This window comes from Aotus nancymaae, unplaced genomic scaffold (assembly GCF_030222135.1).
Source record: "Aotus nancymaae isolate 86718 unplaced genomic scaffold, 86718_ANA_hifiasm-v0.15.2.pri h1tg000007l, whole genome shotgun sequence".
Lineage (NCBI taxonomy): Eukaryota > Metazoa > Chordata > Mammalia > Primates > Aotidae > Aotus > Aotus nancymaae.
The window spans coordinates 2,251,242-2,394,625 of record NW_026988418.1 but is presented as its reverse complement, the minus strand read 5'-3'; the positions used below and the strand labels follow the sequence as shown (position 1 = coordinate 2,394,625).

At 43.5% G+C, this 143,384-nt stretch overlaps 4 protein-coding genes, 2 non-coding genes and 1 pseudogene across 7 annotated transcripts; 3 read left to right on the top strand and 4 right to left on the bottom strand.

Annotated features, from left to right (window-relative positions):
* Positions 1–23,013: 23,013 nt before the first annotated feature.
* LOC105707964 (eukaryotic translation initiation factor 1-like) lies at positions 23,014–23,974 on the top strand (annotated as a pseudogene).
* A 15,363-nt stretch (positions 23,975–39,337) lies between these two features.
* Positions 39,338–40,434, bottom strand: LOC105707955 (high mobility group protein B1-like). Its single transcript, XM_064370787.1, has one exon. The coding sequence runs from the start codon at positions 40,338–40,340 to the stop codon at positions 39,855–39,857; it is 486 nt and encodes a 161-aa protein (XP_064226857.1). The 5' UTR covers positions 40,341–40,434; the 3' UTR covers positions 39,338–39,854.
* A 2,297-nt stretch (positions 40,435–42,731) lies between these two features.
* Positions 42,732–101,906, top strand: RHBDL2 (rhomboid like 2). Of its 2 annotated transcripts, none has more exons than XM_064372181.1 (8): positions 42,732–42,866; positions 67,765–68,135; positions 72,144–72,292; positions 73,927–74,039; positions 91,986–92,086; positions 94,790–94,850; positions 99,799–99,860; positions 100,827–101,906. In XM_064372181.1, the coding sequence occupies exons 2-8, from the start codon at positions 67,890–67,892 to the stop codon at positions 101,004–101,006; spliced, it is 912 nt and encodes a 303-aa protein (XP_064228251.1). In that variant the 5' UTR covers positions 42,732–42,866; positions 67,765–67,889; the 3' UTR covers positions 101,007–101,906. The 2 variants fall into 2 exon arrangements, with proteins under 2 accessions (XP_064228251.1, XP_064228250.1); XM_064372180.1 differs by lacking the exon at positions 42,732–42,866 and adding an exon at positions 55,925–56,030.
* LOC135273504 (small nucleolar RNA SNORA70) lies at positions 47,888–48,022 on the bottom strand. The gene has a single exon (XR_010341294.1). It is a non-coding gene; the product is annotated as a small nucleolar RNA SNORA70 (small nucleolar RNA).
* LOC135273468 (U6 spliceosomal RNA) lies at positions 58,577–58,680 on the bottom strand. The gene has a single exon (XR_010341268.1). It is a non-coding gene; the product is annotated as a U6 spliceosomal RNA (small nuclear RNA).
* LOC105708035 (S-phase kinase-associated protein 1-like) lies at positions 85,404–119,003 on the bottom strand. The gene is made up of 3 exons (XM_064372182.1): positions 118,918–119,003; positions 115,449–115,552; positions 85,404–86,197 (listed from the first exon to the last, which is right to left on the bottom strand). Exons 2-3 carry the CDS (start codon positions 115,492–115,494, stop codon positions 85,677–85,679), a joined length of 567 nt encoding a protein of 188 aa, XP_064228252.1. The 5' UTR covers positions 115,495–115,552; positions 118,918–119,003; the 3' UTR covers positions 85,404–85,676.
* Positions 119,004–124,435: 5,432 nt separating this feature from the next.
* Positions 124,436–138,437, top strand: LOC135273107 (neuroblastoma breakpoint family member 4-like). The gene is made up of 10 exons (XM_064372036.1): positions 124,436–124,707; positions 126,126–126,225; positions 127,555–127,785; positions 128,806–128,874; positions 129,720–129,931; positions 130,867–130,939; positions 131,861–131,997; positions 132,952–133,188; positions 135,195–135,395; positions 138,358–138,437. Exons 1-10 carry the CDS (start codon positions 124,581–124,583, stop codon positions 138,435–138,437), a joined length of 1,467 nt encoding a protein of 488 aa, XP_064228106.1. The 5' UTR covers positions 124,436–124,580.
* Positions 138,438–143,384: the final 4,947 nt, after the last annotated feature.

Sequence of the window (143,384 nt, the reverse complement as noted above, 5' to 3'; positions counted from 1 at the left end):
GTGACACTTGCCTGTAGTCTCAGCTACTCAGAAGGCTGGGGTAGGAGGAAACCTTGAGCTCTGCAGTTTAAGGCTGCGGGGAGCCAAGATTACACCATAGCACTCCAGCCTGGGTGAGAGAGCGAGACCCTGTCTCTACAAAAAATTGTTTAAGATAAAAAATTTAAAAATCAGGCAGGACATGGTGGCTCATGCCTGTAATCTTAGCACTTTGGGAGGCCAAGGCAGGTGGATCATGAGGTCAGGAGATCAAGTCCATCCTGGCTAACATGCTGAAACCTAATCTATACTAAAAATACAAAAAATTAGTCTATTGTGGCGGCACATACCTGTAGTCCCAGCTACTCGGGAGGCTAAGGCAGGAGAATCACTTGAACCTGGGAGACAGAGGTTGCAGTGAGCTGAGATCACACCACTGCACTCCAGCCTGGGCGACAGAGCAAGACTCTCTCTCTAAAAAAAAAATAATAATAAAATAAAAATCCTTTTTTTGAGACAGAGTCTCACTGTGATACCCAGGCTGGCCTTGAACTTTTTTTTTTTTAGACAGAGTTCTGCTCTTGTTGCCCAGGCTGGAATGCAACAGCGTGATCTCGGCTCACTGAAACTTCTGTCTCCTGGGTTCAAGCGATTCTCCTGCCTCAGCCTCCTGAGTAGCTAGGATTACAGGCAGGTGCCATCACACTTGGCTAATTTTGTATTTTTGGTAGAGATGGGGTTTCTCCATGTTAGTCAGGCTGGTCTTGAACTCCGGACCTCAGGTGATCCACACACCTTGGCCTCCTAAAGTACTGGGATTACAGGCATGAGCCACCACGCCCTGCCATGTTTGTTTGTTTTTTTGAGATGGAGTCTCACTCTGTCACCCAAGCTGGAGTGCAGTGGTGTGATCTTGGCTCATTGCACTCTTCCCCTCCCAGGTTCAAGTGAGTCTAGTGCCTCAGCCTCCTGAGTAGCTGGGATGACAGGCTTGCACCAGGGTGCCTGGCTAATTTTTTTTCTTTTTTGAGATGGAGTCTCGCTCAGCTGCCCAGGCTGGAGTGCAATGGCAAATTCTCGGCTCGCTGCAACCTCCACCTTTCAGGTTCAAGAGATTCTCCAGCCTCAGCCTCCCGAGTGGCTGGGATTACAGGTGCACACCACCATGTCCGACTAATTTTTTTGTATTTTTGGTAGAGATGGGGTTTCACCATGTTGGCTAGGCTGATCTCAAACTCCTGACCTCAGGTGATCTACCCATCTCGGTCTCCCAAAGTGCTGGGATTACAGGCATGAGCCACGATACCCGGCCAGGCAGGCAGTTTTTAAGAAATCATGAAAATAATCTTAAATCCATATGGAAGAATTTATACCCTAGAATAAACTAGGAAAGTATGAACATGGAGTACAGTGAAGGGGAACTACTTGCTTAACCAGATACCAGGACATTCATAAACCTACTCTTTTTTTTTTTGAGACGGAGTTTCGCTCTTGTTACCCAGGCTGGAGTGCAATGGCGCGATCTCGGCTCACTGCAACCTCTGCCTCCTGGGTTCAGGCAATTCTCCTGCCTCAGCCTCCTGAGTAGCTGGGATTACAGGCATGCATCACGGTGCCCAGCTAATTTTTTGTATTTTTAGTAGAGACAGGGTTTCACCATGTTGACCAGGATGGTCTCAATCTCTTGACCTCGTGATCCACCCGCCTCGGCCTCCCAAAGTGTTGGGATTACAGGCGTGAGCCACCGCGCCCGGCCATAAACCTACTTTAATCAAATTAGTACAATAATGGCATAGGAATAGAATAGTGGAGAAGAATAGAAAAACTAGACCAGGCGTGGTGGCTCACACCTGTAATCCCAGAACTTTGAGAGGCTGAAGCGGCGGATCACTAGGTCAGGAGTTTGAGACCAGCCTGGCCAGCATAGTGAAACCCCATCTCTACTAAAAATAGAAAAATTAGCCAGGCATGGTAGCGACTGCCTGCAATCCTAGCTACTTGGGAGGCTGAAGCAGGAGAATTGCTTGACCCAGGGAGGTGGAGGTTGCAGTGAGCTGGGATCGTGCCACTGCACTCCAGCCTGGGAAACAGAACCCGACTCCATCTCAAAAAAAAAAATGTACAAGAATAGAAAATCTAGAGTCCAGGTGCAGTGGCTCACACCTATAATCCCCACACTTTGGGAGGCCAAGGCAGGCGGATCACTTGAGGTCAGGAGTTCGAGATGAGCCTGACTAACATGGTGAAACCCTGTCTTTACTAAAAATACAAAAATTAGCCAGGTGTGGTGGTACATCTTTAATCCCAGCTACTCAGGAGGCTGAGGCAAGGAGAATCACTTGAATCTGGGAGGCAGAGGTTTTAGTGAGTCAAGGTCATGCCACTGCATTCCAGGCTGGGCAACAGAAGGAGACTCCGTTTCAAAAAAAAAAAAAAGAAAATCTAGAACTGGTACGGAAGAGAGTTCAGCTATATAACAGTAATGTTGTTATAGCCAGGGAAAAAATTGGTTCATTTAGTAAATGAAGGTATTGAACTGGTTCTCCATATAGAAGAAAAATAATTGTGAAAGAAGATAATTTGACCCCTATCTGATACCATTACAAAAAATGGTTTAGGCCAGGCACGGTAGCTCATGCCTGTAATGCCAACACTTTGGGAATCCAAGATGGGCAGATCACCTGAGGTCAGGAGTTCGAGACCAGCCTGGCCAACAGGGTGAAACCCCCATCTCTAATAAAAATACAAGAATCAGCTGGGTGTGGTGGCGCGTGCCTATAGTGCCAGCTATTTGGGAGGTCAAGGCCTCAGAATGGCTTGAACCCAGGAGGTGGAGGTTGCAGTGAGCCAAGATCTTGAACCCAGGAGGTGGAGGTTGCAGTGAGCCAAGATTGCGCCACTGCACTCCAGCCTGGGCAAAAAAAAAAAAAAAAAGATGGTTTAAACATTTACATTTAAATGAAAACATAAAATTAAAGAACAAAGATCTTAGAACAAAATAGAAGAAAACTCATGTACAATGAAGATATAAAGTAGACCTTCTTAACCATAGCAGCAAAACCAGCTATTATAAAAGAAAGAACTTCAGTTAACTCTTGAGCAACACAGGTTTCAACTGCACGGATCAACTTATAGGAGATTTTTTTAAAATAAACGTATTGAAAAAGTTTTTAGAAATTTGTGACAATTTGAAAAAACTCACAGATGAACAAGCTTAGAAATATCAAAAAAAAAAAGAAAATGTTGAGTCTGTCATGAATGCATAAAATATGTGTAGAAACTAGCCTACTTCATCATTTACTCTCATAAAATACACAAAAATCTATTATAAAAAGTTAAAAGTGGCCAGGCGCGGTGGCTTACGCCTGTAATCCCAGCACTTTGGGAGGTCAAGGCAGGCGGATTGCCTGAGATCAGGAGTTTGAGACCAGCCTGACCAACATGGAGAAACCCCATCTCTACTAAAAAATACAAAGTTAGTTGGGCATGGTGGTGCATGCCTGTAATCCTGGCTACTCAGGAGGCTGAGGCAGGAGAATTGCTTGAACTTGGGAGGTGGAGGTTTCAGTGAATCGAGATCGAGCCATTGCACTCCAGCCTGGGCAATAAGAGCGAAACTCAGTCTCAAAAAAAAAAAAAAAAAATTAAAATTTATCAAAACTTACACATACAAATGAAAGGGGAAAAGTTCCGTTGTCCCCCTTGCAGGGCGTGCGATGGGGATGTGGCTGGGTTCTTCAGTGCCCCGCTGTTCAAATCTCTAGGAGAGCAAACAGACGGGCAGGCTTTGGGGCTCCTACCCCACATCAGTGTCTAGAGGTGAATGTTTACAGCTGAAGCCCCAGTGAGCGTGTGTTACAGGGTGCTCTTTTAGTTTTGCTGTTTATAGGCAGCTTGTGTTAGTCAGCTCAATTAGACCCTCTACCTTGTTGCAAGGACAGAGGGCTTTCTGTATCCCAGGGTTTCTTGCCTTGGTGTACCAGAAGAATCAGATCACACATGGGCTTGGAGAATGAGTGCAAGGTTTTACTAAGTGGAATTAGCTCTCAGCAGATGGGGGAGCCAGAAGAGAGATTGGTTTTCCCCTGGAGTTGGGCCACTTGACAGCCTGGGCTGTCCTCAGACTGCCCCAGCCAAACTCCACAGCGTTCCACCGATCAGTGGCCTGTTGGAATGTGAGTGCCAGTGCGTTCCTCTCCAAGTCCAGATGCCTGTATGTTCCTCCACCAATGTGCTCCTCTCGATGTCCAGCCCCTTCTGTGCCTCCTTCTGTGCCTTGCTAGGGTCTCAGGTTGAACTGGTGTGTCACCCAGTCTGGAGTGCAGTGGAGTGATTTCAGCTCACTGCAACCTCTGCCTCCCAGGTTCAAGTGATTCTCCTGCCTCAGCCTCCCCAGTAGCTGGGATTACTGGCATGTGCCACCATACCCAGCTAATTTTGTATTTTTAGTAGACAGGGTTTCTCCATGTTGGCCAGGATGGTCTGGATCTCTTGACCTCATGATCCCCCTGACTCGGCCTCCCAAAGTGTTGGGATTACAGGTGTGAGCCACCGTGCCCGGCCTGGGTCTCGGATTTTTTTTTTCCCCCAAGACAGAGTCTCACCCTGTTGCCCAGGCTAAAGTGCAGTGGCATGATCTCGGCTCACTGCAGCCTCTGCCTCGCAGGTTCAAGCGACTCTCCTGCCTCGGCCTCCCAAGTAGCTGGGATTATAGGCACCTGCCACAATGCTTGGCTAATTTTTGTATTTTTAGTAGACACGGAGTTTCACCATGTTGGCCAGGATGGTCTGGATCTCTTGACCTCATGATCCCTCCACCTCAGCCTCCCAAAGTGCTGGGATTATAGGCGTCAGCCATGGTACCCTGCTCGGTCTCAGGTTTTTATAGGCACAGGATGGGAGTGTGATGGGCCAGAGTGGTCTTGGGAAGTGCAATCTTTGGGCACAAGGTAGGAGTGCCTGCCCTCATCTAGGTCTGAGGGGGTGGAGCCCTAGCCAGGGACCATGCCCTTCCTCTACGCAGCACTTCCCTTCCCCCTTTCCATATCATTTAAAGGGATCACGCTCTTCCCTTCCCAGCACTAACATCACAAACACAGATCATACATGCTGCCATTCACAGTGGAGAGAAATGTAGATAAATGTAAAGATGCAGTTCTATGGTAATAATTTTATAGCCATTTTCTGCTGGTATTATGGTGAGCTTAAGTGTTACAAGTATCCATTTAAAATGCTGTGTGATACTAACTGTCTTTGCATGAGCAGTTCATCTCTTCAGTAAATTGCATATCACAGTAAAAAGTGATCTCTCTTGTGGTGGCTCACGCCTGTAATCCTAGCACTTTGGGAGGCCGAGGTGGGAGGATTACTTGAAGCCAGGAGTTGGAGACCAGCCTGGGCAGCATAGTGAGACCCCATATCTCTGTATATTAAAAAAAATAGTTTAAAAAATGTGATCTCTTTTATTTTATTTTATTTTTTTGAGATGGAGTTTTGCTCTTGTTGCCTAGGCTAAAGTGCAATGGCAGAATCTTGGCTCACTGCAATCTCCGCCTCCTAGGTTCAAGCAAGTCTCCTGCCTCAGCCTCCCAAGTAGCTGGGATTATAGGCATGTGTCACTATGCCTGGCTAATTTTGTATTTTTATTAGAGATGGGGTTTCTTCATGTTGGTCAGGCTGGTCTCAAACTCCTGACCTGAGGTGATCCATCCGCCTTAGCCTCCCAAAGTGCTGAGATTACAGGCGTGAACCACCATGCCTAGTCTCTGGTATGATTTTTTCTTTTCTTTCCTTTTCCCTTCTTTCCTTCCTTTCTTCCTTCTTTCCTTCTTCCTTCCTTCCTCTCTCTCTTTCTCTCATTCCTTCCTTCTTTTCTTTTCTTTCTTTCTTTTTCTTCCTTCCTTCCTGTCTCTCTCTCTCTCCTTCCTTCTTTCTTTTCTTTTCTTCCTTTCTCTTCCTTCCTTTTCTTTTCTTTCTTTCTTTCTTTCTTTTTCTTTTGAGATGGCGTCTAGCACTGTGGCCCAGACTGGAATGCAATGGTGCAATCTCAGCTCACTGCAACCTCCGCCTCCTGGGTTCAAATGCTTCTCCTGCCTCAGCCTTCTGAGTAGCTGGGATTACAGGCACCCGCCACCATGCCCAGCTAATTTTTTTGTATTTTTAGTAGAGATGGGGTTTCACTGTGTTGGCCAGGCTGGTCTAGAACTTCTGACCTCGTGATCTGCCCACCTTGGCCTCCCAAAGTGCTGGGATTACAGGCATGAACCACCACACCCAGCCTCTTTTTTTTGTTTTTTTTTTAACTGAACCAGAATACATAGTTCTCATGTATTTTTCATCGTGTTTACTGTGAAAGTGTAAACTTGAATAAAACCATGGGACCCATATTAATTATGACTTGTAATGCTGGAAGTGCTCCCAGGAAGCAGAGAAAAGTCATGACATTACAAGAAAAAGTTGACTTGCTTGATATGTACTGCAGATTGAGGTACCAACCTCAATGTACCAACCACATCTCAAGATAAATGAATCCAGTGTGAGGATGATTGTTAAAAAAAAAAAAGGAAAAGAAAATTTGGGAAACTATTGCTGCCGCTCTGCCTGCAAGTGCAAAACCTTATACTTTTCTTCTTTTTTTTCTTTCTTTTTTTTTTTTTTTAGAGATGAGGTTTCACCATGTTGGCCAGGCTGGTCTTGAACTCCTGACCTCAGGTGATCCACTTGCCTTGGCATCCCGAAGTGTTGGGATTACAGGCGTGAGCCACCATACCCAGTCTTCTTTTTTTTTTCTTGACCCTCACTCTGTCACCCAGGGTGGAGTGCAGTGGCGTGATCTCAGTTCACTGCAACCTTTGCCACCCAGGTTCAAGCGATTTTCCAGCCTCAGCCTTCCGAGTAACTGGTACTACAGGTGTGTGCCACCATGCCCGGCTAATTTTTGTGTTTTTAGTAGAGACTGGGTTTCACTATGCTGGCCAGGCCTGTCTTGAACTCCTGACCTCAGGTGATCCGCCTGCCTTGGCCTCCCCAAGTGCTGAGATTATAGGTGTGAGCCACCACACTCAGCCCCTTATACTTTTTGTGAAATATCTTTTTATTTTTTGAGACAAGAGTTTTACTCTTTTTGCCCAGGCTATAGTGCAATGCTGCGATCTTAGCTCACTGCAACCTCCACATCCTGGTTCAAGCGATTCTCTTGCTTCAGCCTCCTGAATAGCTGGGATCATACAGACGCCTGCCACCATGCTCAGCTAATTTTTTATATTTTTAGTAGAGACAGGGTTTCATCATCATCATGTTGGCCAGGCTGGTCTCAAACCCCTGACCTGAGGTGGTCTGCATTGGCCTCCCAAAGTGTTGGGATTACAGGCATGAGCCACCGCTCCCAGACGAAATATCTTTTTAAAAAAGGTGGGCAGATTTATTTTATTTAAAAATTTTTTATAGAGACAAGGTCTCCCTGTGTTGTCCAGGCTGGTCTTGAACTCCTGGGCTCAAGCAATCCTTCCACCTCAGCCTCCCACAGGGATTACAGGCATGAGCCACTATGCCTGACTGATTAAAAAAAATTTTTTTTTGAAACAGAATTTCACTCTTGTTGCCAGGCTGGAGTGCATGATCTCCACTCACTGCAACCTCTGCCTCCTGTGTTCAAGTGATTCTCCTGCCTCAGCCTCCCGAGTAGCTGGGATTACAGGTGTGTTCCACCATGCCCAGCTAATTTTGTATTTTTAGTAGAGACGGGGTCTCTCAATGTTGGTCAGGCTGGTCTCGAACTCCCAACCTCAGATGATCCACCTGCCTTGGCCTCCCAAAGTGCTGGGATTACAGGCATGAGCCATCAAATTTTTTTAATCTTTGAAATACCTTTTCATCTCTTATTGGAGTTGCAGCTTTCAGGCCGGCCATGGTGGCTCATGCCTGTAATCCCAGTACTTTGGGAGACTGAGACAAGCAGATTACCTGAGGTCAGGAGTTCGAGATAGCCTGAGCAACACGGTGAAACTCTATCTATACTAAAGAAAAAAGAAAAAAAATTAGCTGAATCTGGTGGGGCATGCCTGTAATATCAGTTACTTGGGAGGCTGAGGCAGGAGAATCACTTGAACCTGGGAGGTGGAGGTTGCGGTGAGCCAAGATTGCATCATTGAACTCCAGTCTGGGCAACAAGAGCAAAACTCAAAAAAACTCCAAAAAAAAAAAAAAAGAAAGAAAGAAAGAAAGAAAGAAAATACAGCTTTCATGTGGGTGCAGGATTTCTATATTAAAGGCCTACTGGCTAGGCACAGTGGCTCATGCCTGTAATCCTAGCACTTTAGGAGGCCTAGGCAGGAGGACTTCTTGAGGTCAAGAGTTCAAGACCAGCCTGAGCAACATAGCAAGACCCTGTCTCTAGAGTTAAAACAATATACAAAATTGAAAGAGAAAAAGAAAGGCATACTTATAGACAAATATGATTTGAGAAAAAGCAAAGTTATTATATGACAATTTAAAGCAAAAAGAAGGTGAAGGATTTACCACTGGAGAATTTAATGCCAACCAAAGATGGTTTGACAATTTTAGAAAGAGGTTTGGCTTAAAAAACTGCTAGGTGTGGTGGCTCATGCCTGTAATCCCAGCACTTTGGAAGGCCGAGGTGGGCAGATCACCTGAGGTCAGGAGTTGAGACCAGCCAGGCCAACCCCCTCTCTACTGGAAATACAAAAAATAAGCCAGGTGTGCTGGTGGGTGCCTGTAATTCCAGCTGCTCAGGAGGCTGAGGCAGAAGAATTGCTTGAACCTGGGAGTTGGAGGTTGCAGTGAGCCAAGATCGCACCATTTCACTCTAGCCTGGCCTACAGAGGAAGAGTCCATCTAAAAAAAAAAAAAGTCAAGATAATGAGAAGTAACCTCTGCCAACGAAGAGGCAGCAGATGACTTTCCAGATGCTCCTCTGGAGCTTCCAGATACTTGGCCAATGATTTTATTGGCCAAGTACAGTGGCTCATGTCTGTAATCCCAGCACTTTGGGAGGTCAAGGTGGGTGGATCACTTGAGCCCAGGAGTTTGAGAGCAACACAGTGAGACCCTGTATCTAAGGAAAAAAATTTAAAAATTAACCAAGTGTGGAGGCACACATGTGTAGTCCCAGCTACTCAAGAGGCTGAAGCAGGAGGGTATCATGAGCCCAGGAGTTTGAGGCGGCAGTGAGCTATGATTGAACCACTACACTCCAGCCTGGGTGACAGCAAGACCCTGTCTCTCTCACAAAGAAAAAAAAAATCATTGAGCAGAAAAGGCAACTGTCTAAATACAGTTTGAATACAGACAAAAGTGCCATATTCTGGGGGAAAAAATGCTACAAAGTACATTTATTAGTAAGTAAGAGAAGTGAGCAGCAGGATTTAAGGCAGGAAGAGATAGGCTAAGTCTACGGATTTGTGCAAACACTGCTGGGTTTATGATCAGGACTGCCCTTATCTATAAAGGTGCCAATCCCCAAACCTTGAAGGGAAAAAGTAAACACCAGCTGCTGGTCTTTTGGTTATATAACAAAAACCCTTTTCCTAGATTGATTCCATTGAAACTTTGTCCCTGAAGTCAGGAAGTAATTTGCCAGTAAGGGACTGCCTTTTAAAATTCTTTTAATATTGGACAGTGCGCCTGGCCACCCAGAACACCATGAGTTCAACATTGTAGCGGACCAGACGGTCTATTTGCCCTCAAGCATACTGTCTGTAATTCAGCGTTTAGATCAGGGGCTCATAAGGACTCTGAAGGCTCATTACATGCAGTACGCTATGGAAAGTATCGTCAATGCTGTGGAAGAGAACACGGATAGAGAGAACATCATGAAAGTCTGGAAGGATTCCACCACTGAAGATACCATCGTTATTACAGAGAAAAACCATGAAAGCCATCAAGCCACGAACAATAAATTCCTGCTGGAACAAAACTGTGTCAAGATGTTATACATGACTTTACAGGATTTATAACAGAAGCGGTCAAAGAAATAATGAAAGAACTTGTGCATATGGCAAAAAAAGGTGAAAGGTAAAGGATTTCAAGATACAGATCTTGGAGAAATTCAAAAGCTAATAGACACTGTACCAGAGGAATGAACAGAAGCCTTGATGGAGATGAGTGCTTCTGAACCAGTGCTAGACAATGAGGAAGAAGACATGGAAGAAGTAATCCCAGAAAACAAGCTGACATTAGACAGTCTGGAAGAAGGGAGACTGCCTTTGGCTTCTGGGTTTTTTATTTTTTCATTTTTTAATTTTAGAAACAGGGTCTTACTCTGTCACCATCCAGGCTGGGGTACATGGCACAATCAGAGCTCACTGGAGCCTCAAACTGCTCGCCACAAGGGATTCTCTGGCCTCAACCTTCTGAATAGCTAGGACGGCAGGCTACAGGTGCATGCCATCATGCCCAGCTAATCTTTTTTTTTTTTTTTTTTTTTTGGTAGAGACAGAGTCTCACTATGTTGCCCAGGCTGGTCTTGAACTTTTAGCCTCAAGTGATCTTCTTGCCTCAGCCTCCCAAAGTGCTGGGATTACAGGCATGAACCACCATAGTTGGCCCTGCCTTTGACTCCTTTTATGACATGGACTCTTCCATGATATGGTCACTGAAATGAAAGCAAATGGTGGAAAAAGGATTGGTACTATATAGAAACAATGTCAGAGAAATGAAAAGCCAAAAGTCAGACAGACAGATATTAAAATTTATTTCTAGAAAGTTTCAATGAGTGTGTCTGCATCTCCTGCCTCCCCTTCCACCTCCTCCATCTCTTTTCCCTCTGCTGCTCTTGAACAGCAATACCAACTCCTCTTCCTTCTCCTCTTCAGCCTACTCAACATGAAAATGTTTATGATGATCCACTTCCACTTAATGTATAGTAAGTATAGTTTTTCCTCCTTATTATTTACTTTTTTTTTTTTTTAGACAGAGTTTTGCTTTTGCCCAGACTGGAGTGCAATGGTGTGATCTTGGCTCACCGCAACCTCTGCTTCCCAGGTTCAAGCGATTCTCCTGTCTTTTTAAAAAACGGAAATAGGCCGGGCGTGGTGGCTCACGCCTTTAACTCCAGCACTTTGGGAGGCTGAGGTGGGCAGATCATCTGAGGTCAGAAGTTCGAGATCAGCCTGACCAGGATGGTGAAACCCCATCTTTACTAAGAAGACAAAAAATTAGCTGGGCGTGGTGGCACACGCCTGTAATCCTAGCTACTTGGGAGGCCGAGGTAGGAGAATTGCTTGAACCTGGGAGGTGGAGGTTGCAGTGAACCAAGATTGTGCCACTGCACTCCAGCCTTGGTGACAGAGCAAGACTGCATCTCAAAAAAAAAAAAAATTAAATAGAGGCGGGGATCTCACTATGTTGCCCAGGCTGGTCTCAAACTCCTGGGCTCAAGTGATCCTCCCACCTCAGCCTCCCAAAGTGCTGGGCAGGCTTACAGGTGCAAGCCACTGTGCCTGGCTGTAATTTTCTTTTTCTTTTTCTTTTTTTTTGAGACGGAGTCTTGCTCTGTCACCCAGGCTGGAGTGCAGTGGTGAGATCTTGGCTCACTGCAACCTCTGCCTCCTGGGTTCAAGTGATTCTCCTGCCTCAGTCTTCCGAGTAGCTGGGACTACAGGTGTGTGCTATCATGACCAGCTACTTTTTTATATTTTTTTAGTAGAGATGGGGTTTCACCATGTTAGCCAGGATGGTCTCAATCTTTTGACCTTGTGATCTGCCCGCCTCGGCCTCCCAAAGTACTGGGATTACATGCGTGAGCCACCATGCCCGGCCCATGATTTTCTTAATAACAGTTTCTTTTCTTTAGCTTACTTTATTGTAAGAATACACCATTTAATACATATAACATACAAAATATGTATTAATCAGCATTTAAATTATTGGTAGGGCTTCCATCATCTGTAGTCTATTAGTAGTGAAGGCTTTGGACAGTCAGAAGTTATATGTGAATTTTCAACTGCACGGGGATTGACACTCTTAATGTGTGCATTGTTTCAGAAGTTATATGTGAATTTTCAACTGCACGGGGATTGACACTCCTAATGTGTGCATTGTTTAAGCACCAACTGTATTTGATGAAATAAAACCTTTTAAATAAGTTTGTAAACAAACAACATATCTGAAGTAAAAATGCAATAGAGGCCAAGCACGGTGGCTCATGCCTGTAATCCCAACACTTTGGGAGGCCGGGTGGATCACAGATCCACACAGATCAGGAGATTGAGACCATCTTGGCCAACATGGTGAAACCCCATCTCTAATAAAAATACAAAAATTAGCTGGGTCTCGTGGCAAGTGCCTGTAATCCCAGCGACTAGGGAGGCTGAGGCACGAGAATTGCTTGAACCCAGGAGGCAGAGGTTGCAATGAGCCAAGATCACACCACTGCACTCAAGCCTGGCGATGGAGACTACGTCTGTCTCAAACAAACAAACAAAAGCTATAGAGAGAACAGAGTGTTAACATTTATCATAGAAAGAATTCCTACAAACTGACAAGAAGGGGACTAAATGCAAGTTAAAGTAACAATGAAACATTGCTTTTTCCTATCAGCCTGTGAAAGTTTAAAAGTTTGGATAACATTATTGCTGGTGGAATTGCTGAAAAAGAGATCTTATTATATATTGCTGTAAACTGTTACAGCCTTTTGGGAGTACATTCATTCCAGCGTCAGCTATCAAAAATGAAAATGCATCCTTTCATCTACAAATCCCACTTCAGGGCAGGTATCCTATAAAAGAGGAGCACTGGAATATATCTATAAGCATGTTTATTAGCTATTGTTCGCAGAAGCTAAATACTGAGATTAAAGAGAATGTTCATTATTCAAGTAGTGATTACATGAATTATGGTACATTTAATGCAGCTATTTAAAAGAATGGGTCTGGCTGGGCGCAGCGGCTCACGACTGTAATCTCAGCACTTTGGGAAGCCGAGGCAGGTGGATCACAGTGTCAGGAGTTGGAGACCAGCCTGGCCAAGATGGCGAAGCCCCGTCTCTACTAAAAATACAAAAACTAGCTAGGTGTGGTGGCGGGTGCCTGTAATCCCAGCGGGAAAATCACTTGAACCCAGGAAGTGGACGTTGCAGTGAGCTGAGATCATGCCACTGCACTCTAGCCTGGGTGACAGAGCAAGACTTGGTCTCAAAAAAAAACAAAAAACAAGGGATCAGATCAGAGTTATGCAGATTTGCATGGTAGGACTTAAAAGAGGAAACTAAGGAATGGGGAGCTTATGTAATTCATCCAAGACTATACAGTAGTAAGGAATGTGGCCAGGTTCAAAAAGTCCAAGTTTGGAATCCATGACCTTAGCCAGTATACCGTGTTACTTTTGAGGGGGAGTGAATAGAAAGTTGGCAGAGGATGACAAATTAAAGGGAGAAGAAGAGAGGTATAGCTGAATGCCATGAGTGTCAAAAGATCACAGAGCAAAGGCAGAATAATGAGGCAGTAGCAACTGTTCCCCCTGCCTGCCACCTTTTCCTGACAAATCACAATTGTACCCACTAAGAAAGGACAAGACAGCAGAGACCTCCCTTCCTAGCTCTTGACATGCTATGGGCATAGTGGCTTTTCTTAGGCCACCAGAGGTCACTCCATCTTTCTCCGATACAGGTAACAGAATCTGAGTGTTGACAACAGGTACCACAGTGCCTTGGACCTTCTTGCCATCACCCTGGAGCTGTTGCTCAGCCTCCTGTCTGCTGGTGTGGATCTGACTGTCTCTGCTGCTGGCTGCTGCTGGTGCTGCCACTGTCAGTCCTAGAGATGAGAGGCAGGGAGGACTCTATTCTCTCTGCCAAATAGGAGAATGATACAGTTGAAACACAGACACGGGATCAGGCAGACGCAGGTTCAAATCTCAGCTCTGTTATGGCTGACATTGTGTAGCTCTCATCTAGTCACAACCTCTCTGAGCCTCAGTTTGCTCATCTGTAAAATGAACCTGCATCACGGGTTAATTGGCAGAATTAACCAAGATACTCTCTTTCAAATGCCTTGCATAACTCTTCTTATGAATAAAGTCAGAATGTTTCCCCCAGTGCTGGTGCTTGTATTAAGTTAGCTTTTCTTTCCTTTTTTTTAGGGGGGAATGGAGTCTTACTCACTCTGTCACCTAGGCTGGAGTGCAATGGCATGATCTTGACTCACTGCAACCTCTGCCTCATGGGTTCAAGCGAGTCTCGTGCCTCAGCTTCCCAAATAGCTGGGATTACAGGCACATGCCACCATGCCTGGCTAATTTTTATATTTTTAGTAGAGATGGGGTTTCTCCATGTTGGCCAGGCTGGTCTTGAACTCCTCACCTCAGGTGATCAGCCTGCCTTGGCCTCCCAAAATACTGAGATTACAGGGGTGAGCCACTGCGCCTGGCCTGCTCCCCATTTTTACTCTAACAAAGAAAGAGGCTGGGCAAGGAGCCAACTGTTTTAGTTGCATATCCTCTAAAACCATTTTGAAAAATTATGTACCCCCTTGCACATTTTTAGGTTGACATTTAAATATTTCAACCTCTGCTGGGCGTGGTGGCTCATGCCTGTAATCCAAGCACTTTGGAGGCCAAGGCAGGTGTATCAGCTGAGGTTGGGAGTTCAAGATCAGCCTGACCAACATGGTGAAACCCCATCTTTAAAAAAAAAAAAAATTTCAACCTTAAGATTAAATATTACAAAGAATAGAAGTTCCAGCATATTGTAAACATCAACATTTTCAAGTAAGTAACTATTAGATAACTCCTTTGAATTCATTAAATGGAACCTAAACACCGTAAGGTGGTCTAGAATGAGCGCTCTGACCAACAAGGACACCATATCCGAAAGTGCTTGAGAGGTTGAGTATGGTGGCTCACACCTGGAATCCCAGCACTTTGGGAGGCCGAGGTGGGTGGGTCGCTTGGGTCCAGGAGTTCAAGACCAGCCCGGGCAACATGGCTCCACTATGAACCCAGGAGCTAGAGCCCAGGTTGCAGTGAGTCGTGATCGTGCAAATGCACTCCAGCCTGGGTGACAGAGTGAGACCTCATCTCAAAAAACAAAACAAAAGAAAGTGCTTGACCAAACTAAACATATCTTTTTTAAGGTACATGGCTGTGAATGAAATAGCAGTAGAGACACAGAAAGAAAAGGTAGTAAGCAGAAGCCATGAGGTAGTTGCATCAGACGAAAGAAGAGATCAAGAGGAATTTAGGAGAATAGAGAGAGAAGCCACCAGTAGATGCAAAAGGAAGAAGTAGAGGCAAGGACAGAGATGAACTGTGTCAGGACACTGAAGGAGTGGTTTTTGCAGGGAGCAATGGATGAGCACCTGTGGGTGGGGGTGGGGAATGATGATGGATGGCAATTGCTATTCAGACACTAGAGCTGTTACTCTATCCTGATTGGCAAGGAAACAGCATTGAGTTCCACACAACTTAGTTGTTCAGCCAGAGATGGTAGTCACATTGCTTCTTCCTCAATGCCTCTGTGGTCACATTGCCTCTTCCTCCTCTGTATCAAATCTCCCTTTACCTCCCTCTTACAAGGATACTGTGATTGTATTTAGGACCCACTTGGGTAATTCAGGATAAACTCTCCATCTCAAGATCCTCAACTTAATTACATCTTTTGCCATAGAAGGTGATATTCTTATGCCACTGGTGTACTACAGTAAAATTCTGGTACTAGCCACTTGAAGTTAGCACAAAACCCACAAATTATAGGTCATAGTCCCCAGTAAGACTGCCCTCATTTCAGATGCCAGCCACACATTAGGCATCCCTAGGCCACCCACATTTCTGACCAACTGGTTACAAATTTGAGGGTTCCCATACCCACTCAGATTTGATAATTCACTAGAATGACTCACAGAACTCAGGAAAGTGATATACTTATAAACACAGTTTTATTATAAAGGATACAAGTCAGGACCAGCCAAATGAGGAGACAGGGTAAGGTCTGGGAGAGTTTCAAGTGCAGAGGTTTGAGAAGTGCCTTCTCCCTGTGGAATCAGGGCATATCAGCCTCGTGACACATCAATGTGTTTACCAAGCAGGAAACTCCACCAAGCCTTATTGTCCAGAGGTGGTGGTTGTTTTTTTTTTGAGACCGAATCTCACTCTTTCACCAGGCTGGAGTGCAGTTGTATGATTTTGGCTCACTGCAACCTCTGTCTCGTGGGTTCAAGCGATTCTCCTGCCTCAGCTTCCCGAGGGACTACAGGCGCGTGCCACCATGCCTGGCTAATTTTTGTGTGTGTGTGTGTGTGTGTGTTTTAGTAGAGATGGGGTTTTTCCATGTTGGCCAGGATGATCTTGAACTCCTGATCTCATTATCCGCCCACCTCAGCCTCCCAAAATGCTGGAATTACAGGCGTGAGCAACCGTGCCTGTCCTGTCCAGAGTTTTTATTGGGGCTTCATTATGTAAGCATGAATGATTGAATCATTGGCCATTGACTGGCTATCAATCATTGGTTGAACTCAATGTCCTATACCCGCTTCCTTCCTTGGAAGTCAGTGGTGTGAAGTGGCATCTCCTTGTGATTTTAATTTGCATTTCTCTAATAACTAATGATGAATGATGTTGAACACCTTTTCATGTGCTTATTGGCCATTGGCATACTTTCTTTGTACAAATGTCCATTCAAATTCTTTTTTTTTTTTAAATTGAGATGGGGTTTCACCATGTTGGTCAGACTGGTCTCAAACTCCTGACCTCAGGTAATCCACCTGCCTCGGCCTCCCAATGTGCTGGGATTACAGGCATGAGCCACTGCTCCTGGCCTGTTTGTTTGTTTTTTAAGAGATAGGGTCTCACTGTGTTACCCAGGCTGCAGTATGGCAGCATGATCATAGACCATTGTAGCTTTCAACTCCTGGGCTCAAGGGATCCTCCTCTCTCAGCTTCCCAACAAGCTAAGACTACAAGCACATGTCACCATGTGTGGCTAATTTTTAAATTGTTTGTAGAGATGAAGTCTTGCTATGTTGCCCAGGTTGGTCTCAAACTCCTGGACTCAAGCAACCCTCCCACCTCGGCCTCCCAAAGCTTTTGCCCAATTTTAAATTGAGCTATATGTCTTTTTATTATTGAGTTGTAAAAGTACTTTACATATTCTGAACAAGTCTCTTCTCAGATACATGATTTTACTTTTGAGATATCCCCAACTTATTTACTTTTTCTTTTCTTTTTTTTTTTTCCTTTTTGAGACAGAGTCTCTCTCTGTTGCCCAGGCTGGAGTGCAATGGTATGATCTCAGCTCACTGCAACCTCTGCCTCCCAGGTTCTTCTTCTGCATCTGCCTCCTAAGTAGCTGGGATTACAGGTGTGCCACCACAGACGGCTAATTTTTTGTATTTTTAGTAGAGATGGGGTTTCACTATGTTGGCCAGCCTGGTCTCAAACTCCTGACCTTAGGTGATCCATCTGCCTCGGCCTCCCAAATTGCAGGGATTATAGGTGTGAGCCATCACACCTGGCATCATTTTTCTGCTTTTTTATTTTCCACCCTGCTGTCCCACCACTGCCCTCTTTTTTTTTTTTTTTTTTTTTTTTAGGCAGAGTCTTGCTCTGTTACACAGGCTGGAGTGCAGTGACGTGATCTTGGCTCACTGCAAGCTCCACTTCCTGGCTTCAAGCGATTCTCCTGCCTCAGCCTCCCGAGGAGCTGGGACTCCAGGCGCGTGTCACCACACCCAGCTAATTTTTGTATTTTTAGTAGAGATGGGGTTTCATCGTGTTATCCAGAATGGTCTTGATCTTCTGACCTTGTGATCTGCCTGCCTTGGCCTCCCAAAGTGCTGGGATTACAGGCATGAGCCACCATGCCCAGCCTCTTCTAGGAGTTTTATAGTTTTAGTTCTTACATTTAGGTCTATTATCCATTTTGAGCTAATTTTCATGTATAGTGTAAGGTAGGATAGACAGAGTCTCATTCTGTCGCCTAGGCTTGAGTGCAGTGGCATGATCTCGGCTCACTGCAACCTCTGTCTCCCAGGTTGAAGAGATTCTTGTGCCTCAGCCTCCCAAGTAACTGGGACTACAGGCATGTGTCACCATGCCCAACTGATTTTTTCTTTTTTTTTTGCATTTTAGTAGAGACAGGGTTTCACCATGTTGGCCAGGCTGGTCTCGAACTCCTGACCTTAAGTGATCCGCCCACCTTGGCCTCCCAGAATGCTGGGATTACAGGCATAAGCCACCACGCCCGGCCTGGAGGTCAGATTTCATTCTTTTGTGTGTGGATATCCAGTTGTCCCTGTACCATTTGTTGAAATTAATACATGTCTGAATCTGGTGTTTTGCAGTGCCAGGTTGCTGGATACAGGCAGAAGGGCTTTCTGCCACATTTCACAATTGTTCTGAATTTTAAAATTTGCTTTGAACTGGAAAATCTAAACTGGAATTTTTGGTTTCTTATTGTAAGTGATATAATCAGTTAACTCTTTCCTGAATTTTTCAATGCTGTGAAATTGTTCTAATCATGTCTATGGAGTCTTACTATCAGGGCACATCATCCAAAAGTCAAACAATAATAATTAATTAACTGCTGCAAGCAGCAGACCACTAGAATCCCAATAGAATGCCAACCAGGGGTGTTGGTTGCAACATTAGAAGCCAAAAGTGGGATAACTAAGGCAGAAAAGGAATTTATCAGGAGGAGATTATGTAACTCATAGAAAGACAGGGAAAACAGGAAGGGCAGCCTTGGGAAATGAATAGAAAGCAATTTGTCTGGCCAAAAGAAGCTAGATAGTCTAGATAGTCTTTTTTTTTGAGACAAAGTCTCACCCTGTCACCCAGGCTGGAGTGCAGTGGCACGATCTTGGCTCACTGCAACCTCCGCCTCCCAGGTTCAGGCAATTCTCCTGCCTCAGCCTCCTGAGTAGCTGGGATTACAGGCATGTGTCACCACGCTCAGCTAATTTTTGTATTTTTGTATTTTTAGTAGGTTTCACCATGTTGGTCAGGCTGGTCTCGAACTCCTGACCTCGTGATCCACCCACTTCGGCCTCCCAAAGTACTAGGATTACAGGCGTGAGCCACCATGCCTGGCCATAAGAAGCTAGGTAGTCTTGATCATACCTCGACACAAGAAAAGTCTGATCATGACAACTCCAGTAGACACTTGTTGCTGTCAAACTCTTGACATCATTGTTACAGTCCTTAATAATCTCACACTGAGTCCAATAAGACTCCAGTGTCCCAGGATTGAGCAACTTATTGGCCAAGCCCTGTTCATTGGCTCCTGGACTAGATGAGAGGGGGTGGAAGGAAAATACATTCTCTCTTCAACTTTAGTAATTCAAACAAGGCTTCCACATCCTATTGAGATCCATAAAATAGGATCTTCCGCAAAGAAAGAAGAGGGCTCAGACATGACATGGCCAAAAAACAAGGTGCATTATGGAAATGAATAATAAAAACAATAGCCAGGATTTATTGAGGGCTATCTATATATAAGTTTTATATGTGTTAATTCACTTCATGCTTACAATAGCCCTATGGGGTATAATCCATTATTATCCTAAGTGACAGGCTAAATAATGGGCCCCAAAGAGATCTACCTCCTAATCCTTGAAATCTGTGAATATTACCTTATATGGCAAAAGGATGAATCCTATGTATTATATAATAAAGAATTTGACTGACCTTTCTTCCTACCATGTGAATTATATGTCAACAAGCTGTTAGAAAAGCTTATTTATACGAAATGGAATTGCTTTGGAGGATAAATCTGATTTCATCATGAAGGTGGACCTGTGACCACTAGCAGTTTCACATTCACATAATCACTTTTTTTTTTTTGAGACAGAGTTTCTCTCTGTCACCCAGGCTGGAGTGCAGTTGTGTGATCTCAGCTCACTGCAACCTCCACCTCCCAGATTCAAGTGATTCTCCTGTCTCAGCCTCCCAAGTAGCTGGGAGTACAGGTGAGTGTCACCCTGCCTGGCTAAATTTTTGTATTTTTAGTAGAGACGGGGTTTCACCACGTTGGCCAGGCTGGTCCTGAACTCCTGACCTCAAATAATCCACCCGCCTTGGCCTCCCAAAGTGTTGGATTACAGGCATGAGCCACCCTGCCTGGCTCTCTCTTTTTTTTTTTTTTGAGACAGATTCTCGCTCTGTTGCCCAGGCTAGAATGCAATGGCGTGATCTCAGCTCACTGAAACCTCCGTCTCCCAGGTTCAAGTGATTCTCCTGCCTCAGCCTCCAGAGTATTTGGGATTACAGGTGCCCACCGCCACGCCTGGCTAGTTTTTTGTATCTTTAGTAGAGGGGTTTCACCATGCTGGCCAGGCTGGTCTCAAACTCCTGACCTTGTGATCCGCCCACCTTGGCCTCCCAAAGTGCTGGGATTACAGGCATGAGACACCGCCCCCAGATTTTTTTTTTTTAACCAGAAGACAAAGAACAGCTTCCTTCAAACTCTGCTTTGAAAAGTCTCAGGAAAAATGCTGATTAACCTGCCTTGGGTTTTGCTCCTGTCCCTGTGGCCCAGGGAGAGCATAGGCTTGTGATCAGAAGAGAGGGAGGAGTTTGGGAGGACAAAAACAAAGGATGTCACTGCGTTAGGGAATTCCTTTGGAGTAAGTTACAGAAATTGCCTAGAAAATTTTGGCAGAATCCAAGAGGGAATAGAGGAGCCTGAATTTCAAGCATCTACCACCAAGGAGCAGGAGTACACAGTTGGCTCAGGCAGGTTTGTTTGCTTCGAGGAGTTTCATTAGAGATACAACATTTAAGGGATGAATTAAGGTCGTGGCTTAAGGCCTTAATAGTTTACCGGGCTGCGAGACAAATTCAGACCCAGCGCTCTGGTCGACAAAACATTTATAAGGAAGGAATTCAAAGCCATGAACACTATACACATATATAGACTCAGAAGGACATATAGATAGAAAATGTTGGATAGATAGATAATGTTTGATAGATAAATATGCAAACTATTTACAGTAGTTACTTTTGAAATGAACTTAAGGGACACTTTCATTTTTTACTTTATGCTTGTATTGTTTAAATATTTTGCAATATTTTATAAATTAAAAAATAAAGGTTTTCTAAAAACAAAGACTGTGTGAAAAAGAAATAGTTTCTCATTGTTGTCCTGCTGTCCTGGCATTATGTTCCCTAGGACTCAACTTTCTCACTCACTATCAAAAGTAGATTGGTGTAGGCCGGGCACGGTGGCTCAGGCCTGTAATCCCAACACTTTGGGAGGCTGAGGCAGGCAGATCACTTGAGGCCAGGAGTTCAAGACCAGCCTGGTCAACATGGCGAAACCCTGTCTCCTGTCTCTACTAAAAATATAAAAATTAACCAGGCAGCACACGCCTATAATCCTGGCTACTACAGCCTCCGCCTCCCGGATTCGAGTGATTCTCCTGCTTCAGCCTCCTGAGTAGCTGGAATTATAGGTGCCGGCCACCAAGCCTGGCTAATTTTTGCATTTTTAGTAGAGACGAGGTCTCACCATGTTGGCCAGGTTGGTCTCGAACTCCTGACCCGGATTTGCCCACCCTGGCCTCCCAAAGTGCTGGAATTACAGGTGTAAGTCATCGTGCCCGGCCTTAGTCTTAAAGCTTAGTCTCTGAATGCCTTTCTTGAAGCTTAGTCTCTGTGTTTGAGTCTCCTAATCAGATACATGCCTAACTGAGTTGAAGCGGGGGATAAAATGAAGTCGCATGTGAGGATTCAGTATGTCATGGCTCTGGTACCAACAGCTCTGGCAGTGGCTTCCTGTTCCTCAGATCCTGACTAAGGTAATGTGTTCCTGGAGCCAACAGTTGGAACAATGGTTTCCTAATTTCCTAGTTTTCTGATGTGGCAGAGGCAACAGTTTCCTTGGTGAGAACTTACACCTGTCTTAAACCAACCTTCATTCAATAACTCAGCCTCAGTATAGATTGTTAAAATGTGTAAGCCTTGTTTGCAGTAGGCTTTGTGAGTTATACTGGTACCAATCCAAAGTTAATGTCCCTTACAGGAGTGGTCTTGAGAGTTACAGGTATAGGGACACGACATATATGCTGGGTCCACAGCACTCTAACCCTTTTTCTTTTATTTAGGGAATTCCATCAGGTGATGAGTCAGAGATACAGGGCCTACCATCCCCTACAGAAGCTGAAAGTGCTAAGTACTCTTTTTTTCACCTGCCTTGCAGCTAGAGCACTGGCATACGGACCGGGCTCTGCCAGTCAGGCACATCTGCCTCAAAGCTTGCTAGAAAAGTTGGTTTCAGGAGATTCACTTCCTGGAAAAGCAGTGACTGCAGGGTAGTAATCAGTCCAATATCTGCTGGTCATGGTATCATTGGCAAAAGCAGTGTATCTGGAGCTCTTTAATCATGGCAGTGGTGTCTTGTCATCAGACCAGTTCTGCAACTTGGTTTTGGCTCTTTCTCATTATGTAGCTCAGAATGTGGTTCTTCAGCCCTCCCATTTATTTTATAAGCTACTTAATATCCTTGTTATGTTTTTTTTTGAGACGGGGTCTTGCTCTGTTGTTAGGATTATACTACATCCAACTTCAAGCACCTTCACATCCAAAATTACATCTATTTACTGCATCCAGCTCTGAGTACAGAATCTTTAGGGGAAGTCCAATATTTCCAATCAGCTCCAGATTTTAAAACCCATGGTTAAAATTATATATTTACTAGCAACATACTTTTAGTCCATTTTGTGTTGCTATAACAGAACACCACTGACTGGGTAGTTTATAAAGAAAAGAAATGTATTTTTCACAGTTCTGGAGGCAGATAAGTCCAATATCAAGGTGCTGGTGTCTGTTGATGACCTTCTTGCTGAGTCATTCATGGTGGAATATGGAAGGGCAAGAGAGTGCGAGACACCAAGAGATTGAACTCAAAACCTCAAGTCCTTTCATGACCCTAATTACTGAGCTACCACTGAGGACTCAGCAGCTTTCCCTTTGAGCCCCCTTGCTTCCTGATGCTCTATACCCCACCTTTTGCTCACTTCCTCCCACTTCTTCCACTGCTACCTTCTGTAGGCAGTTTCCGCTGAGGAAAAGGAATTGTATGATATGTTTACTATTCAGAACATCTACTCTTTTGACCTCTTTGCTGGATACAACTAAGGGTGATAACCTGCTTTCTGCTGGCACTGAGGATTATATCCATATAAGAATTTAACAGGGCTGGGCACAGTGGCTCACGCCTATAATCCCAGCACTTTGGGAGGCCGAGGCGGGTGGATCACGAGGTCAAGAGATGGAGACAATCCTGGTCAACATGGTGAAACCCCGTCTCTACTAAAAATACAAAAATTAGCTGGGCATGGTGGCATATGCCTGTAGTCCCAGCTACTCGGGAGGCTGAGGCAGGAGAATTGCTTGAATCCAGGAGGCGGAGGTTGCGGTGAGCTGAGATTGCACCACTGTACTCCAGCCTGGGTAACAAGAGCGAAACTCTGTCTCAAAAGATAAATAAATAAATAAAAATAAAAGAATTTAACAGAGAAATGGAAGACTCTTACTACTGTCCAAGGAATTGCTGATGGCCACCATAAAAAGAAACTAGGTCAGGTGTGGTGGCTCATACCTGTAATCCCAGCACTTTGGGAGGCCGAGGTGGGTGGATTGCCTGAGCTCAGGAGTTGGTTATCAGCCTGGCCAACATGCTGAAACTCCATCTCTACTAAAAATACAAAAACTGGCTGGGCATGGTGGTACACGCACGTTGTCCCAACTACTCGGGAGGCTGAGGCAGGAGAATTGCTTGAACCTGGGAGATGGAGGTTGCAGTGAACAGAGATATTGTGCCACTGCACTCCAGCCTGGGTGACAAAGAGAGACTCTGTTTCAAAAAAGAAAAGAAAAGAAAAGAAACTAGTTAAGGCGCTTAAGAAGAAATTTGCCTGTAATCAAGCATCCAGAATATGGAGAACTAATTCAGCTACAGAGTGAGCAGAGCAAGAACCTATGCCAGTTCCTTGCAGAGATTGCACTGGCTAAGGACAAAAAGCTGAAGGTTCATGGGTTTTAAGTGTTTGTGGCTCACTGAAGCTTAAGTGAGGATTTCCTTGCAATGAGCAGAATTTCCCTTCTGTCTTTGTCACAAGTTTAAACACCTCACATTGTGTATGAAGTAACCATTTGGAGTCTGCTGTTAGCTTGGACTAGTATAACTCCTTCATGTAATAAACTGAAAAGAGCCACACAGACAAAAAAGAAAAGTCCCTTCATAACTGGCATCAATCCATTCATGAGGGTGGAGTCTTCATGACATAAACATCTTCTATTAGGCCCCATTTTCCAAAATTATTGCACTGGGGATTAAGTTTTCAACACATGTTCTTTGGGGAGCATATTTAAACCATAGCATGTATGATACGTACAACAGTAGAGGAAAAGAGGATGATCTTTTCATGGGCTTGTGTTCCTCCAAAATTTCTATGTTGAAATCCTAACCCTTACAGTCTCAGAATGTGACTACATTTGGATGTATGGCCTTTAAGGGGGCAATTAAGGCAAAATGAGCTCATTAGGGTGAGCCGTAGCTCGATATGACTGGTATCTTTTTTTTTTTTTGAGAAGTAGTCTAGCTTTGTCGCCCAGGCTGGAGTGCAGTGGCGCGATCTCAGCTCACTGCAACTTCTGCCTCCTGGATTCAAGCGATTCTCCTGCTTTTGCCCCCAAGTAGCAGGAATTACAGGGGCCTGCCACCACCCCCAGCTAATTTTTATATTTTTAGTAGAGATGGGGTTTCACTGTGTTGACCAGGCTGGTCTTGAACTCCTGACCTCGTGATCCGCCTGCTTCGGCCTCCCAAAGTGCTGGGATTACAAGCATGAGTCACCATGCCCAGCCTTGACTGGTGTCTTTATAAAAAGAGGACCAGGCCAGGCTCAGGGGCTCACACTTGTCATCCCAGCACTTTAGGAGGCTAACGTGGGCAGATCACCTGAGGTTAGGAGTTTAAGACCAGCCTGGTCAACATGGTGAAACCCCATCTCTACTAAAAATACAAAAATTAGCCGGGTATGGTGGCTGGTGCCTGTAATTCCAGCTACTTGGGAGGCTGAGGCAGGAGAATCACTTGAACCCATGAGGTGGAGGTTGTAGTGAGCCAAGATTGCACCTAGACAACAAGAGCAAAACTCTGTCTCAAAAAAAAAAAAAAAAAAAAAAAGAGAACCAACCTAGGCCACATGGTGAGATCTTCATCTCTACAAAAATTTAGCTGTGGATGGTAGCACATACCTGTAGTCCCAACTACTCTGGAGGCTGAGGTAGGAGGATTGCTTGAGCCAGGCAGGTTGAGGCTGCTATGAGCCGTGATCACATCACTGCACTCCAGCCTGGGTGACAGAATGAGATCCTGTCTCAATTTTTAAAAAAAAGAAGGGCCGGGCACGGTGGCTCAAGCCTGTAATCCCAGCACTTTGGGAGGCCGAGGCGGGTGGATCACGAGGTCTAGAGATCGAGACTATCCTGCTCAACATGGTGAAACCCCGTCTCTACCTAAAAATACAAAAATTAGCTGGGCATGGTGGCGCGTGCCTGTAATCCCAGCTACTCAGGAGGCTGAGGCAAGAGAATTGCCTGAACCCAGGAGGCGGAGGTTGCAGTGAGCCGAGATCGCGCCATTGCACTCCAGCCTGGGTAACAAGAGCGAAACTCTGTCTCAAAAAAAAAAAAAAAAAAAGAAAAAGAAAAAAGAAAAAAAAAAAGGGAATTTAGACACAGACACATTCAGAGGGGAAATACTGGGAGAAGATGACCATCTACAAGGGAAGGAAGATGCAGAAGAAAACATTCCTGACAATACCTTGGTCTCGGATTTCTAGCTTCCAGAACGGTGAGAAATTAATTTCTGCCATTTAAGCCACCCAGTCTGTAACACTTTGTTATGGTAGGCCTACCAAACTAATACAGACTTCAATTAAAACTCTCATTTAGGCCGGGTGTGGTGGCTCATGCCTGTAATCACAGCACTTCAGGAGGCCGAGGCGGGCGGATCACCTGAGGTGGGAAGTTCGAGACCAGCCTGACCAACATGAAGAAACCCCGTCTCTACTAAAAATACAAAATTAGCCAGGCATGGTGGCATATGCCTATAATCCCAGCTACTCGGAAGACTGAGGCAGGAGAATTGCTTGAACCCTGGAGGTGGAGGTGGCAGTGAGCCGAGATCGCACCATTGCACTCCAGGGTATAGACCCCATACCCTGCTGGTTAAAGAGAATACAGTAATTTGGCAAATTTCTTGGAGATCATTCATTAATGCATTTTTTTGAGCAAGGTCTCCACACTTAGAGCTCCACGGGGCAGCATTCACATGATAGTCTGTGTAAACAGGGCCTCCTGCAGTCGTGCACTGAATTACCTGTGTAGCCCCATATGCCAGTCAGTTCCATCCAGTGGGTAAATTCCTTGGTTACAGAATCTGGTCATCCTGGGTTATGACCAATAGGAGATTTTCCTTGCCCGGGGTCTCTTAGAGCAGGGGTCCCCAGTCCCCACGCCATGGCCTGGTTCCAGTCTGTGGCCTGTTAAGAACCAGGCCACATAGCAGGAGGTGAGTAGTGGGCAAGCCAGCAAACCGTCATCTATATATTACAGCCACTCGCCTTCATTCACGTTACTGTCTGAGCTCCATCTCCTGTCAGATTGCCAGCGGCATTAGATTCTCATAGGAGTACAAACTGTTGTAAACTACTAAAAGTACAAAATTCTCCTTATGAGAATCTAATGCCTGATGATCTGTCACTGTCTCCTATCACCCCCAGATGGGATTATCTAGTTGCAGGAAAACAAGCCCAGGGCTCCCACTGATTCTACATTAGAGTGAGTTGTATAATTATTTTATTACATGATACAATGTAGTAATAATAGAAATGAAATGCATAGTAAATATCATGCACTTGAATTATCCAGAAACTACCATCCCCAGCCACTGTCTGTGGAAACATTGTCTTCCACGAAGCCAGTCCCTGATGCCAAAAAGTTTGGGTACTGCTGCCTTAGAGGTACTTCTTGAGAGGAGGATTGGAGAGGATTCCTTCTTAGGGAACTGTTCTGTTTTAGCGTCACTTATTCTATTGATGAAGTATTGGAGACTGGTGATGGTTTGAGGGGTTGCACAATCAAGAGGCACTGAATTTTTCTTCCTGGTCAACAATTTTTTTTTTTTTTTGAGATGCAGTCTCACTTTGTTGCCCAGGCTGGAGTGCAATGGCACAATCTTGGCTCACTACAACCTCTGCCTCCCAGGTTCAAGTGATTCTCCTGCCTCAGCCTCCCAAATAGCTTGGATTACAGGCACCTGCCACCACGCCTGGCTAATTTTTGTATTTTTAGTAAAGACAGGGCTTCACCATATTGGCCAGGCTGGTCTCGAACTCCTGATCTTGTGATCCGCCCACCTCAGCCTCCCAAAGTGCTGTGATTACAGGCATGAGCTATCGTGCCTGGCCCTGGTCAACAATTTTTTTAAGGCCTAGTTGGCTGCTTTTTAACTTCATTTTGGGTTAACAACTACTGTTTTGGTTATCTATGGCTGCATAATGAATGTTCCTAAAACTTAGTGACTTAAAACAACCACCAGAGCTATTTACTATCTCTCATAATTCTTCAGGTTACCTGCTCAACTGGGCTGTGCTCCCCTTCATGGCATTGGCTGGGGTTTCAGTAATTCTAGGCTTGAATGGACTGGAATATCCAAAGATGGCTCATGCACCTGGCTAGCAGTTGGCTGGGAGCTCAGCTGGGGTTGTTGACCACAGTGCTTCCGTAATCCTTCACTTGGCCTCTTCACATGGTGTGGTCTTCAGAGCAGGGCAGTTGGGTTCCAAGAGGGAGTGTTCCAAGTGCATGAAGAGGATGTTGCAGATTGCTTAAGGCCCAGCATAAAAGTTAACACATCAATCTCCCCACATTCTTTTAGTCAAAGCAAGTAACTGGGCCAGCCCAGATTCAAGGGGAGGGGAAACACATTCATCTCTCAATGAGAACAGTGGCAAGAAAATTGTAGCCAGCTTGGGCAGCATGGTGAAACCCAGTCTCTAAAAAAAGTACAAAAATTAGCCATGTGGTGGCATGTGCCTGTAGCCCCAGCTACTCAGGAGGCTATGTGGGAAGATCCCTTGAGCCCGGAAGGTGGAGGTTGCAGGGAGTCGAGATCATGCTACGGCACTCCAGCCTGGGCGGCAGAGAGAAGAGGCAGAATTTGGTGCCAGATTACTTGAGTTCAAAGCCAAGCTCTGCACCCATTAGCTAGAATTACTTAATCCCTCTATATGATAGGATTCATAAATTAATATATGTAAAATACTTGGTACAGCCACTGACACAAAGTATATACTGTCTGAGTCCTTGCTTTTTTTTTTTTGAGATGAAGTCTTGCTCTGCCACCCAGGGTGGAGTGCAGTGGTGTGATTTCAGCTCACTGCAACCTCCACCTCCTGGATTCAAGTGATTCTCCTGCCTCAGTCTCCAGAGTAGCAGGGATTACAGGCACCGCCATTATGCCTGGCTAATTTTTGTATTTTTGTAAAGAGGGGTTTCACCATGTTGGCCGGGCTGGTCTTGAACTCCTGACCTTAGGTGATCACCTGCCTCAGCCTCCCAAAGTGCTGGAATTACAGGCGTGAGCCACCTCGCCTGGCCTAGTGCTTGCTGTTGTTAAGGAGGAACCTAAATGACCTTTAGGTGGAAAAAATATCAGATAAACAGGTCTATGGTCTGGAGAAAGAAGCTTCTCTTTTTGAAGGTGAGATAGATTAAATTTCAAGTTCATTCCGATGAGAGAATATCTACGGAATTAAAGTGAATAGGTGGGCAAGAAAGAGAGTGCATCAGGCACAACAGTATGAATGTTCTGCAGCTAAATGGTCCTTAGTTCTTTAATTAAAACGTTTAAACAAATGAAAAAATATTATCAAGCTCTTCCTGAGAGAATACAGAGTTAATAGTTAACAAAAATCATTGCAATTTAGGTGGGTGTGGTGACACATGCCTGTAGTCCCAGCTAATCAGGAGGATGAGGCAGAAGGATCCCTTAAGCCCAAGAGTTTGAGTCCAGCGTAGGCAACATAGTAAGACCCTGCCTTTACAATAAATGAAAAATAAAATAAGGCCAGGCATGGTGGCTCACGCCTGTAATCCTAGCACTTGGGGAGGCTGAGGCAGAAGGATTGCTTGAGCCCAGGAGTTCTAGACCAGGCTGGGCAACACAGGGAGGCCCTGTCTCTACAAAAAAAAGAAACAAAAAACAATTAGCTAGGTGTATGGTGGTGTGCACATGAGGGTCCAGCTACCCAGGAGGCTGAGGTGGGAGACAGAGCAAGACCTTATCTCAAAAAATAAATAAAATAAAATAATTGCAATTGAGCTTGACATACACTAATTTTTTAAAAAGCACACAAGCCCAGAATCTCATGCAAGGAAATATTATTAGGCTTAATTTATTTGAGGACACTAAGATGCTGACTGTTGAACATGCGCTCTGAATGAAAAGACCCCCCCCCCAAACAGGCTTTGTGTGAGCAACATGGCTGTTTACTCACCTGGGTGTGGGCTGAGTCTGAAAAGAGTCAGCAGAGGGTGGTGGGGTAGGAGTTGGTTTTATAGGTTTGGAGTAGGCAGTGGAAAGTTACAGAAGTTACAGTTCAGGGTGGTTTTTGCAAGCTAGGAGGGGGTCATAGGGTCTGGAGTCGCAAGGTTGACCAAGGTTGGTTACAAAGTCCAATTGCCTTATCAACTGAGATGGGAATAAGGAACAATAGAAGAATGTCTCAAGTTAAGTAGGGGCCTCAGGGGTTGATCATCCTTCCCTTTTTCGTGGTCTTCCAGTTACTTCAGATTTTCTAATTCCGGGAGGCCATCCAGAGGTGTACGTGAGGGTCAAGGGGGTCACCATGGCTCGACTTAGGGTATGGCCTATGGTGCAGCCAGTTCAAAGAACCTTGCACTGACAAGTTTTATTTATTTATTTATTTATTTAGACTGAGTCTTGCTCTATTGCTCAGACTGGAGTGCAACGGCCCAATATTGGCTCACTTCAACCTCCACCTCCCAGGTTCAAGTGATTCTACCTCAGCGTTCCAAGTAACTGAGATTACAGGCGCGCACCACCACACCCAGCTAATTTTTGCATTTTTAGTAGAAATGGGGTTTCACCATGGTGGCCAGGATGGTCTTGATCTCCTGATCTCATGATCCGCCTGCCTCGGCCTCTCAAAGTGCTGGGATTACAGGTGTGAGCCACTGTGCCTGGCTATTTTTAAAATTATTATTGTTTGTTCTTGAGAAGGAGTCTTGCTCTGTCACCCAGGCTGGAGTGCAATGGCACAATGTTGGCTCACTGCAACCTCTGCCTCCTGGGTTCAAGTGATTCTCCTGCCTCAGCCTCCTGAGTAGCTGGGACTACAGGTGTGCGTCACCATGCCCGGCTGATTTTTTGTACTTTTAGTAGAGACAAGGTTTCACTGTGTCAACCAGGATCGTCTTGATCTCCTGACCTCATGATCCACCTGCCTTGACCTCCCAAAGCGCTGGGATTGCAGGCATGAGCCACTGTGCCCTGTCTTTATTATTATTTTTTATACAGACTGGGTCTCGCCATGTTGCTCAGACTGATCTTGAACTCCTAGGCTCAGGCAATTCCCATATCTCAGCCTCCCAAAGTGCTGGGATTACTGGAGTTTCTTTTGTGTTCTGTTTTGCAAGTAACTTGCATGCAAAGACTTTATTAGAGTTCTTTTTTGTGGTTGTTTTGGTTTATTTATTTATTTATTTTGCTTCTTCAACCACAAGCTTGAAAAACAGTTTACACTTGCCCAAATATAGAATAGAACTCATTTAATTAACTAATTAATTAATTTAATTTTTTGAGACAGAGTCTCACTTTGTCACCAGACTGGAGTGCAGTGGCACCATCTTGGCTCACTGCAACCTCTGCCACCTGGGTTCAAGTGGTTCTCCTACCTCAACCTCTTGAGTAGCTGGGACTACAGGCACATGCCACCAAGCCCCGTTAATTTTTGTACTTTTAGTAGAGACAGGATTTTGCCATGTCAGCCAGGATGGTCTTGATCTCCTGACCTCGTAATTTGCCCGCCTCGGTCTCCCAAAGTGCTGAGATTACAGGCCTGAGCCACCTCGCCCAGCCGTGTCTCCTTTCAAGAGATAATCAAGATAGAGTTTCAAGCTGCGTGTAGTGGCTCACACCTCTAATCCCAGCACTTCGGGAGGATTGCTTGAGGCCAGGAGTTTGAGACCAGTCCGGCCAACATAGCAAGACTTTCTCTTATTAAATAAAAATGTTATTAACAACAACAATGAAAAGACAGAGCTTCAACAAATTTTTACAGGCCAAGCACCATGGCTTATGCCTGTAATTTTAACACTTTGGGAAATGTGAACCAAACCGCCCAAGGGGCTCGCCTTGCCTGCTGCCTAGATAGAGCCCACTCATCAAGACAGGGTATTGCCATAGAGAAAGAGTAATTCACGCAAAGCCAGTTGTGAGGGAGACCAGACTTTTATTATTATTCAAATCAGTCTCCCCTAGCATTTGGGGAGCAGAGTTTTTAAGGATAACTTGGCAGGTTGGAGGAAGCCAATGAGCCAGGAGTACTAATTGGTCAGGGACGAATTCATAGAGAGTCAAAGCTCTCATCTTGTGCTGAGTCATTTCCTGGGTGAGGGGGGGTGGGCACAAGATCAGATGAGCCAGTTTATTGATCTGGGTGGTGCCAGCTGATCCATCAATTGTAGGGTCTGCAAAATATCTCAAGCACTGATCTTAGGAGCAGTTTAGGGAGGGTCAGAATCTTGTAGCCTCCAGCTACATGACTCCTAAACCGTATTTCTAATGTGGCTAATATTAGTTCTACAAAGGCAATGTAGTGCCCAGGCAAGGAGGTCTGCTTTGGGAAAGGGCTGTTACCATCTTTGTTTAAACTAAACTAAGTTTCTCTCAAAGTTAGTTCAGCCTACACCCAGGAATGAACAAGGACAGCTTGGAGGTTAGAAGCAAGACGGAGTTGGTTAAATTAGATCTCTTTCACTGTCTCAGTCATGATTTTGCAAAGGTGGTTTCAGAGGCTGAGGGAGAAGGATCTCTTGAGGCCAAAAGTTCGAGACCAGCCTGGGTAACTAAGCAAAACCCCATCTGTACAAAACAATAAAAATTCTTAGACAATAGTAGATTGCCTAGAATATTTAAGAGACTTTATTATATATGTCTTTTTTTTTTTGAGATGGAATCTTGCTTGGTCTCCCAGACCAGAGTGCAGTGGTGCAATCTTGGCCATTGCAGCCTCCTGCTTCAGCCTCCTGAGTAGCTGGGATTACAGGCACACGCCACCACACCTGGCTAATTTTTGTATTTTATTAGAGATAGGGTTTTGCCATGTTGGCCAGGCTGGTCTCAAACTCCCAATCTCAAGTGATCCACCCACCTTGGCCTCCCAAAGTACTGGGATTACAGGTGTGAGCCACCACACCAGGTTCTTTTCAGTTGTAGATATATGTTAATTTCCAGGTTACTGTGTCTGAGACTGAAGTGAAAAGGAAATAAGTGTTTTCAAAGTAGTTCAAGATCTCTATGACAGCCAGTTTCCAAGGTAGCCCCCAATGATCCTCACCTTGTGATAATCATGCCTTTGGGTCGTCCTATCCCATGTTAAATAAAAGCTGACTGAGGGATCAATAGAATAATCCAGAAGTGACAGTATGTGACTACTAAGACTAAGTCATCAAAGACACGGCCTCCTTTGACTTGCTCTCTTGAGTTACTCACTTTTAAGGATAATAAATAGCCCTGGGAGAGATCCACGTGCAGAAGAACTGAGGCCTACTGACCACAGCCAGTACCAGCTTGCCACTGTAAGAGTGGCAGGAAGCCTACCCTACAGCCCCAGTCAAGCCTTCAGATGACCACAGCCCTAGCTGATATATTGACTGCAACTTCCTGAAAAACTCTAAGACAGGACTGCCCAGGCAAGTCACTCCTGAATTCCTGACCCACAGAAACTGTGAGATGAGTTTATTGTTTTTTAAGTCACTAAACTTTGGGGTAATTTGTTATATAGGACATAGGTTATTATTAATAATATAATCTCTATTTTTAAGAATAATGGTGGATGGGTGCAGTGGCTCACACCTGTAATCCCAGCACTTTGGGAGGCCGAGGCTGGCAGATCACCTGAGGTCAGGAGTTCAAGACCAGCCTGGCCAACATGGTGAAACTCCGTCTCTACTAAAAATACAAAAATTAGCTGGGCGTGTTGGTGAGTGCCTGTATTCCCAGCTACTTGGGAGGCTGAGGCAGGGAGAATTGCTTGAACCCAGGAGGCGGAGGTTGCAGTGAGCTGAGATTGCACCACTGCACTACAGCCTGGGTGACACAGCGAGACTCTGTCTCAAAAAAAAAAAAAAATGGTAACAGGAAAGGCTAACTGTAATATGGCCTATATTATTGTAACAAAATGGCCTTTTCCAAATTTAGCTGGTAAAATTTTTAAAAAATTTATTAATTTATTTATTTATTGAGACAAGAGTCTTGCTCTGTCACCCAGGCTGGAGAGTGCAGTGGCACCATCTCAGCTCACTGCAACCTCTGCCTCCCATGTTCAAGTGATTCTCCTGCCTCAGCCTCCTGAGTAGCTGGGATTACAGGCGCCTGCCACCATGCTAGCTAATTTTTTGTATTTTTAGCAGAGACAGGGTTTTGCCAAGTTGGCCAGACTGATCTCGAACTCCTGACCTCAGATGATCCGCCTGCCTCAGCCTCCCAAAGTGCTGGGATTACAGGCGTGAGCCACTGCACCCGGCCTATTTAAAAAATTTTTTTTAGATACAGGGTCTCTCTCTGTTGCCCAGGCTGGAGTGAAGTGGTGTGATCATAGCTTGCTACAGCCTCAAACTCCTGGGTTCAAGCAATTCTCCCACCTTAGCCTCTTGATTAGCTAAGACTACAGGCATGTGCCACCATGCCCAGCTAATTTTTAAGTTTTTTTTAATAGAGATGGGATCTCACTGTGTTGCCCAGGTGGTCTCAAACTCCTGGCTTCAGGTTGTCCTCCTGCCTCGTCATCCCAAAGTGCTGTTATTACATATGTACGCCACCATGGCTAGCCTATCTAGTATGATTTTCTTTCTTTCTTTCTTTTTTTTTTTTTGAGACGGAGTTTCGCTCGTTACCCAGGCTGGAGTGCAATGGCGCAATCTCGGCTCACCGCAACCTCCGCCTCCTGGGTTCAGGCAATTCTCCTGCCTCAGCTTCCTGAGTAGCTGGGATTACAGGCATGCGCCACCATGCCCAGCTAATTTTTTGTGTTAGTAGAGACGGGGTTTCACCATGTTGACCAGGATGGTCTCGATCTCTTGACCTCATGATCCACCCGCCTCGGCCTCCCAAAGTGCTGGGATTACAGGCTTGAGCCACCGCGCCCGGCCTAGTATGATTTTCTTAAACAACAGTACATTTATTTTTAAAGTAAATTTGGCAAGAAATATCCTATTTAGTTTACAAAGCTATTGCGAGAAGGCACTCCTAATTTTGTGGGATGAACCAGTCAACAGGCATTACAGCAAGTGTACATGAAAGAAGTCAGACAAGTTTGGGAAGTGCTAGGTGAAGCAAAGTTGAACAGACTTGTTTGTTGAAGGACTTCTTAGAAGCTTAGAGGCCTCATGATGCTGACACATGCTGGGATTTTATAAGGCAAGGTTATGATATACAGCATTTTCTATACTTACTCAAACGAGAACTTTGTTTTCAAAGATTAGCTAATGAGACTAGAACTTGTGAAATATACTTGGACTACTCGAACTAAGAGAAATGATCCATGGAGTAAAATTTTCCCAATGCAGAATAATTCCCTAGTAACCCATCAGTCTTATCACTCAGTGATAATAATCAATGCTCCCCACTTAGAGCAAACAGAATAAAAAATTTGATCAAATTGAGGCTGCTCTGAGTGCAGTGGTGTTTACAACAAATTGATCACAACCAGTTATAGATTTCTTTGTTCCTTCTCCGCTCCCACTGTTTACCTTGACTAGCCTTACATAAATTTTAAAAATCGAATTGTAAATTAAAGGCAGGTATAAACATAAAATCATAAAAAACTTGTAATGGCTTGCAACCATTTGAGGAAGTGTTCAAACTCTCACATTAGTCAGAGAAATGTAAATTAAAATTCAATGAGGCAAGGCGAAGTAGCTCACGCCTGTAATCCCAGCATTTTGAGAGGACAAGCGGGGAGGATTCCTTGAAGTCAGGAGTTTGAGACCAGCCTGGGCAAGAGAGAGAGATCCCACCTCTTTAAAAAAAAAAAAAAAAAAAAAGAGGCGGGCGCGGTGGCTCACGCCTGTAATCCCAGCACTTTGGGAGGCCGAGGCGGGTGGATCACGAGGTCAAGAGATCGAGACCATCCTGGTCAACATGGTGAAACCCCGTCTCTACTAAAAATACAAAAAATTAGCTGGGCATGGTGGCGCGTGCCTGTAATCCCAGCTACTCAGGAGGCTGAGGCAGGAGAATTGCCTGAACCCAGGAGGCGGAGGTTGTGGTGAGCCGAGATCGCGCCATTGCACTCCAGCCTGGGTAACAAGAGCGAAACTCCGTCTCAAAAAAAAAAAAGAAAAGAAAATTTATTTATTCATTTAACTTTTAATTTTTATTTTTTGAGACAGAGAAGACTCTGTTGCCTCTGTAGCCTCTGTTGTGCAGTGGCACAATCTTGGCTAACTGCAACCTCCACCTCCTGGGTTCAAGCAATTCTCCTGTCTCATCCTCCAAGGTAGCTGGAACTACAGGCGTCCGCCACCATGCCTGGCAAATTTTTTGTATTTTTTGCAGAGACTGGGTTTCACCATGTTGGTCAGGCTGGTCTCAAACTCCTGACCTCAAATGATCTGCCCACCTCGGCCTCCCAAAGTGCTGGGATTACAGGTGTGAGCTACTGTGCCTGGCTTCTTTTTATTTTTTCACTTTTGAGACAGGGTCTTGCTCTGTCACTCAGGCTGGAGTGCAGTGGCATGATCATTGTTCACTTGTAGCTTTGACCTCCCTGGCTCATGCTTGTGGCGCATAACTGGGTAATTTTTGATTTTTTTTAAAGTTTGACACAGAATCTTGCACTGTCCCCCAGGCTGGAGTAGCTGGGACTACAGGCACACACCACCACGCCTGGCTAATTTTTTGTATTTTTAGCAGAGACAGGGTTTCATCGTGTTAGCCTGTGTGATCTCGATCTCCTGACTTCGTGATCCTCCTGCCTCGGCCTCCCAAAGTGCTGGGATTACAGGCGTGAGCCACTGTGCCCGGCAGACACTTTTCATCTTCTGTGAAAGCTGTCTCAGTCCTGGGTGCCGAAGGATTGCTGGTGGCAGTCACCCGGCTCTCACTCATGCTGCATTGATCTTACTAACATATCACTCAGGACAGGACCTGGTTTCCCCAATTTCTCACTCCTTGAGGGTCCCTCATTCTTGCCTGCATGTTGATCTGGGTCATTCTGATTCGATCCTTGGCATTCCCTCCTTGAGCTTCTACCTTGCTTTGGTCACTTTTCTCTCCTTTCAGCTGTTGTTTCAAGCAGCTGTCAATTTCCTTCAATCTTCCACCCAGTCTCTCTCTTCCTAACTCCTAGCAGGTAACCTTGCCACCTACTTTAGCTAGAAAATGGGGGGGAGGTGTAACTTCCTTATACATATGTAGGTATAAGCTCCCTACAGAAAGCCTCAGTGTCCCACACGAGTGCCCCAGGTGTCTCCCAGGTTCCTCCTTCTACTACGCTGTCCGCTCCAGTGCTTGGCTGCATTTGTGCCATCTGAGTCCTTTCTCTCCGCTCTGTCCCTGTGGTGGGCAGTGGGCTTGGCTCTCAGTTCTGGCCTTTCCTCTTATTTTCCCTTACTCTATACTCTGCATGGCCCTTGTTGGTATGAAAAGAAACCAAAAATATTTCACCCCAAAATATACTTCTTTGACTTATTTTGAGATGGCTATTCAGAGGGCCTGCAGACAGGAATAGTCCTGAAAAGCTGCTTTTTGTGGAGGAGATTTACATCTGTAGAGAAAAAGCCACATTTGTGAAATACACAGCCAGGCTTTCTCTGAGCCCCACTTCCCTTCCCCAGATAACTCAACCACAGGCTGCCATCTATTCTTTCTGAGATGACCTAAGATGTTGAAGATATTTTCTTTTTTTTTTTTTTTTAGACAGAGTCTTGCTCTGTCACCCAGGCTGGAGTGCAGTGGTGCCATCTCGGCTCACTGCAACCTCTGCCTCTCAGATCCAAGCAATTCTTGTGTCTCAGCCTCCTGAGTAGCTGGGACTACAGGCGTGTGCCACCATGCCCGGCTAACTTTTTTTGTATTTTTGGTAGAAACGGAGTCTCACCATGTTGCCCAGGCTGGTTTTGAACTCCTGAGCTCAGGCAATCCGCCCACCTCGGCCTCCCAAATTGCTGGGATTACAGGTGTGAGCCACCGCACCCTGTTGACCTAAGATATTTTCATCTGCAGAGTAAGACAAACTTTTCTTGGCATGCTTTCTTCTTTCACTCTCCCATTAACCTGTGTGGCCACCTCCCTCAGGGCCTGGAGAAACTTGATCTTTGGGCTTATTCATTTATCCTGAAAATGATTGACTCCCACAACCAGCCCCCAATCCATCTTTTACCCAGTGAAGAGGATATTTAAGCATCAATCATCTGGCTCTCCTTTGAGTTAATATCTTGTATGACTCCCTTGCACAGACATGCATGTAATGAATCTGTTATACTTTCCTCTGTGACCCTTTGTAATGGGGAGGGAAGAGCTCACCCTTTCTGACCCTATAGCATTCCCTGAGTCTTGTCTTAGATCCTCTTCTTCCTCTCTAATTTCTCTCCCCGAGTGACCTCACCGGCTCCCATGGCTTGAGTTGCCATCTCTGTGTAACTCCTCCATCTCTTTTTTTCCAGCTGTTTGCTGACTCCTCCCAACCCCCATCCATTCTCTTCCTTGTTCTGTGCCTTGGGGCACCTTGCCCTCTGGCTTCTGGTTGAGTTTAGCTAATGAGAAGGCTCTGGAATAGGAAGGCGGAGACTAAGGTGATTGGGATATTCCTGCTTCTGTTTCCATTCTGCTCCAGTGAGGGCTGCCTTCCTGAACAACTGCAGCTCTGCCAGGGGCCCTTGTCCACGGCTCCAGCTCTCGCTGGACTCAGTGAACGCTGCATGGCTTCCCACTGTTGTTCATTCCTGGATATTCAACATCTCTTAATGGCTTCTCTTACCCTTCCCAGACCTTCAAGTCTAGCTGAAGATGCCTTCTCCTTCCTGCTGGTGCCCTGACTGATACATAACTCCTGTTTATCCCTGGAGCAACTGCTCCCTGAACATCTCTGCAGGTGCCCCTTACTCAACAAGTCCGGAACAGAGTTCATTTCCCCCAGATTGCTTTTCTTCCTGATCCTGATTTTTTTTTTTTTTTTGAGACAGAGTCTCACTCTGTTGCCCAGGCTGGAGTATAGTGGTGTGATCCCGGCTCACTGCAACCTTCGCCTCCAGGGTTCAAGCGATTCTCCTGCCTCAGCCTCCCGAGTAGCTGGGACTACAGACATGTGCCACCACATCCAGCTAATTTTTGTAGTTTTAGTAGAGATGGGGTTTTCACCACATTGGCCAGGCTGGTCTTGAACTCCTGACCTCGTGATCTGCCCACCTCGGCCTTCCAAAGTGCTGGGATTACAGGCATAAGCCACTGTGCCTAACTTTTGTTTTTTTTTTTGAGACATAGTCTCGCTCTATAGCCCAGGCTGGAGTGCAGTGGTGAGATCTCAGCTCATTGCAACCTCCACCTCATGGGTTCAAGTGATTCTCCTGCCTCAGCCTCCCAAGTAGCAGGATTACAGGCATGCACCACCATGCCCAGCTAATTTTTGTATTTTTAGTAGAGACAGGGTTTCACCATGTTGGCCAGACTGGTCTTGAACTCCTGACCTCAAGTGATCCACCCACCTCAGCTTCCCAAAGTGTTGAGATTACAGGCTTGAGCCACTGTGCCTGGCCATTCTTCCAGATTTCTCCATCTTTTTTTTTTTTTTTGAGATGGAGTTTTGCTCTTGTTACCCAGGCTGGAGTGCAATGGTGTGATCTCGGCTCACTGCAACCTCCGCCTCCTGGGTTCAGGCAATTCTCCCGCCTCAGCCTCCTGAGTAGCTGGGATTACAGGCACACGCCACCATGTCCAGCTAATTTTTTGTATTTTTAGTAGAGACGGGGTTTCACCATGTTGACCAGGATGGTCTCGATCTCTTTACCTCGTGATCCACCCGCCTTGGCCTCCCAAAGTGCTGGGATTACAGGTGTGAGCCACCGTGCCTGGCCCTGATTTCTCCATCTTATTTATGGGCACCACTATCAACCTCAGTAGTTATTCCATTTGGAAATCTTAGCTTCATCCTAGGCTCCTCCCTTACTTGTTGTTAAGTCCCATCAATGCTACCCCCCGAGCATCTCTTGAATCTGTTCCTTTCTCTCACTCCCACCCTCACTGCCTAGCCAGTGCCTTGCTAAGGCCTACTTATCGCTTGCCCTGACTCATGCAAGCCTGACTGGTCTTCTTGCCTCTAGTTCTGCCTGCTTCAAACGCTTCTTTACATTGCAGGTCCCAGTGATCTTTTTCTTTTCTTTTCCATTTTTTTCTTTAAAAGGAGTGAGTTGTGTACAGAGGGGTTAAATGCTTTATAGACAAGAAGAAAAAAACTGCGCTAGAACCAACATTCATCATCATCTTCATCTTCTTCATATTCCTTTTCCTCCTCATCCTCTTCACCTTCCTCATCTTCCTCCTCTTCCTTCTTTTTCTTTCTTTTTCAACCTTGACAACTCCCTTTTTTTGCTGCATCAGGCTTTCCTTTAGCTCAATATGCAGCAATATCCTTTTGGTATTTTTCCTTCAGCTTCGCAGCCTTCTTTTCATAAGGCTGCTTGTCATCTGCAGCAGTGTCATTCCGCGTCCCTCCCAGTTTCTTCACGACATCACCCATGGACAGGCCAGGATGCTCTCCTTTGATTTTTGGGCAATACTCAGAGCAGAACAGGAAAAAGGCCGAAGGAGGCCTCTTGGGTGTAATGGAATCCTTGAACTTCTTTTCTGTCTCCCCTTGAGGAGGGATATGTGTTTTCATTTCTCTCTCATAATGGGCCTTGTCCGCCTTTGCCATATCTTCAAATTTTCCTTTCTCTTCAGCAGACATGATCTTCCACCTCTCTGAGCACCTCTTAGAAAATGCTAAGAAGCTGACTGAAGCATCTGGGTGCTTCTTATCCTCCTCCTGACATGTTCGCACGAAAAATGCATATGATGACAGTTTGCCTTTCGAATTATTAGGATCTCCTTTGCCCATGTTTAGTTACTTTTCCTCAGCAAGGCACAGAGTCACCCTGTGCCCCTCTGGCTCTCACTTGCCCTGGCAATATCTCTATGGAGCTCAATGTACTGCAATGGCTTTTTTTTTTTTTTTTTTTTTTTTTGAGATAGGGTCTCCCTCTGTCACCCAGGCTAGAGTGCTGTGGTGCAATTATAGCAGCCTTAACCTCTCGAGCTCCAGCTACCCTCTAACCTCAGCCTCTGGAGTAGCTGGGATTACATGTGTACACCATCATGTCCAGATAATGACAAAAAATTTTTTTTGTAGCGACAGGTGTCATGATGTTGCTCAGGCTGGTCTTGAACTCTAGGGTTTAAGCCATCCTCCAGCCTTGACCTCCCAAAGTGCTGGGATTACAGGTGTGAGCCACCACACCTGGCCCCAGTGTTCTATTTTGAATGCAATCTGATGGTTTGTGTCCCTCGTTTAAAGCCTATCTGTGAGCTAGCAAAGTGTGGTGTAGCGCCTGTAATTCCAGCACTTTGGGAGGCCAAGGCGGGAGGATCTTTTGAGGCCAGCAGTTCCTGATCACCCTGGGCAACATAGTGAAATCCTATCTCTACGAAAAATTTAAAACTGGGCCAGGTGCGGTGGCTCACGTCTGTAATCCCAACACTTTGGGAGGCCAAGGTGGGTGGATCACGAAGTTAGGAATTTGAGACCAGCCTGACCAATATGGTGAAACCCCCTCTCTACTAAAAATACAAAAATTAGCCAGGCATGGTGGTGTATGCCTGTAATCCCAGCTACTCAGTAGGCTGAGGCAGGACAATTGCTTGAAGCCAGGAGGCAGAGGTTGCAGTGAGATGAGATGGCGACACTGCACTCCAGCCTGGCGACAGAGTGAGACTCCATCTCAAAAAAAAAACAAAAAAAAAAACTGAAAAACTGGTTGGCCATGGTGGTGTGTGCCTGTAGTCCCAGCTACACAGGAAGCTAAGGTGGGAGGATCACTTGAGACTTGAGACCAGGAGTTCAAGGCTGCTTCAAGCTATGACTGCACCACTGCATTCTAGCCTAAGTAACTGAGAGAAACCCCATTTTTTTTTGAGACGGACTGACAGAATCTCATTCTGTCACCTAGGCTGGAGTGCAGTGGCGCAATCTCAGCTCACTATAACCTCTGCCTCCCAGAGACACCCTGTATTCAAACAAACAAACAAAACAAACACACATACACCTTTCTATGACGCCCCAGAACCTACAGAACACAGTCCAAGCCGTTTATCAAGGCACACAAGGCCTTTCCTGATCTGACACGCCCCGCTCACAGTTCTGAACTTCAAGTGGTTCCTGCTGAATTCCGTCACTTCTCGTGGCCTCTTCTGTCAGCCTGTGCTCCCCAACCCTCATAATTCTGGAAAACCCCTGCTTAGCCTTCAAAACCCATCTTGTATGTCATGTTGTCTAAGGGTTTTTCCAGAACACTTCCACACACGGAGAGTCCTCCCTGGTCTCTTCGTCCTGAAATTTTTTTTTTTTGAGATGGAGTTTCGCTCTTGTTGTCCAGGCTGGAGTGCAAAGGCACAATCTCTGCTCGCTGCAACCTCTGCCTCCTGGGTTCAAGCAATTCTCCTGCCTCAGCCTCCTGAGTAGCTAGGATTACAGGCATGCGCCACCACGCCCAGCTAATTTTGTATTTTTAGTAGAGATGGGGTTTCTTTATGTTGGTCAGTCTGGTCTCGAACTCCCAACCTCAGATGATCTGCCCGCCTCGGCCTCCCCAAGTGCTGGGATTAAAGGCGTGAGCCACTGTGCCCAGTCCCCTTCTGGCTGAATCTTGAGCAGCGTCTACTTAGAGCTTCATTCTTTGTCTTCCTAGTGGAGTAGGAGGACAGGGACCACATTAATCTACCTCTCCATCCTCAGGGCCTCGCACAAGGCCAGTTACTCCCAAAACGCTTTGAATGAATAATCAGAGCTATTTCACTGGGGGCCATGGTGTCACCAGTTCTTCCACGGGCTAAACCTCTGCTGAAGGTCATCAAGTCACCCGCTCTGGTGCTCAGTACCAGGCCTGGCTTCATACTGGAGAACAACAAAATGCAGAGTGATAGAGACCACCCCGTTGATAGAGGCCACCCTGTCAAGGTGTCAGAGAGCTGAGAGGGGAGGGCAGGGGACCCAGGCATGAAGGAGGAGGGCAGGACTTGGAGGTGGAATGGAGCCCAGTGCCCTGCAGAAAGAGCAGAGGCTGCCACCGGCTCCCTGGCTCAGACCCAAGCAGGTGAGGGGGAGGACTCATTCATCCAGGGCCAGCCCAGGAGCAAGACTGCCAAGCAGGCCAGCCCTGCCCGGCTGGGAGGGGATTTCCTCAGGCTCCCTCCTCCTGGGCTGGGCGGCTTTGGAACCTGTCTGGAGGTTTTTTGTTTGGGGAGGGACTGAGGAGTGCCTGGCAGAGCGGGAGCTTCAGGGCAGCAGGCAACCCCCTGGCCCAAAAAGCCTGGAACTCGAGGACCAGCAGGCGGTGCGGCCTGGGACACCCCTACCTTGTCTCTCAGAGTAAGATGTGGGAGCTGGGAGGAAGTGGAGGGAGTCCCCATGTCAGGACGAGGGGGGGTGGCAGGAAGTGCAGGGTGGGGGCATGGGGGGCTGGTGCAGGAAGGAGGGGGGAGATGTGGGGTGTCCCCTTGGTAACCCCCCTTCTGCAGTGACCTCCTGGTGTGGCCGCTTTGGATCCTGCAACTTTCATTTTAAAAGTTGGCAGCATGTCGGGCCAGGCGTCAGGGTCTATCTCCCCAAGTGAAATGGCAGGAAAGGGCTGAGCGTGAGGACGGGGTAATTTCATTCCTCTTCCCTGCCCTTCAGTCCCTGGCTTTCTCTCCAGTCATCACGTTCTCCCCAGCACCCCCGACCCTCCTAAGTTTTTCTAACTCCAACTAAGTCAGTTCCTCGCCCTTTGCTGACCTGCACACTGGAGACCACGGCCCGAGAGACAGTCTCTACTTCCTCCTGCAAGGAGGCTCCTCTAGGATTATTTGTTTCCTTCTTCCTGGTACGGGTATCAGAGGGATTTCACTCAATCTTTCATTTATTCATTAGCGTTCATTTGTTTATTCATCACTGTTTGAGCATGTACCTGGATTCTCTGGAAAGAGGGCTGCACAATTTCTGTTCCTCTTGGGAATAAGAAAAATTTATTCCTCAAACATTTGATGATCATCTACAAGCTGGTGAGCAGCATGGCAGAGTAGAAAACTATTTTGGAGTCACAGAGAGACTTGGCTTTGTATCCCATGTCTCCTGTTTACCTCCTGAGCCCCAGTTTCCTCAGTTATAATTTTTTTTCTTTTGAGACGGACTCTTACTCTGTTGCCCAGGCTGGAGTGTAGTGGTGAGATCTCGGCTCACTGCAACTTCTTCCCCGCCCCCTCCCGGGGTTCAAGTGTTTCTCCTGCCTCAGCCTCCTAAGTAGCTGGGATTACAGGCACCTGTCACTACGCCTAATTTTTGTAGTTTTAGTAGAGACGGGGTTTTACCATCTTGGCCAGGCTGGTCTTGAACTCCTGATGTCGTGATCTACCTACCTCAGCCTCCCAAAGTGCTGGGATTACAGGTGTGAGCCACTGCAACTGGCCCCAATTTTTTTTTTTAAGAGACAGGGTCTTGCTACATTGCCCAGGCTGGAGTCCAGTGCCTGATCATAGCTTACTACAACTTCCAATTCTTGTGCTCAAGCAATCCTCTTGCTTCAGCTTCCCGATTAACTGGGAGACTATAGGGATGAGGCTTGGGGGCCAGCTTAAAGTGACATTTTTATGAAGAGGACAGGAGACAATGCGTGTTGAGCACCACGCTGGGTGCCAGGCTGATTGTGGGGCCTTCCTAAACACCTGTGCTTTGCCCCTCCTCTTTGACCGCCTTCTTGCCATGCCTCTCCCTCACCAGCACCTCCCTCACCTTAGACTTGTAAAGATATGCTAGACAACCCCTGGCCTTGAAAGCACTTAGGCAGCATGTAAACAGAACTAGCCAGTGATGGGGGAGTGGCGAGGGAAGAGAAGGCTGGGCTCCATGGCTCATGCCTGTAATCCCAGCACTTTGGGAGGCGAAGGCGGGAGGACTGCTTGAGTCCAGAAGTTCGATACCAGCCTGGGCAACAAAGTGAGGCCTTGTCTTTAAAAAACAAAATAAAGAAAGGAGAGCCACACAGGCATAGGAGTAGGGAAGGTGTCAGCTTCTGGTTTGTGGGAAAAACACCAGTCCAGGGCTGAGTCGAGACATGCTGTGTTTCTGAATTTGCATACCCAACACTGAGCAAGTGATGGGAACCACCAACTCCTAAACTATGGACACAGAGTAAGGGCTTTTAAATGCATTCTCTCATTTAATCATAATCCTCTTATGATATTATTATCAACCCCATTTTATAGATGGGGAAATGACGATACAAACAGGTTTAGGGATTTGCCTAAGGTCACACGGCTAATAAGTGATGGATCCAGAATTCAAGCCTAGGTCAGACTCTCAACTCCATGCTTCTGCTCTGCTGCTTGCTGTCTTTCAAGTTACTCTGTATTAGAAAGACCAGGCTGGGGCGGTGGCTCATGCCTACAGTCCCAACATTTTGGGAGGCTGAAGTAGGAGGATTCCTTGAAGCCAGGAGTTCAAAACCAGCCTAGGCAACAAGCGAGACCTTGTCTCAAAAAAAGAAGCCTGGGCACATGGCTCACGCCTGTAATCCCAGCACTTTAGGATGGCCTAGGCAGGAGAATTGCTTGAGTCCAGGAGTTTGAGACTGGCCTGGGCGCCATAGTGAGACCCCTTCTCTACAAAAAATAAACAAAATTAGCCTGGCATGGTGTTGTGTGCTTGTAGTCTCAGCTACTTTGTTTTTTTGAGACAGAGTCTCACTCTGTGGCCCAGGCTGGAGTGCAGTGGCGCCCTCCCCAACTCAGGTGATTCTCCCACCTCAGCCTCCTGAATAGCTAGGACTATAGGCACATACTGTCATGCCCAGTTAACTTTTGTTGTTGTCATTGTTGTATTTTTGGTAGAGACAAGATTTCATCACATTGCCCAGGATGGTCTTGAACTCCTGGACTCAAGTGATCCACCTGCCTTGGCCTCCCAAAGTGCGCCACCAAGCCTGGCCTGTCTCAACTACTTTGGAGGCTGAGATGGGAGGATCACTTGAGCCTGAGATGTCAAGGCTGCAGTGAGCTGAGATCAGGTCACTGCACTCTAGCCTGGGTGACAGACCAAGACCCTCTCTCAAGGAAAAGAAAAAAGAAAGACCAAAAGGGCATCAGAATTCCCCAACTACCTCCCTAGACACTGATCTTTCACTTTCTGTAGCTCTCCTGCTCTGGGCTGCTGCATCCAGACTCCTTCCCTGATTCGTTAACTCATTCACTCATTCCTACATCATTCATTAAATCAAGTGCTCTGTTTATCCCCTGAGACTACAAGGTTTCAAGAGGGCAGGGATCATAGCCATGATCCTATTGGTTCCGTTTTATAATCAGCACCTCATTCATCCCTGATAGAAAAATTTTCAATGAATCCTTTGTGAGTAAATGAATTTGACAAATATTTACTGATGCATTCCATAGACTAGGTAGTAGGGCTTCAAAGATGAATAACACAGAAGCCCTATCCTCAGAATGCTCACAGCCTTCTAGAGGAGGTAGTTATAATACAAAGAAGACAATGATACCCTAGACACAAGCAGAGGTTGCTGACGGAACTAAGAAGGGCATTTAATTCTCCCCTGTCTGCTGTGTTCTCCTTTGCATCCTCAGTGCCTAGCACAATGCTAAGCATATGGTAGACGCTCAATAAGGCTTTGCAGAGGAGTTGTAAAGGACAGAGTCTTTTTGTTTTTTTTTTTAATTAAAATGTTTTTCTCTTTTTTGTTTTTGTTTTTGTTTTTTTTTGAGATGGAGTCTCACTCTGTCGCCAGGCTGGAGTGCAGTGGTGCAATCTCGGCTCACTGCAACCTCCGCCTCCCAGGTTCAAGTGATTCTCCTGCCTCAGCCTCCCCAGTAGCTGGGACTACAGGCATGTGCCACCACACCCAGCTAATTTTTGCATTTTTTAGTAAAGACAGGATTTCACCATGTTGGCCAGGGTGGTCTCCATCTTTTGATCTCATGATCTGCCCACCTCGGCCTCCCAAATTGCTGGGATTATAGGCGTGAGCCACTGTGCCCGGCCTTTTTTTTCTTTTCTTTAACTGATTCCCAAATGTGATAGTAAGGGATAGACTATCACATTATCACCCACTGGGGTGGGGGAAGGTGTTCTAGCAGAGGGAGGAGCTCATGAAAAGACCTGGTAGAGAGTGGGAGCTGGAACTGCTAGGGGCTCAGTGTGGCTGGGACGTAGGGTGTATCTGGGGAAATGGAAAGAAATGAGGTGAATAAATAGGCAGGGTTCAGGTCACGAGGCCTTTCTGTGCCTCGTGAAGCAATCTAGGCTTTAAACCGAGGACATTGGATACCCACTGAAAGGATTTAGTAATGGGAGTGACACCACCTGATTTGCATTTCAGAAGTGAGGCTGATGTGTGGGGGCCCAGGAGATGATGACGCCAAGGTTTTCAGGCCTGATGGGTCCCCACCTATCTACGGAAATCAGTCTTCTTTTTAGGACTTCATCATGGTTTGTTCATGAACGGTCTCTTGAGTTGGCCTGTTCCTGAGGACTGGTACTTTGCCCTCAGCTGTATACTGGGTCACAGCGAATCTGTTCCTCCTTTAAAAGTTTTGAATTTATGAATACTTTACTTTTGTATAATCTAGAATAGGTTCAAGGACATTACTTGCAATACCTTGTGCTTTATTATGCTAGAGAGATAGAGATGGAGTTATAGAAGGATTTCCAGGAATTATACCTAGCTCTGAATGTGTCCAGGGAGGGTGTGTCAAACTGGCCAGTGGTCCGGAACTAGGGGTGCAGGGGCACAGATAACATTAACGGAATCCATTTCCAGGTTCTCAGCTTCTGCAGGGACTCTTGGCTAAAAGCCATCTGCTTGTCTGGATTCCTTTAAGTTCTCCTTTCCAACTCCGTTTTTCCTTCCTTCCTTCCTTCCTTCCTTCCTTTCTTCTTTCCTTCCTTCCTTCCTTCTTCTTTCTTCTTTCTTTCTTTCTCCTTTTTTGGTGGACAGGAAGTAAAATTTATTGGTGAGTATTAAGAGGGGGCAGCACAGAGGAAGCCCTCATGAGTGCAGGGCCTGTCACTTGTCCAGAGGGCCACGACTGGGGATGTACTTAACTCCACAGACATCTGGGATGAGCCGCTTCTCAGCCACTATGTCTTCAAATTCATCGGTATGGAACTTGGTGAAGCCCCACTTCTTTGAGATGTGGATCTTCTGGTGGCCAGGGAACTTGAACTTGCACAGGGCCTCCAGCACATGCTCCTTGTTCTGCAGCTTGGTGCGGATGGACATGATCACTTGGCCAGTGTGAACCCTGAACACTGTGCCCTGGGGCTTTCCAAAGGCACCTCCCATGCCTGTCTGGAGCCTACACTGGGGTAGTGCAAGGTCAGAGACATGAACACACATCTGAAAGGCTTGTCTCAAGGTCCCTTAGAGCAACCCGTACAAGAAACAGGCTGCATTACACTACTAAGGAAGCTGCTGTCTGCAGCGATTGCACATGGGGCCCCCATGAGGAAAGGAACCCTGTTGGCTTAACTGGCTGCAGATCAACTCTGTTTTCACTGTTTCTCTTCTTTGGATTTATAAGAAAGTTACACCTCTGTCCATCCCGAATCCATTGAACAAGGTCCATTGTTCAAAAAGGCAATTAGAGAATGCTCTGTTCCTGAGAGATAGCAAGTAAGGAGAGATTAGGCAGGAGAAACTAAAGGGCGCTGTGCCTCTACTATAGACTCGTAGTATTTTATTTAAGAATATGTGCTGGGGCTGGGGCGCAGTGGCTCACGCCTGTAATCCCAGCACTTTGGGAGGCCAAGTCGGGTAAATCACTTAAGGTCAGTAGTTCAAGACTAGCTTGGCCAAAATGGTGAAACCTTGTCTCTCCTAAAAATACAAAAATTAGCCAGGCACGGTGGCACATTCTTGTAATCCCAGCTACTCAGGAGGCTGAGGCAGGAGAATCGCTTGAACCCAGGAGGCAGAGGTTGCAGTGAGCTGAGATTGTGCCATTACACTCCAGTCTGGGCAACAAGAGCAAAACTCTGTCAAAAAAAAAAAAAAAAAAAAAAGAATACTTGTTGGCCGGTTGTGGTGGCTCACGCTTGTAATCTCAGCACTTTGGGAGGCCAAGTCGGGTGGATCACTTGAGGTCAGTAGTTCAAGACTAGCCTGGCCAAAATGGTGAAACCTTGTCTCTACTAAAAATACAAAAATTAGCCAGGAGTGGTGGCATGTGCCTGTAATCCCAGCTACTCCGGAGGCTTAGGCAGGAGAATCACTTGAACCCAGGAGGTGGAGGTTGGAGTGAGCCAAGATTGTGTCACTGCACTCCAGCCCGGGCAACACAGTGAGACTCCGTCTCAAAAAAACTCCCAAAAAAACAAACAAAAATGGCCAGGTGTGGTGGCTCACGCCTGTAATCCCAGCACTTTGGGAGGCTGAGGCGGGTGGATCACGAGGTCAAGAGATCGAGACCATCCTGGTCAACATGGTGAAACCCCGTCTCTACTAAAAACACAAAAATTAGCTGGGCATGGTGGCGCACACCTGTAGTCCCAGCTCCTCGGGAGGCTGAGGCAGGAGAATCGCTTGAGCCCAGGAGGTGGAGGTTGCGGTGAGCCGAGATCATGCCACTGCACTCCAGCCTGGGTAACAAGAGCGAAACTCCGTCTCAAAAAAAAAAAAAAAAAATGAATACAGTAAGCTGATTAAATAAAGCCAAAAAATAAAAAATAAAATAAAAATAAAGAAATAGAAATAGTTGTTTAGGTTGGGCACAGTGGCTCATGCCTGCAATCCCAGCACTTAGGGAGACTGAAGCGAGAGGATCACTTGAGCCCAGGAGTTTGAGACCAGCCTGCGTAACGTGATGAGACCTTATCTCTACAAGATTTGCTGGACATAGTGGCATGTGCCTGTGGTCCTAGCTATTTGGGAGGCTGAGGTGGGAGGATATTTTGAGACCAAGAGGTTAAGGTTGCAGTGAGCTGTCTTTGCATCACTGCACTCCAGCCTGGGTGACAAAGCAAGACCCTGTCTCAAAAAAACCCAAATAGGGCCGGGTGTGGTGGCTCATACCTGTAATCTCAATACTTCAGGAGGCTGAGGTGGGTGGATTACTTGAGCTCAGGAGTTCGAGACCAGCATGGGTGATGTGGCTAAACCCTGTCTCTACCAAAAAATACAAAAGTTACCCAGGTGTGGTGGTGCACACCTGTAGTGTGTGTGCTACTTGGGAGGCTGAGGTGGGAAGATCGCTTGAACCTGGGAGGCAGAGGTTGCAGTGAGCTGAGATCATGCCACTGTATTCCAGCCTGGGTAACAGAGTGAGACCTTGTTTCAAAACAAAACAAAACAAAACAAAAAATTTGCTCAGTGCTAATTATGTGCCAGACACTGTTCTAAAGTTTTTAAAGATAATAAACTAATTCAATACTCATACCAAATCTATAAAGTAGATACTTACCACCCTCCTTTTACAGAAGATGTTCCCAAGGCACGAAGAGGTTTAATAAGTTGCCCAAGGTCGCAGAGGTATTAAGTGATGAAATCAGAATTTGGATTCGGACACCTTTGAATTCCTCTAGAATCTGTGCTTTTAGTCATTATTCTATATTAAACTTAAGTGCTTTGGCTCTTTATTTATGTATTATAAAATTAGAAATGAGACACGAGCCAGTTGTCATGGGGATGCAAATTAATGCATTTATGGAACCTTTTAAAAATGAAGGTAGATTTTCTTCTGGACAGAAAATCTGTTTGATTTGGCTGATTGGTTTGACAGTGAGGACTGGGTTTGCCAACTGGATTATGTAGTAGACATTTTCCATAAAAACTGAACAAGTGAAATTTGTAGCTCTAAGGTTTGGATGAAAATATATTTAAAATATGTCTCTAACAAAGACTATGACAGAAAATTTGATCTTGGAGCTGATTTTAACTTGTAAAAAATAATTGTAGTTATTAACTTTTAAAATATATGAGAGAAAATAGAGTTTCCTAAAAAAAAATTTTTTTTTTTGAGACAGAGTCTTGCTCTGTCATCCAGGCTGGAGTGCAGTGGCACAATCTCGACTCACTGCAACCTCTGCCTCCCAAGTTCAAGCGATTTTCTTGCCTCACCCTCCTGAGTAGCTGGGACTACAGGCACCTGCCACAATGCCTGGCTAATTTTTTGTATTTTTCATAGAGACTGGATTTTGCCATGTTGGCAGTCTGGCCTCAAACTCCTGGCAAGTGATCCAACTGCCTTGGCCTCCCAAAGTGCTGAGATTATAGGCATAAGCCACCACACCTGAACTTTTTCAAAAATTTTATGGGGATTCATGAACAAAAAATTGTGAAGACCTGTGGACTGGGTGCGGTGGCTCACTCCTGTAATCCCAGCACTTTGGGAGGCCGAGGCGAGTAGATTGCTTGAGGTCAGGAGTTTGAGACCAGCCTGGGCAACATGGCAAAACCCTGTCTCTACTAAAAATACAAAAATTAGTCGGGCGTGGTGGTGCATACCTGTAATCCCAGCTACTCAGGAATCTAGTGAGGAGAATCACTTGAACCTGGGAGGCAGAGGTTGCAGTGAGCCGAGATCATGCCACTGCACTCCAGCCTGGACAGACCAAGACTTTGTCTTTTTTTTTGAGACGGAGTTTTGCTCTTGTTACCCAGGCTGGAGTGCAATGGCACGATCTTGGCTCACCACAACCTCCGCCTCTGGGGTTCAGGCAATTCTCCTGCCTCAGCCTCCTGAGTAGCTGGAATTACAGGCACGCACCACTATGCCCGGCTAATTTTTTGTATTTTTAGTAGAGATGGGGTTTCACCATGTTGACCAGGGTGGTCTTGATCTCTTGACCTCGTGATCCACCCGCCTCGGCCTCCCGAAGTGCTGGGATTACAGGCATGAGCCACCGCGCCTGGCAAGACTTTGTCTTAAAACACATTTTTTTTTTTGTGACGACCTGTGGTGTATGACAGCGATAAACATTGCCGGCCATGTGTTTGTTGGCGGGGGTGAGGTTTCTGGTTAGGTGAGGGACAGTGGCTTATCCATAGGTAAGCAGGGACAGAATTGGAGCAAGGACCAGGATTTCCTGACTCCTGCAAAGTCAGAGCTCTTTCCGTTATACTTCCCTTTTCCTTCCTTCTCCATTCATGTGATTGTTAATTTAGCAAATACTTGCTGAGCTGCGGTAGGCACCATTATAGACACTGGGACACAAATGGAATATAAAATAATTTTTTCTACTTTTCTGGAGCTCATATTCTAGCAGAAAGAGACAGACAATAAATAAACTAGATATTTTTAAATGATGATAAGTGCTGGGAGCATATAAGTGGGGAAATGCAATAGAGTATATAGGGGTGGGGGAAGGCATGGGCAGGGGAGACTTCCTGGGGACGAGCTATGGGTTATGAAGGACAAGACCAACTTGTGTGTATGTTTCAGGGAACGGGGAGGGCTAGGTAGAAGGAACAGCAAGTACAAAGACCTTGAGGCAGGAGAGGGTTTGGTGTCTTCCAGGAACAGAAAGACGTCCCTGTGGCTGTAGCACTGTGCTGTTGGGAGAAAGTAGTAGAAAGTGAATTTCACCAAGAAGGTACGAGCTTGGTCATACAGGATCTCATCATTTGCCATTAGGAACCATTTATCCTGAAGACAATGGGAAACCACTGAAGGATTTTAAGCCGAGAGTTGATACACTCTGATTTACAGTTTTGTTTTGTTTCATGTTGGAGGGAGGCAGGAGTGGAAACAGAGTGAAGACTAATTTGGGAGGGCCTTTTCTGGTCAGACATCAGTAATCTACTCAATGGAAGAATACGAAGACGAATAATGTGAATGGAAAGAAAGGCAGGATGGTATGAGATGACATTCTGTCTTCTGGTTCTGATGAGGCATGCTGGTAGCTATCACTGTGTAACAGATCACTCCAGAATTTAGTGACTTAAAACAAGAATAGGTGCGGTAGCTTATGCCTGTAATTCCAGCACTTTGGGAGCCCAAGGTGAGTGGATCACCTGAGCTCAGGAGTTCAAGATCAGCTTGGGCAACATGGTGAAACCCTGTTTCTACAAAAATACAAAAATTAGCCGGGTGTGGCAGTGCTTGCCTGTAGTCCCAGCTGCTTGGGAGGCTGAGGCAAAAGAATTACTTGAACCCAGGAGGCGGAACTTACACTGAGCCTAGTTCATGCTGCTGCACTCCAGCCTGGGTGACAGAGCCAGACCTTGTCTCAAAACAAACAAATACCAAAAAAACCAAAAGCTCTTTTATTTTGTCATAATTCTGCAAGCCAGGGATTTGGGCAGGGTTCAGCTGAGCAGTTCTGCTCCATGTAGTCATCAGCTAGGGTCATTCACAGCTGTGTTCAGCTGGTGGATGAGCTGGCGTCCATTCATAGGTCTGGCACCTTGGTGCTCTTCTTCTTCCTTTCTTTTTTTTTTTTTTGGAGATGGAGTTTCATTCTAATCGCCCAGGCTGGAGTGTAGTGGTGCGATCTCTGTTCACTGCAACCTCCACCTCCTGGGTTCAAGTGATTCTCCTGCCTCAGCCTCCCTAGTAGCTAAGATTGCAGGTGCCTACCACCATGCCCTGCTAATTTTTCTATTTTTCTGGTAGAGATAGGGTTTCATCAAGATGGTCTTGAACTTTGTGATCCACCCGCCTCAGCCTCCCAAACTGCTGGGATTACAGGCATGAACCATTGCGCCCGGCCCTATATTTTATTTTCACATTTCTTTTTCTTTTTTTCTTCTTCTTTTTTTTAATTAGGCCATCTTCTGAGCCAAAGCAGGCTCTTTGTGCTCTTCTGCATGGCCTCTCTCTTCATGTGGGTACCTTGGGCTTCCTCATAGCATGGTGGCCTCCAGGTAGTCAACCTTCTTATATGGTATTAGACTTCAAAGAGGAAGCATTCCCAAAGGAGCGAAGGGCAGTCCGCATAGCTGTTAAGGCCTGACCCTGCAAAGTACCCAGCATAGCTTCTGCCACGTAGTATTGGTCAAAACCAGTCACAGGGCTGGCCCAGACTTAAGGAGAGAAGAAATAAACCCAAACCGTATCTCTCAGTGAGAGGAATGGCAAACTATATGCTCTGACTTTAGTCTACCGTACTTGCCCTGTGGACACTGAACAGACCTAACCATGCTGATGGTGCTGACCCACTTTTAAATCTAAACCACAGTATACTATGTTGGAACAATTTACAGGTCTTTATCCCCCACTGAATAGAGAGGGTCTGGAGAACAGGAGGTGGTTTGTTTTTCTTTTTTTTTCCTGTGTTTCCAGAGCCTAACACACACAAGGCATTCAGTGCATGCTTACCATCGGATGCACTCATCACATAAGCGTTCACTGGTTGTCAAAACATGGTGAATATAAGAATCCCCTGGGAGCTGTTAAAAATGCAAGCAGGTTTCTGAACAAGACCTGAGCCCAGATCCTCTGAATCCAAATATCTAGGGGAGAAGTTTTCAGTCTTGGCTGCTCATGAAAAGATACGAGTGCCAGGCCTTCACCCCAGAGACCCAGTTTCCATTGATCTAGGGTGAGCTCAGACACATTGGTCTCCTCAAATGATTCTGATGTGAGGCCAGGGTGAAGAACTACTGCCCTAGGATTAGAACCAGCCATCTCTGCTAACCTCCCCAGATGATTCTGATGCAGGTGGTCCGTGACAAGGTGACCAACACCCTTGGCTTGCCCTGATTTTAGCACTAAAAGTCTCACATCCCAAGAAACTCCTAGTCCTGGGTAAGCCAGACAGCTGGTCATTATCAATGGACCACTATTGAAAAAAGATTCTAGATGAGTCAGTGAAAGCCTTTTTTGAAAAATGCCTACAAATATCTACTGAAAGCCATGATTTGTGTCCTTACTTAAGGGCCTGAGCCAACTGTCCTTGAATGAAGGAGGAAGTGGCTCAGGGTTAGTGTTTTCCTTCAGCCCTGTGCTCTGCTGTGCTAGGTCTGTTAACTCACGTAGTGTGTCTGTCTTTGGGAATTCTTTCAGACTATATCCCTTAGTGCACACACCACAGCGTTGAAAGCCGATTTACAATCAACAAAGATGATGTGTTTAGGATAAGACAAGATACAGGATGAAATTCCTATGCCTTCTACACCAGTGTGTATTATTTTTACTATTACAAATACCATAGGCTGGGGGCGGTGGCTCACGCCTGTAATCTCAGCACTTTGGGAGGCCGAGGCAGAGAGATCACGAGGTCAGGAGTTTGAGACCATCCTGGCCAACATGGTGAAACCCCGTCTCTACTAAAAATACAAAAATTAGCCGGGCATGGTGGTGCTACTTGGGAGGCTGAGGCAGGAGAATTGCTTGAACCTGGGAGGTGGAGGTTGCAGTGAGCCATGATTGCAACATTGCACTCCAGCCTGGTAACAGAGAGAGACTCCGTCTCAAAAAAAAAAAAAAAAAAAAATACAAATACTATAATAGGGTACACAAATATATGTAATATGTTAAATAGCTGTGGGGCAGCCCAGACTCTGGGCCGAGGTTCCTGGGTTTATGCCCCAGCTTTGCTGTCACTAGGTGTGTAATTACGGATGCCTCTTTTTTGCCTTAGTTGTTCACCTGTAAAATGGGAATAATAGAGATGTCTTCTTCACAGAGCAGATGGGAGAGTCCAAAAAATAATATAAGCGAAAGTGGTTCTGGAGACTGAGGGCTGAGGTGTTATGATTGTCTTTGAATGGACTTGACACTATTTCACTGAGAGGCCCTGCACGTGACCGGAGCTCTGGACCCCTTACCCTGAATCATAGCCCACCTGTGAAGTTTCAAGTAAGAAGCTTTTAACACAGAATGAACCGTGGAGAGAGCTCAGGAAGCGGAGTTCCCCACCTTAGTTGCCCTTACTACTGACGTCAAGTGTGCTTTGCTTCACGAAGAAGCAAAGCTTTTGGAAACGGGGGTTTGTGAAGCTATTTTTTGTTTTTAAATCTTTTGCCTGTTTATTCCAAGTGTAGCCTTAGAAATGTAGCCAAAAGAAAGCAACCACAACTACAGACCCATAATATTGAAAAACCAGTTCTTAATTTCTGTAGCTAAAAAAGCATCCTTTCAAGCTGTAACCACAGAGAGATTGCTGCAGGCCTCTGGCATAATGATGGTTTGCAGTGTGATGAAGGAGGCTGTCAAGCTCTGTGGCCCAGAAGTCCAATCCCGGCCTCTCCAATTACCCAGGTGCCTAGCAACACCACCAAAAGCCTCCCCGCCAGGCCCAGCTGGGCAGCAATTGGCTACACCCAGCACAGCCCACTGCCCAGCCTCTTGAGCTCCCCCCGCCCGCCCCCCCCCCCCCCCGCCACATGAAGGCTGGTCTCAGCCCCGGCAGGAACCCGCCTGGTACCAGTGAGTGGGTGGGGCCAGCTGTTTAGGAAAAACAATTCAGATATTAAAAACCTCCCTATTTGAATGCAGCTAGGAAAGCAGCACAAGCTCACCACTAAAAGTGTCTGCCATGGAAAAGGAGTTGTCGTAAGGGTGTTGGCCTTGCCAGTGCCCTCCTGGGTGAGGTGAAGAAGGGAAGGTGAGCCTGATTTAGTCCTCTTCTCAAATGGGCAAATCTTTTCCCTGTCCTGGACACTGTGTCCACCCAGAGTCCTCGTGGTAGCAATGGGGATGGTGGGAATTTCCAGATCCATCTTCCCCCAGGGGTCATGACCTGCTACATCCTCTACAGCTTCCGTTTGGGAATTCCCAGGGTCTAGTCTGGGACTGTCTAGGCAGCTGGAGGAAAAGGAGGGAGATAACAGTACAGAAAGGCAGGATGAAAATAACCAAAAAGAAGATTCACACTTCTTTTCTTTAAATTTTTTTTTTTTAGATTTAGTTTTTGGAGACAGGGTTTCACTCTGTCACCTAGGCTAGAGTACAAGTGGCACCACTGTAGCTCACTGCAATCTTGAACTTCCTGGTTCAAGCGATCCTCCCGCCTTAGCCTCCCTAGTAGCTGGGAGTGCAGGTGTGCACACCACTGCTCCTGGCAAACTTTAATTTTTAAAAATTTTTTGGCCAGGCGCAGTGGCTCACGCCTGTAATCCCAGCACTCTGGGAGGCCGAGGCAGGCAGATCACCTGAGGTCGGGAGTTCAAGACCAGCCTGACCAACGTGGTGAAACCCCATCTTAAAAAAAATTAAGAAAAACAATTTTTTTTTTGTAAAGAAGGATTTTCACTGTATTGCCCAGGCTGGTCTTAAACTCCTGGCCTCAAGCAATCCTCCTGCCTCGGTCTCTCAAAGTGCTAGGATTACAGACACGAGCCACTGTGCCTGGCGCATTATTTTTTATTTAAAAAATTTTTTATGTGGCCGGGTGCATGGTGGCTTATGCCTCCAGCACTCTGGGAGGCAAAGGCGGGCAGATCACCTGAGGTTGGGAGTTCGAGACCAGCCCAACCAACATAGAGAACACGACCAACACCCTGTCTCTACTAAAAATGCCAACACCTTGCCTCTACTAAAAATACAAAATTAGCCAGGTGTGGTGGCACATGCCTGTAATCCCAGCTACTTGGGAAGCTGAGACAGAAGAATCGCTTGAACTCGGGAGGTGGACATTTCAATGAGCCAAGATCATGTCATTGCACTCCATTGCACGATTATAAATTTATATAATTTTTTTATAATAAATAAAAAAAATTTTTAAATTTATTATAAAAAACAAATAAATTTAAATTTTATCTTAAATTTATTTATTTTTGAGACAGTGTCTTGCTCTGTTGCCAAGGCTGGAGTAAATTTTTATTTTTAACCCTAATCCCATGACAGATGACGAAGTATCTTTCTATAACACTTGGTACGTGTAAATCACAGGGGCAGTGGAACATGTGGGGGCTTTGGAGTGAGGCGCCCGAGACTCTTCTCCCAGCCCTCCCATCCTTAGCTGGGAGACCTTAAGTAAGTTACTTTGGGAGCCTGGGTTTCTTTATCCTTAAAATGGGAAAGTTATTACCCTGCCTTACAAAGTTGTAAAAATTAAAGGAATGCTCATAATTAGCCTGGGAGCTAGCACACAGTAAGTTGATTATTCCAGTAACTCTTTATTATTTTATTTGATTCTTACAACAATTCTGTAAGATACTCAGGGCAGAGGTGAACTCTGTTCTTCTTGCCCAGGCTGGAGTGAAACGGCGTGATCTTGGCTCACCGAAACCTTTGCCTCCAGTGTTCAAGTGATTCTCCTGCCTCAGCCTCCTGAGTAGCTGGGATTACAGGAATGCGCCATGATGCCAGCCTTATTTATTTATTTATTTATTTTTATTTATTTATTTGAGACAGAGTCTCCCTCTATTGCCCAAGCTGGAGTGTAGTGGTGTAATCTTGGCTCACTGCAACCTGTGGCTCCCGGGTTCAAGCAATTCTCCTGCCTCAGCCTCCCAAGTAGCTAGGATTACAGGCATTCACCACCACCCCCAGCGAATTTTTTCATATTTTTAGTAGAGACAGGGTTTCACCATATTGTCCAGGCTGGTCTTGAACTCCTCACCGTGTGATCTGCCCACCTCGACCTCCCTAAGTGCTGGGATTATAGGCGTGAGCCACCACGCTTGGCCTAATTTTGTATTTTTGGTAGAGATAGGGTTTTTCCATGTTTGCCAGGCTGGTCTCGAACTCCTGGCCTCAGGTGATCCACCCGCCTTTGCCTCCCAAAGTGCTGGGATTACAGGTGTGAGCCACCGTGACTGGCCGAGCTCTGTTTTACAGCTGAGGAAACTCCGGCCCAGTGAAAAACTAAATGTGGATGCTGGGAGTAGAATTCAGGTCTTTACAGTGTCAAACACAAGGTAGGGTATTCTTCAAAGGCAGATGGTAAGCCCTTTTTTTGGTAGCCATTATGACATGGCGGCTTCACAGTGATGGTACCCAATGATAGAATGACAATGGAAGGGGTGCGGCCGTGCAGAGGAAAGGGTTGGTAACAGGCTCTTTTCAACACAAAGTCACACAAAGACTTAGTCAATGTGTGGTTAGAATTCCTCCTTCCCCTTTTCCTGCCTCTCTTTCTCTTCCTCTGTCTTTCCCTGTTTTTTCCACAAGCATTCTTTTTTTTTTAATTTTTAAATAACTCTGATATTTTATATAAAACACTTCACGAATTTGCGTGTCATCTTTGTGCAGGGGCCGTGCTAATCTCTGTATCATTTCAGTTTTAGTATATGTGCTGCCAAAGGGAGCACCACAAGCATTCTTTTATTGATTGAGACAGGATCTTGGTCTGTTGCCCAGGATGGCGTGTAGTGGCACAATCTTGGCTCACTGCAACCTCCACCTCCCAGGTTCAAGTGATTTTCCTGCCTCAGCCTCCCAAGTAGTCGGGATGACAGGCACTCATTACCATGCCTGGCTAATTTTTTTGTATTTTAGTAGAGATGGGGTTTCACTATGTTGGCCAGGCTGGTCTCTAACTCCTGACCTCAGGTGATCCACCCACCTTGGCCTCCCAAAGTGCTGGAATTATAGGCGTGAGCCACTGTACCCGGCCCCAGTTAGTTTTTGATAATTTTTTTGGCAAAGCCAGTCTGGGGAACTTTACTGTGCAGCTGAGAGAACTACGGCTCAGAGCCAGGAAGGAACTTGCCCCTGGTCACACAGCCAGGAAGTGGCAGTGTAGACCAGAAAACACATCTCCTGATTCTATCTATGCTCCTCGCACTACGCCTCCCAAATGCAGAACAAGAACTGATTTTATTTTTATTGATTTTTTTTTTTTGAGGTGGAGTCTATCTCTGTTGCCCAGGCTGGAGTGTAGTGGAGCGATCTTGGCTGACTGCAACCTCTGCCTTCTGGGTTCAAATGATTCTCCTGCGTCGGCCTTCCCAGTAGCTGGGATTAAAGGCATCCGCCACCTCACCTGGCTAATTTTTTTTTGTACTTTTAGTAGAGATGGGGTTTTGCCATGTTAGCCAGGCTTGTCTCGAATGCCTGATCTCAGGTGATCCACACACCTCAGCCTCCCAAAATGCTGGGATTACAGGTGTGAGCCACCGCGCCCGGCCAAGAACTGAATTTAACTTGCAACAAGAACACTCCAGGTAGAGTTAAGAATTTCTTGGCTATTCAGGTGTATTAGTCAAATTCTTTTTTTTTTTTTTTAAGTCTCTTTCTATTGCCCAGGGTGCAGTGCAGTGGTATGATCGCGGCTCACTGTAGCCTCAACCTCCCAGGCTCAAGCAATCCTCCCACCTTAGCCTCCAAAGTAGTTGGGACCACATCCACACAGTACTATGCCCAGCTAATGTTTTAATTTTTTTTAGAGATGAGGGTCTCACTATGTTGCCCAGGCTGGTCTTGAAGTTCTGGGCTCAAGCAGTTCTCTCGCCTTGGCCTCCCAAAGTGCTAGGACTACAGGTATGAGCCACCATGCCTGGCCTAGTCAGGTTTTTGATTGCAAAAGATGGAAACTGATTCTGACTAATTAAATTGGGAAATGAATTTTGTTGAAAGCACATTGAGTAAGTTACAGAATCACTGGAAGACTATAGAAACAAGGCTTGGAAAATAAGCAGAAACACAGAGAGACCAGGCACCTAGAATTACACCAAGATCCCATCACAGAGCCAGATGCTGAGGACAGCCTCAGAGCTGCTGCTGCTGAGTGCTCAGTGCAGCTGCCTTTGTCACAGCCACGGCTGGCGTTGAATGCTGGATGCCACGCTGACCCAATGGCAAGCCTGTCTGGACACTGGATATTGCTGCCACTGCTGCAATCACTGTAAAGAATTTTTCCCATCCCCACCTCCAGCGTCAGAAATCCTAAGCAAATGCAGCTGATTGGTCAAGGGTAGGTCACTCTAGCTACCTAGGGACACGGAAAAGTGAATATTGGGCATAGTTAGTGTCTTTAACGGAAGCCGTTTCCTGCTGCCCACCAGGAAAAGATAAATTCCCCAAGAGAACTGACAAATGATGGCTACGTACATGTTGTCAAGAGAATCCACTGGAAGTCCCTGACATTTGCAGTTTCAACACTTGCAATTTTGGTAATTTATTAGTTACTCCCAAAGGCCCATTATGAATGAATATGAGTTGAATGATTGGCTTTGCCTATTAGTGAGCCAGGCCTACTGCTCTGCCTGGACATCTCTCAGGACTATTATCTTTTATGTAGTTTGCATGCAGTGATTAAAATATTTGTTTCTTGTTTGCAGAGTAGAAAAGATTCATAAAATAAATCACTTAATAGTGCCAGTGATACAAACAAAGAGAAAGCGAGGAGGTATAAGAAAGTGACTTTGTTTTTTGGCTACAGATAGAATTTTTGGATAAATTGGCATGGCATGTCAATTTCAGTGGTGTCTGAGATCCCTGATAGCATTAGATCAACCATGTGTGTCACTGAGATACAAGGAAAAGTTGTTTAGTGAGTGCACCAGCCAGTGCAAAACTGCTCATCAAGAGAGAGATTAATCTTTACTAAAAGATAAGAAGAGACTCAACTAACCATGTTTTCTTTTTCTTTCCTTCGTTGGGATCTCAGGTGCAAAGTATTGGGTATGATCAATACTCTTCAAATAACAATTTTATAAATAACTTTACTTCTACGTTTATAGAATCATTTAAGGACTGACATGGAATCACTCAAAATTTTCTGGCTATAGTTTTTTTTTTTTTTTTCCCTCTAGATGGAGTTTCACTCTGTCGCCCAAGCTGGAGTGCAGTGGCACAGTCTCGGTTCACTGCAAACTCTGCCTCCAAGGTTCAAGCAATTCTCCTGCCTCAGTCTCTTGAGTAGCTGGGATTACAGGTGCATGCCACCATGCCTGGCTAATTTTTGTATTTTTAGTAGAGGCAGGGATTCTTCACGTTGGCCAGGCTATTCTCAAACTCCTGACCTTAAGTGATCTGACCGCCTCGGCCTCCCAAAGTGCCGGGATTACAGGTGTGAGTTACTCTGCCTGGCCTGGCTATAGTTTACAAAGTAATTTTGGGAGACACTATGTAGTAGGTATTGGATTAGGGTGTCTGAAAGGTCTGGAAAAATCTCTTGCAAATGTTAGGAGTCTCCTATGTAAATATTTTTAAAGAAATCTCTTTTTGGCCAGGCACAGTGGCTCACCCCTGTAATCCCAGCACTTTGGGAGTCCTAGGCAGGTGGATCACTTGAGGTCAGAAGTTTGAGACCAGCCTGACCAACGTGGTGAAACCTTGTCTCTACTAAAAATACAAAATTAGCCAGGCGTGGTGGTGGATGCCTGTAATCCCAGCTACTCGGGAGGGTGCGGCAGGAGAATCGTTTGAACCTGGGAAGCGGAGGTTGCAGTGAGCTGAGATCGCACCATTGCACTCTAGCCTGGGCAACAAGAGCAAAAGTCGGTCTCAAAAAAAAAAAAAAGAGAGAGAAAAAAAGAGAGGAGAAAAGAAATCTCTTTTTTACATTTTTTTTTTTAAGGTAGTCCACTGTCCTGGATAAATGAGCACAGTGCCCTTTCAAGTCTTTGGCCAACACACTGGCTCTGTGATGGATAATAAGTAATGCTTATTCCAGGCAAAGTCAGGAATCAGGAAAATTCTTTCTGTGTTTCCTTTTAAGAGTACTTGTGGGCTGGGCATGGCGGCTCATGCCTGTAATCCCAGCACTTTGGGAGGCCGAGGCAGGCGGATCACGAGCTCAGGAGTTTGAGACCAGCCTGACCAACATGGTGAGACCCCGTCTCTACTAAAAATACAAAAATTAGCTGGGCGTGGTGGTGCATGCCTGTAATCCTAGCTACTCAGGAGGCCAAGGCAGCAAAATTACTTGAACCCAGGATGGGGAGGTTGCAGTGAGCTGAGGTTGCACTACTGCACTCCAGCCTGGGTGATAGAGCGAGACTCCATCTCAAAAAAAAAAAAAAAAAAAAAAGAGTACTTTTGGCCAGGTGGGATCTTTCTATGTTTTCTCTTGAGAATACTTGTGGATTACAAGCTGTCTCACGCCTGTAATCCCAGTGCTTTGAGAGGTCAAGTGGGGAGGATCCGTTGAATTCAAGGATTTGAGACCAGGATGGACAACATAGGGAGGCCACCATCTCAAAAAAAAAAAAAAAAAAAGTTAACAATAAAGTTAAAATATTTTTTAAAAAAGAATACTTGCCAACCATGAAGGAAAGGGTTTGGTTCTTTTTCTCCTTCCCCAATCCTAGGAACCTATGAAAGGGTTTTGGTTCTCAGTGTGCACAAGGAACATTTCCATTTTAAACCAGAAGGCTAGAGACATTATAACAATCTACCCAGTTGTTCCCTACCTGTAGGACGAGAACTTTTCACAGCAGTGCCACCCAGTATTGATCTGTGTATGTGAGGCCTTTCAAAAAAGAATGGGCAGCAACTTGCTGCAGATAAGAGGTAGGAGGTTTGCTTAGTGAGTAAGAAAGCAGAGTCAGTGCAGTAAATATCCACCCAGTGAATGACACCCAGTGAATGAATGCTCAGGTGCCAAGTAAATGAATGGACAGCTGTTGGTGCTTTTATATTTCGTTGAGACTATAATGTGTCGTAATCATTGTTTTGTTTTGAGACTGCTGCTCCATTCAATTGGGTTTCCAAAAATTCTGGTAATCTGAAGTGTGTTTCTGGACACTGTATCCCAAGTTTGACCTATAGAGCCCATGGAGTTTATATACAGGCCACGCCCAAGGAAGGACAAAATTAATGACATGACCTTTGATTTGATTTGCCTTGTGAGGCCCTAGGGAAGGAAACCTTGGACCCAGGAGCTGGTGAGTAGATTCCAGCAGGGTAAGGATGAACTACCTAAGAATTAGAACTGTTACAAAAGACAGCAACCCCACTGAAGTTCATCTAGATTGCTTATAAATATAGCTTTGTGTATGCGCTCAAATACCTTGAAAGGGTGGATTTCTAGAAGTTGGATGGTTCTGTTGAAAGGTGTATGCTGTTTACAGTTTATAGACATTGGCCAGTTGCCTTCCAAATGGCTGCATTAATTTATACCTCATATACTGCACCCAATTCCACACAGTCTCATAAATATGGGATAGTATCAGTTTTTTTTTCTTTTTCTCTTTTGTTTTTGAAGATAGAGTTTCGCTCTTGTGGTCCAGGATTGAGTGCAATGGCACAAGTTCAGCTCACTGAAACCTCTGCTTCCCAGTTTCAAGTGATTCTTTTGCCTCAGCCTCCTGAGTAGCTGGGATTACAGGTGCCTGCCACCACGCCCAGCTAATTTTTGTATTTTTAGTGGAGATGGGGTTTCACTATGTTAGCCAGGCTGGTCTTGAACTCCTGACCTCAGATGATCCACCTACCTCGGCCTCCCAAAGTGCTGGGATTACAGGCGTGAGCCACCGCACCCAGCCTGAGTCTTTTTCATTGTTACCAATCTGATAGGTAATATTTCCTCAGAAATTCAGGAGTGGGAAAGGAGATAAACATGAGTAGGAGAGATGGGGAAATGTCAGAGACTGGAAGGAGCACCTGTGAGCATTACAGCACCAGGTGTTGGAGATCAGCTAAATCAGAGAGCGGCCCCTCTTCTCAGGAAACAGGGTGGACAGGTAAGGGAGTTGGAGGAGATAGTAATTGACTGAGAGGTAAAACCAAAATTCTGGCTGGCTGCAGTGGCTCACACTTGTAATCCTAGAACTTTGGGAGGCTGAGGCGGGAGGATCGCTGGAGCCCAGGAGTTTGAGACCAGCCTGGATAACACAGGAAGACACCATCTCAACAGAGAAAAAAAATAGCTGGGCATGGTGGCGTGTATGCTTGCAGTCCCAGCTACTTGGGAGGCTGAGGTGGGAGGCTCGCTTGAGCCTGGGAAGTAGAGGCTGCAGTGAGCTGTGATCCTGCCACTGCATTCCAGACTGGGTGACAGAGAGAGAGCTTGTCTCAAAAAAATTAAAATAGGCTGGGTGCTGTGGCTCACGCCTGTAATCCCAGCACTTTGGGCGACCAAGAGTTCAAGACCAGCCTGGCCGACATGGTGAAAACTCATCTCTACTAAAAATACAAAAATTAGCTGGCATGGTGGAGGGCGCCTGTAATTCAAGCTACTTGGGAGGCTGAGGCAGGAGAGTCGCTTGAACCCAGGAGGTGGAGGTTTCAATGAGCTGAGATCATGCCACTGTACTCCAGCCTGGGCCACAGAGCCAGACTCTGTCCCCCGCCCAAAAATAAGAAAACTCCAAATGCTTCAAATTGCTACCAATGTGCTCATTTGGTGCTGGAGCCTAAAGTAGATAGAACTACATGTCTGCTTTATGGCACAAGGCAAGGCAGAAAGCAGACATGCAGCGAGTTTTGGCTAAACCGATGGGGTCGACTATTTTGCAGCGCAGGAAATATGTTTAGGCATTAACACACTTAAAATGGTGGTCGCGAAGTTGTAAAATTCTGGAACTGTTGAAATTCCAAGATAAGGGCAAATGTAATCCTTATTTTGTAGCTCCTTTTACAAAGTTGTTAACAATATGGAATTTTATTTCCTCATAAAATGATTATGTATGATATTTAGATTTACAATAAGGCTGATTTATACAATGAGAGCTGTCCCTAATTGAACTGAAATACTTTAATATTTGTAGTTAAAAGCTGCTGATCTTAAATCCACATTGTAGTTTTGTCAATTATGAGATGTGGCAAAAACTAGAAAAAAAATCAATATTCAAGGGAAATTAATAAAATATAGTTATATCTATGGACTGAATGTCTGACTCTGGGAGGTGGGTGAGTGAGTGGGTAAAAAATGCAGTGGAGAGAAAGACTTTATTTCAGAAAAGTTGTTGGGGAAAAGAAAAATGTCTCTTCCTAAATGTATTGACTATAACCTATTGTAATGTGAAAACTTGCCTAATGAGTTTTATTTGAAAATCAATTGAACTTGATCTGATTCTCAGTAACATGCAGTGTAAGAACAGCCCCAGGCTCAGCTCCATCCCTTCCATCTATCCATCCATCCATCTAAAACCCATCCATCCGTCCATAGCCAATAACAACTAATAATTATAGGGTGCTTACTATGTGCCAGTTACTGTTCTTTTTTTTTTTTTTTTGAGACAGAGTCTTGCTCTGTCACTCAGTCTGGAGTGCAGTGGCATGAATCTGGCTCACTACAACCACCACCTCCCAGGTTCAAGTGATTCTCGTGCCTCAGCCTCCCAAATAGCGGGAATTACAGGCGTGTGCCACTATGCCCAGCTGATTTTTGTATTTTTAGTAGAGACGAGGTTTCACCATGTTGGTCAGTCTGCTCTAAAACTCCTGACCTCAAGTGATCTGCCCACCTTGGCCTCCAAGAGCTTACTGTTCTAAGTGCTTCACATGCATTATCTCAAGTAATCTTCCCAGCAATGTTATGAGGCAAGTGCTATCATTATCCTGAGTTTAAAATGGAATCTGAGGGTTTCCCAATAAGTTAAACATAGAATTAATTATATGACCCAGCAATTCCACTCATAGGTATACACCCCCATTCAAACTAGAAACAGATGTTTAAACAAAACTTTACAGGGATGTTCATTCACAATAGCCAAAAGGTGGAAACAGCCCAAATGGCTATAAACAGATGAGTGGAGAAATAAAATGTGGCATGTCTATACAACGCAGTAGCATTCAGCCATAAAAAAGGAAATTCTGCTGGGTGCAGTGACTCATGCCTGTAATCCCAGCACTTTGTGAGGCCGAGGTGGGTGGATCACTTGGGGTCAGAAGTTTGAGACCAGCCTGGCCAACATGGGGAAACCCCATGTCTATTAAAAATACAAAATATTGGCCGGGCGCGGTGGCTCAAGCCTGTAATCCCAGCACTTTGGGAGGCCAAAGCGGGTGGATCACGAGGTCAAGAGATCGAGACCATCCTGGTCAATGTGGTGAAACCCTGTCTCTACTAAAAATACAAAAAATTAGCTGGGCATGGTGGCGTGTGCCTGTAATCCCAGCTACTCAGGAGGCTGAGGCAGGAGAATTGCCTGAACCCAGGAGGCAGAGGTTGCGGTGAGCCGAGATCGCACCATTGCACTCCAGCCTGGGTAACAAGAGCGAAACTCAGTCTCAAAAAAAAAAAAATATATATATATATATTAGTTAGGCATGGTGGCAGGCGCCTACAATTCCAGCTACTTGGGAGGTGAGCCCGGAGAGTCTCTTGAACCCGGGAGGTGGAGGTTGCAGTGAGCTGAGATCATGCCACTGCATTCCAGCCTGGGCAACAGAGCAAGACTCTGCCTGCCCCCAACCCCCCCAAAAAAACAAACAAACAGGAGATTCTGACCCTTGCTACAACATGCATGGCCTTTGAAAACATTATGTGAAGGAAGTCAAGCACAGAAGGCCATGCACTGTATGGTACATACATATTGTATGATTTCATATATATGAAATATCCAGAATAGGTAAATCCATAGACACAGAAAGCCGATTCGTCATTGCCAGGGACTATGGCAAGAGGACAATAGGAATTAACTGCTTAATGGGAATGGGTATCAGGTTTTTGTTTGTGATGAGAAAGTTTTTTTTTTTTTTTTTGAGACGGCGTTTCGCTCTCGTTACCCAGGCTGGAGTGGAGTGCAATGGCGCGATCTCGGCTCACCGCAACCTCCGCCTCCTGGGTTCAGGCAATTCTCCTGCCTCAGCCTCCTGAGTAGCTGGGATTACAGGCACGCGCCACCATGCCCAGCTAATTTTTTTGTATTAGTAGAGACGGGGTTTCACAATGTTGACCAGGATGGTCTCGATCTCTTGACCTCGTGATCCACCCGCCTCGGCCTCCCAAAGTGCTGGGATTACAGGCTTGAGCCACTGCGCCCGGCCGAGAAAGTTTTGGAACTAGTGGTGATAGTTGCACAACATTGCAAATGTACTCAATTAACTGAATTATACACTTTGAATGGCTAAAAACAGGGCCAGGTTCAGTGGCGATGCCTGTAATCCCAGCACTTTGGGAGGCCAAGGTGGGTAAATCACTTGAGGTCAGGAGTTTGAGACCAGCCTTGCCAACATGGTGAAACCCCTTCTCTACTAAAAATACAAAAATTAGCCAGGCGTGATTGTGCACACGTGTAATCTCAGCTACTCAGGAGGCTGAGGCAGAAGAATTGCTTGAACCCAGGAGGCAGAGGTTGCAGTGAGCTGACTCAGAGAATTTAATTAAGTGATTTATCTGATGTTAACTTACAGATGATACGTGGTACAGCTGTGTTTTAATCTCAGCCACCTGGTTCTTTGGCTCATGCTTTTTAAAACAATGCAGAGAAAACTTTATTTTGGACCATTTAGGAGGTTTCGATCATTTTGATCATCTTCGGCTGCCTTTTCTTCACACACAGGAAAGGCCCTGGAAAGCAGTGGTTGCGCCAGACAGCCCAGGAAAGAGCCGCACCCTGAAGACCTGGGGCCACCTGCTGTTCCCTGGCATTCATGTCCCTCTGGGGTGGAGGAAGGACCCAGGACAATGGCTGCTGCTCATGATCTGGAGATGGAGAGCATGAATCTGAATATGGAGAGAGAGATGAAAGAAGAGCTGGAGGAAGAGGAGAAAATGAGAGAGGATGGGGCAGGGAAAGATCGTGCCAAGAATAAAAAGGTCCATAGGATCGTCTCAAAATGGATGCTTCCCGAAAAGTCCCGAGGAACATACTTGGAGAGAGCTAACTGCTTCCCACCCCCCGTGTTCATCATCTCCATCAGCCTGGCCGAGGTGAATGGGGAGCGGGGTGGGCACCGGGGTAAGTGGCATGAAGGAGTTGCAAACAAACTAGGGGTCAGGTGTAGATCTAGAGAAGGGACTGGGAACATGTGACAGAGCTTGGCGGGGATGGGGACAGCACACACCTAACCTCTGCCTCCTTCCTCCCCGGAGCTGCCTTTGGGGGCTTTCCGTACGCTCCCAGTCACTGCCAACCCAGGGCAGAGTTTTATTTGTCAGACAAATCTGCCCAGCTGTGGCTACATTTTCAGTAGCTTCCTTTCATTTTAACCGTGATGTTTTTAGGAACCAAATCATCCTGGGGTTGCACATGGGTTTTCTCTCATGAACCAATTTAGACTGGTTGGTAAGGCCTTTCTGAGGCTCCAGGTTTAGAAGTATGATAGGCTGTTTCTGAATTTCAGTGGGAAAAAAACGGGATCCTTTAACAACGGCTACTTAAGGCAGCATGTGGTGTGTTGTCAAGCTCTGATCTAGACAGTCCTCTTGTTTTCCAGAAAAGACTGCAAGTCTCAGAGAGGTGGGATGACTTTCCCAAGGTCACATCATAATCACAGGGCCAGGATGAGGCTCCCCTCTATCTCATGGCACCTAGTGTTTTCACCCACACTTGATGTCCTGCAAAGGAGCTGGCCAATCATGGCTGCCTGTGGGGTGTGACTTCACGGGCATTAGGAAGTTCCTAATGTAATCCTTTTAATTCCCATTGATGCACTGATGCTTCAGCTTCCTTACCAGAAACTGTATTAGTCAGAGTTCTTCAGAAAAACAGAATCAATAGGTGTGTGTGTGCTGGGGGAAGAGAGATTAAGATTTATTTTAAAAGCCAGACGTAGTGGCTCATGCCTGTAATCTCAGCACTTTGGGAGACTGAGGCGGGCAGATCACCTGAGGTTGGGAATTTGAAACCAGCCTGGCCAATAGGGTAAAACCCTGTCTCTACTAAATATACAAAAATGAGCCTGGCATGGTGGTGCGTGCCTGTCATCCCAGCTGCTCGGGAGGCTGAGGCAGGAGAATTGCTTGAACCCGGGAGGTGGAGGCTGCAGTGAGATGAGATCGTGCCATTGCACTCCAGCCTGGGCAAGAGTAAAATTCCATCTCAAAAAAACCCATTTATTTCAAGGAATTAGCTCAAATGGTTATGGAGGCTTGGCAAGTCCAAAATCTTCAGGGAAGGCTGGCAGGCTGGAGGCCCAGAGAAGACTTGCAGTTCAAGTCCAAGGGTAGAGTTCTCCTGGCAGAATTCCCCTTTCCTAACAGAGGACAGTCTTTTCTCTTGCAAGGCCTTCAACTGATTAGACAAGGCTAAGACTACTGATTTAAATGTTAATATAAACCATACCCTCACAAAAACATCTAGGATAATGTTTGAGCAAATGTTTGGGTAGCATAGCCTAGCTAAGTTGACACATAAAATTAACTGTTGCAGGGACCAAGCCTCTGATGGCTCAGATCAAGGTAAGCCTGAGGTGTAAGCATCCCGGGAGATGCTGTGATCAAGTCTGTTTAGGTTGAAGGGGCACAGTTCTAACTTTTTTTCCACAGGATTTTACTGCGAGGCTGCTTGCAACTGGGAAGTTGTCTGGATCTGAAGCATCTGTATCTGTTTTTCCTGCTTCTCCCTCCTGTTATACTTTCAGCCTATAGGTTGTCTGGTGTTCTAATCAGCTGTGTGTGTGTCTTCTCCATTTTAAATTAAAAATTTTAAAATGGGGCCGGGCGCGGTGGCTCACGCCTATAATCCCAGCACTTTGGGAGGCCGAGGCAGGTGGATCACGAGGTCAAGAGATCGAGACCATCCTGGTCAACATGGTGAAACCCCGTCTCTACTTAAAAAATACAAAAATTAGCTGGGCATGGTGGCGCGTGCCTGTAATCCCAGCTACTCAGGAGGCTGAGGCAGGAGAATTGCCTGAACCCAGGAGGCGGAGGTTGCGGTGAGCCGAGATCGCGCCATTGCACTCCAGCCTGGGTAACAAGAGTGAAACTGTCTCAAAAAAAAAAAAAAAAAAAAAAAAAAAATTTAAAAATGTCCAGGCTGCATGGCTCAAACCTGTAATCCCAGCACTTTGGGAGGCTGAGGCGGGCAGATCACATGAAGTCAGGAGTTCGAGACCAGACTGGCTAACATGGTGAAACCATGTCTCTACTAAAAATAACAAAAATTAGCTGGGCGTAGTGGCAGGCACCTGTAATCCCAGCTACTCAGGAGGCTGAAACAGGAGAATCACTTGAACCCAGGAGGCGGAGGTTGGAGTGAGCTGAAATGGCGTCTTGTATTCCAACCTTGGCAACAAGAGCGAAACTGTCTTAAAAAATTTTTTTTAAATGAACTTTTTATTTTGGAATAATTTTACCACTATAGAAAAGTTGTAAAGATAAAATAGAAAGTTCCTGTATGCCTCTCACCCAGCTCCTCCTATTGTTTATATTCGACATTTCTTTCCCTTTTTTTTTCCAAACTCAGGGTAATCTCTGTATATAGTACATTACATTTCCATAGTAGTTTTTTTTTGAGACAGAGTCTTGCTCTCTCGCCCAGGCTGGAGTGCCAGTGGCGCAATCTCAGCTCACTGCAACCTCTGCCTCCCAGGGTCAAGTGATTTTCCTGACTCAGCCTCCCGAGTAGCTGGGATTACAGGCACGCACCACCACACCTGGCTAACTTTTTATATTTTTAGTAGAGACGTAGTTTCACCATGTTGGTCAGGCTGGTCTTGAACTCCTGACCTCAGGTGATCCACCTGCCTCGGCCTCCCAAAGGGCTGGGATTATAGGCAGGAGCCACTGCGCCTGGCCCCATAGTACACTTGTCAAAACCGAGAAACTGACATTGGCATATTACTAACTAAACTCCAGATTTTTCTGGATTTTTACTAGTTTCTCCCCTGTTGTCCTATTTCTGTTCTTCTGGTACCCACTGCATTTAGCTGCCATGTCTCCCCAGGCTCCTCTGACCTGTGGCAGCTTCTCAGTCTTTGTTTCTCATGATTCTGATAGTCTTGAGGGGGACTGGCCAGGGAGCCTGTAGAATGTCCCCCGGCTGGGGTTTATCTGATGCTTTTCTCATGATTTAACTGGAGTTATGAGTTTGGAGGAAGAATACCATGGAGGCGAAGGGCCCTTCCCATCACATAGGCTCAGAAAATTGAGGATGTCACATGGCATCACTGGGACCTTCACCTCCATCCCTTGGTTAAGGCAGTGTTTGCCAGGTCTCTCCCCCGGCAAGTAACTACTTTTCCCTTTCCCTGCTCTATTCTTTGGAAGCCAGCATTGATCTTCCCTCCCTCCCTCCCTCCTTCTCTCTCTCCGTCTCTCTCTCTCTTTCTCTCTCTCTTTCTTTTCTCCCTCTGTCCTGCCCAGGCTGGAGTGCAGTGGCATGATTTTGGTTCACTGCAACCTCTGCCTCCCGTGTTCAACCGATTATCCTGCCCCAGCTCCCTGAGTAGTTGGGATTACAGGGGCACGCCACCATGCTCGGCTAATTTTTGTATTTTTAGTAGAGATGGGGTTTCACCATGTTGGTCAGCCTGGTCTTGAACTCCTGAGCTTGTGATCTGCCAGCCTCGGCCTCTCAAAGTGCTGGGGTTACAGGCGTGAGCCACTGCGCCCAGCCATTGATCTATTTTCGTAGCAAGTTGTAAATGAAAGATCCGTTGGTGCGATGATGAGGGCAGTGGGTATTTAAGATGGAGAGGGTGGTAGAGAACATGGTGTCAGAAAGCAGAGTGTCCAAGAGCAGGGCCAAAGGGGTTCACAAATTCTTCCTTACAATGTGAGCTAGCACTGCTCCCAACCATCAGAGGAAGTGGGGTATGGTGGGAACCATCACAGTGGGGGATGGTGGAGAAGTGTATTTCATGTCATCTTCTGGCACTATGGTGTGGCCCACTTGAGAGCTGAATCATCCGAAACAGTTACTGTCCACGGGCTTGAATGGGGCCCCTCTCTGGAGAAGGTATGGTTAACACATATGTCTGTTCCCTCCATCAGCTGGCAGTGTTTATTTACTATGCTGTGTGGAAGCCTCAGAAACAGTGGATCACCTTGGACACAGGCATCTTGGAGAGTCCCTTTATCTACAGTCCTGAGAAGAGGGAAGAAGCCTGGAGGTTTATCTCATACATGCTGGTACATGCTGGGTAAGCAATGACAGTGAAGCCCGTGGTATCAGAGGTGATTATATCCTTGTAACCTCTAACATTTATTAGGTACTGTATTATTGATAAGGCACTTTCATGTCCATAATCTTGTTTGATCTTCACAGCAACCCTGAGGGGTAGTAGGTATTACTCCTGCTGTTTTATGTCTGAGGCTTAGAAGATGTAGTCACAGAGGCCGAGGCAGGCAGATCACTTGAGGTCGGGAGTTCGAGACCAGCCTGGCTGCTACGATGAAAACCCATCTTTACTAAAAATAAAAAAAAATTAGCCAGGCATGGTGGCACATACCTATAGTCCCAGGGGGCTGAGGCAGGAGAATTGCTTGAACCTGGGAGGTGGAGGTTGCAGTGAGCTGAGATTGTGCCACTGCACTCCGGCCTGGGCGACAAGAGTGAGACTCCATCTCAAAAAAAAAAAAAAAAAAAAATTTGCAAGGCTGTGTAGGATATATCATGTGTGGGGTTATATAAATTAGGAATGTTTTGGATGCAAGTGCCAAAAATATCTAACAGGGCCTTAAACAGAAGTTATTTTTTTTCCCATAAAAAATGCCCAGAGGGTCCAGGAATGGTGGCTTATACCTGTAATCCCAGCACTTTGCCAGGCCAAGGCGGGTGGATCACCTGAGGTTGGGAGTTCAAACCAACTTGGTCAACATGGCGAAACCCTGTCTCTACTAAAAATACAAAAATTGGCTTGGCGTGGTGGCTCACACCTGTAATCCCAGCACTTTGGAAAGCTGAGATGGGTGGATCACTGAGGTCAGGAGTTCGAGACCAGTCTAACATGGTGAAACCCTGTTTCTACTAAAAATACAAAAATTAGCTGGGCATGGTCGTGGGTACTTGTAATCTCAGCTACTAGGGAGGCTGAAGCAGGAGAATTGCTTGAACCTGGGAGGTGGAGGTTGCTGTGAGCCGAGATCGCACCATTGCCCTCCAGCCTGGGTGACAGAGGGAGACTCTGTTTCAAAAAAGAAAAAAAATTCTCACGCCTGTAATCCCAGCACTTTGGGAGGCCGAGGCGGGTGGATCACGAGGTCAAGAGATCGAGACCATCCTGGTCAACATGGTGAAACCCCGTCTCTACTAAAAATACAAAAAATTAGCTGGGCATGGTGGCGCGTGCCTGTAATCCCAGCTACTCAGGAGGCTGAAGCAGGAGAATTGCCTGAATCCAGGAGGTGGAGGTTGCGGTGAGCCGAGATCGCGCCATTGCACTCCAGCCTGGGTAACAAGAGCGAAACTCCGTCTCAAAGAAAAAAGAAAAAAAAATTATCCGGGAGTGGTGGCACATGCCTGTAGTCTCAGCTAATTGATAGACTGAGGCATGAGAGTCGCTTGAACCCGTGAGGTGGAGGTTGTGGTGCAATCTCTGCTCACACACACACACACACGTGCACACACACACATGAAAAAGACTGACACACATACACGCACACACATGCGTGAAAGAAAAAAAGAAAAAAGTTTTCTGCTAAAAAAAATTAGAAAATGGAATTCTAGTTAAGCAAATCCTTAACTAGAAAAAACACATGAAAGTTTGTTTGTCTCCCTGGGAAATAACTGCTTGGTTTAGTCATAATATTTGACAACTATTGTTTGTCGTTGCAGAGTTCAGCACATCTTGGGGAATCTTTGTATGCAGCTTGTTTTGGGTATTCCCTTGGAAATGGTCCACAAAGGCCTCCGTGTGGGGCTGGTGTACCTGGCAGGAGTGATTGCAGGTCAGTGTTCTCAGGTAACACAGAATCAATACCTCTGGGCTCTTAGGATTAAAAGCAAAGGAAATAAACACTTACAGTGGCCTTCTTTAAGTCGGTTTATTGTACTCCTAATACGTGCCAGGGAACACTAAGCCTTAGAGGTCATTTAATTAGAGATAATATCGCACATAAGGACTAGTCATTGTGCCTATCCTCAGGTAGCTCACAGTCAAGACAGGGTTTTGCATAACTGAAAATGCAAGTATGCCAGGTGCTTCCACCTGTAATCCCAGCACTTTGGGAGGCCGAGTTGGGTGGATCACTTGAGGCCAGGAGTTGAGACCAGCCTGGCCAATATGGTGAAACCCTGTCCCTATTAAAAATACAAAAATTAGCTTGGAATTGTGGCACACCTCTGTCATCCCAGCTACTCAGGGGGCTCAGGCACCAGAATCGCTTGAACCCAGGAGGCAGAGATTGCAGTGAGACAAGATCATGCCACTGTACCTCACACTCCAGCCTGGGCAATAGCGAGACTCTGTCTCAAAAAAAAAAAAAAAAAAAAAGGAATAAAGAAAACTGCAGACTAATGATTTTGAGAAATAACATGATCAGATTTGCATTTAAGAAAGATGACATTAAGGGAATGTAGAGAATAACTTATGGGGCCCAAAGACAGTAGTTATGAGCGGCATATGGCAGTGATCTCTAAAACTGGGTGCATCTAAGGTGATCTATTATGGTAAGGGAAGAAAATATTTGAATTCCAATCCATTCATTTGTTTATTTATTGGAAACATTTTAAAAAAAATTAAACTTTTAATTTTGAGATAATTGTAGATTTACATGCAGTTGTTAAAAATAATGCCTAGAGCTCTCATGTACCCTTTAAACCAGCTACCCCCAATGGTGGCATCTTGCAAAACATTAGTACTGTATCACAACTAGGATATCCACGTTGATACAGTCAGGGTACAAAACATTTCCAAGCCATATGGATCCCCCACGTTGCCTTTTTATAGCTCCACTGCCTTCCCTCCCACCCTCCTTTACCCCTGGCAACTAGTGATCTGTTCTCTATTTCTATAATTTTGTCATTTGAAGAATATTATATAAATGGAATAATCCGGTAGATAGCCTTGTGGGATTGATTTTCTTCACTCAGCATAACTCTCCGGGGATTCATCTAGTTTGTTGCATGTGTCAGTAGTTTATTCCTTTTTATTGCCCAGTATTTATTCCATAAAATGGATATAGCACCACTTGTTTAACCATTTACTCATTGAAGGACATCTGAGTTGTTTTCAGTTTTTGGCTATTAGGAATAACACCACTCTAAACACTTGTGTATACGTTTTTATGAATGTCAGTATGGGGCTTTGTGAACACAGTTTTCAGTTCTCTAGGATAAATGTCCAAAGGCACAGTTGTAGGATCATATGATAGGGGCATCTTTTTAAATTTAATTAATTAGTTAATTTCTTTTGAGACAGAGTCTCGCCCTGTCACCTCAGCTTGAGCGCAATGGTACGATCTTGACTCACTGCAACTTCTGCCTCCTGGGTTCAAGCGATCCTCCTGCCTCAGCCTCCCAAGTAGCTAGGATTACAGGTGCCTGTCACCATGCCCAGCTAATTTTTGTATTTTTAGTAGAGACGGGGTTTCACCATGTTGGCAGTGAGCCGAGATCGCACCATTGCACTCCATCCAGCCTGGGTGACAGAGGGAGCTGGCCTCGAACTCTTGACCTCATGATCTGCCCACCTTGGCCTTGCTGGGATTTCAGGTGAATTTTTAAAGAAAATTCTTTAAATATTAAACATTTAAAGAATGTTTTCTAGAATGTCTCTCCCATTTTATATTCACCCTGGCAATATATAAATGATTCAGATTCACCATTTGGTGTTGCATGATTTTTAATTTTACCTGTGCTTGTGATGTGGAAGCAGGGAAGGGAAGTGCTGGGTAGAGGAGGGCATGGTCCCTGGCTAGGGCTCTACCCCTGCACTCCCGCCCTGGCCTGTGCTCACGGACTTAGGTGAGGACAAGGCATTTTTGTTTTCCTGCCCAAATGGTGCATTTCCCAATACTACCCTGGCCTGCCACACCCCATTCTGTGCCTATAAAAACTCTGAGACCCTAGCCGGCAGACACGCAAGCAGCTGCATGTCAGGAGGAACACATTGGCAGATGACAGGACAGGAGCCAGTAGGCCAGCAGGCCACTGACCAGCAGCAGAAGGATGCGGAGTTTGGTTGAGGCAGTCGGAGGAGAGCCTGGGCTGCCGAGTGGCCCTACTTCAGGGGAAAACCATCACCCTTCTGGCTAACCCATCTGCCGAGAGCTACTTCCATTCAATAAAACCTTGCACTCGGCCGACCGTGGTGGCTCATGCCTGTAATCCCAGCACTTTGGGAGGTCGAGGCAGGCAGATCATGAGGTCAAGAGATGGAGACCATCCTGGTCTTGATCCAACATGGTGAAACCCCATCTCTACTAAAAATATGTAAAATTAGTTGGATGTGGTGGTGTACGCCTATAGTCCCAGTTACTGGGGAGGCTGAGGCAGGAGAATCACTTGAACCTGGGAGGCAGAGGTTACAGTGAGCTGAGATCGTGCCACTGTACTCTAGCCTGGTGACAGAGTGAGACTTTGTCTCAAAAATAAACAAACAAACAAAAAACCTTGCACTCTTTCTCCAAGCCCTCATGTGATCTAATTCTTCCAGTATACCAAGGCAAGAACCCTGGGATACAGAAAGCTCTCTGACCTTGAAATAAGGCAGAAGTCTAATTGAGCTGAGTAGCAGAAGTTACCTATGGAAGGGCTAAACTAAAAAAGTACTCTATAACACATGCCCACTGGGGCTTCAGCTGTAAATTCACCCCTAGATGCTGCCGTGGGGTCAGAGCCCTGCAACCTGCCCGTCTGTATGCTCCCCTAGAGGTTTGAGCAGTGGGGCACTGAAGAAGCCAGCCACACCCCCATCACACGCCCTGTGAGAGGGCAAGGGAGCTTTTCCCCATTTCACTCCTAAGTGGGTAGTGATATCTGATCATGGTTTTAATTTGCATTTTCCTAATGGGTAATGATGTTGAATATCTTTTATTTTCAAATTTGGAGGGACATTCTGAGATGCATTATTGAGTATCTTTTTATGTGCTTATCTGCCTTCTGTCTATCTTCTTTAGTGAAATGCCTCTTCTGTTTTTTGCCTATTTGCTAACTTTTTTAACTGCTGAATTTTGAAAATTCTTTATATATTCTAGATGCTAGCCCTTAACTGAATATGTAGTTTATAAATATTTTCGCCCAGTCTGTAGCTTGTCTTTTTATCTTTTTGCCAAGGTCTTTCACAGAACATCAATTCTAAATTTTGATGAAGTCTAACTTGCCAATTTTTCCATTTATGAATGGTGCTTTTGGGGTTATGTCTTAAAAACTTTTCACTGAACCTTAGGTCCTGAAGAGGTTTTCCAATGTTATCTTCTAAAAGTTATAGTTTTATGCTTTATATTTATTTGTTTGTTTGTTTATTTTTAGAGACAGTGCCACTTGGTTGCCTAGGCTGGAGTTTAGTGGTGCAATCATAGCTTACTGCAGCCTGTAGCCTCGAACTCCTGGGCTCAAGTGAACCTCTGGCTTTGGCCTCCTAAAGTGTTGGGATTATAGGCATGAGCCACTGCTCCAAGCCTTATATATTACTTTTTTTCTTTTTAATTTTATTTATTTATTTTTTTGAGATGGTGTTCTGCTCTTGTCACCCAGGCTGGAGTGCAGTGGTGTGATCTTGGCTCACTGCAACCTCTGCCTTCCAGGTTCAAGTGATTATCTGGCCTCAGCCTCCTGAGTAGCTGAGATTACAGGCACCCACCACTATGCCCAGCTAATTTTTGTATTTTTAGTTGAGATGGGGTTTTGCCATGTTGGCTAGGCTAGTCTTGAACTCCTGACCTCAGGTGATCTGCCCACCTCGGCCTCCCAAAGTGCTTGGGATTACAGGCGTGAGTCACCTCACCCAGCCTTTACTTTCAAATATACAACCCATTTTGAGTTTGAGGTTCTTTTCGTTTGTTTGGCCTAAAGATATCCAGTTATAGTAGGCCAGGCTCAGTGGCTCACGCCTATAATCCCAGCACTTTGGGAGGCTGAGGCAGGTGCATCATGAGGTCAGGAGTTTGAGACTGGCCTGGCCAACATAGTGAAACCCTCTCTCTACTAAAACTACGAAAATTAGCTGGGCATGCTGGCGCGTGCCTGTAATCCCAGCTATGGGGAGGCTGAGGCACGAGAATTGCTTGAACCTGGGAGGCAGAGGTTGCAGTGAGCTGAGATCATGCCACTGCACTCCAGTCTGGGCGATATGCTAGAACAATTCATTGAAGACTTTTTCCTCAATGAACTGCTTTTGCACTATTATAAAAAATCATTTGCCTGTAGTTATGTGGGGGCTATTCTGGGTTCTTTTTATTCCATCAATTTCTGTGTGTATCCCTCCACCAATACTACATAGGCTTGATTACTGTAGCTATATAATAAGTCTTGAAATCAGAGTGATTCCTCTCACTTTATTCTTCATTTTCAAAATTTAGCTGTTCTAATTCCTTTCCCTTTCCATATAAGTGTTAGAATAATTCTGTTTATAGTTATAGAAATTCTTGCTGAGATCTTAATAGGAGTTGTCTTAAATCTGTACATCAATTTGGGGAGAGCTGATATCTTTTCTATAGTAAGTCTTTTGATCTATGAACAGTGTCTCTTATTTATATCTCCTAAATGGTATTTTAAATTTCAGTGTTCATGTGTTCATTGCTAGAATACAGAAATACCATTGATTTTTGCATGTTGTTCTTATACCCTGTGACCTTGCTGAACTCACTTATTAGTTGTAGGGATTTTGTTTTATTTTGTTCTAGATTCCTTGGGATTTTCCATGTCATCTGCAAATCATCAAGTCATCTATAAATAGAGACAGTTAATTTCTTCCTTTTGAATCTGTATGTCTTTTGTTTCTTTTTCTTGCCTTATTGTGCTGGCTAGCACTTCAAGCACTATGTTAAATAGGAGTGAAGAGAACAGATGTTCTTGCCTTGTTTCCAATCTTAGGCAGAAAGCAATTAGTCTTTTGCCACAAAGTGTAATGTTAGCTGTAAGTTTTTTTTTTTTCCTTGAGACAGAGTCTGTTACCCAGGCTGGAGTGAAGTGGTACAATTTTTGCTCACTGCAACCTCCACCTCCCAGTTTTAAGCAATTCATGTGCCTCAGCCTCTGAGTAGTTTGAGTAGTTGGGATTACAGGCATGCGGCACCATACCCAGCTAATTTTTTTTTTTTTTAATAGAGACACAGTTTCACCATGTTGGTCAGGCTGGTCTTAAACTCCTGGCCTTAAGTGATCTGCCTACCTCGGCCTCCCAAAGTGCTGGGATTACAGGCATGAGCCACCACACCCAGCCAACTGTAAGTTTTTTGTAGGTGCTCTTTACCAATCTATTTATTTCTAAAAAATGAGCAAGAAATCTATCGAGCAAAGTCCTATGGATGGTAAAAAGAAAAATAAGACTAGGCACAGTGGCTCATGCCTATAATCCCAGCACTTTGGGAGGCTGAGGCGGGAGGATTGCTTGAGTTCAGTAGTTCGAGACTAGTCTGGGCAACATAATAAAACTCCGTCTCTACCAAAAAATAAATTAGTCTGGACATGGTGGCTCATGCTTGTAATCCTAGCACTTTGGGAGGCCGAGGTGGGCAGATCATTTGAGATCAGGAGTTTGAGACCAGCCTGACCAATATGGCAAAACCGGGTTTCTACTGAAAATATAAAAATTAGCCGGGCATGGTGGTGTGTACCTGTAATCCTAGCTACTCAGGAGGCTATGGCATGAGAATCCCTTGAACCCGGGAGGCAGAGGTTGCAGTGAGCTGAGATTGCACCACTGTACTCTAGCCTGGGCGACAGAGTGGGACTCTGTCTCAAAAAATATATATATTTTTAGCTGGGCACGGTGGCTCATGCCTATAATCCTAGCACTTTGGGAGGCTGAGGCACGTGGATCACGAGGTCAAGAAATCGAGACCATCCTGGTCAACATGGTGAAACCCCGTCTCTACTAAAAATACAAAAATTAGCTGGGCATGGTGGTGCGCGCCTGTAGTCCCAGCTACTCGGGAGGCTGAGGCAGGATAATTGCTTGAACCCAGGAGTGGGAGGTTGCGGTGAGCTGAGATCGCGCCATTGCACTCCAGCCCTGGGTAATGAGAATGAAACTCCGTCTCAATTATGTGTATATATATATAATTTCAAAATAAAAAAATATATTTTTAATATAAAAAATATATTTTTAAATATAAAAATAAAATATATATATATATTTAATTTAAAAAATTAGCAGAGCTCAGTGGTGCATGGCTGTAGTCTTAGCCACTTGGGAGACTGGGTGGGAGGATTGCTTGGGCCCAGGAGATGGAGGCTGCAGTGAGCTGTGATCATGCCATTGCACTTGAGCCTGGGCAACAGAGACATCCTTTCTAAAAAAAAAAAAAGAGAAAAGAAAAGGAAAAGAAAAGTGAACAAGAAACCAAGCCTAATTAGTTTTTTTTTAACATGAACAAGGCATTTATTATGAAAACATATTTTAAAACTTTTAGGCTTCACTTTCTAAAGTTGATAACCAAGCTTAGACAAGTCTTTTTTTTTTTTTAATATAGCAAGTTTTATATAGAGATTAGTATATTTCTGTTTAGTCTTCATTTTGATAGTGATTTCTAGATCTTGGTTACAGTTGTTATTGAACAATGCTACCACTGAATTTTTTCTTCACTGGAGCTCACCTAACTAGGTGAAGCTTTATCCACCATATCACCGTGTGATAACAACGGTGGTCTGTCTTGTTTCATTAGGGGGTCTTATCATGGCTCATGTCATTAGTGCCCGAATTTAGATTCCACAAGGCCTGAGGGACATCTATTTAAGTATTTTACCTTTGTAAATGACATACATAATTTCCAGGCACCGGCAATTTTGTTTTTCACACTTTGCTTTGGCTTAATTTTCTGAAGATGAGAAACATTTTAAGAACAGTAACTCTGAGCATTATAAGAAAATTTAAAGCAGCATCACAGTTTTCAAGAACTGGCTCAAATAGTTCTTCATGGCTGGGAGGCCTCAGGAAACTTATAATCATGCTGGAAGGCACCTCTTCACAGGGCGACAGAGGAATGAGTGCCTAACTAATATTTAATACACAGATTGACAAAAGACTCCCTTTGGTATTTATGTGTCACTTAAATATGTGCAGTTTCAGCTAGGCGTGGTGGCTCAAGCCTGTAATCCCAGCACTTTGGGAGGCCGAGACAGGTGGATCATCGGGGGTCATGAGGGGTGCGGAGGCTGCAGTGAGCCAAGATCATGCTGCTGCACTCCAGCCTGGAGCCTGGGTGAGACAGAGTGAAACTCCATCTCAAAAAAAAATATATATCTATCTATATATATAGATATAGATACACACACACACACACTTTATATATGCAGTTTCCTGGGGGTAGTTTGGGAGTTCTACCACACAAAGGAACTGAAAGCCCTCATTGGCTTGTTCCCTTTTGTGCTGTAAGATTTACTGCAGTCTGTGTAAATGGGGTAATCTTTCCAAGGAGTAAAGGACATCTGAGTTAAGGATTTATCACAAAAATCTTTTGTATCTTCCAGAGATTTGCTGATTAGTTTTTGGCAAATTACTTAGAAGAGTTGTTGACTTAAATTAGCTTATGCATTTTTCTTTTTAAAAAAGAATTTTCTGAAATTTTTTCTGTAATAACAAAAGTTTTTCCAGTAGTAATGCTCAACCTAACAGATGTGGTTGAAAAAACAAGCACAAAATATGTCCCTTTGAGGACACGATAGCATTTTTCTCTCAAGGAGTGAGAAAATAACTACTTTTCCAAAAATACTTATGCTGTGAAAAGAACATTTTGAAAATTAATAATTGGAAATTATTCCACCATTATATGATTTTGCTGCAACAAAATGATGCAACATCTCTTATAGAAGTTCACACTTAAAAAGCTGGGAAATAGGCTGGGCGTGGTGGCTCACATCTGTAATCCCAGCACTTTGGAAGGCAGAGGCAGATGGATCACCTGAAGTCAGGAGTTCAAGACCAGCCTGACCAACATGGAGAAACCCCGTCTCTACTAAAAATACAAAATTAGCTGGTTGTGGTGGCACATGCCTGTAATCCCAGCTACTTGGGAGGCTGAGGAAAGAGAATCGCTTGAACCTGGGAGGCAGAGGTTGTCGTGAGCCAAGATCGTGCCATTGAACTTCAGCCTGGGCAGCAAGAGTGAAACTCCATCTCAAAAAAAAAAAAAAAAAAAAAGACTGGGAAATAATTTCCTAATCTGTGTTAGAACTTCTCAGTGAAAAGTTATAGTGGGTTTTAAACTTTATTGTAGTACTTCCTGATTAGTTTGCAATAACTAATGATTGACATTGGGGAAGGCAAGAATTAATAGCCAAATTACAAGAAAATATTTGTATCATTGGCGTAAGCCCAGGCAATGAGGCAGTACTTCATTTGATGCATTTGAAGTTATACATACTTTTAAAAGTTAATATTTTGGCTATGGCAGACACTAGGAGCAAATTTTCTTTTCTTTTCTTTCTTTTTTATTTCTTTTTTTGAGACAGAGTCTCACTCTGTTGCCCAGGCTGGGGTGCAGTGGCGTGATCTTGGCTCACTGTAACCTCCACCTCCCAGGTTCAAGCAATTCTCCTCCCTGAGCCTCCTGAGTAGCTGAGACTATAGGCACATGTCACCATGACTGGCTAATTTCTGTATTTTTCGTAGAGACAGAGTTTCGCCATGTTGGCGAGGATGGTCTTGATCTCCTGACCTCATGATCCACCTGCCTTGGCCTCCCAAAGTCCTCAGATTACAGGTGTGAGCCACCGTGCCCAGTCTAGGAGCAAATTTTCTTTCTTTCTTTTTTTTTTTGAGACGGAGTCTTGCTCAGCTGCCTAGGCTGGAGTGGAATGGTGCATTCTCGGCTCACTGCAACCTCTGCCTCTCAAGTTCAAGAAATTCTCCAGCCTCAGCCTCCTGAGTAGCTGGGATTACAGGGGCATGCCACCATATCCGGCTAGTTTTTTTGTATTTTTAGTAGAGACGGGGTTTCACCATGTTGGCCAGGCTGGTCTCAAACTCCTGACCTCAGGTGATCCACCTGTCTCAGCCTCCCAAAGTGCTGGAATTACAGGGGTGAGCCACCATGCCCAGCCTAGGAGCAAACTTTCTATAGAAAATAACTGAATTTGGCTGGGTGCGGTGACTCATTCCTGTAATCTCAGCACTTTGGGAGGCCAACATTGGTGGATCACTTGAGGCCAGGAATTTGAGACTAGCCTGGCCAATGTAGTGAAACCCCATTTTTGTCTCTGCAAAAAATACAAATATTAGCTGGGTGTGGTGGTATGCACCTGTAATCCCAGCTATTTGGGAGGTCGAGGCATGAGAATTGCTTGAGCCTGGGAGGCGGATGTTGTAGTGAGCCGAGACAGTGCCACTGCAGTCCAGCCTGGGCAACAGAGTGAGACTTTGTCTCAAGAAAAAAAAAAAAGCCCCCAAAACTGATTTTAAAATTACATCTCTGCATTTTATATTAATTAATTAATTTATAGAGATGGGGTCTTGCTATGTTTCCCAGGCTGGTCTCTAACTCCTGGGCTCAAGCAGTCCTCCTGCCTCAGCCTCCCAGATAGCTGGGACTAGAGGCACATGCCACAGTGCTTGGCTTACATCTTTGTATTTCTGTGTCCTAATATTTAACAAAGATTTTTTAAAATAATGACGTTTATTTAATGATACTACTCATTAAAATATTTTTTATACCATGAATAAAGTAAAAATAGTTAAAAATTATTATTTAATCAGGCCAGACTCAGTGGCTCACGCCTGTAATCCCAGCACTTTGGAAGGCTGAGGCGGGTGGATCACCTGAGGTCAGGAGTTCAGGACCAGCCTGGCCATCATGGTGAATCCCCACCTCTACTAAACATACAAAAAATTAGCTGGGTGTGGGGGCATGGTGGTAGGCACCTATAATCCCAACTACTCAGAGGCTGAAACAGGAGAATCACTTGAACCTGGGAGTCGGAGTTTGCAGGATCGTGTCACTGCACTCCAGCCTGGGCAACAGAATGAGACTCTGTATCTAAAAACTAAAAAATAAAAAAAAATTATTTAATCAGTATGTCTCATCCTTTAAAGATTCTAACATATCTTTTGGGGTGACATAATTCAACCCATTATAGTGGGATATAAAACAATCCCCAAAATTATTTTACTGATCAAACACTTGTCATCCTTCTAGAACCGAGGGTCCCAGTGAGGGCCTGCGATCTTGCAGGGAACAGTGGCAGTGGGGATCGAGAGCAAGATGCAGTCATGAGACATGTTAAACAGATAGAACTGGCGAGTCTCAGTGAAGTAGCTTCCCATCTTACTTCCCTCCTGCTTATTTGGATCCTGGTTTTCCATCTTCGTCTATTTTTGCACACACCTAGTTTTTTCTGCCCTTGAAAGACTTTTTCAATGGCCAGGTCTTGCCTGGCTCCAGCATCTACTCCCCTGATTCCCCCACAGCTTGATTTCAACCTGTGGTATTTAGCCCTGCCCCAGTTTCAGAGCACAGAGCAAAGGGAGAAAGTGAACAACCTGTTCACATCCTCCACCTATTTTTGCAACAGCTTCTTGGCAGGTATCCCCTTGCCCTTTCATTCTATCCTTCACACTGCTGCCTGGGTCACCTTCCTGAGACACCTGAAAAGTTTACAGTGGCAAAAAAAAAAAAAAAAAAAAAAAAATCCAAAATATCCAAAGATGCTCTTCATTACCCTCTACTACCTGACCTCATTGCCCTTCTTGCTTTTCTTTTCTTTTTTTTCATAGGTTAAGTGTCTTTAATTGAAAAGCTAACAAACTGTCCAGTTACATTTCTCCCAAAAAACCACAAACTGGGTAGTAACTGAGTCTCTAGGCAATATATTTAAAGCTAAGAGGATTAAAAATAAAATTAAAGAAAAAGAAAACAAGTCCTCAGATGCAGTGAAGGGAGGAGCCCTGCTAAATACAGGCTAATCAATACAGTGGTACTCCTTGCCTGCAGGAGGCTGAAAGACATCCTAGTAACTCCACTCAGAACGTTTACTTCAAGAAGCCTTTTCCAGTTTCCAACTCATGAATAAAGATAATATTTTGTTAATTCTATTCCAGATAACTTTTTTGCAGGTTGTTTTATTTACGATGCCAACTTTTAAAAGGTCACTGAAGTTAACTGGACAATAAACTAGGCAGACATTGCTTTACAAAAAAGAGGGAAAGCCCAAAATGCCACTTATAGAGAACCCACAGTTCAGTTTTATTCAGAGCAAAGAAAAAAGAAACTTTCAATCATACTAGAAGAAACTCAGCCATAGATTTGGAATCTGTACTCAAACTACGCATGCAATGAGGACAATATTCTGCTAATACAATTGACTTGCTGCTGTATTTGTCACTGTTTGTCTAATATTAACAATTATAAACAGAGCAGTGCAACTAGTATTTGGAACAATCCTTACAGTGTTATAGTGTCAGGCACAACATTTCACTTCTCTTCACACTACTGGTTCTCTTTGTGTACCTGGGCTTCCTCCTCTTCAGTAAAGTCATTTTTGATATTGAAGGTCTTGTGAATCTCCTCAGGAGTTTCCCCCTTGATCATATTGGCAACAGTCTTGCATGTAACATCAAGCAAACCTTTGATGTCTAAGTAGTTTGCAGCCAGAATGAGTTCAAAAAGTGTTCCTTGGTCAACTTTCAGGAATTCTTGGTCCCAAACAGGAATATAATCTGTTCGCTTTTCTTCGTTCTCATCATCCTCAGGAGGAGGAGGGTCATCCTTGTGGTGGGTGCACCACTGAATGACCTTTTTTAATATTGCCGCATTAACATTTGGTAGAGGAACTGGGTCATCATCTCCTTCATCATCCATTCCCAAATCTTCCAACATGGTCTTGATTGTCACAGATTGTTTGGCAATTTCCACATCAACTTCAAATATCTCTCCATCAGAACTCTGCAATTTAATTGAACGCATGGTGTTCGGTGTTAAGGAGACAGCTGGCCGGAGGCTGACGAGAGCTGCAAGGCATCAGCGAAGGAAGAGAAAGGCTGAGGATGAAGCCACTCTTTTTTTTCTTTTTTGAGATAGAGTTTCACTCTGTCGCCCAGGGTGGAGTGCAATGGCACAATCTCAGCTCACTGCAACCTCCGCCTCCCGGGTTCAAGTGATCCTGCCTCAGCTTCTGAGTAGCTGCGATTACTGCATGTGCTACCACATCTGGCTAGTTTTGTTTTTTAAGTAGAGATGGGGTTTCACCATGTTGGTCAGGCTGGTCTTGAACTCCTGACCTCAGGTGATCTGCCCACCATGGCCTCCCAAACTGCTGGGATTACAGGCATGAGCCACTGTGCCCGGCCTTTGCTTTTTCTTCTAGATTCCTTCATATATAATTCTGATTTTCTCACTCTTGCTTCTGGCAAAGTGTGGTCTACTGATTAGCAGCATAGGTATCACCTGAGAGTATGTTAAAATGCAGAATATTGGATTCCACACCCAACCTACTAATCAGAATTTGCTGTTTTAGCAAATGCACAGGTGACTTGAATGCACATGAAAGATTGAGGCTTGCTGGTCTGCACTCCAGCCCACTGTTCCCCAATCTGACTGATGGTCAGAATCTCCTGGAGACCTTGTCACAGCTATTACTATCAGATCGCACCCTGGTCTACTGAATCGGAATCTCTGGTGATATGGCCTTGGGATCTGTATTTTTTTTCTGTTTAATGACGTATGTACACTCAACTGTAGATGTATAATAAAATGTACACATTTAAAGTACACAATTTGATAAGTTTTGATATGTGCATATGACCATGAAACTGTAACATCATAATCCTTGACCCCCAAAAAAGTTTCCTTGTGACCCTTTGGAATCCCTCCATCTCCTACCCTCCACAACCTTCCCCACTCAACTATCGATCTATTTTGTCATTATAGATTAGTTCGTATTTTCCAGAATTTTATATAAGTAGAGTATGTACTCTTTATTATCTGGTTTCTTTCACTCAGGATAATTATTTTGAGATGTTTCCATGTTGTGGTGTGTATCAAGAGTTGATTCATTTAATTGCTGAGTAGTATTTGATTGTGGGGATATACCACATTGTATTTATCCATTCTCCCAGTGATAGAAATTTGGGTTGTTTCCATTTGGAGGCTGTTACAAATGAAGCTGCTATGAACATTTGTGTACAAGTCCTTGTGTGAACAAATGTTTTCATTTCTCTTGGGGAAATACCTAAGAATGGAATGGCTTGATCCAATGGTAGAGTATGTTTAACTTTTAAGAAACTCGCTTTTTTGATGGCTTCACTGAGATATAATCAGATATACAATGCACCCATTTAAAGTGTAGAATTCAATTTTTTAGTTGATTTACAAGGTTGTGCACCCATCATCACAATCTAATTTTAGGATATTTTTATCCTTCAGAGAAACAATGTATCCATTAACAGTCATCTCCCATTCCACACCCTACAACCCTGCTCCAGTTCTAGGCAGCCCCTAACCTACCTCTGTCTCTATAGATTTGCCCAGTCTGGACAGTTCATGTAAATGGAATCATAATGTGGTCTTTTGTGACTGGCTTTTTTCACTTAGCATAATGTTTTCAATGTTCAGCCACGTTGTAGCATGTTTCATACTTTATTCCTTTTTATGGCTAGACAATATTCCATTTTGTGGATAGATGACATTTTCTTAATCCGTTTGTCAGTTGATGGACATTTGGATTGTTTCTGCTTTTTGGCTATTATTTATAACACGGGTATGAACATTTGTTTACAAGATCTTTTAAAAAAGATTTTTTTGTTTACAAGATTTCATGTGGATATATGGTTTCATTTCTCTTGGGTATATACCTAGGAATGGAATTGTTAGGTCATATGGTAGCAAAGTGATACCACTTTACGTCTCCACCAGAAGTTCCTGTTCCTTTAATTTTAGGCAAAATATTAAGTCTTTTTTTTTTTTTTTTTTTTTGATAGATTCTTGCTCTGTCACCCAGGCTAGAGTGCAACTGTGTGATGTCAGCTCACTGCAACCGCCGCCACCTGGGTTCAAGCAATTCTGCCTCAGCCTCCCTGGTAGCTGGGATTACAGGTGTGCGTCACCATACCTGGCTAATTTTTTGTATTTTAGTAGAGATGGGGTTTCACCGTGTTGGCCAGGCTGGTCTCGAACTCCTGACCTCAAGTGATTTGCCTGCCTTGGCTTTCCAAAGTGCTGGGATTACAGGCATGAGCCCCCGTGCCCAGCCATAAATACTTTTTAGATTTGTTCTGTAACTTAGTTATGTTACTTGAAAGCAGTTTAATTCTTTTTGGTAAGGTGCTAATTATTCCCATGACTGCACCCTTCTGTGTACTCGAAGCAATGCCCCATTAATTATGGAGTTTCCCAGTACACACTCCCACATTGCTTGAAGGAGAGGACCTAGAGAAAAGTCGCAGGGCAGATAAGCAGCGGAGGGTGGGCCTGGATTTGGCTTATCAGTCTTTAGGGCCCTCCTGCCCTAGGAAGGGCAGTGAGGACCGTGGTGTTGCCCCCATCATTATCACCCCGGCCATGAGCTTGCAGGACTGGGGTAGACCCAGAGAAGGGCCAGAGTCTGCTGTCTGAGTCCCTTCTCTGGGGGTGCTTGGGCCTTGGTGAACTTCCTTTGCATGCTAACTTCATCCCGATCACACTTGATTTTCCTACTGTGATTTCCCTTCTTTCCAGTTTCTTCACCAACTTAAAAATTCTGTATTGAGGCGGGGTGCAGTGGCTCATGCCTTTGATCAGCACTTTCAGAGGCTGAGGTGGGCGGATCACGAGGTCAGGAGATTGAGACCATCTTGGCTAATATGGTGAAACGCCATTGCTGCTAAAAAAAAAAAAAAAAAAAAAAATTAGCCAGGCATGGTGGCATGCGTCTATAGTCCCAGCTACTCAGGAGGCTAAGCCGAGATTGCAGCACTGTGCTCCAGCATGGGCAAGACTCTGTCTCAAAAAAAAAAAAAAAAATTGTGTATTGAGAGCAGTTTCCTACATTACTTCAAATCCTGTTCAGAACAAGGATCATTCCTGGAAGTCAGAAAGGAGGGGAAATAAGCTTAGTCACAGAAGACTACTTCATACTTGAGCTTCTGTTTCAAGGAAAGTGAGTAAGTGGTGCTGGAGCCCTGCCCCTCTGCAGTGTGTGGTTTTGTCCTGATACATTTTAAGATTGAGGTGTAACTTACATGTAATAAATGCCCAGACTTATGATGTGTGGAAACAAAAGAGTTTTCCAGAACAGAAAGTTACTTAGGCGCTCTGGTGCTGTGTAAGCAACAGGTAGTCTTCCCATTTCATTTTTGGTGGTTCTCTCCTTGGCTTGGGTAATTTCCTCCCATGCTCCTTTCTGGAGTGTTCTGTGTGCAGCAGTCTATTCTCTGGTACCCTGTCTTATAAACTCTAGCGTTCCAGATCTAGCTGGACTCTAAACTTCAACTTATCAACTTCAAGTTTGCTGAGACCTGCCTGGGTTCCCACTTCATGCATTGTATTCTGTAATCTCCCTCAAGGTAGTATGTCAGCAATCAGATAACTCCATTGATAACTCATTCAATCTATTTATAACTGATTCCCTGTCTCTAAATGGTTTACTGGTTTTGTTTTTGGTTGTCTAGTATCTTGAAGACCATTCTTTCATATATATTGTCCAGTGCTTTTGACTTTTTCGCGTGAGACAGCAAATCCTTTTCTTGTTACCTTATCATGGTCAGAAGTAGACATTTGTATCTATTTAAAAAATAAATTTATCATATGATTATGATACAATCACCCCAGCCCTAGGCTATAGGTTAGCATTTGAGAATTGATACTCTAAGTTGCTCTGGACTACTTCTTTTCTTTTGAGACAGAGTCTCGTTCTGTCACCTGGGTGGAGTGCAATGGTGCGTGAGATCTTGGCTCACTGCAATCTCTGCCTTCTGGGTTCAAGTGATTTTTGTGCCTCAGCCTCCCCAGTAGTTGGGATTACAGGCACACACCACCACACCTGGCTAATTTTTTGTATTTTTTATTTTTTTGTTGTTTTTCAGATGGAGTCTCACTTTTGTCACCCAGGCTGGAGTGTAGTGGCATGATCTGGGCTCACTGCAACCTTTGCCTCCTGGGTTCAAGTGATTCTCCTGCCTCAGCCTCCCAAGTAGCTGGGATTACAGGTGCCTGCCACCATTCCTGGCTAATTTTTGTATTTTTAGTAGAGACGGGGTTTCACCATGGTGCCCAGGCTGGTCTTGAACTCCTGAGCTCAGGCAATTAACCTGCCTTGGCCTCCCAAAGTGCTAGGATTACAGGCATGAGACACCTTGCTCAGCCTACTGGACTACTTCTCACTGATCTTCAGTTATCCATATACCTTTTTCCATGCCATTGCTTTTCCAGTTCTCTAAGTCCTGAATACCTTCTTCCCTTTTGTTTTTCTTATCCAATCCTTTTGTATGTGGGGGTGGAAAGGAGGTAGGGAGGTCTTGCTCTGTCACCCAGGCTGGAATGCAGTGGCATGATCATAGCTCACTGCAGCCTCAAACTCCTGGGCTCAAGTGATCCTACCAGCTCAGCCTCTTAAGTAGGTGGGACCATAGGCATGTACCACCATGATGGGCTAATATTTTTCTTCTATTTTTGGAGACAGGTCTCACTCTGTGGACCAGGTTGATCTCAGACTCTTGCCTTCCTGACCTCAAGCAATCCTCCTGCCTGAGCCTCAGAAAGGGCTGGGATTACAGGAGTGAGCCACCATGTCTGGCCAATCTTGAAGATTCTTCAAAGTTTAATCAAAATGCTGTCTCCTCCTCCTCAGAGTAGCAAGGACTCCACCCTTCTGTTGAGAAAATCACTCCTTCCTAAGTACTTCTACAATGAATTTATTTTTGTCATAGTAGTTGTTATATTCTGCATTTGTAATAGTTGTTTGCTCATCTTTTTGTAAAATTACTAAGGACAGAGACTTTTTCTTGCACTAAGTAGGTATTGTATTGTATTATACACTAAGGAAATGAAGGAGGGCCTTGAAAGGAATAGACCAAGTACTAGAACCAAGTGGTATAGAGAGAATATTTTAGTCTTAGCATAAGGTGGTTTGTAAAGCCTTGTTTTGGTCCAGTAAATTTAGGATTAGGTTAGCAAATAGGATTCATCTTGCTTGGGGAATCTGACTAGATGGCATGTTGAGAAGGATTCTGAGACCACCTTATAGCTCATTGAGAAAGATAGCCATTGAATAATAAAGTATTGGATTGTCTCAGGTATTTTGACTAAACGTAGGATATTTTATAATAATATTAGGTTGATGTAAAAATAATTGCAGTTTTTGCCCTTAAAAGTAATGGCAAAACCACAATTACTTTTGCACCAACCTAATAGCTAACAAATACATAATACACGTCAGGCAGCTTTCTAAGCACGAACATACATCAACACATTTACTTACCCTGAAAATCCATTGAATTAAGTTCTATTAATAGCCCCATTTTGCAGGTAGGGAAACTGAGACACAGAGGAGTTAAGTAACTTCCTCAAGTCATACTGCTGGTAATTCTGGCTCCAGATGATTCTGCCATTGTCACTGTTATGTAGCTGTTCTAATGAACATTCAGTGTTTTCAGAAACACTGTGGTAGTTAGCATATACAACTATATGAAACGGGCAAAATAGATCTGTTGCTTGCTAATATGATAATAGACCAAACTTCCCAAATGTCTACCTTAGATTAGAAAGATTTATCTTTCCTGATCCCTATAGTCATGTCTGATCCTTTGTGTTTTATTTCTTTAGGGTCCCTTGCCAGCTCCATCTTTGACCCACTCAGATACCTTGTGGGAGCTTCAGGAGGAGTCTATGCTCTGATGGGAGGCTATTTTATGAATGTTCTGGTGGTAAGAACCAGGGCGATGGAGTCCATGGGTCTCTTAAAAAAACAGAAAACACTAACAGTTCTTTGGTTCAATGAATCTTCATTTATCAATATTTACTGAACATTCATTTTTCTGAGAATTGTATGGCAATGCCATTTTATTTCCTTTCCTTTTCTTTCTTTTTTTTTTTTTGAGATGGAGTCTTACTCTGTCACCCAGGCTGGAGTGCAGTGGTACAATCTCAGCTCACTGCAACCTCTGCCTCCCACATTCAAGAGATTCTCCTGCCTCAGCCTCTTGAGTAGCTGGGACTACAGGCGTGTGCCACCATGCCCAGCTAATTTTTGTATTTTTAGTAGAGACAGAGTTTCACCATGTTGGTCGGGCTGGATTCCAACTCCTGACCTCATGATCTGCCTGCCTCAGCCTCCCAAAGTGTTGGGATTACGGGCATGAGCCACCGTGCCTGGCCCCTTTCGTTTTTTTTTTTCTTTCTTTTTTTTTGAGACAGGGTATTGCACCATTGCCCAGGCTGGAGTGCAGTGGTGTGATACCAAGTCACTACACTTCTGCCTCCTGGGCTCAAGTAATCCTCCCACCTCAGCCTCCTGAATAGCTGAGACTACAGGCATGGGCTGCCATGCCTGACTAATGTTTGTATTGTTTGTAGAGCCAGGGTTTCGCCATGTTGCCCAGGCTGGTCTCGAACTCCAGGGCTCAAGTGATCTGCCTACATTGGCCTCCCAAAGTGCTGGGATTACAGGCGTGAGCCGCTGCACCTAGCTTCCTTTCATATTTTTATCATTTTTTTCTGATTTCAAAAGTGATGAGTACTACACAACATTTTAAATAAAAAAATAGAAAGTTAAGGTCCTCAATATATATCTGTTAACGGGTGGGTGGTGAAAGAGGTTGTTGACAGTTTTATATATATATTTTTTCAGACCTTTTCTTTTCTTAAAGGAAAGCAAGTATATTAAGAAAGTAAAGGAATAAAAGAACGGCTACTTCATAGGCAGAGCAGCCCCAGCCTTTTCTACATGTATTCAGAATCCTACCAATGTTAATATTATAAAAATGACATCACCCTTATATTGTTCTGCATTTTATCATAGAGCACCCTGACCGTCTACCCATGTCATTGCCTAGAAATCCTCCCTGCTTAGCAGATGCTCCCTAGCATTGTCTACATAGATGCTCCATGATTTATTTAATGAATCTTTAATTGAAAAAATTTGGGGGTGATTCCTGCTTTTCATGTTTAGAAGTAATGCTATAAGAAATGCTCTTTTACATTTATCTTTTTGCATTTGTGTAATTTTCTTTTTGTAGGATAAATTTCTAGGCTGGGCATGGTGGCTCATGCCTGTAATCCCAGCACTTTGGGAGGCTGAGGTGGGCGGATCACGAGGTCAAGAGATTGAGACCATCCTGGCCAACATGGTGAAACCCCATCTCTACTAAAAATACAAAAATTAGCTGGGCATCGTGGCACACACCTGTAATCCCAGCTACTCAGTAGGCTGAGACAGGATAATTGCTTGAATCCGGACTGTAGAGGTTGCAGTGAGCCGAGATCACGCCACTGCACTCCAGCCTGGCGATAGAGTGAGACTCGGTCTCAAAAAAAAAAAAAAAAAAATTCTAGGAAGAAAAGTGTAAAGCAATTATAAAACCATTCCAAATATAGAAATCAGTTAGAAAAGTGGTTTTTTCAGCTTTGGATTGCAACCCATTAGTGGTTGTAGACTCACTTTAAGGAATTGTGGCCAAAAATTAAACCCAAGGAAATAAAAGCCAGTGTTATTGTTTGATTTATGTATGTACTGGGTTGTTACTTAAATTATTTGTTTCTGTAGGTTATGGTCATAAGAGTTTGAAAATAATTGATTTTGAATAAACATGCCTATTTCAGCATCTTTACTCCTTGGGAAGAGAGTTACTAATTTGAAAGGGAAGGGACAAGTAATTCAATAAATTATGGTAGAAATGTCTGACTCAGCAGTTTGTAGTGACACATAAGGGACCCAAAGCTATAATCCAGCAATGAGCCAGGTGTGCTGGTGTGCACCTGTAGTCCCAGCTACTCAGGCGTCTGAGATAGGAGGAGGGCTTGAGCCCAGGAGTTCGAGGTTGCAGCGAGCTATAGATTGCACCACTGCACTCCAACCTGGATGACACAGTGAGACCCTGTCTTCTACCTCCCCCTGCAGAACCCCCCCAATACCCTCCCCCCAAAAAACCCTGCGATAATTTTTGGCCAATATTTTCAATATTTTTTAAATTACTTCAAAAAATCAAGATAAGACTCAAATCTCAGTTAAGTCTTTGCTAAATACTACTGGGAAAGAGGATGAAGAAATATCAAATGAATATTGACCAAAAATCTTAGGAATATTTCATCAAACTTAGTTTAACAGCATTTTTCTATTTACTTATTGACATGTTAAGTGTTGATTTTATATTACTTTTATTTAGATTATTTCTGGCTGGCAAAATTGCATCATTTATATCATGAAATTAAATACCTTGGCATTTTATTCTCCAAAGTGCACTGTACTTCCCAAATACATTGGAAAACTCGGCTGTGACACTCATGCTTTGTTTTGCAAATATTTGACACTAGGAGATTATTTCAAATGAAGAGCAGATGAAGAGAGAGTAGAGCTGAGGTTTCATTTGCCCACTGATAGCTTATATGATTATTATTTATCTCTTTGCAAGAATTTTCAAGAAATGATTCCTGCCTTTGGAATTTTCAGACTGCTGATCATCATCCTTATCAGTAAGTGTGTTTTGTGAACACGTCACACTGTCAAAGTCAAAATGAAATGCAGAGACGAATGTCTAAACATTTTATTTGGGAATCACAGAATTGCAATTTGGGGCATATACACAGACCTGGGAGGTCTACGGTATGTCTGAAGAACAAAAGAAAAGGCTGGGGGTTTCCTTAGAAAGAGAAATGTTAATGTTATTTTGAAAGAGAGCTCATTGGTACTAGAGACACCTTTGGGAGCTGGTTGGTGAGTGATGGTGGTGGGGAGGACCAGTCTTAGACTTGTGTTGTTTAGACCTGATTCTTAGACTCAATTTGTTTTAGCAGCTATTAGGTGAAACTAGTCTTATGGTTAGAGCAGGTAGTTTCAGCAGCTGGGCTGATGGAGAATTCAATTGTTGGAGCAGTGCTATGTGCCTCAGTGCTTTTGTCCCCTGTCCCCTCGACGCTGATTTAGTTGGGTATGACAAGAATGACCTATTTTGCATAATCAACTTTCAAAATATTGTCACAACTTTATTGGTTTAGCCTTCAGAAGGCCTTTCCTCCTTTCCCAGACACTAACACGGAGAATGACTGCTGTCCTACAGTTAGAAAAAATTGTCCGCTTCACAGCACGAATCAGAAAGAAGTAAACAAAAGAGTTCTACAGACTCTCATGGGTGGTTCTTAGACATGCCTATGTGATGTATTTTTGCTTTTTGTATCATTATGGAGTCAGGGAAGCCAAGAGGATAGAGCCTCAGGCACCCCCGCTACTGGAACCACAATAGCTTCACTAGGTTTTATATACTGGACTTTTTCATATATTGGAAGCTGTATGTGATTCTGTCTGCAATGGAAAAACTTGGAAACCACTGATAGAATCTCTTTCTTCCTCAATTTCTAAATTTTCAGATTAAAAAAAAAAAACTGGCTGGGCGTGGTGGCTCGCACCTGTAATCTCAGCACTTTTGGGAGGCTCAGGTGGGTGGATCACGAGGTCAGGATATTGACACCATCCTGGCCAATATGGTGAAACCCAGTCTCTACTGAAATACAAAAATTAGTCGGGTGTGGTGGTGCGCACCGGTAGTCCCAGTTACTTGGGAGGCTGAGGCAGGGGAATCGCTTGAACCCAGGAGGTGGAGGTTGCAGTGAGCCTAGATCGTGCCACTGCACTTCAGCCTGGCGACAGAGCAAGACTGCGTTTCAAAAAACAAACAGAACACAACAAAACAGATCCAGAATATAAGTATTGAGTGACAGTTGAGGATTAAAGAGAGAGAGTTGGGGGGTGGGGGGGTAACCGTTCAAGAAGCCCAGACTAGGAGGGTGACTAATGTGGCTTTTGAAATCTCCAAGAATTCTAGAATTACATGCTAAGGGAGGTTAGGAAGAATGCTGTCTGGAGAGGGGCTGGACGTGCAGCTGAGTCTGAGAGTAAAGGTGGATTCCAGATGACAGCAGGCTGTAGAGCATAGAAGAAAACAGGAGCAAAGGTGGGGGTGGTAACTGGAGTTGACGGACCTGCTCCAGTTGAAGTTCCTCCACTTGCAGGGCTGCGGAAGAATGACAGACCATGGGGTCAGACCTGAAAGCCAAGGTAGAGGTTATACCTGATAAAGCCTAAGATGCTGGCTGTCCACACAGTAAGAAAACAGGATTTTGCAATTTGTATCAAGGGTTCAATTATCTCCATTACAGGAACAGAGGCAACTATGCCGATTGTAAGAACACTGATATTTCACTCTGAAATAAAATAATTCGCTTTTTTTTTTTTTTTTTTTTTGAGAATGAGTCTTGCTCTGTCACCCAGGCTGTAGTGTGGTGGTGCGATTTCAGCTCACTGCAACCTCCGCCTCTCGGGTTCAAGCAATTCTCTTGTCTCAGCCTCTCCTGTCTACAGGCACAGGCCATGAGGCCTGGCTAATTTTTGTATTTTCAGTAGAGATGGGGTTTCACCATATTGGTCAGACTGGTCTCGAACTCCTGACCTCAGGTGATCCACTCGCTTCAGCCTCCCAAAGTGATGGGATTGCAGGCGTCAGCCACCTCGCCCAGCCAAGTGGTAAATATTCTTCTTAATTGTGAATGACAATTAGCCTAAAAAACATTCCTTCATCAAGCATTATGTTCGAGACCAGCCTGGGCAACATAAGGAGACTCTGTCTCTACAAAATAATTGGCCAGGTGTTGTGGTGTGGGCCTGTGGTTCCAGCTACTTAGGCGGCTGAGGTGGGAGAATTTTCTTGAGCCTGGGAGCTTGAGGCTGCAGTGAGCCACTGTACTCTAGTCTGGGTGGCAGAGTGAGGTTGTCTTAAAAAAAAGAAAAAAATCCGTATGAAGGGAACTCTTTTAAAGTAAATGTCAGATTTTTAATGAGGACAGTGGTTTGGCTTCTTGGAATAAGGGCCGATTTGAGGTGGGAAGACATGTCTCAGTTTAGAGGCTGCAGTAACCTGGAAGAAAAGTCCCCTAGGAAGCAGAAAGAGGAAAAAGCCAAAGTCAGATCTAGGAAGGAGGTAAGATGGAGAGAAACTGGTTGGAGAAATTATCATACTAATGGTTACAAAGACTTTCTGAGAGGAGGTCTCCAATTGCGGAAGACTAAACCAAAGTAAACGTTTCCAGTTACGTGGCAGGTTTTTTTTTGTTTGTTTGAGATGGAGTTTCATTCTTGTGGCTGGAGTGCAAGGTGCGATCTGTTCACTGTAACCTCTGCCACCCGGGTTCAAGCGATTCTCCTGCCTCAGCCTCCTGAGTAGCTGGGATTGCAGGTACCTGCCACCACACCTGGCTAACTTTTGTATTTTTAGTAGAGATGGGGTTTCACCATGTTCACCAGGCTGGTCTTGAACCACTGACCTCGTGATCCATCTGCCTCAGACTCACAAAATGCTGGAATTACAGGTGTGAGCTGCCACGTCCAGCCAAGGCAGTGTTTTTTAAAAATACTTTCCTAGTCCCATGGGCATGTTATTTATGTGGACCAGGAAATGCAAATGATGATTGAAAATATGATATAGCCTCATTAATCTAGCACTTTGTGTAATAGTCATTTACAATTAAAGGAATATTGAATACTTTCTCGACCTCAATTTCTGTCCAGTGACTTCAACATCAGTCAATACAGTATTGAAAGGGAATCTAGTCAGAACACATGTCCTGATGCTATTTTCCCAAAGGCAAGGACTAGGTCTTTTCGTCTCCTAGGACACAGTGGCTCAGTAAGCAGAGCACAGGGAATTAGGGGATGGGTGAGGAATGTGATATCTGCAAGAGATGTTTCTAAGCACTAACATATAGGGCAGAGTTCTTCCAGGCCAAGAAACTGGAAGCTCCTTTTGCAGCACAGATCTGACTTACTTGAAGACTACCTAACTTCTGGCTCTCACAGTTTTATTGGAGAATATGGAATCATTTCCTTTCATGGACTGACACCTTCACAATTCCCGATGGTAATTACAGGCAATTAGCGTGGTGGCTGAGAGAAGAGCCTTGGTGTCTCGGCTTCTTTATGTATAAAATGTCACCATCCTTCTTCACTTTGATTGTTACAATAGTACTTTTTCAGCTGCTCTTCCAGTTCCCGTTCTTGCTTCCTTGTAGTCTGCTTCCTATACTGCAGCTAGAATGATCTTTTTAAAACCACCAGCGTGGTCACTCAAGCCTGTAATCCCGGCACTTCGGGAAGCCGAGGTGGGTGGATCACCTGAGGTCAGGAGTTCAGGAGTTCAAGACCAGCCTGAACAACATGGTGAAACCCCTGTCTCTACTAAAAGTACAAAAGTTAGCCAGGTGTGGTGGTGCATGCCTGTAATCCCAGCTAATCAGGTGGCTGAGGCTTGAGAATCGCTTGAACCTGGGAGGCAGAGATTGCAGTGAGCCAAGATCACACTACTGCACTCCAGCCTGGGTGACAGAGTTGAGACTGTCTCAAACAAGGAAACAAAGAAAATGTATCATGTCACTCCTGTGCTCAAGAGCTTTCAAAGACTTCCTATCACTCAGATTAAAAGTTAAAGTCCTTACAATGGTCCATATAGACCGTACATAAGCTGTCCCCTGCTACTTGTCTGATCTCATCACCCACAACTGTATTCCTAACTCTAGTCCAGAATCACCTGGAGGTCTTGTTAAAATGAAGTTGTTGGAAACAACAACCTGACCACAGTTGGTGGTTGGAAAATACAGCCACGGAAGTTGGAATCTGCTAAGGAGTGTACAACTCACCTTCTGAAAACAAAAACAAAGACCTAACTCCATAGAAAGCTGAGTTCCACCCTCAAAGTTTCTGGTTCAAGAGGTCTGGGGTGGGTCTAAGAGTTTTCATTTCTAGTAAGTTTCCAGGTGAAGCTGATGCTGCTGGTCTTGGTAAAAACCACTGTGAAAACCACTGATCCAGCCAGCTCAACTGCTTTGGTATTCCTCAAACACACCAGGCACATTCCTGCTTAGGGACTTTTCCCTCTCTCTGAAACACTCTTGTGTTGAATAGCAGCATGACTTGTACCCTTACCTCTGTCCAGTGTCATATTCTCAGAGAGATCATCCTTGACACCCCTATTGAAAATCACACGCAACATCTGGCATCCTCAGTTCTTCTTCCTCTCTTTGTATTTTCTCCATAGCACTTAGTACCATTTGACATACTGTTTTACTGTCAGCTCCATGAGGCAGGGCTGTCAGATCTGTCTGTTGCTGCCTCTCTACCATCTAGAATATGCTTGACACATAGAGGACAATGAATGCTTGTTGGATGAATAAATCCGTAAAATGGAATAATGATGGTTCCTACTTCATAAGGTTGTCATGAGGATTAATGACTTAAAACAGCTTTTAGAACAGCACCTGGGGCAGAGTAAGTCTCAATAAATGATTCTTAGTATTATTATGATTAGAGGGGAACCAAAAACATTTGGTGTACTATTGTGGAGATTCGGAGCCTTTATCAGGGTGTTTTTCCTTCTAGTTGTGTTGGACATGGGATTTGCTCTCTATAGAAGGTTCTTTGTTCCTGAAAATGGGTCTCCGGTGAGTTCAGTTTCTTTCTTTTTAAAGATAGAAATTTGTTTACTGTCAAAAAGGGTTACCAGATAGGGGTTACAACGCTGTGATTTAGGACAGCCAAATTTCCATTTGGAAGTGAAGACAATTTTTAAGGAAATCAAACTTTTGAATTGTCCTTCAGCTTAACTCTCTCATAGCCCTGATCACTGGTTCTTCACCACACCTGCCATATTGGTAGCTATTCCAAAACAGGAGAGAGTGGATTTTCCTGTCCACTTAGAATAAAAAGCAGATTGGTTTAGCCAGGCATGATGGCATGTGCCTGTAGTCCCAGCTACTTGGGGAGCTGAGATGGGAGGATTGCTTGAGTCCCAGAGGTCGAGTCTGCAGTGAGCTGTGATCATGCCACTGCACTCCAGTGTGGGTGCCAGAGCGGAGACCCCATTTCAAAAAACAAAACAAAAAGCAGATTGGAAAACAGCAATGAAAATTTGGGAAATTAAATGCATAATAAAGAAAATTGACAAAAATTTCCAGCTTTGCCGGGATTTGTCTTTGAATTGGGTAGTTTCTGTTTGGGTGTTTGTGTGTATGTTATTACTTTTGTTTTAATTATGACATCCCATGTATGTGGGATCAGATTATGCTGCTACAGAGATCCTTCATGGAAACTCAACTATAATTTTAGTTAGCATTATATAGAATTATTTTAAATGCAATGATGATCAAGAATGAGAAACGATTTATCTGCCTTTTGTACTCAGAGAATGGGTGAAAAATTACATTTTTTAGCTTTGTATGTTTCAGAGTATCTCCTTCTCTCTGTGCATATGAAGTTCTCTGTCTCTTTTGTCTTACCCCCTAGTTCTCTAGACCTTTAAGACCCTTGTTTGACTGTGATGGTATTTATATTTGAGTAAGAGAGATGCAACTGAAATACACAATTAGCATTGTCTTCACTTATTTCCATTTTCCTCCCTTTCTCCAAAGGTGTCTTTTGCAGCTCACATTGCAGGTGGATTTGCTGGAATGTCCATTGGCTACACGGTGTTTAGCTGCTTTGATAAAGCACTGCTGAAAGATCCAAGGTTTTGGATAGCAATCGCTGCTTATTTAGCTTGTGTCTTGTTTGCTGTGTTTTTCAACATTTTTCTATCTCCAGCAAACTGACCTGCCCCTATTATAAGCCAACTAATAAAAAGAGCCATCTGGAGGAAGAAAAAAAAAGGAAAATCCTATGAAGAAACAGAGAAGTCTCAGCAAAGGCTAACAATTTTATATAGAGGACAAAACAGCATTAAATTAATCAGTTTCAAGGATTGCCTACAAAAGGATCTTATGATTTAAAGAAGGGGCTTCTGAATGTAGAAAGGGAAGAAGAAAGAAAAGAAGGGTAGTAAAAACTAGAGATGGGGGCCAGCTGTGGTGGCTCACGCATTTAATCCCAGCACTTTGGGAGGCCGAGGTGGGCAGATCACCTGAGGTTGGGAGTTCGAGACCAGCCTGACTAACATGGAGAAACCCCCATCTCTACTAAAAATACGAAATTAGCCGGGTGTGGTGGCACGTGTCTATAATCCCAGCTACTTGGGAGGCTGAGGCAGGAGAATCGCTTGAACCTGGGAGGCAGAGGTTGTGGTGAGCTGAGATTGCCCCATTGCACTCCAGCCTGGGCAACAGGGTGAAACTTCGTCTCAAAAATAAATAATGAATGAATGAATGAATGAATGAATGAATATAAAAAAATACAAAAGTTAGCTGGGTGTGATGGCATATGCCTGTAGTTCCAGCTACTTGGGAGGCTGAGGCAGGAGAATTGCTTGAACCCGGGAGGCAAAGGTTGCAGTGAGCTGAGATCACATCACTGCACTCCAGCCTGGGCGACACAGCGACACTCTGTCTCAAAAAAACAAAAACAAAACAAAACAAAAACCCTAGATATTGGGTCTTTCTCAGGCATATGGTATCCTATAAAACAGACTTACTCCCTTGGAGGATATATTTTGGAGAACGCTTGATAAAATCTATGAAAACTGTACAATGCTGATAATAAAAACTTTTTTATACGTGCGTCAGACTCCTGATAATCACTTTAAGATAGATCACCGTTTGAGGAGATAGATCACTACTGTTTGAGGTGTTTTACATACTGTATTGATAATGTTGTCAACCACCCAGAAAGGTAGATATTACTCTGCATCTTAGAGTAATCTTAAAGAATCCCTTAAAGAAACCCTTAAAGAATTAAATAGTTGTCTGAGGGGTGCAGAATTTAAACATAGAAAATGACTTGGAAACCTGTAGTCTCCCTTATAGGTCCCACAATGCTGTGTTCCTCAAATACTGAAAAATAAGAGTATCATAGGAGTACAGGAACAAATATCTATGCGGGGCACATCGTGAACGGTGGAAATACCTCATAGAAGAAGACTGAGGATTTTCTGGACTGCTAGTTTAAGATTCTGATACCGTATCTAAGATCCCAAGGAAACTGGCACTGGCTTTCTGGTGCACACTACATACCTAGACTTCAGATTCTCGTCTGTGATCAGACTGTCATCCTTCGTGCTCATGGTTCCCCTAAGAGTGGGTAGGAATTTATTTGCAAAAGCTAAAATGTCATACCCGAAAGCTGAGAAGCTGTTCTGCTTCAGATCATCAGGCATGAGACTCTTATAAGGAGCATGCAACCTATATTCCTCACATATGCAGTTCACAATAAAGTTCGTGGTCCTATGAGACTCTAATGCTGCCGCTGATCTGACAGGAGGTGAAGCTCAGGCAGTAATGCTTGCTTACCTGCCACTCACTTCCTGCTGTGCAGCACAGTTCCTAACAGGCCACAAACCATTACAGGTCCACAGCCCAGGTGTTGGGGGACCCCGCAGTATCAGGCCAGAAAGCAAGAAAACTATCAAAGGTATCAAAACTAGAGTCATATTAAAAACACTTAGTAAGGGCGTGAAGAGGATCCCCTGGGTCAGATATAGGACAATATGACCTTCAGCAAGGATAAGAACTACGATGGATTGAAACACATCAAATGTTTAAATTCATAAGTTCATAATGATATAACAACAAAACCTGTCCATGCTCAAAGGATGAAAGGAGGCTAACTCGTTATCTTGAAACATGGTAAACAAAGGTGAAAAATCAAGCATTTATTCTGCCTTAGTGTACCACTAGTAACCAAACAATAGACGAGGGGATGTATTCTAGCCAATAAGTGAAAAAGAAATAAGAGGATTAAAAAATCTCCATTTTGCAATGCCACAAATAATCTAATTGATCTAGGTACTGAGAATCAACTATTATTAACATCACACACACAAAAAGAGATCACCAGACATTATGTGCTTCCTCATAAATGAACAGAATACCACTGATTATCTCGCCAAAAACAAACCTGAATGTGTTAAGGTCTCTTTATGTGACTACCAATATACAGGAAACACACAGGACCAAGAAACAGGCAGAACTACACCATGAGACTATAATCAGCAAAATCCAGACTGTCGGAAACTCTACAGAATGGCTGGGGAGCTTCAACAACTATATGTTAAGGGGGAAAACAGGGAATAGAGAGAGAACCTGTAGAGTGAAAGACATAGCAAATAAAACAAATAAGCCTAAACTATAGTTTTTTAAAGATGCACACTTGAGTGATAAACTATTTTTTAAAAAGGAGGAACTGCTTACTTTTGGGAGGAGAGCTGGGCTTGTGGTTTCATGGGACACATAAGGGCTTCTGGTGGTAACTGGCAGTTTTACTCTTGACCTGTGTGGTAGTTACAAGAGTCTGTCTTATAATTGTTTGTGATACACATTTGTTTTATATAGTTTTATGTGTCTATGTTTTACTTGACAATAAGATGGTAAGAAAAAAATTGCTGAGGTGACTTCTGGGTAAACATGTAATAATGAATTTATGTGTGAATCTTTGCTCCTTAAAACTTCATTAGAGATTAGTGGAGAAATATTAAAAAAACAAAGTGGTGAGGACAAGGATAACAGGAGAGAAAGACGTCAGCACAGCTGATCTCATAGTATAGTCATTCAAACTGAGTATTTTAAAATTAAAACTTTATTGAAAAGCTAACAAATATATCAGCACAAGTTATTAAAAGGAGGAAAAAGATCTCTATTTCCTTCTCACATAGAGCTTAGAACGCTGGTCAAAGAAAATTTCATTAATTTAAAAGTTCATACCTGGGTTGCTACCAAATAGAGATCTTGCCTTTTAAGTAATACATTTTAATATGTTAAAACCAGAGTTAACTGTATCAACTGAACTTTAATGATAACATCTATAAATGAAATCTTTTTTAAAAAATACATGAATTTAGTGCTCAAAATGTACATCAAATGACATGGACATCTTTCCCAAGTAGCAAAATTTCAGAAAGCTTACAGATTGAAAGATAAAAAGTACATGATCAGACTTCATGCTTCTCATTTTTAAAAACTATATTAGCATGAAACTATACAGGAAGAAAAACAAAAACAAAAATCTGATAAAGATGCTGTAATTCATTTTTATAAATTTAAAATACTTCAGAAAGCATTAACAAGTCCAAACATTTTCTCCCACAATGTGTTTTACTACCTAAGTCATCCCATCACAATTTAAAATTTAATACCTCAGAGAAGGAAAGGAACAGCAGCCTGGCTTCTGGTGCCTTCTTAACAGAACTAGTCTGACCACCAAGTTTTACCAAGAAGCAGAAAAAAGAAGTAGTTTTAAAAATAATAAGTGAAAATATGTCTTCTATTTTCAGATCCTTCACATCTGTTTGCTGTGCTGAGAAGAGTGACTCAGCATCCTCTCCAGTAAAAACAAAAAGTTTTATTACTCTATAATCACTAGAGGCTGGAGACTAACTCACATGCATTTTTTAAAGCAAAACCTGGGAACCGAAGCATTAGCAAATTCCATTAGTTTCCTGGGAAATCATAAAAGTAAAATATTGTCATTCTTATTGGGCAGTAGCCAGAAGCTTGCAAGCTACAGTGTCCTAACAGAATAAATTATATTATGTGCTATATACATTGAGCACTTTGGTAGTTTTCCAATAGAAGTGTTCAAGTCTCTGTTTAATACTGAAATATGCAGTCCCTCAAGTTAAAAAATGGTAGATAAACAATCAACAAATAAATAAATCCAATGGACAAACTAATTACAATATATCTATAAAATGAACAACCTGGATGTGGCAACCTAGACGAATCTCAAATGTCTTATGCTTATGTAGTCATTTTTGCTATTCATATATTTTCCCTTCTGTAATTCTATATGTTTGAGCAGACAAAAAACAGAGTAGATACTATATGAATCAGTTTATATAAAGACTTTAGAAAATTCCAATTAATCTAGAGTGACAAAAAGCAGATCAGAAATGGCATGGGGCCAGGTGCAATGGCTCACATCTGTAATCCCAGCACTTTGGGAATCCGAGGCGGGTGCATCACAACGTCAAGAGACAGAGACCATCCTGGCCAACATGGTGAAACCCTGTCTCTACTTAAAATACAAAAAATTAGCTGGACATGGTGGCACATGCCTGTAATCCCAGCTACTTGGGAGGCTGAGACAGGAGAATTGCTTGAACCCAGGAGGCGGAGGTTGCAATGAGCCGAGAATAGGCCATTACACTCCAGCCTGGACAACAAGAACAAAACTCCATCTAAAAACAAAAAAAAAACAAAAAAAAAAAAACAAAGAAATGTCATGGAAAGGGAGAAGACAGGAGGGACAAAAACAAAGTATTATATAAAAGGTGAACAAATTATTAGGTTTGACATATATATTTATTATCTTGATCTTAGTGATGGTTTCAGAGGTTGTACATATGTTAAAAATTATCAAACTGTAAAATTTAAATATAGGCAGCTTATTATATGTCAATTATACCTCAGTAAGGCTGTAAAAAGAAAGGTATTTAGTATTAGTTATTTTAGATAATCACATGCTTTGTGGTAGGCAACAATTTGCAAGGATTTAAAGATCTTTAGAGAGAATATACAATTTGTTAGTTGAACTAGTTTTCAGATAAAATCAGTGGTGCTCAGATTTTGGCTTGTTTTAGAGGTAACAGCATGTTAAATTGTAATAATAGCTTTAAAACAAATTACATATTTTGGAAAATTGAAACTTTTCTGATATTTCGCAAGGTAGCTTTAAAATACCCTGTTGTTATAGATAAGAGTGACACTTAGGCCATTTAACTCTCATGGAAAATTTCCAATTATTGATTTAATATCCACTGTGCTTTAAATATACAAAAACACAGTATAGTTTGGCTTAAATGTATTTTCTGAGTAGTTTATAAGTCTGAACAAAGTGGAGATGAATATAGCCCTTGGAAAAACAAACATGAAAAAAGCTAAAAGATAAAATTAATAAAGGCAACATGTAAACTATGATTTCTTGAGGGCAAAGTTATACAAAGCCTCGTCTGGTGTTGTGTATATATAGTACATTCAATAAACATTTGATGGCTTGAATTGATGACCAAATTAAAAATGAATTCTATTTAATAATAACTTTTTTGATTAGGCAGTTTCAAAGTTAACCAAAAAAAAACAAAAAAACAAAAAACTAGTCTAGCTTCTATAGACTGGACTGAAATTTTACATACTCAAACAAGTAAGAATGCATCCAGAGGGAGAGAGGTTTTGTAAGAGGATATTTAGGTCTAAGACAAGGATCCAGATTACGGTCACAAGATTTTGTTTTCTAACATTTATGGAAGCACATGTCATGTCAGTAAGTCCAGGTAGGAAAGTAATAATAAAAAATAAAAACATTAAAATAGCCTTTACTGAGTGAGAATAAACTATCCAAAAGTTAATGCCAAAAAAAAAAATTCAAAAGGCAAAAGTAATAAATTCACTTCCCCAGTAAACTATAGAAACTAAGCTTTAGCACAGGGAAGCATGAAAACTGCAAATGAAGAAACTATTCTGTCTTCTGAGAAAATCACAAACAGAAAATACAGTTTCTGGAAAACGCAAAATAATCCATCTAGGTATCTGCCTCTCCTTCATTTTCTTTTGCTGTTTTAGATCTAAAAGCCATCAAAACCAGGTATTTTCCATCATGATACTGCTGAGAAACGTAGTGATTATTGCTATTCATATATTTTCCCTTCTGTAACTATATATATTTGAGCAGAAAATATGGCACAGCTGAATTCCATATGTACAGCCTCCTGAAAACTCAACAGAGAAAATCCACAAAACTACAAAGACAATAAAATTCCTTCTGACAAAACATACATTCTGTGTTCCAAATAAGACTTTTGTTTAAATAGTATTTATAGTATATATTTTTTAAGAGATGGAGTCTTGCTCTGTCAATCAGACTGGAGTGCTGTGGCATGATCACAGGTGTGCACCACCACATTCAGTTAATTAAATTTTTTTTTTTTTTTTTGAGATTCGGTCTCATTTTGTTGCCCAGGCTGGACTTGAACTCCTGGTCTCAAGTGATCCTCTTGCTTCAGACTTCCAAGTAGCTAAGATTATAGACGTAAGCCAGATATTCACAGTATTTTTGATATCATTTTTAAAGGAACCAACAAAGTCTACTGGAAAGTCTACTTTTAGTCCTCTAAAGTCTACATAAAACTATAGTTAAGTCATAATTCAAAAATAAACTGCTCTGGCCATTATTTGATATTTAGATTTGGATCATCTATAATGACAAAAGGGAGATCCCTTCGTGGAAGCCTGAGTGGGGAGGGGGAAGGAGAGACAGAAAAGAAGGATTATAAACGTGAAAAAGGAAATCTGCAGGTTTGATGTGTGCGTTCACTACCCTGATTTTGTTAATTGATATGGTTTGGGACCATATGCCTGCTCAAATCTTATGTCAAATATTAATCCCCAATGTTGGAGGTAGTAGGGCCTGGTGGGAGGTGACTTGAGTCATGGGGGCAGATTTCACCCTCAGTGCTGCTCTCATGATAGTGAATGCTTGCAAGATTTGGTTGTTTAAAAGTGTGTGGCACCTCTCCCTCTCTCTCTTCCTTCTGCTCTAGCCATGTAAAAGTGTCTGCTTTCCCTTCACCTCCCACCATCATTGTTAAGTTTCCTGGCAACTCCCCAGTCATATACTTCCTGTACAGCCTGCAGAACTGTGAGCCAATTAAACCTCTTTTCTTTATAAATTACTCAATCTCAGGTACTTCTTTATAGCAGTGTGAGAAGGGATGAATACAGTGATGGTTTCACAATTTATACATATGTCAAAAGTTATCAAATTGTACAACATATAACTTTGTTGTGTGTTAACTATACCTCTATAAAGCTGTAACAAAAAAAGGTAATTGGTATTAGGTGTTTTAGATACTCCTTTTTGGTAGGCAACAGTTGGTAATAATTTGAAGATCTTTAGAGAGAAAATAGAAATTATTCATTGAACTTGTCCCCAGATAAAAATCAGTGGAGCAATTAACTCCAGATGGATTAAAGACTTAAACATAAGACCTCCAGGAGGTGGAGGTTGCAGTGAGCTGAGACTGCACCACTGCCTGGGCAACAGAGTGAGACTGTCTCAAAAAAAAAAAAAAAAAATTAAAGTTAGGGAAGATAGTAAACTTGGGAGGAGGAGGTGGTAGGCATTCCCATGGGGGACAGTAAAGACTTTTGGGGTGCTGGTAATGTTTTTAATCTTGGTACATTAATGATTTGTGTATTTTTTGGTATGTATTTTATTTCCATTAAAAAATGAAAATAAGACGGGCACAGTGGCACATGCCTGCAATCCCAGCACTTTGGGAGGCTGAGGCAGGTGGACTGCCTGAGCTCAGGAGTTCAATACCACCTTGGGCAACATGGTGAAACCTTGTCTCTACTAAAATACAAAACTATTAGCCGGGCATGGTGGTGTGCACCCGTAGTCCCATTAGGGAGACTGAGGCAGGAGAATTGCTTGAACCCGGGAGGCGGAGGTTGCAGTGAGCCGAGATCGTGCCACTGCACTCCAGCCTGGCACCTGGCAACAGAGTGAGACTCTGTCTCAAAAAAACAAAACAAAACAAAACAAAACAAAAAAGAAAATAAGATGAAATAAAGATGTTTTAAGATAAAAACTGAAAAAACATATTTTTATAAGAACTTCACTAAAGAAATCTTAAAAAGGAGAACAAAATGATCCTAAAAAGCAGGTCTGAAAAAAATGTTTCAAAGGAACAAAAATACTGGTATATATTTAGGTAGATTACACTTTTGTCCATTTTACTGATGAGGAAAATGAACTAAAGATATAAAGCCACAAAACTAGTAAACATTCAGAGCTGGCATTTGAAGCCACCATATTCTGTTTGGCTTCAGAAAAAAACTAACAGTTGATTAAAAGAAACAGAGATCAGGGCCAGGTGGGGTGGCTCACACCTGTAATCCCAGCACTTTGGGAGGCCGAGGTGGGCGGATCACAAATCAGAAGACTGAGACCATCCTGGCTAACACAGTGAAATCCTGTCTCTACAAAAAATACAAAAAGGTAGCCAGACGTGGTGGCACGTGCCTGTAGTCCTGGCTACTCAGGAGGCTCAGGCAGGATAATTGCTTGAACCTGGGAGGTGGAAGTTGTAGTGAGCCGAGATCGTGCCACTGTACTCCAGCCTGGGTGACAGTCTCAAAAAAAAAAAAAAAAAAAAAAAGAAACAGAGATCAGAGAGACATTTCTCCCATGGTTACATACATGGAGACAACTGGGTGGGGTAATGTAATGCCCTAGAAGTAACATGTAATGCCCTTAAAGAAAGTTCAGCAAGATTCTAAGAGTTATTTCTTGAAACATTCTTAATCAAGGTTAACAGCTTCAGTACAAACTCTACTACCAGAGGGGACAAAAAACATGGTTCATCTACGAAATTTTTCCTATCTAACAGATACAAATTACATGCCAAATAGAACTCATATATTTCAGCTGATTCCCAAAGGGGTTCAGAGGCAAAGAATCACTAATTTATTACTTAAAAAAAAAATTTTTTTTAAGAGACAGGGCTCTAAAATTTTTAAGAGACTCTGTTGCCCAGGCTGGAGTGCAGTGGTGCAATCATCGCATTCACCACCACACCTGGCTAATTTTACAATTTTTTGTAGAGATGGCGTCTCGCTTTAGAAACACTAATTTAAAGTGAGCTTCCTATCTTTCAGACAATTGTTTTAAACTCCAATTCTTTTTTTTTTTTCACTGAACATGTCATGGATAGTATTCCAAGACAGTACTTGCATGTCTAATTGTTCTGCTTAATGGCTGCATGGAATTCCACTGTATGAAGGCGCCACCATTTATTTAACTCAGTCTATACTGAAGGATATGTTAGGTTGGTGCCAGTTTTTACACTACTAAAAACAATACTGCAATAGATACACGTGTACATATATCTCTAGTTTGTAGATCATCTACAAATATATCTGTAGGCTAAATTCCTTGAGCACTTATTTGTAACATTTTAAGATGTAATAATTTTATGTAACAAAATATATAACATTCTGAGAAACATTACCAAATTGCCTTCTAAAATGACTGTACCAATTTAACTCTCAAGAAAAATGGAAGAGGAAAATGGCCTGGTTAACCCATACCTTCCTTACATTAGATATTATTAATATGTTTATCAGCCAAATACTATGCATGTATATGTATCTTTCTACGACCATCTATTCTCATCCTCTGCTCCCCTCCTAATTAGTTGCTAGTCTTTTTTTCTTACTAATGCATAAGCCTTCTGTGACATATATGTTAAAGCCTTTTTTGGTCCAGTCTTTTCACTTTATTATAGTCTTCTTTTGCCATGTAAATTTAGTTATTCTTTTCCTTTTGGCTTCTGGATGGAATGTCTCTTCTCTTCAAGATTATGAAAATATTCCAGTATTTTTATTTCATGTTAAGATTCTGATCCACCTGAATATTATTTAGTAAAAGAGTCAACATTTCCTCTCAAATGCAAGCTGTTCCAACTCTATTTATTAAATAAGTAATTATTTGTATTAATTTGAAATGTTACCTTGATCATCGACCAGAGAACCAAATATACGGTTTATTTTCTATGATCTAGTAACAGATTTATAGGCCAATACCATAAAACTACTATAATCTCATAAATTTTGATGAGTCCAGCCTCATAATTTTTCTTTGTTCAGATTTTTCCAGGCACTTCTGCCATGTTAGTCTTCAAAATAAACTTCAGTTATTTATGAACTATCTTCTTAATAAATAAATAACAAAGTCTCATTGATATTCTGATTAGGATCGCATCAGACTTAAAAGATCACTTAATAAACAACATTGAGTTGTTTAAGAACATGGCACTTTTTTCCATTTATTCACATCTTTTAAGTCTTTCAGGAGAATTTACATTTTCTTCATATAGATCTTTCATATTTCTTTCAACAGATTTGATTAGCACTGGGTGAAAGTGAACATAAAGTTATAGACCCTACAAAGAGTTGTGGTAAAGGAATTACCTCTGAAAAAGCCACTATTTTAAAGTAGTTTGGGATCTGCTCCAAAATAAGCAGGAGAGCCAACATTTCCTTCCCAAGCTCCTCTATTTTTAACAGAGAATGTCAACTTTGCTTTGGATCAACTTACATAAGCCTCCCTGAACTTAACTTTATTGATTACAGCTATCTACTATGACACTCCTACCAATTCACTAGTCCTCTAAAATTCATCCCCATTGCATACATTTTTGACTTCACCTCACTTTGACTATTCAGTGAAAATTACAATTCTTATTCTTAGAAAAATTCACATAATTTCACATATAATTTTAGGAGATTCAGTCATACTGGTGAAAATGCCTGCCATAAAGCGTGCCTGGATTAGAACGAACCTATTCCAGCCAGCTGCTACAATCACCTGCTGACAGTTCTACAGAGTAATTCAGGTACAATGGTACATTCATCACACTTCATATGTGGGCTTTTAAATTTAAAACTTTTTTTTTTAAATAAACGTAGACTTTATAGAAAAGTTACAAAAACAATACAAAAGTCTTCAATCAGATTCCTAAAAAGTTAAAACATTTAAATTTTAAGCAACATGAACTTGAGATTCTGACTATATTGCAGCCCAAGTTGCTTAAACAAGCAATCAATTTAATACCTAGGGAGTATTAATAATAGTCTTAGTACAAGACCAACTTCTCATATCAACAATTCCAAAATCTCCAAAACTGAAAGATTTTTAACTCCTTCGGCAGCAAAACCTGAGACAGTCTACAGTCATTATTTACCCACTATAAGGTAAATATTTATAGGTTTCACTGCACAAATAGTACTGTCTGATTACACAGTGTTGTCCCAGACCTATGAGGGGTGAATGGAATACACAGTAAATGTGGCATATTCCTAAGGATTTCAGTGAAGGGAATGCAAATCTTCAATGTCACTGTATATTATTTACTATGTGCCAAGTACTACTTTAGTTATTATTAATATTTCATTTAATCCTCTTAATAACCTGGTAAATCAAATCTTGCCCTAGGTCACCTAATGTACATCAAACAGTAAAGGCAACATGCGAATTTACATTTATCTGAGTCAAAGCTATAACCAACTTTTGAAAGTTAATAGAAAAAAAGTATTGAAAACTAGTCTCTTAGAATACTGGGGACATGGGAGCTGAAGAGAATTCTTTGAAAAAATTTCATTTCCTCTCTTCCCTCTTTCCAGCAAATACCATTGCAATCATCTAAAACCTTGCTCATTTTCATGTGCATAGCTGGTAAGACATAAGTATCTCAAACAAGGTACCTCTAAATGTCTTTTTTTTCATTTTTTCCTCTTAAAGGTAAAATATAAGACACCAGAATCCTGATTCTATCTACATTATATTAATTATCTAGACCGAGAAAAGATTAGAACTATACATTCAATAAGTATGTCTTCTGTATTCATCTAAAGCAGGGGTTCTCAAATGGCGGTGATTCTGCCTCCTGCAGTGGACATCTGGCAATGTCTTAACAAGAAGTTAAAAATCCAAGAGCTCAACCTCTCTAATAAAGCTGCCCACAAAAAAGTTTGTAATATTAAACTAAAGTTAAGGTATAACTAAAACAAGCACTCATACTTTTTTGATGAAAGTACAAAGTGGTGATGTTTTATGGAGACAAAGCAGAGTTTCTCTCAGAAGTTTAAATACATTGTACTCTTTAATCCAGTAATTATGCTTTCTAGGAACTGATCCTACGGAAAGTCAGGTAAACACACAAAACAATTTGTTCAAGGCTGTTTAGTACAGTGTTAATTATAATCATTAAAAACAGACATAAATTAAAACATTCATGAATATGGAAATAATTAAATAAAATAGGATACAGTCAAAGGTGGAATATCCTACTTAAAAATAATGAGGTGTAGATTTGCATTAGCAAGAAAAGAGGTTCACAATGTATTGCTATATGGAAAATCTAGCTGCAGGAAAAAATGATGTGCATTTCTCAATAAAAAATTAATGTTTAACTTGGGCAGAGTCATGTCACTTTATGTCGTTTTATTTAAGTATTTTATATTGTGTTTTACTTTTTTAGATGAATAAAAGAGGAAACGTGATTAGAAGGAAACATTACAAACTTTTATTAGTGGTCACCTCTAGATAGCGGAATTACAGGTGGAATTCTTCCTTTAAACTGTTTAATGATACAGATGTATTATTTATGTAATAGCTATTATGAACTGATTCCTTCCCACATGCCAGTTACTGCCTATGCGAATTAATACACTAAAAGGCCGTAACTCTACAGAGTAGCTATCATGAGCTCCATTTTGCAGATGGTGAAAAACTAAGAAATGGATTCTAAGCCTATTATTACATACTATGTTGCTCACCTCCTCCTGGGAAACACTAAAAATGTAAGAAAACCAATCCCAAATTTCTATAAATTTATGAGCAAAAGACTAATGCAAGAAGAATCTGATTTGCCATTTCAGAGACCTGGGGAGCTTCAAAACAACCAAAAATATACTAAACCTGGAAAATATACTGTGTAATATTCTTGATAAAAACTTCCCACATACATTCATGTATCTAAAGACACAAAAATGTTATACTTGAGGCCATCTGCTTTTCATTACTGAGAACTAATCTCTGATTACAATCATTCTGAATGGTTTCTTTCAAAAAACAGGAACATATTTTGTATTTGAGAAGGCACTAACCACTTACCATAAACTTCAAATTACGGCAATTTCTACATACGTCAGTTTCAAAATGCACAAAGGAATCATCTCACATTTGATAAATGCAAGACACTACTTCTTTTTTTAAGACAGGGTCTCATTCTGTCACCCAACTGGAGTACAGTGGCATGATACCAGCTCACTGCAACCTCCACCTCCTGTGCTCAAGTGATCCTCCCACTTCAGCCTCCAGAGTAGCTGGGACCACAAGTGGGTGCCACTGCACCTAGCTAATTTTTCTATTTTTAGTAAAGATGAGGTTTCACCATGTTGCCCAGGCTGGTCTCAAACTCCTGGCCTCAAGGGATCCACCTGCCTCAGCATTACTTTACTTTTGGAAGACAACCAGGAAAAATGAAAAATAATTTTTACAAATATTTATGTCTTATACACAATAAACGGACAATGTCATCTTCTAATTATGTTAACAGCAGAAAAAGCAGAAGTTTTACTAGAATAATGATAATTTTGGTGGCTCTGTCTTTTCAATTTATGGAAGAGTACAACTGGAAAGGCACCTCAGAGTTTACTTGGCCCAACTCCCCACATCATACAGCTGAGGCCTAGGGAAAGTAAGGTGATTTGTTCAAGGCCCCACAGTTACTAAGAGGCTGAAAAAGGAGGGACTCCCTCAGGTTTTTAAAAATTCTAAATAAAAAATCTTGACTTCTGAAAGGTATTATCTAATAATTTAGTTGGCTACTTAAAGTACTTTGGGATCCTATTCTCCTCTGTATTCTTGGGGCCTTTTCAACTCAACATTTTTCAGACAGCAGCAAACTAATCTGTTACATTATCTATACTCAAAAGAGTTCAAAGTCCCCTTCTTCTCCATTGACAGCTTTTAAATGAAATCTTATTTAGAAACCCAATGCAGAAAGAATATAAAAGCAGAGTTGCCTTGATTAAAACATACAGGAGTCCTGCTTTTACTTGCTATTTTGTCCTGGAAGACCCTGAAATACTTTCTTGGCATCTTAGGTCTCAAAGAAACAGTTTATTTCTAATGTATGAGAGAGTTCTAGGGTGCTGCTACTCAAAATATGTTTCTCAAACAATCAGCATCACTGAGGAGTTTGTTAGAAATGCACAATATCAAACTTCAACCCAGGCCTACTGAAAAATCACAACAAGCATATTTAACAAGATGCCTAGGTGACTGATAGGCACATTAATGTTTGAGAAGCTTCTCAAATGATATGAAGAAACACACACACAGACCCACACACACACTCTGCAAACCCAAATTTTTTAGAGTTACATGACACACAATTACTACAGTTATCCTGTCATGGACCAACAACAAACAGTTTACAGAACCACACTTGGGGTAGCAATGCTCTATAGCAACCAAACCTTAAACGGTGATCCTGATCAAATCGGAACACCTGATATACTAAAAAGTTAGAAACTTACTTCTTATCAAAAAATGTTGAATTCTCCTTCCTCTTGGTGAATCCATTGGGTAGAAGTTTTAAGTTAATACCTTGCCTTCGGGCACGATTTTTCATAAAGTACATCTACCAACCAAAACCAAACAGACAAATTAATTTTTAAATGCTTTAAATTTAAAAAGTGAGTAAAACAATTGTTCAATAATAGTTAAGATTTACTGAAAACCTAAGTGTTACAACAGCTCTAAGAAGTAATCTCATGTAATCTTCACAACGATACTATCAGAATAGATATTATCATCTCCATTTTATCAATAAGAATTAGTGAGATACCAACATCATACAGCTATCCCAGAGAGAAAGAACCTGTATTCAACCCAGGTCTAATTCCAGAGCTTCTGCTTTTAACCATATGTGCTATGAGCCAAAGAATAACTTAATGGAGATTAAAACAAACAAACAAACAAACAAACAAACAAACAGTTCGTTTGCCAATCAGAGGGGCTACCTACACAATTCTTGATTGCTTTTACTGATGATTTTACCAGTTAGTTGTATGTATCCCTGATTTTATTACTAGACAATTCACTCAAGGGAAGAGCCATGGCACTGCCTAGTACAAGGCCTAGCTTAAAGTAGCCACTGTTGTGGGAAGCACAAAATGGGATATGAGAATATTCTTGCTCTGACACGTGTATTACATTGACCACGTGGGTTGATTAAGCTAACCTGGAGAATTCCAGAGTTACGAAGGAAGTAATACCAGATTTTTATTAAGTCAAGGAAGAAGAAAGATCACTCAAAGAAAAGGCAAAGTATAAATGCAAGTTTTTTGTTAAATGAATAGGGATCTAGAATTTGCAATGTAAAGAGTCAGAATCAAGTCATGAGCCAAGGAAAAGAATGGGTCAGCTACCACTGGCTAAGTAGGAAACTGTCTGAAGAAATTACATGTAATTTTCTAACTTAGAGGACTTTGGTTTCAGTAATGGTATTGATTACTATAAATAATTATAATAGCAGTGGTCAATCCTCCCAATATACCCTCAGGAAAAGGGTGAACCAGAAACAATCACTACTTTTAGAGCAAGCTAGGGAACTTGTATGGTTACACTGAAATAGAGGAAAAAAGAAAGAAAGTCCATTAGCAGCTATGGCTATGGGACATCCTTTGCTTAGATTTGCAATTTTGCCTTGCAAACAGCAATGAATAGCCAAACACTAGAGAAAAGGAAGTGGGAGGCCTTAATCAGATAACAAGTTTCAGTAAAAAAATAAAATAATTGAGAGAGTGTAGTATTGGTGCAGGATAGACCAGTAGGTCAATGGAATGGAAAAAACAAGTCCACAAAATAACCCAAGCATATAGGAATGCTGATATATAACAAAGGCGGTCCTACAGAGCAGTAGGGAAAGGATGAACTCTCCAATAAATGGTGCTGGGAAAAGTGGATTATCTATATGAAAAATTAAATGGGACCTTCTCTGTACATGATACCAAAAATCAATTCCAGTTAAAGACATAAGTATAAAATGCAATAGTATAAAGCTTTTAGACAATAATTATGAGGGAATAACTTCCTAACTCTCATCAGGAATTAAGAGAACTGCACAGTGAAAATCATAATAAAATTACATAGCCAACAGATTGACAAAAATTTTTAGTCTCACCAAATTAAGTATTGGTGAGAATAGGACAATAGGTCCATTTATACACTACTGGTGAGAGTGTAAACTAGTATATCACTTTGGAAAATGTTTTGGTAACATCTAGGCAAACTGAAGATACGCATACCACACAACAAAGCAATTCTATTCTCAGGTATAAACCTTAGAAAAACATCTTCACACACATAAAGATCAGGGAAGGGCATAAGAGGGTGGCATGGAACTTCTGGGAAGCCAGTAATGTTCTAATTCTAGACTTCGGCGGTAGTTACATGAATGTTCATTTTATAATTATTCATTATACTATGTATTTCCATTCTGTGATTTTCTTAAAAAAAATATGCTATATTTTACAATTAAAAAAAAGTCTTAAAGTAATTTATCTTTAAGTAGAATTTTAATTGTGCCTAATTAAGTTTGAGGAACAATAAGAGTTGCTGTATAAATAATTTTCTTTCAGACACGTGTAATATAATGCCAAAAAAATGCTAATACCAATAAAATAAGGTGTTTAAAAGGTATTAAAATTCTGCAACTCCAATACTAAAATGAACACAATTGCAGGATATGATTTAATCACACCATGAACGAATTTTTACAACACCAGTTGCCAAACATTCCAAATATGTAAGCTTCACTTTTGCATCGTGTTTAAGGAATGAAAAAGGCAATGCAAAAATATGAAAATTAAGTGTATTAGAATAGCAAGTCTTAGCTTTTACTTCAAAATCAGAATCTAATCCCCTCTCAATAATTCTAACAGTATACCCAAGCCACTATTATCTCACAAGGATCATGGGAAGAGCCGCATAAATGGTCTCCCTGCGTCCAATCTTCCACTCTTACCTCCCAAAAGTCCACACAGCAGCAAGAGTGGTTTTTCAAAAGGCAAATTTATGTTCAAAATCCTTCCGTGGTTTCCATTTGCACTTAGAATTAGAAACCCTCACCAGTCTCTTTTTCTTCTTTCTTTTTCTTTTGAGACAGAGTTTCACTCTGCTGCCCAGGCGGGGGTACAGTGGTGCAATCACAGCTCACTGCAGCCTTGACCTTCCTGGGCTCAGGTGATCCTCCCACCTCAGCTTCCCAAGTTGCTACAGGCGCACGCCATCATGCCTGGCTAATTTTTGTGTTTTTTTTATAGAGACGGGTTTTTCACCATATTGTCCAGGCTGGTCGCGAACTCCTGGGCTCAAGCAATGCTCCGGCCTCAGCCTCCCAAAGTGTTTGGATTACAGGAATGAGTCTCTGCACCCAACTCCTCACCAGTTTCTCTAACTTCATGTTTAATACTCTCCTTCTCACTCACTATGCTTTAATCACCCTGCCCATCTTTTAATTCCTCAAACACAACATCCTTGTTTCTGACTCAGGTCTTTCCTTTTACTTTTGCCTCTAATTGGAATAATCTTCCTCCAAATGTTCACATGACAGCCTCTTTCTCATCATTCAGATCACTGCTTACATATCATCTCTTAGAGAAGCTTCTCCTGACCGCTGAATTGAAAATGGTACCCTGACAATCTCTCCCCCACAAAGACCATTTTCATTCTCTCTTTCATCTCTTGAGCCTTCTTTATCTTCTATATGAACTTAACTCTATCTGAAATTATATTTGTTCCTCTACTTATCTCCTGTATCTCCCATTAAATACAACTCCACGAGGGGAAGGTCTTTTGTTTTGGTCACAGTCATATCCTTACGTAATCAGAACAGCCCTACGTCATAGTAGCCACTTAATATATTTGGAAAGTTAAAAAAAAAAAAAAGAATCTAACTGATTGGAAGGACTTCTAACTGGAAGGAATTAAAAAAAGACTTACATGTTTATTGCTTATTGGTCTTTTCAAAAAAGCATCTCTAGAAATATGGTCCGCTGTTCTTGCCACATCTTCCAAAAAACGATAATCTAAAAATTTCAAAACAGAATAAATAAATGACACATACCAATGGCCAGGGAGCATCAATTTGCTGTGCATAAAGTGGCTTACCACTTAGGAGATTCATTTCAGTAAACTGTTGTATTGAAATGTATGCAGTTTTATCTCGAACTCCATTACATGTCAGTTCTGTTTTGTGTTTCTTTACACAGGGCAAACTGAGGAGACAAAGGGGAAGCACTTTTATATTTTAGGGTAAGAAAGGTACACATACAGGTTAAAAGGTAGGAAGTTACATGTATACCTGCAAGAATACCGCATACAACGTGGACATCTGTACTTTGCTTCTTCCGTACCACACGTTTCACACCTACAAAAGCCCACGTGTAACATTAAATTATCAAATATTAATTCTACTTATTTATAAACTTAGAATGTCCCAATCAATTTATAAATGTAGTGACAATTCTGACAAAATATTTGACAGCTGTTGAACATCATTTGAAAATTCTCAACTACAGTTCCAATGTTGCTAGTGATATGTAACTCAGGAAAATGTATTAAAATCTTTAAAACCCATCTCACTTTTGACTTCTTTTTTTACTATAATCAGATAATGAGATTATTCATTGATATTTTAACTTGTGATTCCTGGAAATGTGGTAATGATTGTATGTGTGTGAATCCAGAAGACCAATCCATGAGCTATGTTTAGATATTTTCAAAGCACACACACCAGAAAAAGAATATAAGGACAAGTCGAATTCAGAGAGTAGCAGTAACATCTTTTTTCCTGAACTCCACACCTAATCTAGAATGTGCATCAAAATAATCTAAAAATCCCATGTAACCCATCACCTGTCCTCAACTGCTCTCCTAGGCTTTTGGGATACTGACAAACAAACTACAGTTACTTCTATTTAGACCACTGAGCTCCAGACGTTAATATTCCCAAGAATCTGACCACTCTTATTTCCTTTGTCACATGATCCACACACCAAGGAAATTAAATCAAAAGCAATAAATATTCACAACACTCATGCAGAAACTTGATAATTGAGGTCAAGTGTATTTTTGCCTAATTTTAACTTAATCCACTTTGTCACTGTTGGATATATTAGTCTTTCTCATCTCTATTCTCTCTCAAAGAAATACTGAGTAAAGAGTATATTAAGTCAAGCCAGATCCAGTTCCAAATGATCTTCTGGTCCCCAGAACGTTCACTTACCTAACTTGACCATTACCCAATGGACACTACCAATTTCATATATTTTCACTGAATTTGTTGTGTTGTCATTTACAACACCCTCCACTTCCCAACCAACCCCCACGAACCCAGACTGACTCCAGAAACCCAAACTTGGGCTTATTGTTCATTATTTCACCTTCTGCTGATAAGGTGGTTTTTCCTTTCACTCTAGACATGAGGACGCAACAGCTTTATATCCCCAAAGGGAATTCCCCCTGCCCTACCTTGACATGGCCAGTTTCCGCTTGCAGCCCACCAGGTGATTTATCGGAGGCTCTTCTTTCACCTTTGTATCATCCACGGCTTCTTTCTTCTCTTCTTTTACACACTCTCCATCCATCATCTCCTCTTTTATGCACTGACCAACAAACTTCTCCTCCCGTTTTATCTGCAAGTTATCCTTCTCTTCTGGCCAGTCCATTACCTCTTGCTTCACCTTCTCCTCCTTTACCTCTGGGTCATCCATTTTCTCTTCTTTTACCACCAAACTACCATCCGTCTCCTGCTTCACCTCCAATACGCCTGCGTTCTCATCCTTCACCTCAGGCCTATCCTCCACCTTCTGCTTTACCCACTGGCCAGCCAACCTGCCTGCGGTATCTGGCCAGTCCATAATTTCCTCCTTCACTACCGTTAGGTCCATCGGTATTTCCTCTGGCCTTTGTCCACTTCCTTCCTCTCCATCCCTTATCTTCTTCATCCCTGTCAGTCCTTTCCGCTCCTCTCCGCCGCCGGCCTCCTCCGCCCCTGCTAAGTCCCTGACTCCCTCCCTACCAGACTCTGGACTTAGCCGCACCCCCTCAGCTACACTTTGGAGGCCTCTCCCAGACTTCCCTTCATTTTCAGCAGCAAACTCCATCAACTCACGATCCTTGGCCTCTGCTGCCACTCTGTCCTTCAGCGTGGCTGCTGCACACCAACAGGAGGAATTACCGGCCGGAACGCCTACTGCGGCCCAGGTGCAGAGACAAGCAGCCAAATGCCCGGAATAGCCTGCTTGACGCGAAAACTTGAATCGCCGTAAAGCAACGCTTTTGCGCCTCGCCACTTCACGACTTGTGGAGCTCTTTACGGAGGAATTACCGGCCGGAACGCCTACTGCGGCCCAGGTGCAGAGACAAGCAGCCAAATGCCCGGAATAGCCTGCTTGACGCGAAAACTTGAATCGCCGTAAAGCAACGCTTTTGCGCCTCGCCACTTCACGACTTGTAGAGCTCTTTACGGCTCTGCGGCGGACCTGCCAGATTGTCGGTGGAACCTGAGTAAACCGCGTGGTTTGCCCACTGGGATTCCCGCCTCCCGCCTCGGTTCCGCCCCACCGTTCCTCTAGGGAAACCTCCGGGGCCACACCCTAGCCCACCTTTCACGCCCTACTGGGTGTGAAGAGTAGAGGAGCCCAGCGGAGGGAGAGAAGTAAAACCCTTAGACTCTGGAAATGGGAAAACTCACTCTGATCTGTTAATGATTAAATCCAATCTTGAATGAAAGTGGAGGACACACGTCACGCTACGCCTTTTCAAGCTGTAGTTTCTTAAGGCTGTAAATTAAGGACCATAGTATTAGTAATACAAATCTAGTGTCATTGCGAAGATTATGAGATTATACATGGGAATCAACTAGCAGCGACAGACACAAACTCAATATATAACTGGGAATCCTGATGGGTTTCAAGTAGGAAAGAGGGCATGAACTTTTTTTTTCCATTCTTTCTCTGTAACAGCCTACGTCAGGCTGTTCCCCATTCTCAGCATTCTGCCAGATTCTTTCAGAGAACATCATAGATGAAAAGTGCCTAATGTCCGATATTGCTGAATAACAATGCAGTGTATGAATGTGGCACGTCTTTTCATGCATGTACCAGTTGGTGGGCATTTCGATTGTTTCCACTTTGGGCTGTTAGGAATAATTCTTCTTACACATTCATTTACAAGTCTTTGTGTGGACATCTTTACATTTGCCTTAAGTAAATACCTAGGAGTGGAATTGCTGGGCCATACAAGTTTATGTTAATTTTTAAAGAAATGCCCAAACTGTTTTCCAAAGTAGCTATATCATTGTACATTCCCCCTGGCTGAGGGTTCCCGTTTCTCTACATCCTGCCAATACTTAGTATTATCAGTTATTTGGTTATAGATGTCGTTGTGAATTTAATTTGCATTTCTTTAATGACTAATGATGTTGAACATTTTATCATGTGCCAACTGGCCATTTATATATTTTCTTTAATGAAATGTTTATTCAAATTATTTTTTGCACATTTTTAATTGATGTCTTTTATTATCAAATTGTAGTCGTTCTTCATATATTATGGATATAGGTTTGTGGTAGACAAGCACCGATATGTTCAATGATAACCCGTTCCCACCTCGGCCCCGTGTTCACCTGTTCAGACCAAGGTGTAGACTGCCACATCATCCCAGGATTAGTCTGAGTTACTGATAGCTTACAACAGAAGAGTTACCTCTAAGATTAGGTTTGAAAAAAGGCCGTGATTTCTGCCTTAGGCTCTTGTTCTTTTATTCTCCTTCCTAGATCATTCACTCTGGGGAAAGCAAGCTGCCAGGTTGTGAGTACCAAGAGGCGCATGTGGCAGGGAGCCGAAGTTACTGGCTCTTACAGGCTGAATTTGTGTCCCCTCAAATTCGTGTGTTAAATCCATAATACCCAATACCTCAGACTGTGACTATATTTGGAGATAAGACCATTAAAGGTGATTTCATTAAAATGAGACCATTAGGATGGGCCCTAATCTAATCCGACTGATATCTTTATAAGAAGAAGAAATTTAGACACAAAAAGAGACACCAGGGAGGTCTGCAGAGAGAAAAGACTATGTGATGATACAGTGAGGTGGCCGACTGCATGCCAGCGAGACAGGCCCCAGAGAAAAACAAGACTGGTGACAACTTATCATCTTGGAGTTCTAGCATCTAGAACTGTGAGAAAATAAATTTAAGCCACTCAGTCTGTGCTATTTCCTTATAGTGGCCTTGGCAAACTAATGCACTGGCCAATAACCAGCAAGGAATTTCAGCTTGTCAACAGCATGTAAGTTTGGAGGAAGATTCTCTAGTCCTAGTCCAGCTTTACATGACTGCAGCTCTGGCCAACAGCTGCACCCAGATTCCGGACACTCAGAAATTGTGTGGGAGGATAAATGTTTCTTGTTTTAAACTGCCAAATGCTGGATAATTGATACAAAGGAATACATAATACCAATTCCTTATATGGTTTGGAAATATTTTCTCCCAGTCTGTGGCTTTTCCTTTTCTTAGTTGTGTCTTTAGAGGAGCAAAAGTTTTACACTTCAATTAAATCCAGTTTATCTATTTCTATTTTTTGAGGCAGAATCTCGCTCTTGTTACCCAGGCTGGGATGCAATGATGCGATCTCTGCTCACTGCAACCTCTATCCCGCCAGTTCAAGTGATTCTCCTGTCTCAGTCTCCCAAGTAGCTGGGACTACAGGCACGCATCACCAAACCTGGCTAATTTTTTTTGTATTTTTGGTAGAGACGAGGTTTCACCATGTTGGTCAGGCTGGTCTCAGACACCTGACATCAGGTGATCCACCCACCTTAGCCTCTCAAAGTGCTGGGATTACAGGTGTAAGCCACTGTGACCGGCCTCTCGATTTTTAAATGAATGGTGCTTTTTGTGTCACACTAATAACTTTTTGCCTAGCCCAGGGTTGCAAAGGTTTTCTCCTATATTTTCTAGAAGTTTTATAGTTTTAGCTTTTACATTTAGGTCTATGATCCATTTTGAGTTGGTTTTTGTATCTAGAGTCATCCCTCTGTATCTGTGGGGGATTGGTTACAGGACCACCACAGATCCAATTAATGGTCAAGTCCTACAATCTGCCATCTGGATCCACAGTTACACATCTGTGGTTCCACCAACTGTGGATCAAATTTCCAAAGTTGGTGGAACCCACATATAGAACTAAGCATATGGATGGACAAGGTAATGGCTTTGGGTTTCAGCACAGCCTGGGCAGTTGGAATGCAGGGCTCCTGAGATTCCATGACAACCCCACCTTCTCATAATTCTATTATTGCAACAGCAAACGGTTACCTGGCACACTGGCTGAGACCTCCCTCACTCTTGTCAGAGGCAGAGCTACAGGCAGTGCCTTCGGCTCTGAGCTCAGGCAACGTAAATGCTGTTTTTGCTGTTAAGGATTCTAAAGTGCTGTGAGGTGTAGATTAAGTTCTTCGCAACCGTAAGTCAATTCCAGCTGTTGTCATCCCTCAGTCCTGACTAAACCTAGTTGATTTCACTAGTTTTTGATCCATCATGTGCTTGGGTTTCTTCTCCCCAGTCCCTGTTTGAACTCTCCTGCCACAAACATCAGCATGGTGGTAACTGCCGCACATTTGTCCCATGACAGGGCAGACATGACTATTCTAGAAATCAACGAGGAATGGCAAGTCCAGCGGGCAGAGAGCCAACACTCTCTGGCCAAGAAACTCAAGAAATACAGTAAGTTCTGTAGAGTCACCATCACAAAAGTGATGAATCAGCACCTGTCGTCTCTGTGAGATACTGAAGAGTCTCTTCATCAAAATTAATTTCATCCTTCCCTTAGTTCTAGGAAAACAGAAATGGGTATTTTAGCTTCATTATGTTAAGGATGGCAAACAGAGGCACAACGTATTTAGCAACTTTTCCACGTTAGCAGTCCGATGTGAGGCGGGACTAGAGTTAAAATCGTACTGACTGACTTCTGACACAGGCACAGAACCACTTGCTTTTCTCAGCAAGATGCTCAATCATGTTTACCAGAATGCTCTCTGTACCCTAGAAGATCCTGCAGACAAATAACATCTAGTCTGTTGGTCTAAATGCCTGGAACTAATGAACTGCCATTCTGTTTAAGCTTCTTTGAGCCCAATAGGCAAATCTCTCTTCAGGGAACCCCAGGGGAAACACGGCGACAGTACAGAGTACCTGCTCTAAGGAGCTTAAAGAGGAGACTGCTCCTAATAGTAACGGTGGCATCCATAAGTGACAGCATGAAGAGCAGGGAGTACCCTGGGGAGAGGGAAGTCCTGCTTCCTGGGGCACAGGCTCTTTTTCTAAAGAGGAAGAAAGACGGCACGTAAGACATTGGGGAGGTAGCAGTGCCGTGTGCAGAACAGGGAGCCTGGGCCAGTCTCCTGGGCCCCATCCAAGTGGCCTATCTTCTCTGTGCCTCAGTTTCCTCATCTGTTCATTGGATACTATAATAACGCCTACCTCTGTAAACTGCTGCAATGAATTACATGCCGTGATTTTTCTAAATCTCCTAGAACAATTCTTGGCACAGAGTAAACACTATCTATTGGTTCTCCATCCTACTGTTTCTAACTTAATTCAAACGTTATTAGTATTTGGTCATATTTCTATGATGACCTCAGGGTCTCATGCCTCGTATTTCATGCAATTATATTCAGATATGAGTTTTTAAATCTTTGACATATATGTGCTTGAAATTCCCAGTACCAGGGAATCCATGAGTCCCATCGTCCTAAGGGCCTTTCCTACTATACAGGATATCACTGCTTTATGCCCCAGTAGAGTGTTTGACAGGAGAGGCTGCAAGGCTTGCAAAAGTGTCCCAGGATTCAGAGCCAGACCTCGGGGGCTATGAATTCTGACTCTGCCTCATCCCAGGTGAATCATCCTGTCAAGTTACTCGATGTGTCAATGAGTTTCTTTTTCCCCATCTCTAAGTTGGAGAGTATCAGATGCCAGCAAGTTGGGAGGTTGATAATAAAAAATGAAAAAAATCCCTCACTACAATCTGGTACTGGGGATGCTTTTGTCCTTGGGATAGACACTGCCACCTGCCCTGCAGGCAGTGACCACACCAGTATGTCCAGCCTTCCACTGAGGCAGGCATGACTGTCTCTTCTCAGAGTGTGAAGAGGAAAAAGACATAGACTCCGTGCTGAGGAATGAAGTGCAGTTCATCGAGGAGAGGCTGGCAGAGAAGCTCGGGCAAGCTGAGGAGCTCAGGTGAGAGACGCCATGGGGACAGGCAGGTGGGCAGGGGTGTGATCTCTGAAGTGCAGCAGTTGAGCTGGGAGAAGCAGGAGCTAAGCTGGGCCAGGACAAGGGCAGGCATTTACATGGCAGGCACATTTCACACAAACACTCATAAAACAGAACAATAACCTTAGCAAGTTATGGGTTGCAGTTGTTTCTTGAGCTTTGTTTTCTCTTCTTAAAACAACTAATTGTTGAGTTGAAATTTGTGTATCCAAAATTCATCAAAAGAAAATGAACCACCCAGCAGCATTTAATACACTCAAAATGGTGTGTGATCACCACCCATTTACTCTTAGTCAGAGTCACCTCCTGACTGCAGCAACTCATTCATTCAATCAATATTGCCTTCTTGACCTGCCATTCCTTTCTCCTTTCATCTTTCCAATTCACCCCATCTGCACCTGACCACATTTCTGTGCACGGCTCTGTTTCCAGTCACTGCAAGATGCACTATGTGAATTTTCACATAGAAATGTCCATGGCCAAAGTGAGGAGCTGAAAGGACATCCCCTTGAAACTGATTTAGGAAGACACTGACTTTTGTTTACAGAAGAAATAAATGAATGGAACGTCACAGAGGATCTTACAGGAGCTCTCTCTGATACAGAGGAAGCCTTTGTATATATAAGTACAATATATATGTATACTATATATATATACACATATGTATATTTTCATGGACTCTCATTTCTGTCACCCAGGCTGGAGTGTAGTCACACAATCTCAGCTAACTGCAACCTCTGCTTCCAGGGTTCAAGCAGTTCTCCTGTCTCAGCCTCCCGAGTAGCTGGGACTACAGGCATGCACCATCATGCCTGGCCAATTTTTGTATTTTTAGTAGAGACAGGGTTTCACCATGTTGGTAAGGCTGGGTTTGAACTCCTGAACTCAGGTAATCTGCCTGCCTCGCCTCCCGAAGTGCTAGGATTACAGGCATGAGCCACTGCACCGTGCCAAAAAAAAGAAAAAATATATATATATGTATATAATATATATATAAAATATATATGTATATAATATATATATAATATATGTGTATATAATATATATATATAATATATATGTATATAATATATATATAATATATATGTATATAATATATATATATTATATATATATATATATAAAAAATACATATATATAATTTCTCTTGGCCACAGGCATTTTCCCAAACATGTTGTGACCTTCTGCTTGGAGGGCTCCTTGAGGACATGCTCACATAAACCTCCGTTGCAGTATTAGAACTGATCACTCATCCCTTTCCGTTATTAAACGTTCTCTGCTATCTCACCATAGGCAATATAAAGCCCTGGTTCGCTGTCAGGCAAAAGAGCTGACCCAGTTACAGGAAGAGAGAGAGGCCTCCCGCTCACTGAATCAGCATTTAAAGGCCCTCGTCACTCGTGATGACCCTGACAAGTCCCAGGGTCAGGAACTCCAAGAGCAGCTGGCCGAGGGGCACAGGCTTGCAGAGTGTTTCAACAAGCTCAGCCTAGGTAAGGTGGACACAGGTCCTGATGACACACAGTCCCAGGCTTATGAAAGTCCCCAGACCTCCACACCTCCACAATGGCAATTTTGTGGGTATCGTTTCTTTCCACTAAAAATCTGTAGCCATGACGTGACCAGGACTTCCTGGGCAAAAGCAGACATGGGAAACCCTTGGGGTTGGAGGTCACAGGATTGCAGATGTCTCCTCATTTCTTGCTGGAACATGGTCTTTGAGGCAAGAGGCAGCGTCTGTCCAGTTTTAAAGGACAGGAAGGAGGCTGTGACAGGAGGCACCTTGTTAGAGTAAAAAGAGTCCCGGACTAAGAATGAAGGTTCCCAGGCTCTATCTTCAGCAATGTCTTTAGCAACTGTGAGGAAATGATTAATTTATCCTTCCTGAGTTCCTGTCTCTGAATCTGTAAAGGCAGACAAAACTGTCTCTTGCATGCAAATGTGGGAGCACTTCTGACTATATTTCACGATGAGATAAAGCCCCTTGCTGTGTAGTGTTGGAGAAGGCACTTGATGTCGGGGCATTTGGTGGTAGGAAGTGGTCTAGACTGGAGCACTCCCCATGGAGAGAGGGTCCCTGGGTAGCACAGTGGAAGTCACTTGGAGGGCCCATGAAGTTCCCAGTGTAGGGAGTATCGTGGGACAAGTTTGTTTGTCCTGTCCTAAGAGAAAGATACAGGTTTCAATGCAAGCTGTGACAGGACACAGAGCCAAAGCCTGTGCCTGGGTATCAGAAGTGTGGCAAGATTGGGGAGACAGCTGCTGAAGCTTAGAGAGAGGCTGGACAAGCCTCCAGTAATATGGGGAGCAAGAAGGCTTTTCAGTATTTGGCCACATCTTGATGGTGACTCTCCAGGTCAGAAACACGTTCCCTCATGGATCAGGAGAACATGCCAGGGCATTTTTTAGGGCTAAACAGGAGAGTTTTCAGTACAATGCAGACCCATACATGGATGTTCATGTCTCAGTGCACGTAGGGCTGACTGTGCTTCCAGTGGGTGAAGTGGGAAATATCTGAATAGACGCTTCTGTATTTGCAGAAAGTGACGAAGATGAAGATGAAGATATTACAGATGAGGAGGTCGAGAAAGTACAGGGATCACCTGAGCCCAGGTAACACTGAATACTCAGGAGCGGGTAATGGGTGGTAAAATATGGAAAAGGTCTCAGAAAGAACACAAGGTAGGTGAAGGTAGTCACAGACGGCAGGTTCAGGATACAGACAGCTGCACAGTGCACCGATTTCCTGCACTCACCAACAAGGAAACAGCCCTGTTAACATGCTTGTCCATTGTCTTCGTGGCACCTGTAAGCATGACCCTCTATGAGTTCACTAGCCCTAGGGACTTCCTGCACACACAGAGGAGACCTGTCCTCCCCTGTAGTGAAGCTAGGACGAGATGGAAAGCTGCTTTTCACATGCTTGTCCTTAGACTCTTGTTAGGGAAGATAAATGACAAGGAGACAACAAGCAGGAATTAGGAAGCACCTACCAAAGTTAAACACCAAGACAAGTGCCCAGGAACACTTGACGTTTCACATCACAATGTTAAAATTAAAAACAATCTACAAGGCACACCATCTCCGGAGTCTACCAAGGCTCAGACACCTGTATTCCCTTGGCCACAGCATGTTAAATACAACCCAGCTAGACACACGGTGTGGCAGCTGTCTTTGGTTCTGTGTGAGTGCTGTGAAGACTGTACCATACAGAAGCAGCGGAGCCTCTGCCTTCCTCAGCTCCTGTCTTTCCAGTGCAATGAACACCAGCTGCTCTCTTCCTCTCTGGTTCCCAAGGCAGCCATGCTCTGTTGCAGATAGAGGAGGATTGCCTGTTCTCTCTTAAATGGAACCTCCCCTTTGCTTTCTGGAACCACTACCTTATGCCTTCCGTCAAAACCAGCTGGGAATCCCTCTTGGTTTAATCTTTGTCATCTCTATCCTACCTGGCTCGTGAGGGAGGTGCAGAAGGCTGAGGAAAAGGAAGTCCCTCAGGACTCACTGGAGGAATGTGTTGTCCCTTGTTCAAACAGCTACAGCCGTTCTGACTCCAACCAGCCTCACAGGAGCCCCGAAGTAACATTTGAGGGAGACGAAGTTGACTCTGCTATGATTGTAGACAGTGAGTGCGCTCAGAATGAAGATGAGGAAATGCCATACTTTCTCCCAGGTAGCCTCCATATTCTTTATGCCTCATACCTCTGTCTAGGCTAAGGAAGATCAATTCTGAGGACAGGCTGTATACAAACCCATTGATTTGAATCAGAAACTAGGATGAAGCTGGGGGCAGTGGCTCACATCTGTAATTTCAGCACTTTGGGAGGCCCAGGCGGGTGGACTACTTGAGTTCGGGAGTTCAAGATGAGCTTGGGAAATGTGGTGAAATCCATCTTTAAAACGAATACAAAAAAATTACCCAGGCGAGGTGATCGACACCTGTCGTCCCCACTAATCGGGAGCCTGAGGTAGGAGAATCATCTGTGCACAGGAAGTTGAGGCTGCAGTGAGTCATGATTTCACCAGTACACTCCACCCTCAGTGACAGAGAGAGAACCTGTCTCAAAAAAAAAAAAAAAAAAAGAAGGAAAGAAGGAAGGAAGGAAGTGGTCTAGACTGGAGCACTCCCCATGGAGAGAGGGTCCCTGGGTAGCACAGTGGAAGTCACTTGGAGGGCCCATGAAGTTCCCAGTGTAGGGAGTATCGTGGGACAAGTTTGTTTGTCCTGTCCTAAGAGAAAGATACAGGCTTCAATGCAAGCTGTGACAGGACACAGAGCCAAAGCCTGTGCCTGGGTATCAGAAGTGTGGCAAGATTGGGGAGACAGCTGCTGAAGCTTAGAGAGAGGCTGGACAAGCCTCCAGTAATATGGGGAGCAAGAAGGCTTTTCAGCATTTGGCCACATCTTGATGGTGACTCTCCAGGTCAGAAACACGTTCCCTCATGGATCAGGAGAACATGCCAGGGCATTTTTTAGGGCTAAACAGGAGAGTTTTCAGTACAATGCAGACCCATACATGGATGTTCATGTCTCAGTGCACGTAGGGCTGACTGTGCTTCCAGTGGGTGAAGTGGGAAATATCTGAATAGACGCTTCTGTATTTGCAGAAAGTGACGAAGATGAAGATGAAGATATTACAGATGAGGAGGTCGAGAAAGTACAGGGATCACCTGAGCCCAGGTAACACTGAATACTCAGGAGCGGGTAATGGGTGGTAAAATATGGAAAAGGTCTCAGAAAGAACACAAGGTAGGTGAAGGTAGTCACAGACGGCAGGTTCAGGATACAGACAGCTGCACAGTGCACCGATTTCCTGCACTCACCAACAAGGAAACAGCCCTGTTAACATGCTTGTCCATTGTCTTCGTGGCACCTGTAAGCATGACCCTCTATGAGTTCACTAGCCCTAGGGACTTCCTGCACACACAGAGGAGACCTGTCCTCCCCTGTAGTGAAGCTAGGACGAGATGGAAAGCTGCTTTTCACATGCTTGTCCTTAGACTCTTGTTAGGGAAGATAAATGACAAGGAGACAACAAGCAGGAATTAGGAAGCACCTACCAAAGTTAAACACCAAGACAAGTGCCCAGGAACACTTGACGTTTCACATCACAATGTTAAAATTAAAAACAATCTACAAGGCACACCATCTCCGGAGTCTACCAAGGCTCAGACACCTGTATTCCCTTGGCCACAGCATGTTAAATACAACCCAGCTTAGACACACGGTGTGGCAGCTGTCTTTGGTTCTGTGTGAGTGCTGTGAAGACTGTACCATACAGAAGCAGCGGAGCCTCTGCCTTCCTCAGCTCCTGTCTTTCCAGTGCAATGAACACCAGCTGCTCTCTTCCTCTCTGGTTCCCAAGGCAGCCATGCTCTGTTGCAGATAGAGGAGGATTGCCTGTTCTCTCTTAAATGGAACCTCCCCTTTGCTTTCTGGAACCACTACCTTATGCCTTCCGTCAAAACCAGCTGGGAATCCCTCTTGGTTTAATCTTTGTCATCTCTATCCTACCTGGCTCGTGAGGGAGGTGCAGAAGGCTGAGGAAAAGGAAGTCCCTCAGGACTCACTGGAGGAATGTGTTGTCCCTTGTTCAAACAGCTACAGCCGTTCTGACTCCAACCAGCCTCACAGGAGCCCCGAAGTAACATTTGAGGGAGACGAAGTCGACTCTGCTATGATTGTAGACAGTGAGTGCGCTCAGAATGAAGATGAGGAAATGCCATACTTTCTCCCAGGTAGCCTCCATATTCTTTATGCCTCATACCTCTGTCTAGGCTAAGGAAGATCAATTCTGAGGACAGGCTGTATACAAACCCATTGATTTGAATCAGAAACTAGGATGAAGCTGGGGGCAGTGGCTCACATCTGTAATTTCAGCACTTTGGGAGGCCCAGGCGGGTGGACTACTTGAGTTCGGGAGTTCAAGATGAGCTTGGGAAATGTGGTGAAATCCATCTTTAAAACGAATACAAAAAAATTACCCAGGCGAGGTGATCGACACCTGTCGTCCCCACTAATCGGGAGCCTGAGGTAGGAGAATCATCTGTGCACAGGAAGTTGAGGCTGCAGTGAGTCATGATTTCACCAGTACACTCCACCCTCAGTGACAGAGAGAGAACCTGTCTCCAAAAAAAAAAAAAAAGAAGGAAAGAAGGAAGGAAGGAGGGAGGGAGGGAGGGACAGAGGGGAGGAAGGGGAGGGAAAGAAGGAGGTGAAGGAGAAAAGGAGAGAGGGAAGGAAGGAGGGAGGGAGGGAGCACTAGGATGGAATATTTAATATAGATACAAGAGAGTCAGATAGCTTTCCAATTCTCCCTGGCCCTGATATCAGGTGACTGGACCACAGGCAGGTAGGACAACTTCACAGCCACCTGTGTACAGGAGGTGTACGGGAGGTATCTGTCAGTCCTTCTATCTCAGTTCCTATGTCTCTTGTCACCTCTAATGATGTAATTTGTGCCCCAGGACAATGTCCATGGAGTTTCCATGCTTGTCCAAGTTCACTGTCAAAGACAGCCTTGCCTACATTTTAAAAGATGTTGTTTCCCTGCATTTACATGATGTCTGTCTGTGTGGCCTTGGTCACTGGATTGCTTTAGTGAGAAGCAGGGACAGCAGGGATGGGTGTCTGGGAGCACTTAACAAAGGGAAAACTGAGACTGTTCCTACTGAAGCCCCTTCTCCTTTCAGCTCCCACCCAAGAGACCCGTCCCCAAGGGACTTGCAGTGGAGACGTGAGCTACTACCTGTCAGAGATGGAGACTTCACTGACACAGCCGGAGCCAAGCACCCTGGTGCCCAATTGTCTTGGACTACAGCTGGATCAAGGGTTCGACTGTGGGAATGGCTTAGCCAGGCAGGGCCCTTCATCCACCACCTGCAGCTTCACAGCCAATGCTGATTCTGGGACCCAATGTTCCTTTCAAGGTAGGGAAGGAAAGAGGGTAGGAAGCTCTAATCCAGGTCTTGGTGGTCACGGTGCTGTGGGTGGAGCAGAGAATGGGCACCTCTCCGTGCTCACTCAGGGTCAAGTTGAAATCCGTGATGCTCCAACCCAGTGAGGTGAGCAGGAGCCTGGGGCTTAGGACAAAATCTGCTCTCAGGTCCTGGGTTTGCCTCCTTCTGGTTGTTCACTTTGGCCAAAGATTTTGTCTTTTGGGGATATAAATCTCTGTTTCCTCATCGGAGCTACCTAAAAAATAGTATCTGCCTGTAATCATTGTTGAGAGTATTAATTATTATAATTTCCAAAGGGCCTGATTCAATAACAATTACTCGATAAACCTATAAATAGCTGTTATCTAATCCACTTGTCTTTCTGACAACTTTACATTTAGAAGGTGACTTCACAGACTATGTTGTCTCTGAGGCAGAGCGATTGTGAAGCTCTCTGTTTTCTAGAGACCCCTCTTCCCTTCCTTTCTCACACGTACTCCTCTGCCAGTTTTCTTCCTCTCCTTCCCCATCCCTCATGAAGCCGATTCTCAACTATCAGGCACTCTCCATGACAACCTATGAGGCACATTCAGTAACAGTGTAAATCCTGGGCCCACGAGTCAGTCTCATGACACGTCCAGATCTTTCTTCTCCTTGTTTTTCCGCTCTTTTTGAAAACAAAGGGCAATTTTCACGTGGAAAGTGTCCACATCAGTCTCTTTTATGAAAATCCATTTAGTTCATCATCTCCACTCATGTACGCAGCCATGTCCTCAGTTTCCATCTCAGAGGTAACAATTCTCCTCAGATTTCCTTAAAACCATGGGTCGTGTTCCTCTTCACTCTCTGTCCCACTCAGTATCTTCTCCTGGAGCCCTTGGCTAAGTAATGAAAGGACTTTTGTCCCCAGGAGCAGGGAGGGTCTCGTGAGATCCCAAGCACCATATGGGTTCATGGAGAGGACACGTGGGAGGCGCTCAGTGGGTACTGGGGCATGCGCAGTCCCTGACACGTGCCGTGACAACTTATTTAAACTGATTTCTTCCCACTGGAATCTCCCTCGCTTCTCTATGGATTCTCACACCCCCTGCCACGACTCACCCCACTGGCTCAGGCACACCCTCTCTTCCTCACTTTCCCTGGAGTCCAGAGCCTGAATAGGCTCCAGGTGAGAGGACAGAGTGAATGCTTTTGTCTCATTCATATTTTCCCTCACCTGGTGATTTCTCCTGCTGTCTAATAGGTTATTTGCTTCTCCCACATGGTTTCTTTCTCATGCTTCTCATGTTTCTAATTTTTTTTCCAATTTCGATAAACCAGAACGGTGATTGTTGCCTTACATTTAATATCTTCTAAATCCCTATCTAATATTTCTTTATTAGATTAATAAATACAGATATATGCATTTATGTCATTTTTCATAGATATTATGTATATTTGGTGTGTGTGCTACATAGGGTTTATATGTATATTCAATAGACCTTATAATGATGCAAGTTTTGTAAATTCTCCAGGTTTAGGCTCCCCCGGTTCCTTTCTCTCATCAGCTGCTGTAACCTCTGTCTGGTCTCACCTCTGTGTCCCATGGGCTGCCACCCTGCCAGGCCCTTCCATCCCCATCTCCTCTTTGCAATCAGCTCTGATTTAACTTTCACATCTATAATCTCTTCCCTCCCCAAAGCACAGACTACATACAGGGGGATTTCCTTGCTTTTGCCTTATCGACGTGGAAGTTATTTGTTTCTTAATCTTGTGTTTCTTGAATATTTTTGTGAATCAGGAGTGCCTTTGCCTCCTGACAAACTTGTCCTTACTGAGTAATGGAAGAAAGATCAACAAAACAGAAAATATTAAAGTCACTCTACTGGCTTCCCCTCACACTTTGGACTTTCTTGTCCAAGGCCACATTCCTGATTTGACGTCCTTTGGGTGGAAGAGAAAGTCACAGTAAGATCATGGATGCCAGTGCATGCCATTGGCTGTCATTTTGTTTTCAGAGATGGTTGCGCAGCCCTCTGGCTGGCTGAAGAGCCCTCCACATCGGGAAGATGCTCCATGCCAACACTCAGCTGACAACACACGAGGGCAGCGGCTCATCGGCAACATTCCCACCTCAAGTGTTTTCAAACCGAAGATGATTAAAAGAGAATCCCGGTTCAGCAAGTGGAATCCCTACCCCTCACACTTGGGGCGCAGAGGTAATCACATCTATGACCCTTAGCTGCACTCACTCTTATTTCACTCTGTCGATGGTGACAGCTCGTTCTCCCACTGCTTTTTCTCTTCCATTTGTTTTCTCCAGCGGCTGCTGTAACCTCTGTCTGGTCTTAACTTTGTGTCCCATGGTCTTCCACCATGCAAGGCCTTTTCTGTCCCCATCTCCTCATTGCTCTCTGAACTCTGCCCTATTCCTTATTCTGCTGTCTTGAGAGTCCCTCTCATGGTCACAGGAGAGCCAGACCTCCTTGTCCTCATGCACGTCCACAGTTTAAGCTGCTGAACACAGGGTTCTTTGACTGGAATTGCATACTCTCCTGGGAGGTTTACCTTTCCTCCCAGCATCCCCAACTCCATTGTCTCTTTCTGCAGGGAGCGTTGCTTTAATGCATCATTTACACATTGGTTTTTCTCTTGAGTCAGCTTTTGAGCATCCCGACTGATTCAACCCTTAACTGTCTCTTGTTCCTCTGAATGAGAAGTGTTAAAACTGAGCACAACGGTTCCCACTTAGAAAACTAAACTAGAACCAGGTGGGAGTTCCCTACTGGCCTGGATACACTTTAGTCTTCAGCCCCAGATGTGTAGCCTTGTGACAATGTAGCTGGAGTTGCCAGGGACTCGGTGTTCTCACCTCATGGACTCATTTGAGCTGACATTAACTGGAGGACATTTATGACATTCTCAAGGGACATCACTTCAAAAGTACATACAGAGGGCAGGACCTCAAAACTGCATACATCATGAGGTACGTCATTCTAACCTCTCTCCTTTTTATTCTCATTTCCACTTCTACAAGTCCAGTTAAGGGTCAAAAATGCAACTCAGATGAATCTTAAGGCCAGTTTATATGAGATAGCATTTTCTGAATTAACTTTGATAAAAGTGACTCCACAACCAGCTTTATGCATACACAAGATGACAGGCAAGAATCTATCCACAGGACAGTCTTTGCTTTGGCCCAGCCCAGTTGATAAGAGAGAGATTTCACTGAAGTTGTCAGAGAGAAGACTAAAATCCATGGAACCACTGGGAACAAAGCCAATCATGAGATAAACAGCAAAAGGAAAGAAAATGATGGGAAATGGGGTTGTTCTATTTAGTATCTCTATCTCCTGCTGCCATGTAATAAACACCTGGTGAGATTTGAATTAAGATGAATGCCTTGAACTCACACCTTGAGATTCTCACTTCCATGGCCTGGGGTGTGTTTTGGGTGGGTGTAGTTTTAAAACAGTCCCATGTGACTCTAATCTGTGGCTAAAGATAAGAAGGACCACTGGTCTTCTATGATCACAGGTTACCAACATGGAAGTGCCCCATATGTGCAGCTACTCCAAAGGCTGAGCCTCCGTCAGCCTTTGATGGGACCTATATTCCCCTCTCAACAGCACTGTTCGTATAGCATAGAGAAAAATCAAGAAGAAAACCAAGAAAATTAATAGATTAGACCTTTAGCCTCTGCTTGAAGCTCACTTGCTCAATTTTGAATACAAGACAAAGTGAGAAATAGTCATTACATTTACATCTAATGTACAGAAATAATACCTCCCATATTACATGTAGTGGAATTTAGTATTTTCTTTGGCAGTTTAAAATAAAACTTCCAGTTTACATTTAACCACACAGATTTTACAGCCCACTAATTGGCTCAGCACTGCAATGTGAACATTTCACTTTTGGTCATTTATTGTCCTTCCGCAAAGCCCTGAAAAAGAACGTACTGGTCTCACTCTCCTGAAGAGAATGCAATAAGAAATTAAGACTGAAATTCCGCAAGAGATGGTATATGAATACTTCTTTATGCCACTCTTGACACTTGACATTAAGTATTAAAAAGTCAACTTTCCCAAAATGTACTTAAGGAAAATAATAAGTGGGAGGGGAGAATGTAGGAAAACACAGACTAATCCTTTCACTTTGTACTTCAGAGTTTTGTGGGTCTAGATATTGAGAAGATTTGTAGAAATCCCGTAGGGTGTAACCAGGTGTGGAATCAACTTCCAGGCATTGGGGAAAATAAGTAGGGTCATAATTACACTCCCTGCTCTCTCTTTGCTAACTCCATTTTGAGTGTCTTTTTTTCTTTTAATTTTCTTTCTTTCCTGATCCTCTTTGAAGGAATACTTATAAATATAGTTGTTTTTTCTTTAAAAAAAATTATGTCAACCAACCAAACCAGCACCACAGACATCATATTTCTTATATTTTTTTGTAAAACCTTATTTCTGTCCTAGCCAAGGTGACCCAGCAGTCTGTCATGACTGTTGAGACCTCCAGATTGGAGCCTTTCCTCTCTCTTCCTCCAATATTTATTGAAACGGCTTTAGTTCACGGGTCCTAATTCCTGGGTTGTCAGTAACAAGTCATGTGGCCTTAGTTCAATCATATCCCAGTGGCATCACTACGGCTCTGTTTTAAAGGCCGGAAGTGGACGTGGATGTTTTCTGAGGTTCCTGCTGCTTCTTATATCCAGAGCTCTTCCCATGGCCTCCTGCTCCTCCCTAGAAGACTGGGACATGGAGTTTAAGGGAGTGGGTTTCTCTGCAGAGGATCTTCCTTTTCTGCAGCCCTCTGTCTGAGCATGTATGATTGATGCTGAGCACATCCTCACTGGGAGGAAAAGCCATCACTCTGCTCCAGACAGAGAGGAATCAGGAGGAAAGGGGTTGATATTCCCAACTGCTGGTTGGGCATAGGCAGGGTCCCCATAACCTGCACCGCAGGCTGACTGGAAGTTCAGGGAAATTCAGTGGTGGTTTCTTCTCACTTGTGAATGGTGCTTCCCCTTTCAGCCAGCCCAACCCTCACCCTCAGCTCAAGCTCCCAGGAAGAGATCAGTTTGCCCCTGGGATATCACCACTTAGCAGTCCCTCTAAACTCAGCCTTCAAAAGGACCTGACAAAAATGCTGAGTTGATTATTTTCTCTCCCTCCCCTGCAGGTACCAAATACTACCAGAAGGCTGCAAAGGATGAAATGATGCCAATAAAGCAGCTTTTCCAATTGATGAGAAAAAACTAAGACAGCAAAGCAAGTTGAAGCCCAAAAACAATGACACTGCAGGGAACCTTCGCAGAGGATTTAATTTTAGATCACAGGATGCTCTTGATGATTTCAACCCACTAGGCTCCTTTGAGAAGCCACAGTCCATCCTAGTCCAATTGTGATCAACACCTAGGGAGACCAATCCTCAGATGGACGCACACGATTGACAGGATTTAGCCCTGCTCCTCTCAATTCCCATCCTGTAGAGAACAGAAGTGTGGAGACACTGGCAGGAGACAGCATGTCACCCGGGACTCTACCAGGGTAGAGTATGAACAACGGCACGTTCTTGCTGAAAATGTTTAGCCTGAATTTCACAGGAGGTAATCCTCAGGCAATTGCAGAATGTAGAACATTGAACAGCACAACTCACCTGTCTCCTTCAAACAGCCCACGTCACCACGAGGAACACAACAAAAAGGTGAAGAGACATTTTGTTGGAACACTGCAGTCATGCTGTGAGCTTCCTGCCTCAGCCCATCTGCAGGCAGAGAAGATTCTACCAGGGTAGACTATGAACAACGGCACGTTCTTGCTGAAAATGTTTAGCCTGAATTTCACAGGAGGTAATCCTCGGGCAATTGCAGAATGTAGAACATTGAACAGCACAACTCACCTGTCTCCTTCAAGCAGCCCACGTCACCATGAAGAACACAACAAAAAGGTGAAGAGACATTTTCTTGGAACACTGCAGTCATGCTGTGAGCTTCCTGCCTCAGCCCATCTGCAGGCAGAGAAGGGCCAGTGTCTTCATCATCTCCATTATTGTGATACTAGGATGTTCCCTTGGTTAAGGAGGGGCTCTATCAGCTCCGTCCCTTTCAAAGACAGTAGACCTCCTCCTTAACCAAGGGCCAGTGTCTTCATCCTCCCCATGTTCCCTTGGTTAAGGAGGGGCTCTATCAGCTCTGTCCCTTTCAAAGACAGTAGACCCCCTCCTTAACCAAGGGCCAGTGTCTTCATCCTCCCCATGTTCCCTTGGTTAAGGAGGGGCTCTATCAGCTCCGTCCCTTTCAAAGACAGTAGACCCCCTCCTTAACCAAGGGCCAGTGTCTTCATCCTCCCCATGTTCCCTTGGTTAAGGAGGGGCTCTATCAGCTCCGTCCCTTTCAAAGACAGTAGACCCCCTCCTTAACCAAGGGCCAGTGTCTTCATCCTCCCCATGTTCCCTTGGTTAAGGAGGGGCTCTATCAGCTCCGTCCCTTTCAAAGACAGTAGACCCCCTCCTTAACCAAGGGCCAGTGTCTTCATCCTCCCCATGTTCCCTTGGTTAAGGAGGGGCTCTATCAGCTCCGTCCCTTTTAAAGACAGTAGACCCCCTCCTTAACCAAGGGCCAGTGTCTTCATCCTCCCCATGTTCCCTTGGTTAAGGAGGGGCTCTATCAGCTCCATCCCTTTTACAGACAATAGACCCCCTCCTTAACCAAGGGCCAGTGTCTTCATCCTCCCCATGTTCCCTTGGTTAAGGAGGGGCTCTATCAGCTCCGTCCCTTTCAAAGACAGTAGACCCCCTCCTTAACCAAGGGCCAGTGTCTTCATCCTCCCCATGTTCCCTTGGTTAAGGAGGGGCTCTATCAGCTCCGTCCCTTTCAAAGACAGTAGACCCCCTCCTTAACCAAGGGCCAGTGTCTTCATCCTCCCCATGTTCCCTTGGTTAAGGAGGGGCTCTATCAGCTCCGTCCCTTTTAAAGACAATAGACCCCCTCCTTAACCAAGGGAACGTCCGAGTATCACAATAATCACTTCCTGAGGCAGGAAGCTCACAGCATGACTCTGCAGTGTTTCTTGCAAAATGTTTAGGCTGAAGTTAATCATGAGAACATTTTCAGATGACTCCAGAATGCAGAACCCAAAATGTCTCTTCACCTTTTTATGAAGACACCTTATTTATAATTTGAAAGTGGGTTGAAACAGCTTGAATATCCTGTATTTTAACAATCTCTCTTTCAAAATGTCTCTTCACCTTTTTATGAAGACACCTTATTTATAATTTGAAAGTGGGTTGAAACAGCTTGAATAGCCTGTATTTTAACAATCTCCATCTGAAAATGTCTCTTCACCTTTTTATGAAGACACCTTATTTATAATTTGAAAGTGGGTTGAAACAGCTTGAATATCCTGTATTTTAACAATCTTCCTCTGAGCATTTTATCATCAATTAATTTTACTATACACTTGTTTTTGCTGGCATTCTTTGTAAAAAAAATAAATAAATAAATATTCCCTGCTCAAATTTTAACTTTCGTCCAGAATTAATTTTATTTATTTATTTATTTATTTATTCATTTTTTCAAGTTAATGAATGACAACTTTGTTTTTCTTACACTTTTAAGGCTGAACCTTCATTTAAATTGAAAAGTATGATAAGGATATGAAGGTAGCCTCTGTTGTCTCTAGGGTAGCCACTAAAAGAATAAGAATAATGTATGCCTAGTAGCTAAAAGAGGAAACACAGAATAAAAATATTTTACCAATCAAAAGGAGGGCAAGAAAGGAGGAAAAAGGAAACAAATTAGAGATGAGATAAATATAAAATAATAGTAACAGGTTTAAATGCAAATGTAACAGTAATTACATTAAATGTAAACAGACCAAATACTCTAAGTCTAAAGTTGCCAACGTGGATTAAAAATAAAGATACGACAACATGCTGCTTATAAGAAACACAATAAAGAAAAGGATGCAGAAAGGTTAAAAATGAAAGGATGGACAAAGATATGCCATGCAGACACTAACGAAAAGAAAGCTGGTATAAATATACTAACAACAGAAAAAGTAGACATTAAGGTAATAAGCAGTCCTATAGATAAAAGGGATATTTCATAATGATAGAGTAATCACTCTAACAGGATGACATACCAATGGTGGGCTAAAGTCAACTTGGATTAGCTTGTTAAACCCAATGTGTTGTCTCTTCCTATCTCCATGTTAAGTAATATCATATTTGTAGCTTGAAATCAGCCATGGTACAAGTATTTACACCATGGAAATGGGCAAATACTAACAAATTAGGGATTGTCTCTTTCTTCCCTCTTAGTAAGCTGGGTGTTAAACATTGGCCAGAACGACTATAGGATATATCAACTGTGAATTTGAATGCAACTAATTACATGTATAAGCAAGAAAAATGAGAAACAAAAGGAGAAACAGGCAAACCCACAGTCACGGTTGGAGATTTTAACACACTTCTCTCATTTAGTTGATAGGACAAGCAGACCAGAAAAACTTCTCAATATAGACAAAAAAACCCAAAAACACACACACAAAAACTCTATATACCTACCGTCTCTCTATCTATTCCAATAAGATAATAACAGAGATTTAGTGGTTTATCCAAGTACAGCAAACCAGTAAGTGGGAGAGTTGAAACTTAATTCATGTCTTCTGCCTCTAAGTCCTTTTGCTATGGTTTCATATTACAGAAAACATCCATGATATTTACTTTGTAATAACCACTGTAATTTCAATATTAATACATTAAAATGGGGAGAAAAGCAAACCACCTTTCTTAATGATATATATCCTCTGCTGCATTTCATTTTTAGAAAGTCTTCATATTTAATAATTTTTATAATATATAAAAATCTATATTTATAAAACAAATTATGGGGATAGCATGGCTTTAAAACAGATGAATAATTTTATTAAGGGATTTAGCACAAACTTCTTTGGTAATAATGATCATAGCCCTATTAAATCTTTAACAATGATGATGATGATGATGATGATGGCAATAAATAGCAGCCACTAATGTTTATGGTGATTACTTTGTGACAGACACTGTTTTAAGCATTTCTCCATTTTTGAATCCACTCAACAACCAAATGAGATAAGTATCTGTATTATCCTTATTTTACAGCGAAGAAACTGAAACAATGAATCTACAATGATACACCCCCAATCACACAGTGAATCAATCCTCAGAGCACACTTTACTATACTGCCTATGATTACGTTGATTGAAATTTGCTTAAAATTTGATATTTCAGGAACACACTTAAAACATAAAGCAAGGCATTTCTTCCTCTACATGTTTCTTCAATGATCTCTAGAAAAATCATTTAAGTCCAAACTAAGTTATTATTTTTTGGGGAACAGGATGTATAGCATGTAGACTGAAACTAGATGATGGGATATGGTTTCTTTAATTTACACTCAAATTTTGTGCTCCTTTTTAAAAACATTTTTATCTTTTTCAAATGAAAAAACAGACATCTTTGCCAAGGCCCTATTTTTAAAAATTGCAGTCAAATATGTATAACATAAAATTGACTGTTTTAATTATTTTAAAGTGTATTATTCAGTAGCAGTAAGTACATTAACATTGTTATGCAGCCATCATCACTATCCATCTCCAAAATACTGTCATTCCAAACAGAAACTCTGTACTCATTAAAAAATGGATAGTTTGCCAGGCATGGTGGCTCATGTCTGTAATCTCAGTACTTTGGGAGGCCCAGGCGGATGGATCACTTGAGGTCAGGAGTTCGAGACCAGCCTGGCCAACATGGTGAAACCCCATCTCTACTAAAAATACAAAAATTAGCCGGCATCACGGTGCACACCTGTAGTCACAGCTGAGGCAGGAGAATCGCTTGAACCCCGGAGGCAGAGGTTGCAGTGAGCTGAGATCTTGCCACTGCATTCCAGCCTGGGTGATAGAGCGAGACTGTGTCTCAAAAAAAAAATAAGGGCCAGTTCCCACCTCATTCCCACCTCCTCTGGCCTCTGGTAACCTCTATTATACTTTCTGTCTGTATGAATTTGTCTATTCTTGGTACCTCATATAAGTGGAATCATACACTCTTTGTCCTTTTGTGTCTGGTTTATTTCACTTATCATAATATTTTCAAGGTTCATCCATGTTGTAACATAAAACAGAATTTCATTCCTTTTGAAGGCTGAATAACATTCTGTTGTATG

Bases quoted from the DNA above. Each gene is read 5' to 3' on its own strand.
- LOC105707955 (XM_064370787.1), bottom strand. From the start codon at position 40,340: ATGGGCAAAGGAGATCCTAATAATTCGAAAGGCAAACTGTCATCATAT.
- RHBDL2 (XM_064372181.1), top strand. From the start codon at position 67,890: ATGGCTGCTGCTCATGATCTGGAGATGGAGAGCATGAATCTGAATATG. The intron at 68,136-72,143 runs GTGAATGGGGAG...TCCCTCCATCAG, and splicing joins TCTCCATCAGCCTGGCCGAG to CTGGCAGTGTTTATTTACTA. The intron at 74,040-91,985 runs GTCAGTGTTCTC...TTATTTCTTTAG, and splicing joins CCTGGCAGGAGTGATTGCAG to GGTCCCTTGCCAGCTCCATC.
- LOC105708035 (XM_064372182.1), bottom strand. From the start codon at position 115,494: ATGGATTCACCAAGAGGAAGGAGAATTCAACATTTTTTGATAAGAA. The intron at 86,198-115,448 runs GTAAGTTTCTAA...GATGCCTTGCAG, and splicing joins TCAACATTTTTTGATAAGAA to CTCTCGTCAGCCTCCGGCCA.
- LOC135273107 (XM_064372036.1), top strand. From the start codon at position 124,581: ATGGTGGTAACTGCCGCACATTTGTCCCATGACAGGGCAGACATGACT. The intron at 130,940-131,860 runs GTAACACTGAAT...TTGTTCAAACAG, and splicing joins CAGGGATCACCTGAGCCCAG to CTACAGCCGTTCTGACTCCA. The intron at 131,998-132,951 runs GTAGCCTCCATA...TTCTCCTTTCAG, and splicing joins AATGCCATACTTTCTCCCAG to CTCCCACCCAAGAGACCCGT.